At 37.5% G+C, this 141,604-nt stretch overlaps 2 protein-coding genes across 3 annotated transcripts; one reads left to right on the forward strand and one right to left on the reverse strand.

The window, feature by feature from the left end:
- The first annotated feature begins 38,719 nt into the window (after positions 1–38,719).
- Positions 38,720–83,325, forward strand: CMC1 (C-X9-C motif containing 1). Its single transcript, XM_053973273.1, has 4 exons — positions 38,720–38,825; positions 50,455–50,547; positions 78,909–78,999; positions 80,231–83,325. The coding sequence occupies exons 1-4, from the start codon at positions 38,801–38,803 to the stop codon at positions 80,343–80,345; spliced, it is 324 nt and encodes a 107-aa protein (XP_053829248.1). The 5' UTR covers positions 38,720–38,800; the 3' UTR covers positions 80,346–83,325.
- A 1,706-nt stretch (positions 83,326–85,031) lies between these two features.
- Positions 85,032–108,555, reverse strand: AZI2 (5-azacytidine induced 2). 2 transcript variants are annotated; one of them, XM_053973261.1, is made up of 8 exons: positions 108,196–108,555; positions 99,662–99,891; positions 97,045–97,170; positions 96,625–96,724; positions 94,828–94,976; positions 92,345–92,406; positions 90,221–90,336; positions 85,032–87,438 (listed from the first exon to the last, which is right to left on the reverse strand). In XM_053973261.1, exons 2-8 carry the CDS (start codon positions 99,884–99,886, stop codon positions 87,050–87,052), a joined length of 1,167 nt encoding a protein of 388 aa, XP_053829236.1. In that variant the 5' UTR covers positions 99,887–99,891; positions 108,196–108,555; the 3' UTR covers positions 85,032–87,049. The 2 variants fall into 2 exon arrangements, with proteins under 2 accessions (XP_053829236.1, XP_053829226.1); XM_053973251.1 differs by lacking the exon at positions 108,196–108,555 and adding an exon at positions 107,939–107,986.
- Positions 108,556–141,604: the final 33,049 nt, after the last annotated feature.

A 141,604-nucleotide genomic window follows, 5' to 3' on the forward strand; every position in this document is an offset into this window, starting at 1 on the left:
TTATAATTCAGAAACCAAACCCAATTAATACAAATATAAAAAGTATAACTTCTGACTGGCCTGCTCTGATGCCTCTTGAAGAGGATCTTGGTAGTACTTGAACACTGGAGAAGGCAGCTCTTGTGCAGCTCTGGAGCTCAGGTTATGGAAGACAAATCTAGAATTGGTTCTGTCTAAAGCTTGACATTCCAAAAGGAGAATATTTTTTTCCTCCTAGAAAATGCCCTCCTACCAGTTGTACTAGTTACATTTGAAGTGATGATTCTTAATCAGAAAAAGTACACTAAAGACAGGATTAACATGAATGTTATTAGCACTCCAGACACAAGACACACCTTTTCAAGAGATTACACTTTACAGGGACATCACACATGGATATTAATATTATGATATCATTCATTTGCATTATTAGCATATCTCCAACCACTGCAAACAGCTGTATGGCAGGGAAGCACATATCTCATGGACCTGCACTTGTTAGGCAGGGTCTTGTAAGCAAAACCAACAGTGAAACACAAGCACAATTATTCTCTTGAGGTGGGATACCCAGTTTTTATTTGGTACCAGCACAGCATTTTGTAAGGGATGGGCACACATCTATATGAAGTGGCAACTGACCTGCAGCTGGTGAGAACGCAGGTGGGGATTCCCAGCTGCCTCAGCTGTTACAGGCAGGATAAAACTTTTTATGAGCATGTATATAAAGTTGTAACACACCAGAAAAGATCACAAGCAGAAAATTGGGCAGTATAGCTCCCCCAAACACTCATGTTCAAACTTGTCCACTGTCCACACAATAATCCAGGTTCATGCTGCACTTTAGCTTGAGTCCAAGCACATATAAGCCTGACATATATGCAGGTAGCACATGACAGAGGAACCTCTCCTAGAACATCACCTGTCAGAATGGCAACTAGGGTTTGTAAGAAGCCTCAGCTCAGATTGTAGTCGGAGTGTGGATGCTGGAAGCAATGTGGGTGCACAGAGTCAGCTTGAAGAACAGCTTCTTCCAGCCAAAGTTAATGTAGTGCCACGTGATCAGTAAAGGAATGACTGGTGCTTTGAAAGAAGGATTTTTTAAAATGAAAAGGTTAAAAAACCTCCCACGCTATGGAATTGCTGATGTGCACTGCTGTGTAATACACAGCATGAGTCTCTCTCCTCCCTACAATTTGTAGTGTCCCTCTTTAAAAGGTAATGCCATATCCATTAATGTACCAGCTCATGATCAAAAGCAACACTCAAAACCTACAATGTCTCGTAGTCATATCTCGGGAGGACTTTTGCCTTCTAGCACTGTTCTCTGGCCTGAAAAATCAGCACTTGGCTCTTTTAATAGTTCCAATGGCAAGTGTTGCTTTTGATTAAGCCTGTGTAACACATTTAACATCCAAAAGCCAACAATATAGCTTATGAGTTACTAAGTTTATCAGACTTGATGCTAAACCATGAAAAAAAGGATACAAATTATGAAATGGCAAATGTAATTTTTCATCCATTAATGCAACAATGTGAGGTGCCTCAAGGCAATGGAGATGGTTTCTGGTGGCCAAATATACGTAATTTGTAAAATACCCACAATAAACGAAAGAATTAATTATCACATTGAAAAATATAGATAAATACCTCTGTGCCAGTAAAGACAAAACCTTTGTTAAAGCTACAACTTCCACTTGGCTGAGTCTGCCATTGATATATCTTCTGACTGGTACCATACTACATGAGTAACCCCACTAATTTCAGTGAAATCAGGCAAGAGGCAAAGTCCTGCAGAATGTAAGAACAAAGAAGATCCCAGTATTAACTAAACTTGAAGGGCAGTAATAACCTTCCATAATGGACAATTTAACTTTAAAAATCTTTGAAGACAACAGAAGTGAAGTCTAGACTGTCGTTTTCTGTATACATAAATTGATACAGAACTTAACTCTTTTTACTACAGAGAAACACTGATTTAGAAGACACCATCTGAAAACAGAAATATTCTGCCTGGAAATTAAATGAAAAATGCCACAGGAAAAAAAAAAGTAAAGAAAACATATCTACATATATAGAACATATCTTATAGAACTGCCTTCTTTTATGAAATGTAACTTACTGTTCATAAATTCACTTGTTATAATAGCTTTGATATTTTTCAGTGAAATTTAGTAATGTTCATGACCTGAGAATAAGTGCAGGAAGGAACTAAGCTGAAGATAACTAAGCACATTCATTCTTCAGAAACTATCTAGAGAAAACAGTAAAAAATCAATAAAACAAATTAAATAAAACCCAACTCAATTCCAAAGCAAAATTACTTAGATTACGTTTTTCACTTTATATTGTTCTATTTTCATTCCTGACTGCTCTTTTGCTTTACAATTTTCATGTGTTTTTAAGCCACTGTAGCTGTGCACTTTAAATTTCGTGTTTAACCTTTTGCAAGTCTAGAGACATCTTTCCATCCAACAAAGGGACACATGTAGGACTCATCTGGACCTATGACTCTACTTGATACATCACCACTGATTAGGAGGGTAAGGGTCTATCACACCAGGAGTGTCCCTGGCAGCACTGGGTCATTGCACTCAAGGGGTTAACTGATGGCATTTAATATACTTATCTGGGGGCAGAGGATCCAGGCTGGAAAATACTTCCCCTCGTATTACCATTTGGTCAATTAGCAACCTTTAGGCCAGAGCTATGTGTTCATATTCTCTCGTAATCCTGTCAGGACTCCTTATGCATTCACCAGTAATGGAGTCCTGTGATTAAAACCTTTCCTGGCCAGGGTAGCTGAAAGACCAGCTTCTGATTCCTCACAGAAACTCTCCTATAGGCAATAAAACAGCAGTTGTATCACAACTACTCAAATGGCAAATGTGAAGTGACTGCTCCAGTATAAGATGCTGCCTGAAAAAAAGGAGATGGGGGTAGCTCATTTGACAGAGCTGTTCACACTTTTTTTGCACAGCTGAGAGACATTAGCTTGATTTCCCAAGATCGTTGTGTTTTCCAGCATGGCGAGTTACAAAACCCAGCAGCCTCACAGATAAGCTGGGTCTGATCATACATGTTTCAAAGCTCAGGCACCAAAACCTATCTCAACAAGAAAAACAGCTCACAGAAAGCTGAATATTTTCACAAGGTCAATAGTTCAAATGAAGTAAAAAGAAAAAAGGCTTTAGTGACCTGTCTCTAGTCCATCTTTCCCAAATGATACCCTATCTAGCTCACAATCCCATAGGGCTTTTTTTTTTTTTTTTGGTAGATCTTTGGGCAAAATTCACTGGTTTTGGTCACAAAGAACAAATTATCTATGTTCACACAGACTGAAGATGACTGGTAGCAACTATCCAGTTCAGTGGATTTGGGAATTAAGCAAAGCAGGATACAGTTGGTGCTAAACAAGGAAACAAGACATCTTATTTTTTTAGTTTCGATTGCTGTCTGAAGCTAAACACCTGTATTTTATACTGAATGACTTAGTCAGGAAGACTCATAATCAGCACTGCTGGTTACCCATTTACCTTGCCCAGAGTAATTATTACTTCTAAAATATCAAATAAGTTTTTGATTGCCTAAGTATCGATTGAGATTTTTATCTTGGGTAGCTATTTTTATGAATTGCAGAAAAATATCTTTTACCTACCTCATTCTATCATACTGACTGATAATCAACATTCCTGTAGAAAAAGATATATAAAACATTATATTTTTGGTAGTATCAGAACTATTTTAGAATGTGTGCTGTATTACAATACAGTTACTCCATGTATTATATGGAATTATAATAGCTCCACCTCTGTCAAAGAGAGTAAAACAGCAGAGACTATTTGTCTAGAAAAGATGGAAATCTGTTGATTTCAGCAGATTTTGGAACGTGAAAATTTGCAAACCTACTCTTTTGAATCATGGTATGCAGTGAAGGGCCAATCTAAGTTACACTTCTCTTGCCACTGAAATAAATGATAGTGGGACACTATCATCATTAGATCTTAATTATTATATGGGTAAAAATAGAGCAAAAATAGAATAAATATAGTACTTTTACTGTCCCAGGTAGCTTTGATATCAGTATATCCCAGTTACTGGATTTTTTTTTCAAAATTAATATAAATAATTTAAATTCTATTGATTACAGGGGATCTTGAAATCTCACTTATCTCAAAGCAGAAAAAGAATGGAGAAAACAGAAATGAAAGGAAACAGAAGAAATTTTTAGTACCTTTGAATTGTGAACACCCCTCTTCATCTCCATCAATGCTTCTAGTTTTATGTTGCTTTAACTACAGTAAGTACCATCTGAATTTTTTTTTTCTAATATCTAAACTTCACAGTAATTTTTTTTTCTAATATCTAAACTTCACAGAAGTATAAAATACACTTCACAGTGTATTTGTTTTAAACTACTAGGCATACTTCTTATTTTAGGTATAATGACAAAACAGAAATTCTACAAGAAAAAAAACAATCAAGTTAATACATGAGAGAGGTAGAACACAGCTATATAGATTTATGCTTCAGCATGCTCAATAAAATTAAAGAGACTGTGCAGGTAAAATGTTGCTCTTTACTATAAAATAAAAGACAAAGCAACCAGAAGAAAAGCTTTTTCCTATCTCCTAAAGTTGCAGACAAAATATTTCTCTGAAAAGCATTTCCCTTTTTTCTGCTGAGATACACTTGATTCCAAACCCTCAGTATATTTATAAAGTGATACATTGCCTCCATCAAAATGCCAAGATCAATCCATTCTAATTCAGGATGTCTCACTGTTTTACTCATATTTGTTTCAATCTCCATTAAACACAATTGATAATAATTGATCCCTGATTATTTCAATTCAGACTTTGAAAACCTGACTTTTTACTTCAATTAAAACACATTACCCATTATGTTCTACATTAGTTTACAAGCAAGATGTATTTTTGAGGCAGACTTTCCTCAAAAGTCCTCACCAACAAGTCTTCCAAACTTTTTCAAAGGAAAACAGAAGGGAATTAGATGCAAAAATTGGATACTTTACTGGAATGTTCTAAAAGATGGGTATGCAAGATGGGCAACAAACCTCCACAAGGAGTCAATATGAGTCTCATACTTTGATACATTTCAGGTGCCTGTTTAAAATTAGTGTTTCTCACGGTGAGAAATTCTGTGGTGAATGTTGAGACAAAAATCTGAATAATAGTGGTGATCACAGCTGGGAATAGGTTTGCAAAAGAAGCAAAAATGAACAATCCACTCTCTAAATCGATACCGCTGATAATGTAGACCTATACTTTTTTCATATTGACTGAAAGCTGGGAGTATGTTGACCTAGGTCTGAACCCACTGCCATGCCATCTATATGTATCATGTGCTCTGAAAACTAATTGGTTGATGGACTTGCGCATGGAGGCGTGAAAAACTTTGTAATGCTCAGTCACAGCAGGATAAGACCAGAAGAAGACATTAACAGGGACTGAGGAGGAAGATGACATGGTAACAAGAGTGAAGAAATGCATGTCCTTGTAGATAAAAAAGACAAGAGAGTTTAAGTAAGCAAGAACCATTTTTCCTTTTTCACTGTTAAGAAACAATCCTCACAGACATTTTGCTAACTTTTGTCAAAACCGGGCTCTATTTTTTTTATTTATTACATGTAATAGAGAACACAGTAACAGTTCCATATGATAGAGATCAAGGCAATACAAATGCCTAAAGTGTAGTCACTTTTCCTCTCCTATTGAGTTCAAATTTTCTTTTAGAACAGCAGAAGATGGAAGAGAGATTTTTGCTGCTGTTTTCATGTGCCCAAAAGTCTCTCAAAAATATATTTTTGTTAAGATTTTATAGCACAGTTTGCAGCTCTTATTGCTACTTCTTCCATTACTAGAATTCCTCTCATTCAGTTGGGGCATTCAGCGGCCTACTGAACGAGAGGAATTCTAGTAATGGATGAAGTAGTAGTAAGAACTGCAATCTGTGCACTAGCTATAAAGGCCAAAGTGGAACACTTCCGTAGTTAATCCATTAAAGAATGAAGAGCATTTTATAAACATTTCTATCATAAAGAAACCACTATATGTACAACCACATAATTCATTACTTGCATTCTACAATTGATAGGCTTGGTATGTAGTTTAGCAAGCTAATGCTAACTTTTTGCTTAACAGTCCTTTGAACATTATCTTCAGTTGGGTAGGTAACTTCTCCATCTTGCTGAACCATCATGAACTGCTGCCCAAAATTGCATTAACCATGTGCTTGTTAGACTGCTCTAGCAATATTATAAACCATGTATGACATCAACAATACAAAATACTGCAGCATTTCTTCCCAGCTACTGTACACCAGGCACATAAAACCTATTTTCCACTTTTTGTTCTGGTTTGCCACTGAATATCAAAAGTGAGTGCATTCATTTGCTCACACAAGGATTATCAGTATGCAAGATGACCTAATGCCCATGCATGAAGATGACAATTGACAACAATTTTCTGCTTGGCTCCGTGGATTATTTTGTCTGCACAGAAGATGCAGATTATGAAGTGCTTCTTCATTTCACCACTTCTTAGGGAACTACAGACCATCACAAACCTCATGTCTGCCTATTCAAGCTAGAGTAGATACTTCTGAGCTTCCAACCGTCTCAAAATAAAGGCACTTTACTGAACACACTGCTGCCTCTCTGGAGTCCAAGAGCAAACACAACAATATTAGTCAGCTTAACACACTGATGGAAGGCACAGGGATAAAATGGTAAAACCTAAGGAGAAGAGAATACTTGAGTACATATATAGTTGACTAGAGGAGCATTAGCATAGCAAAATGTAAGAGAAAAACCTCTGTAAGTGTGAAGTACTACCTGTCATTGAAATTAAAAGCACTCACAGCTTGAGTACAGCTTGTAGTCTGAGTATTGAACCATGACTAATACCCCAGTACAATACACTCTACTTCTGCAAAACAAAATGAAGTACTTTGGAAACTGTCCAAATGCTTTAAATTATTTCAAATTAATTTATATTAAAAAACAAATGAGAATTATGAGCTAGAAGATGCTACAAAATCTAAAAAAGTAGTCGATAAGAATGAGATTTATTAGTGTTTTCTGATGAACTCTGATGTCTCCTTTAAGAATAATGGATAGGAAGCTATTGCAGGACTGAATATGGGCAGCACAAACCAGAGAACTCCAAATAGGGGCAGCAGTGAAAAGAAAACACTAAGGCACAGAGATGTTATAGCCAATGTTTGCACATATTGTAGGAACTGCTATTCTCACCTTAAATTTTTGCTTCCTAAAATAAATGCCATTGCTTTTACATTTTGATAAACTGGAATGTTGAGTCCATTAAATAATCGTATGTAAAACTGATTTAACCTTGAGATGAGCTGCAGAACTGCAAATCCTTAACTACAACATGTACCAGCACAGATAAGAATGTTTACCCAAGCTTAGGATGGATCATCTTGCACTGTGCAGCAGTGGGTCCTGAGACTTTGAGAAATTCCCATCCAGATTCCCTTACAATGGACAATGGAGATTACAGCAATATGAAAAAGGACGTGTCCTTTTTATGTCCCTAAAAAATCAAAGGTGCGAGGAGAAAAATCTTCTTCAGATACGATTGGTAAATTGGCTGGCAAATATTCATGAACCTCACACTTGATTAGACAGGCACCCAAGTGGGTAGGACAGGAGGAATGTCAAAAAATTTGTGACTGGTTCAACCATTTCCTGTTTATACGATATTTTTTGGTTGGTTTTTCATTGGTTTTGCTGGTTTTCTTTTAATGCCAGAATTCTGCTGGCAGCCATTTCAACAGCTTGTCTTTGGCTGTGAGAAAGACAGTTTCTCTTTCCACGGGATCAAAAGATATAAAAATAACAACCAAACATACTGTAAAAATAGAGCTAATACTATATGTAACATCCAACATAGTGTAAAACACAGTACTATAAAATTTTAAAAAACCCCAAAACTGTTCCCCAGAATGCTGGGGATCCTTCTCCTATGTGAAGGAGGAGTTCCTTTTGAATTTTTGGAGCTAAAATCACTACTAGAGAAAGATATCCTCCCAAAGAAGTGGAAAACCAAAATATATATCCACATCATATAATCCTCAATAATATTTTCCCTTATTTTGTTAAATGAGAAGGAGGTTGTTAAGCTTTTTTTTTTTTTTTTTTTTTTTTTTTTTTGTGGAGGCGGGTGCAATGCATTTCAGTATTTCTATCATCATTTTTATTAGCTCTAGAATAAGTTATAAGAAGATATTTTATTTATTATTTCTCTTTGTAGTGTTGCCATGAGAGAGGAATTACATTTCTTTTCACCCAACTACTTCAGTATTGCCATTTTAAAAGAAATATGGTACCACCATCCAAACGCAGTACGCAGTACCTCAATTTCACAACATCAAATATAACTTTCCAAACTAGCAAATACATCTAGGCTACCAATATCTGTGCAATTTGATATGCTGACACATTTTTTTCTGTCTCATTTCAGTAACACATTGCTATAGGCTACAAACAACTCCCACTCCCTGAAATGTCATACATTTTTAATATGTGGCAAATTTAAAAAGAGGAAGTTCTTCAGACCCCTTGAACAGGGCATTTCTTTCACTTTCTGTCCTACCATACTGGCTAATGTTGATGCAAATTCTATTTTCAAAGTGGCCATATTTGCATGGTCAGTGAAAATCTCTTACATCACAATATTCTCAAACCTTTGGTTGAATAAACATAAACATTGAAGCTCAGCTAAATATGGTAGCCCGCCTAAGCAGTGATTCACTGACTGCAAGTGCAGCTTACATAGTATATAAATGTACATATGCTTTTGGCCCTATAGGCTTGTTTGGCTCATAAACAAAAAATCTACTCTATATATTCTGTATGTATTTTGAGTATCTGCAAACAAATACAGTACTACATACTTAAAAGTTATATTTTCATTATGAAGTGCTGTTACCTAAGACCCTGTGACTCCTGGAGTCTTCAAGCCAAATGCCATTCAGGAAGCAGTTTCTGTCCCCCTGGTTCCTGGTTTCAGTTAATACAAGAGCTGTGGAGTTATCCATACAATATCCCTAGTACAACAGCATGTGTACACAGACACAGTTTGCTTCCACAAATGATGTTTGCTCACACAACTATTTGCAGATTTAGCTGCACAGTCAGTTAAAAAAAGTAAATCAGCCATAGGTCTGAATACCTCATCACAATCAACTTCTTTGAAATGCAGACACTCAACCACAATGATGACTGAAGCCTTGCAGTACAGGTGGAAAGACTTCCTCTCTGTTTCATTTTGCCACCCAGACTTAGCCTTGTTCCCTCAGTTTTGCTTTCCTTTTGCTATTTTAGCCACCAGCCTTAATTCAGGTAAAGCAGTATTTATTGCAGTCCTTTAACAGCAACTAAAATGTGAAACTTACACCTAAAAATTCTGCTTACATTAGATTGTGCAATAAACCTGCAAGTGTCTTACTAGATAGGTGCTAATAATATTATATAGGCCATACAATTTAGATACTTTTAGTAAGAAAAACTAGAATGCAGCAGATTCATCTTTAAATGCAACTTTATGATCATAACACACAATATACTTAGATTTTCTATGCCTGGACACAAGGAATCTGTTCCAGTGTACTACTGTAAATCTGTTGCACCACCAAGAAAGATGTGGCTAATAATCTTACATTTTTTTGGAGCATTTTATGGGTGTGTCTATGTGCTCTTGGTTGCCAGGTTTAAGGTCCCAAAGACAGAAGGCTAAAGCCATTTGTGTCCCCACTGTCATCCCACATTCACTCACAACTGATGCCCATTGCACTCAACTCACTTTAAGAGGCTTGTTGGGCTCATTTGCTTTTGCACTCAGCAATGAGAGGCCTTCTCAGGATTAAACATGAAGTGATTCTTGTGCATTTCACATATCTTATCATCTCCCACCACGCTCTCTGAGAATCTCACTGGCTCAGTCAGGACTGAACTCCCTGCACAAGCAAACTGCATATGCATTTTTGAGATGATAAAGTCTGAGATGTAAGTGGTTCCCCTGCCTTGAAGCCAACACCCCTGAAGTTACAAGACACAGAATTTCTTTGCTCTTTACTCTTATCTTGTTAGGCCTAAGTACAGTCCCAGCCAGGACACTTCTATATTTCCAGATCTAGGCAGACTCCTGAGGCTTGCATTATAGACTTCAGAGTACCTATGAAGATTTACTGACCCGCCCCTTCAAGTCTTAAGAGAACCACAAAGAATGGGCAAGTCTTCCATATGTTCTGCATTTCAGTTGAAGCTTTCTTGCTGGGAACCAGTTGTTTTGCAGCAGAGATTGAATGTGAGCCAGCAGTGGGTACTTAGGGGCTCTGAAATCAAATATGTGAGCTGGCTATCTGAGTTACTGTGAAAGCACAAAGTGCAGTACTGACCACAGTCTAGGTTCTTACTCTCAGAGAACTTCTGTTTGTTTCCACAACTGTGTTCCATTAACCAGGCAGGCTACAGCTAAGAATCAAGCCAAGCTTCCAGCAAGGCCACTTTTTTCACTCATTCATTCAACCTCATATTAGAATCACAGAATCACAGAACAGTCTGAGTTGGAAGGGACCCAGAATAATCATAGAGTCCAACTCTTAAGTGAATGGCCCATACTATCATTTTTCCTTGAGAACAAATTGAAGAAACTGGCATTCTGATTTAAACAACAGCTTCAGTGTACATTTTAAAATCATATATCCTGCAGACTTTCAACATATTTTTACAGAAGTGAAATAATGTGGAAAATTATTCATTTTCTATGATCAATTTTTTCTCTGCAGACACATATCTAACATGTTCTATTATGTTGTTAGAAGCTCGTTTCCAGTTACAGAACCCCTTCCTTGGCATTTTCATTTAACAAAAAGCGCTTTTTTTTCTGCATTGAACTAGCTAAACTTGCTATGTTTTTGACCTGGGTAAGGATAACAATTTATAGTCTAGCTTGCTTATATGAAAGATTAATAAAAAGAGAATTTTTCCTTTCCTATAATAAAATGTTTACATACTAATAATTTATCTTCTGTCTGAATTGTCTAAAAACAGCTGGCATTTTGGTACAGGGGAGAAGGGAGGGCTCTATCACAAGTCTGAAATTTCTCAGTGTGAGAAGCATAAAAATACACTATTCACTGACACCACATTCCATCAATGTATTTATTATTACATCTAGCCAGATACTTGTTTCAAGATACTCTATGTATCAAAGACACTATTTTATATAGTCTATGAAGTTTGCAGTTTGTGGGAATTGTGTTTATTTAGCTAATTGAACTCAAAGACACGTGAGGAAACTGTGCAAAATGTCAATAAGAGGGCATTTATATAAATTTTCTCTGCTGCAATCAGAATTATTTTTCTTAAAATGTGATAAAGAAAATTCAAGTGTCCTCTGAAGAGTTACAGCATTATTCAGAGACCGAACTCTGAGTCTTTAATGTGTGAAACAGAAGGATTATAATTTTGCTTTTCAAGCAAGTATCAATAGAATTTAATTATGGAATTATGTCTGATGCTTCACTGATGCTGAGTGTGCCTTGTAAAGCAAAATAAAAGACTGTCTCACAAGAAAACAACATTATTATCTCTCTAGCTTGAATCTAGCACAAAAAAACCCTCTTACCATCTCGTCTGCAGCTGTAGCTGGTTTATTAATATTTATGCAGAAGATATTATCAGAATATCTAAAACTATCAAAAACTCGTAAAACATCAGTTTTATGAGTGATGGTTCAAGAAAATCCCTGCTCAAAAAAGAAAATCATTGATATAAAGAAAATCATCCAAGATACTAGTTCAGCTTCACTACTCAGTAAGTCAAATTGTGAACCATAATAAATAAAACTGGATAATTGCAGGATATCTACCAAACCATCTGGAACTATCCTGCTATATTTGTTCATAATTTACACAGAATATAGGAAAGACTGCAGCGACACAAAATGGCCAATGGCTACCAGCCACACAGGTAACCTGCTGTGAAAAGTTTGTGCCAAAAAAATTACTCTCCTGTGCATAGGACACCTGTGGGTGAATCCTCTATCACACCAAAAGCTGCTAGCTGGCAATCAAGTTCAAACACCTGATCACTAGATACATGTTTATTTACTTGGTCCATCTGCGGCACAGAACATGTGCCAGAAGTATGACTTAAAGTGAGTAAGAAAGGAGCAGTATAGTGTACCACATGTTTAGGAAACAGTTAATAAATCCGCACAAAATATTTTATTACTTTTTAAATTCACAACCAAAATGCCCCAAAGAAAGTGTAAACATCAGATTTTTAGCCATGGGATTTACAGGTGGTGGTTGTTGTTGTTGTTGTTGTTGTTATATTTTGGGGATTACTGCTGTTGTACTGAAACCAGTTTTTAAAAGCCCTTAAAACTTCATATTAAGAGAATTTTCAATTAAGAGAAACTTCTGAAAAACCGCAAAGTTAAATAAAATAATTTCCCAACTAATTTCATCAGTTTGTCAGAACACGTTCAAAATCAGATCACTGGTACTAAACGCAAACTTTCTGGTACACATGGGTGAAAGGAGATCTAATGCATGATGGGGATAAAGAACTGCCAGTCTTGTTAAAAACCAAGATTAATCTAAACCTCACTGAAGCTAATGGGACTTTCCATTAACTTCTACAGTCTTTGGATCAGGTCCTATAGTTTATTTTTCCCTGTCCTTTTATCTTCTCTCCCTTTCAGATTTGTTTTTCTCCTTTATGTGTTACAAGAGCAGCACTGAGAGCTGAAATGGACAATGCTTAGCTGGCAGTCATTCTCTGGTAATTAGACCGAGCCTCAAACACCTGACCTGCACATCTATGGATATCAAGCACGTCTGAGTGCCCAATTACCCAGGAGTATTAAGAAATAGGTTTGGAGGATGGGCAAATGATTTGATTCTTAAACTCTTCTGTAGTTGACGCTGTTCATGCCTCTTCTTCAGCACAGACTAGAAGACCCAAAGAGAGACTGGAGGTCAAACCCTGTCTGAACCATGATATGCTGTGAACAATTTCTTCATACTGTTTAGGATCTTTGACCTTTAGAAAATCTACAGCATTCATAATTATATCTAAAGCAGCTTTGATGGTGTCTTCCCCTATAATGGATTCACAGACATGAATAATACTCCTTAATTTTCAAGTATATCTTTTTCAAATTAATATTTCAAAGAGAAAAACCCTTATCTTGTTAAGAAGAAGAGTTTTATGGTAGTAGCTCTTGCATAGGATGATACAGTTTGGTGGCCTCTCTTGTTAAAAATGTTCTAGTACCCATCTAATGCCCACTTATTTATGGATTTTAGACTAAAAGCCCTTTTTTGCCAGTTTTCTTCACAAGCACTTATCTCAGCATCCTCATTAGATGGTTTTTCTCTTTTCTTTTTTTTCAAGGCCTATCCATGCCCTTGGTACTTTCTTTTGTTCCATTCTGCAAAAGGAATGGCTTTAAAGGATCTCTCTCTACCAGTTTCAACTTTTTTTCCTTTGTAATTAGCCTTATTTGAGGAGCAGAAAAGTAGAAGACCAGAGAGAAATAATAATAATAAAACCCCCTGGTGAACAAAGCAGATGTTCTTTACTTCAATCATATGCTGTATAGCCTGAGTCAAAGAACTTGCACATCTTTCTTTTTTTTTTTAATCTGACTCATACAGTACATGCAAGCCAGCTGAGAGACAGTTTTGAAGCTAAAGAACAGGAATGCTTTATTTAGGTGGTTATTGTTATTACCAAGAGCTAATTTAAAAGTTATAATTAAAGAAACCTTTTGCAGATCGTAATTTGAAAAGGAATGATATGTTTGCCATCATCTGCTGAGAAGGAACATATAGCTAGTGTTAATACACAACTGTGTGAATAAGAAAAAATAAATTTATTATATTAATTGACAAGTGTATGAGTCTTTGAAAAATAAGCAGTGAAATAATATATTGAAACTAAAATGGAACCTGAATATGAATTAATGTAGAATAAAGTCTAGAACTACTCTTATCCTAGCTAAATCTGGTGTCAGCCTTTGTTCAAATAACCAGAGATGTAAATTTCTTTACTAATTTTCTTTCAAATGGAAAAAATACCCAATACATATTGGCAGTCCTGACAAATCTTAAAACTCTAGAAGGTATTTCAGCATACACAAAAGTGGTGGAAACACAGAAATCTGAATTTCTAGTGATTCTGAGACTCACTTCTGAATGGTTCAAAAGAGCCAAGAAAGACAAAAAACAAAAAACAAAAAACAAAACAAAACAAAACAAAAAAACAAAACAAAAAAAAAAGGTGGACCTTAAATATCGGTTTTTGACTTCCTACATTTTGTTTGCATTTTTCTGTCTCTTTTTCGTTCTTGGTATGCAGTTCCTGCTAGACTAGCTATCTAAATGAATGAACATTTACCACTTGGAACAAAAGCATATTTGAATTTTTTAAAAAGCAGAACTCTCCTCTCAAAGTACTTCCAAGGACCTTCATTAACAAGATGTACAGAAGATATTTTACTACTGGAAATCCACAGCTGTGAAATCATTAGCCTTTTTTTTTTAAATCTGTGAATTACATAAGTATTTTTATTATTCATATCACTTTGAATAAGTACATAAAATTTATTTTGACTGCTACCAGTAAGTCAGTTAGCTTTTATGTACTTGAAGATTACTACATTTATGTCTTGTGTTGACCATCTTGATTTTATGTTGAGCCTAAAATAAGTTCACCCAAGCCAACAGTAATTTCCACAGATGTTATAAGATTACTAATATTTACAATAAAAGAAGCACCATACATGCAAAGCCTCGATCTTTTAATTTTTGTTTATATGTCTAACTTTTAATAATTCTAGAATTATCCAAGTCAAACTAATTTTGATGAGTACCCAGTTCAGTTAAATATTTCTACTTCTGTGAATTTTACTCACACTACAAGATCTTTTCGAATCTGCAAAACTGAATGGAAAGAGTTATTCCAGTAAGATGGTTGCCATTTGTTCTGCTGCTTATGTCAGAACAACCACCATTTGTGCCACTCACTCTTTTTAGTTCTAGACCGAAGTCTAGTGAAAATAAAGCAGTGTGTATCATTTCAGAATGACCACTGAATGCAATTGAACCTTAATAAATAAGGTCTGAATTTTGGACAGAAAGTTCAGACATTTGTTATCTAAAATAGGATCACTTTTCTCATTTGCAAAATGGGGGACAATTCATCAGTTTGCTGATGCTAAAACCTGCAAGTCTGAGGTGGTTAAATCTCTCAGTATTTTATCTCTGTACCTACTCAGGTATTTTCCTGTGGTCCCAGCTCATTTACAAAATTGTCTCAGATATTGCAAATACATTATGCAATCCATGCTTACAACAGAACTATTAAATTTGGTTTGTGGCCTGCATTGTTTAAATAGTTACATCTGTTTCTGTTAGTATGCTTAAGATACTCAGATATACTATATTTTATCAGATAAAGGACTTTTTTTTGGAAAGGGAAGTTTACTTCCTCTTTTCATTTATGTATACTTTCTTTTATATTTTAAGTTACAAGTGGACATTCTTAATTGATCCTCTAGCTGAACCCAGCTATGGCCTCAATATGCACAGAAAGGCAGACAAGCATCATAGACTTTGCAAAATCTATAAATGTGTAAACACCTGTGGTGCTTCACCTACATGAAGTTTAGCACAGAAAACATCTGTGGGAAAATTAGAAATTGACTCTTGCTCAGGCTAAGGGAAAGTGAAGAGATTTTTAGAATGGATTTCTATTTCCTTATCTCCTTAATAATCCCAACATACTGAGAAGAATTAGAACGAATGAAGTAATTTTAACTGCATCTGCTAGAATAAGCATAATTGGATGCAACAGATCTCTTCAAAATCTTTTCAGTTACATTGTACAATTAAATTTCATTTAGCAGTATGTTGCATAGATTAATTATCTGGAATATGAAGTATTTTTTTCCTTTCCATTTGTAGGAACTTGCCTAGCTATTAGTGGTAATTTACTTTGTCTGGCAGTAGGTATTTCAAGTGAATATTTCATACAGGAAATTAGTCCTCCCTATGTTTTAAAGACATCAAACAGAAATGAAAAGCCTGAGAGTCAGTTTTCTCAATTTAAACTTGTACCTACACTCTGAATCTATTTTTTGACCAGCCTGTATTTGTGCTCAGGATTGCCCTGACCCAGGTGCAGGCCCTTGCACCTGGCCTTGTTGAACTTCATGAAGTTAGCATGTGCCCACCTCTCAAGCCTGTCAAAGTCCCTCTGGGTGGCATTCCTTCCCTCCAGTGGGTTGACTGCACCAAACAGCTTGGTGTTATCAGCAAACTTGCTGAGAGCACACTCAATGACATTGACAATGTTGCAAAAAAATATGCTAGACAGTCCCTGAGGAACACCACTCATCACTGGGCTCCACTTCAAACCATTGACCACAACACTTCAAATACGACCATCCCACTAATTCCTTATCCACTGCATGGTCCATCCATCAAATCCATGTCTCTCCAGTTTAGTGACAAGGATGTCATGCAGGAAAGTGTCAAACACTGGTCAAATGCATCCCACTTTGAGCAAGAGGCTGGAGTAGCTGACCACCATAGGTTCCTTCCAAACAACTTTTCTACCATCCTGTGACTAAACTGAATGAATAAATACTTTAATTAGGCACATTCAACTTTTAACTTACTCATTCACAAAAGAGCGATGTTACTTAAACCTCGTGTTTTTCATAGAATCTTTCTTCAAATACTGGAAGCAGAAGCATCAGATGGTTCTGAATGCCTTTAACACAGAATGACTATCTTTGGTTTCATGGCCAAATTCTCTTACAGATGAGCCTACCCCCTTGATTATGAATTTTCATACTCAGCAGAGAAAGAAATATGCTCTATGCTGACAGACCTGAGGACCACAGAATTGCTCCGATCCTGCTGTGCAGAACTTGTTCCTTTGTGAAAATGCATTTATATACACATCACAAATGTTGAGTCTAGCATGTTGTCAAATCAGTTAAAATGGTATCCCAAAGCAGAAGATTTGGAAGAAAACAGATGAGGCAGAATCAGAAATATACTGACTGGTAACACACAGATCTCAAAAGTGTTTTTCTATGTTACTCATGACTGATGTCAGACTCCTGCTGCTAAAATCAGCTGGGCCCTCTAATCCTGTTCATGAACTGATGAAATGTCCTCTTTAAATCAACCCCATTTGTTCTTTCCATTGCTGTTTTAAAGAGGTTGTTCCAGGGCTCATTCTTCTTAAAATCATTTTAATTTTCAATGTTATGCATGCCCAGATTAAATCTTCTTTCTTGTGCCTACTCAGATCTTTTGCCATAAAGAGATCTACTTGCTACCAAGGGTTGAGCACAGGTAAGAAAATTTGTTTCTTGATTCAAAATGAAAGCAAATTTACTTTTGTTTGCAAATAAACAAGAAGTCTTTTGCCATGAGTTCCAAAAATCAAAACCAAATTCTTTGTGCTTTGTCCAGCACCTCTTTTTCTTTAGATTTAGTAAGTAAAACAAGGCTCTGGGGAACCACAGAGCAGCAGAAAAGAAAGACAGAAACCCACTTCTGAGTTTTGGGTGGATCAGCCTCTACAGGACTTTGCCTCAGCTGTGCATATGAGCTCCCATATCATCAACACTAATGCTGCAATGGCACTCTTAATGCCCCAAGTATTGCCAGTAGCCTGAAACCATACACAGCAAACCTTTCTCAGCACAGTCTGAGCTGAAGGCATCCATGACCAATCTGTTCTCACCAGACTTTACAACTCTTGCAGGCACCTAAAAGGGTTATCTCAAGTCCTCCTCACAGTAAATAAAATATTCTTTAAAAGGCTTTTGGGGATCCTCAGGGCATTCCAGTACTGCCAGGAAGATGCTTTACCCTACCTAGTAGAAATACATAACAATGTGCTTTAAAAATTAAAAATTTAAAAGAATCTGAATAATGCTTCCTGTCAATTTTCTAGGTTGGCATCATGTAATTCAAGAGTGAACCATCTCAACAAATTCATTTGAAAATGTCTGTCTAGCCTGTGGAAAAGCTATGTAAAACTGTGTACACAGCACAATACATAATGAAGTTTACACTTGCTTTGGGTTTGTCCTGAGGAATGTACAGCAATTCTGACACAGTTTCTGTCAGTGTTACCAGCTACAACATGCAGCTCAGTAGCACAGAAGTCTATTTCCTGTTCAAAGGGGAAAACAAGGACTTTAGTATTTACAGGTTAATTGTCTCAAAATATTATCCATTTGGGCTCCCTAAAGATAATTAAGTGCCTGTTTTACCAGAATTAATGAAAAAGAATATTATTAAGTAGATGTTAAAACTACGGGACAAAAAATTCATAATGAAACCAGTGTTTTACTATCTGCTTCTTTAGGTTTGCACAGGCTATAATTTCAGACCACTCCCTTTTGACCTGACCATAAGAATGAATCAAACTTAAATTGATCTTGTATTCTGATCCTGTCTTGTACTTGGTTTTGTACTCTGATTTGCTCCAATAATTGCATTTTTTTTTCTGACATGCACCAAAGGGAGCTGTGTGCACAATCAGGGGGGATATATATCCTATCAGCAGAAAGACTATGGTTTATTTCAGTATTTTTCTGAATCTTGAAAATAGAAAAAGTGAAATGGTAAGACATATTTGATTATAGTACACATACACCAACTAAAAGGCCATCAAACTCAAATAGATTTGTACACAGAAAATCTCTGAAAATTGTGAAGAGCTGCTTGAAAACTTTAAAGCAACAGCATTTCTCAGGAAAGCAGTAGTCAAGCAAGAAAATACACAGTGAAAAAACAATTTTTTTCAGTAGGATTCTGGGGGAGGGTGTTTTTTTCCTGTTTGTTTGGGTTGGTTTGGATTTGTTGTTGTTATTGGTTTTGTAGTTTATTTTGATTTTGTTTGTTTGTATATTGGTGTTTATGTTTGCTTATTTGGTTTTGTTTTCATTCCCCAGAAGACAGATTTATTTGTTTGTTTTGATTTGATTGATTTGATTGTTTTCCTGCTTAAAAAAAAAAAACAAGTTAGACTCAAAGCAGACTCAGACCATGAAGAATTTCAAACTGCATGTTTTCCTGTATCTCAAAGCTAAAGGCATATTCACACTGTGACCAGATCAGTGCACACAGCACAATGAAACTTCTGCTATGACTGTAACATAAATAACTTTCCTATTAAATTGGACATATGTTAAAGTCTAAAGAAAGAATATTGTTCTTAAATACAAGGTAGAAAAGTGAAAAATCACAGATTCGAGACAGAAGTAAAATCATATTCTCAAGACTTAAGCCTTCTTCTTACAGATCCACTACTGCTTCAACCAGTGTTGCCATGGTGTCTTGATTTACATGAGCAATGAATCTATTACAGACTATACACCTATTCCACTACTTTCATGTATTTATATATATACTTTGAAGGGATCATTCTTACTACTGTGGCTGACTTACTGAGCAAAGAATACTACAGCTCAAAAAGAAGACTGAACTTCCCAACTGAGCTACAGAACTACACAGAAAAAAAAAAAACAACAAAAACACAAAAAAAAAAAAAAAAAAAAAAACCAAAAAAATAAAAAACCAAAACACAAAACCAGAACATTTTGGTTGGAAAAGTATCTGATACTGAATTTTTATCTTGCCTTTTAAAAATTGGACCATACTGCTCATTTTCATTTGTCTTGCTTTCATTTCTAGCCTCAGAATTTCCCGACAGATATCCATGCACAATCTGGCTGTATAAATATATGCCTCACACCAAAACAAAACTTTTTAGACTACAGTCTGTTTCTTAACATGCTTTGACCTGAAAATTCAGAATCAGTATGAGTATTATCATAAGTATTATCAAAAGTTTAAAACATATTATAAAAAAATCTTCAAATTGTAAGGGTAAAATTTTTTTAATAAGTTGCATTTTTAAAGCCATATTCAATTCTTAACTTTGGTATATTGGATATCACTATTTACATGATATGAATCAATTTCAGAAAAGAAAAATTCAGATGAAAAGAAAGAAAACTAAGAGGAAGAGAGAACTCTTCACTGACCAAACTGACTGGCAGTAGCCCTCTTAGTTATATCAAAATCTATGTGATACCCTGATGAACTCAGAAGTCATTTATTGCTCTTCTTCATTCCTTGAAGAACCAGCTTCCTCTGTTCCTCTCTTGTCCCCTAAACACCCACTGACCAAACAATTTTCTCTTAATCTGCAGGAAAAGGGTAGTGAAAGTTTGCCTTTAGGGGACCACAGAGACAAAACATCGTTTTCACCTTTTCCCATTGCTCTCTCAGGGCATAGCACTCCTGACTTCAAGGCAACATCAGCAGTATTTATCCACAAGCCTAACAAGAACACCCATTAGTTATACTCAAGACAGTATTATTGTGCCCTTTCTCTAAGTTCTATGTACTAACTCAATATAAAATCACAGTTTTGAGTATTGATCAAATAAAAAATTTCCACTCAAGCAGTTCTGACAGAAAGCCAGCAGATTTGCTGCACGGCAACACAGTCCTTCCATACATGTAGCCCAGATACTGAGGTTTCCTCTGAAGTTTTGTATCCTGACAGCTCTGCCCCTGGAATGCCTTGGGATATGCCTGAAATACATCTTTACCCTCTCTCTGATCTTTATTGGCTCTTCACCCCAACAGGAGACACCAGCCTCACACTGATCCTGTTCTGTTTGCCACAGAGTGCTCCCCAGCTGCAAGGTGCCATGAACATGTCTTGAGATAATGGCCCACATTTGCTGAAAATGCTTCAGAGAAATCACGGGCCCTAAATTTATGATTTCCCCCTCATCTACCTGAACCCCAACTTTAGCCAAGTTTAATTACAAAAATTACCCCCCACCCCGAATTATTAAGTGAGTATTAAATTTTGACTTAGTTCGATAATGGAAATCCTGAACTCCCACTTATACCCCAAGCCTGGTTGCTTAGTCAGTAAGACTCTAATCTTTATATCTGTAATCTCTATATTTTTTTGTTCTATTTTGCTGTTAGTTTTAGGACACAAAATCAAATAACTGAAATGCTCCAGCACAGTAAGGATAATTGTAAAAGTGGGAGTTACAAGCATACTTATTTAGTGAAGCTCATCTCCCTACAAGATCCTTTTTAAACTGGAGACTACATCCACCAGCAGCAACGCCAAAACTTGATGAACTGAAATAAAGAAAGAGGTAAATTTACACAAAATTTACTTTTGTGGAAATACAAAATTAAACATAGGCTTAAGCATCCTCTTTGAATCACCTGAGACGCACTTCTTTAATTTACTCGACATTTGGAATTGCACACAGAAAAGAAAAGGCATGAGATGATTCTTCTTCCTGAGCTAACATAACATAAAGTTGTTACTGTCTAATTTTGAACTCTACCTTTGTGCTTTAGCAGACCAGAAGACAGAGCTTGACAAACTGGAGTATTTATCCAGACAAAAATAGCCACTCAGCTGTGCTTTAGTGCCATTTTCTGTCACACCAGCATGACAGCACTAAGTGTTTAGTTCAAATAAGTGGTTCCACGTCCTCTGATAATACAACATGGTTCCAGCATTCTGTTCACTACAATTTCAGCTCCATCAGGGGTGGCACAAGACAGCTCAGTATTCCCAGAGATTTTCAAACTGTGGTGCATGTGTTCTATTATGCACTCAACCCGTCTGGTCCATTTGGACTGAATTCACCAGGGAATACAATTAGCTGGCCATTTTATTTACACAACCCAGCCTGCCAGTTTGTCTGGATTCAGTTATTTTTTATTTTTCTCTTTTGTGCAGTTTTGAATTATTTCTGATGAGGCAACTATCTGTATAGGACAGATTCTTCTTCCACTGGTCATTAGTGTGTAAGGCAACAAACTGTTGGGGGACTCATCTTGGGGCAGTCAAGATATTCAAATTTGAAGCAGTAGTTATTTCCTCAACAAACTCAAGTACATTGTTCTTTTAAATGAGCCACTAAACAAGACTTCTTCTTAATGTGCTGCCAAACAAATCATGGAGAATATGAATGAACAGGAACAGACAACAGCACACAAAACACAGGGCAATGAATTAATTCTGCTCCCTATTGCACAACTAATCAGTGCTCCCAAAGCAGGGCACTATTGCCGCCCTGAAGACCAGAATTTGACACAGGCTATTTAGTGTTTCAGGAAAACAGGCAAATATTCAAAAAAATGAGATGTGAAATGATCTTATCCAAAGGACAGAGAACTTAAATAATTTCATCAAGCCTCTCAGAACCACCATTATCACTGTATTTGAGAGATACTTTCCAAAGTTCTGTTAGTACATACAACACAAATATTTAATGCCAAAAAATAAGTCCAGACATAAAAAGAAATATAAAAAACCACACTCATTCAAATGCGCTCATTTGAAATGGTAAATATATGAAAATATTGTGTGCTATATTACCAATTTTATGATGCCAAATATTTTCTGCCAAAGTCTTCACTATTCTTTTCTTTCTCTGTCTCTGCCTCTCTCCTCCTGCATCAGAGAAAAATCTCTCAGCCTCCGTTTTTACCTTGAGACAACACAGTCTCAAAATGTTTCATACAATTAAAAGGAAAACTTAGTAAAATTGAACCACCTTTCATTAGATATGGATTTTTTTTTCTCTGCTGCTACTCAAAACAAATTTCCTGTCTTTCAATTTACCTAATGACTTTAATTATCTTTTTTCCAAAAATATGCTACCGCATACAAGTCTATAAAATATGTCCTCTTGCCAAAAGCTTTTCCCATAAGTTTTTCCAGTCAGCTTCAAGAAATTTACTGGGTTTTTGTAACGATTTATAATTAAAATTTGATATGAAACTTTTGGCAACATATCTGTAAAGAATTCAAATTATTAAAAAATTACAGTATACATTGCAAGCACAAAATGACTGATGAGATTACATAACATCTCTCACAACTGTACAGGTTTCTATTACTGTAAGTCTTTTTGTCAGCAATAATGAGTCAAACTGAAACTATCACCAAAATAGGGTTAAATGAGAAAACATTATCCATCCATTTATGGTGAGAGACTGCCACAAACTTGCTGGAGTGCATGAAATGTTCACTCTGCTCACCAACACCACCAAGCACATTCCCATTTACAGTAAGAGGCTTGAAAGCAAAGACCAGAACCTCTACGGGACTACTCAGCTCAAGGGTCCCTTATTCCTCAGGCCAGTCCACTGTCTCCTGGAACGTTTTCCCAAATCATTGTGTGTTACTAGCTCTCCTCTCAGGGAAGTAGAAAGTGCTAAAATCCCTTCTCTCTATTCTGTAACTTCATATTGCATATTTGTTTGGTGGACTGACATAGCAGTTAGAACAAATACTGCTGGGTTGAGAGCATCTCTGAAGCTACAGGAGGAGAGGGGGACACATTGTCAGGGAAAATAAAGTGGTTGCCTGGTCACTGTGGCAGAGCACACTGAGGTGCTGACCTGTTAAGGAAAGGTTTTAAAAGCACTGACAACATACCAATCAAGCAAATCATCACTTAATACCTAGCTTTTGCACCTTTATCAATCCTATTGCAAAGACATGTTCTACACTTTTGATTAACTGCTGGTAAATTTTACAGATTTAGGGAGACTAGATTTTGGGGTTCATAGGGGTTTTTTACAAAACACACTAAACATATAACTGCTTTCATAAATTAGGACACCTCAGCAATAAACAGGAAAATTTCCAGAATACATTTAACAGAGTATAAAAACATCTGAATGCTAGTTCATGGATCAGGACAGTAACTGCCTTTGTTCTCCCTTCCAGCTGAGTAGAAGTCCTAATACATTGTATTGCTGGAGCAGGATTGGTGGGAGAATTTGTGCTCCCAAAAACCAGAGCTGTCTGGCCACTGTAATTACTGCTGGGATATAGGGTTCATGTAATTTCTTCAACAAGACTGGTAGTAGTTATCTTAAGAGTTGTGTGATACCCTGGTGAACTTGTAAGCCATTTAATGCTCTTTGTTCCTTGCTGAACCTGCCTCCTCTGTTTCTCTCCTGTCTTCTACATACACAATATTAAGATCAGAGAACACATATTCATAGGGTCATTTTTATTTCCTGATGATGAAAGACAATCCCTTGGCAAATATAGAACAGTTATATCAGAAAGATGACATTTAAAAAGCCAGCTATTGTTAGAAGGCAATATAGTAAAAAAGCCAACAATGACAAAAAGTTCCCAGAATGTTCAAATTCAGATTTTCAGAAAAATCTGAAATAATTATATCTGCCCTTAAGCCATTTGCCTGAGTACAGCTGCACACAGTGAGTGTGTAGGGACACTTTTCAAAGCCTGTGACTGTGAAGAGCAGACCGCTGGGTACTGTTGGTCATAAGCAGGAGGCAAAAAAAGTTAAGAGCTTAAGAGGGAATGGAAGAGCATTAAGAGGGAATGGAAGAGCACAAAGACAGCTGCTAAAGGTAGGCAGAGTTTACTCTGATGCTGGATTTTCTAAAGCAATGATGCTGACACAGCTCCTTCCCAAGCAGTCCAGAAAGGTGCCTTAACACAATGAAAGAATCAATCCAACCACATAAAGATGGCTTACAGAGTACCTGAATGGTAACTTTATTCCATTTCTACTGGAGAAAGTGAACTCTGGGCCAAGGTAAACTGTTAAAGGACAAGTTTTCTCCTATAGAACAAAACAAGCCAAGTCAAAGCCAAGCTCAGAAAGTCAAAAAGAATGTGTCCATTTCTAACTCCATACCTGAATGAAATTGTTGAAGCAGTTTCTCTTCTGTGTGAACTTCAGACTAGAAGTTCAACACACTGCACCTCATGTGCAAACTTCATTCAACATTGACAGTTTGACCATTTCCTAGACTGCTTACAAGGATTTCCTTTTAATTTATAAATACAAGTTTATTTTCACTTTTGCAGTATACTAGTTTATGCTTAGAAGAAATAGTACGTCTATGCCACCAAATCTATGTGCACATTTGGAAACATTTGGGGTTGCTTAAGGTATTCTTAGTTTTGTATCTGTTTTCAAGAACAGCAGGTTAATTTAAGAACTTAATTGAAAAGCATCTATCTGGTCATGTGGTTCCTGCTGCAGTCTCCACACAGGGAAAGTGAGGAGGGGAAATAAAAAAAAAAACATTGTCATTAATAAACACACCCAATTTATTTTGTGGTTTGTATTTCTGCATTCTATGTTTGAGCATGTAAAAGGGATCTGAATCTTCTGACAATTTCTCCTCAAAGAGATTGCTGCTGGTCTGCACTTCTGGAGGTTGCAGAATATTCAGTGCTGCTTGAAAGGGAAAAGATAATTTTCCCAGCCAAAATAGAATTTAGTTTTATAAGCTTTATCAAGAAATTTTCCAGGTAATATTAAAATAACAAACATATTAACATTTTAATATGAAAAATACAAGAACTTTCCTTTCAAATGTGGGTCAAAATTACTTTTAACGTTTACAATAAGACCTGGAGAGAAAATTATAAATTTCTAGCTAAACATTTAGCAATATTCTTTAAAGTTTCCTGTATTTCAGACAGATTATACAAATCTTAAACATCATTTAATTCCTACACACCTTAACAGTTTTTCATATTTCCCACGGACACTTTTGTCATCATTCATCATCAACTATTCAATTACATCATAACTCACCCTCTCTCAATCTCAATCTCAATTTGTTTTCTGTAAAACATATAACACCCATATTAACATTCCAGGAACAAGCCTAGCTCTTATGAAATAGTAAGAGAATGGAAAAAAGTCTTTTGTTAAGTTTTTTTCTGGACATACAAAAGAAAATCCACTAGCACACAAAGAAATTATGCAAATCACCTTTGTAAATGTACTTGAACAATCTGGAGATTTGTTAGTTGAAAACAAGAGAGTATTTCTGGTCCTCTGATAAGTTTAATGGTAAAATGACCTAGGTGTGCCCCTATAAAATCCAAATACTGAATTCTTCATCATTATTGCCATCACAAGAGGAGACCTAAAACTTGACATTGACACATACAATATCTGGTAGTCCAGAAATCAATAAGAGCAGTGACCTGCTTTCAACTGAAAAGCAGGAAAAATCTCTCCCAAAGGTCTTAATGTCTATATGTCCTTCCAGCTAACCACCAATATACAAGAAAAATGTAGAAGCCTCAAACATGATGATAAAATGGACAGAAATGAAAAAAACACTTGTTTTAAACAAGTATGATTCAGACTTATTTGCATTACTAGTTGGGTTTTTTCATACTGTAGAAGTCAGAAGTGGTCTGGAGTAAATGACAGAGGAGAGAGAAACTGAATGAAAAGGTGTTAAGAAGAGGTTATGCCAAAACCACCTAGCCAGAACAGCCACAGCACTTACAGAATTACAGTAGTCTTCTGACTAAAGTGTGTGAAAAGCTAGGAGGGTATTTCTGATGTACATCAAACACAGTAAAAGCTGAAGTGAGACCTCAAAGCTCTTTTTCTTTTCTGAAACAGGTTATAAATTTGATTATGCAAAACTGGTATGTGCATATCTTCTTCTTCTGAAGGCTTTGCAGATCCTTCCTAAAAAAATGGTTCCTTTACGCTAGCAAAGCCTCCAACTCCGAAGAGTTTTAAGTATGCTAGTACTTGCTGTTCTCTTTCACTGCAGACTCCAGCTCCTCCCTGACTCAGCGTGAACGCACTTAAAAAAAACCAACTATTCTAACAATATGCTCATCTTTTCCCAAGGTTTACTGATAATTTCAAATGCCTAATTGCTGTTGTGAACTGTTGAGAGGATATCCAAACTAAGTGGAATGAAAAATTACCTTTTTCCCTCCTCTAGTCTCTCCCTAATTCAGTTGCAGATTTTCTGCCTTGCTAATGAAAGTATCTTTTGTGGAGGATTTTTCCTTTACAATAAAATCAAAAGTATCTCTTGATTTCCAACATGATTGTTACAGACCAACACCAATTCTGACTTTGTATTTGACATTAGCATTGCTCTTTAAAACAAATTTGGTAGTTTCTCAGCAGTAGCACCACATTTATTTAATGCTTATTGACAGGCAGGTCAGTAGCCAGTGACTTTTTTTTTAATGACTGTATTCTTTTGTTCTCTTTGCAGTACCCGCAAGGACTTGAATGACAGAAAGTTCATTTTTCTCCGAATGAACATCTGATTAGAGTAGCCCATGCTTTACCCCCCTTTGGGAGACATGCTGTCAGCCAGCAAAGCCATGGTGGCCGTGGTAGCTGTCACTGCCTATCCAACAGCTGCTCTGTTACACATTCCCTAACCTGGCAAGAACCGTGCCGCAGAGATTCTGCTGCTTTTCCCCACCCTGGCTCTGTGCTGCCCTGGTCTTGTCCCTCCAGCAGGCAGGCTGGCCAGCAGCTCTGCCTGCAGCTGCTTCCCACCCTCCCAGTGCTGGTTCACCACAACAAGAGCTCTCCCAAAGGTACTTTCTATGGCCTTGGCCCTGGAGAGTGAATGTCACCCCACCAAGGAACCAGAACTCCTCAGCTGTAGGCTTGCAGCTTCCTAACTGGCTTGGTACCCACATGGTGCAGATAGTGGCACATTGTGGAGTCTTTGCTGCACCAATGGAAGGAAATTATGGGAGAAAAAATATGCTGAAGTGGACATTTTGAATTATTTACATTCAAGGCAGAACATGGATTGATGAATAGGAAGTCAATCAAATGGACTCTGTATGTCGCCCCAATATCAAAAGAATTATTTTGATATTATTGCAGTAGCCATGCTCTAGCTGAATGCTAGCTCAGAACACGGGCTAGGTAAGACAAAATTCAATGCAAATTGCATTCAATAGATGGATGTCCTAACTACCACATGCACAGCCATTTCAGTTTAATGCTAAAGAGTTCAAAATGTTATTTTAATTTCACAGAACTAGGAAATATTTTCTTTGGTAATATATTCTTGTAATATTTTCTTTGGAACAATCCTTTACATTTCCACTTCTGTTGACAATGTGATTAGAACATGAGATATAGATAACAGACATAGAGATATATCTATTTTATATATATTAAATATATATATATATGTATATATATATATAGCTTAAACTGCCACCACAGCTGGTTACACCTTCCTAGAGGGACTTTGCACTAATGGCGGGTGTCCTGGTTAGGATTATATTCTGTGTCTCTCAAATATGAGTAGCTCTGTGTTCCACAATGAAATCCAGAACTGAAATCAATGTGAGACATTCTTAAATATCATACTGTTCTAGAAGCCTGAAGGTATGGCAAACTGCTTTAATTTTTTTTAAATGAACATATTTTCCTGCTTGGGAAAACCATACAGAGCTTAAAAAAATAAGTTCAAAATTTTCCCTAATTTTTCAGCTAACAAAATTCAAACAATATTTGAACTTAATTACAATGGTACTTATGTACCATTGATATTAATATCTACCATCCTTTTTGTAAAGTACAAATACATTTAAATACTTCTAAAAGGTAGCATCAATGCATATACAGTATTTTTAATGACATTCCAGGTTCTGGATTCCTTGTTATTGTGAATTAATGTGTGAATGGCTAAGCAGTGAATATGAAGTGACTGTAAAAACTGCATCTGCAGAAACTGCAGTTCAGCCACAGACCTAATTAATATTGCACATCTGTCAATGGGGGTACAAGATCAGATGTCACTCATCAACCAAACCTTCTTATATAAAAAAGTAAATCAAAACTTTAATGGACAACAAAGGATGGCAAGAAAGACAATTAACACAACAAATTTGGAGATGAATTGAAACAATTCACACAACAAATTTGGAGATGAAAACTAAATTATATTAATGAACTGAAAGACAGTGGATGACAGTATAACCATGGCATACCAATGGGTTTGAAATGGGAATCCTAGCAAGAATAGCATTTGCCAGAGATTATAAAGTTTTCTACATACTGCTTCTCCTGCTAAAATTAACCAAAAGTGATTCCTTATATGTTGTAAAAGGCCAAGTGGTCATATTGTAATAGAGAGCAAAAGAATAAAAAATGGTTTTTTATGCATGAAATATCAATGGAAGAAAAGATGTAACATTAAGATACTGTACTTACAGTATATATTTTTCAAATGAAAAATTAAGCAGTATAACAAGAAGGTAGAAGAAGCTTTTGTTAAGAACCCAATAAAAACATACAAAAAAATTGTAATTCTCTAAAGGTGCTATGATTTCTCCATTTAACTTGGCCATTTCCATTTTGTTAGGATTTGCTCCCTGAGGAAATCAATACCAAGCTATGCAAATTTCACATCTTAAAACTTTCTGTCTTTTACCAGCAAGAAAGGATCTTCAGAACAAACAGAACTTTTATTTCTATAGATGCCAGCACATCACAAAGATAACTAAGTGAAAATGAGTTATTCTGACATTCCAAATGCAGTGTTTCTTTAGAACTCGGCTCAGGGGTTAAAATCTGGCTGTTACTCCTAATCTGCTGCTCTACATCAGAAAATCATGAAATTCAAACTTCAGCGTCCCTTTTTACAGCTTATCCCAGCATGGGAATTGATTAATCACACACTGCAATCAATTTTTTGGTACTTAACTGAATACAAATTACAATACTGAGGGAGATTTACGTTTCTGTGTCAGAACACGGTGCTCATGAAAAAAAGTTGGTTTATCCACTGCAGGGATTCAGTTACATTTCCAAATATCCATTCAAAATAAAGCACAAAAAGACTGAGAGGATGGGCTTTTTCATTGTTTTCTCTGCCTTTCTATTTCTCTATGTTTATTTATGTAACTGGTTATTTTTGAAAGGATTGTCTTCAATTTCTCTCAATCCTTTGACTTACCAGAAATACCAAATTTGCTCTCCCATAATTTTGTTGTAGAAGTTCTGGGAAATCTCAGAAATGTTATGAACATTACTGAAAGTTTAGAGCACTGAATATTCTTTTCTCTAAAATGTGAATTAGTCACTGAAATTAAATAAAAGGTGTTATAAAAAGTGGGAGATGAGGGAGGGAACCTCCAAGAAAGAATGAATTTGAAAATATCTGACCAAAAATCCCTCATTTAGTCCCAGTTATGTAAAAACATGACAGAAAGCTAAACATTAAAGTTACACTTTCTTTTGACACATCCCCATTCAGTCATTTCTGATGCTATGCTCCTTTCTAATTCTGTAAGAAAAGTCAGAAAGAGAATTAAATATCTATGTATATGAAACTTTTACTACATTTCACATGTATTATCAATGTATAATGATAACAGATACACAGTAGATGTCTTCCTGCTAAATATGACATTGTAATGTCTTCTTGCACTCTTTGCCCTTATTCAGTTCTGCTTGTTAGCCCATTTCAATTGTTTATACTGCAAGATTTTTGGAACAGATATGCTAACAATGCCTGAAAAAACAGACTTAAATCCCTCATACTGATGTTAATAACGCACAATGATCAGACTAATGCTGAATAAATAGTAAATAATAAAAACAGTTAATCCATAATCCAACATTGCATCTTATTAGGAAAAGTTGAGAAATAAAGGATACACCTTAACTACCTATTTAATTGGAGAGCAAAGAGAGAATTACGAAACCATAAATCATAGTATCTGTATTCAACTCCCAGTTTCAGTTTGCCCTACATGAATATTGTTACCATTGTCACTGAAGTTTCAGAATTGTCTAGCACTTCCTAGATCTTAAAAGATTTGTTTTACTAATTTTGCCAAGGGTTTCTATGGAGTATGTATTTCTGTATCAAGCTTCAATTACATTACAATATATAAGGACATACATGTCCTCATATAATTTTCAGTTGTGCGTAAAGTTTGAACATTGGTGGTAAAGCAAAGGACATGGTTAATCAAATGCTTTGCAGCAAAGAACTTGAATGTGGAAGTTGTCAGACTCTTATGGCCTCCTAAATGCAACTGGAATCAATGGGATAAATCCCTCAAGTTTTCACCTGGATTCTGTGTATTACAACATGTCGCATTAAACAGTCTCATATCTCATATTTTGGACTGATTCATAATTCATGATTCTTTAGACAACACTATGGTTTTACACATCAGCAGTGACCAACCCTTGCCCACCAACCAGCCATCAGAACTGGAGTCACCCAAAACCTGTATTACTTAGGGATGCAAATATCACAGGCAGGGAATTAGGTACACACCAGAATCAGATTGCAGAGAAATACATGTTGAGAGCTGTCAGATCAGATTTCCCCTGCATTCAGCGCTCACTTAATGCTGAAATGAATGTCAGTAGGTGAAAGTACAGCAGCTATAAAATCACACTAAGCAACACAAAAAAAGAGATGAGAAAGGGAGAAGAGGGTAGAAATAACATTTGTTTGCAGGTACAACAAGAATTTCTCTCAGCTTGAAAATATGGGACATTATAATTTCACTGCCTTCACCAATAAGTGTTCTGTGCTCACAAACAGGCAAATGCTTAACTGCACAACATAGGTAAGATACTAGGAACTAAGAAGCTGATTTTCAAAGCAATGGATGTCCTACAAAGAAGCATGTAAGACTTTTTTTCCCTTACTGAATTTCAGGTTATGGAGTTATATGACTGCCAATTCTTCCTCTTGACAACATCCATACCTCAGTAACTAAAACCTCAGTAACTAAAACCGCAGTGCTGGTCAGTTAAGGTTCCTTAGCAGAGTAGTGTTAAACTTAAAGTCACATTGAATTTTCCAGACTGGTGAATATAGAGAAGCTAAGTGTTCAGCGTTATTATTGTTGCATCACTCTTATGCACCTAAAGAGGATGGAAAAGATTTTGCAAAAAACATATTCTGACCATATCTGTTGCGGTAGAAAAGCATCTTCATCTTCTTCTACTCACATTCTGTTTATCAGACTTTAAGTGACAAGTTTGAATTAGAAACAAGTTTGAGTTAGAAACAAATGCAGGATAGATATTCAAATGTAAATGTTAAGGTAAAAAAATCCCTGTATCTTAGATTGTATTTTTTATTTCATGGAGAAAAAGACAACCAACCAAAGACTTCTCAACAATATAAACTAAGTAGGTATGCAAATATAACATCCTAGATAATAATGTAACACAGTAAATCTGGTTGGATAGGTGTGAGGATTTACTGTAAGTTAAATGCTGAGAGCTAAGTGCATGCAAAAAGAAGCCATTTGCTGACAGAAAGATTTTTTGAGATAGCATCAGGATCACATTCAGCAATGACATTCTTTCTCTTTCATTTCAGCATTCGTCTCTACATACATTAATAAGCAGCTTTTGTTTCATCACCTCCCTCTTCTGCCTTGATGAGTCAGATCTTATCATTTCCAATGATGACAATCCAAATGTAGAAGTATGGATTGTATTTAGGCTTAATTTCCTGAATTATGAGTAGTGTTACAATCTCAAGTAATCTGAATGGACTATAAATTGAGGAGCTTGATCTTCAGATCGCTAGTCTATCACTAGCATTCCTCCACAGTGCCAGGCAAACTGCTTAAACTCTTTGTGATGGTTTTTTCCTATCTCTAAGGTTTTTTGTGGTTTAGAGATGAAAGAAGCAACTACTGCAGTTATACCTCAAGGCAGAATGGTGATCCTACAGTTCAGGGTGGTGTGCCCTATGAGAAGCAAACATTTCCAAAACTAAAGAAACAGACAATGACTCTTAAGAGGCTCAACCACCAGTTAAGAGGATCTGTATCTCTAAGCAGGGATTTACTAAACAAAATGAGTACAAACAAGACTAATACTCAAACAGGACTGACTATGTAGTGCATTTCAGTTATTAAAGGCTTACTCTTTCTTTTTCTGTACTTGTAGTACAACTTCTGACACCAAGGGTGGAGCTGTAACCTCTGTCTGCATTAAAGAATGGATTGGAAGGTACCTTACAATTTCAGAGCTTGCTTCCATAGAGATGTTCTCTGCTGTGGCACAAAAAACCCACACAAATTAAAACCATACCAAGGAGTGATTAGGAAATATCCAGGCTAGTACTGAGGTAAAGACAGCAAGAGGGCTCTTTTCCCAGCTCATATACCTAAAGGACTGCACCACACAGTAGTTACGGTGGCCTAGAAGCCACATTGAACACTAAACCATTCCTTTTTTAACATTTATCTTCCAGGATTAGCCCTTCTCTGTGTGGCACATAAAAAATGGGAAAGGGTAAAGTAAGATAATGGCTAAGCAGCTTTTCAAAGAACATCACAAACAGAAATAAAACTTATGACTGGATGCAGAGCTGCAAGGACAGAAAATGAAAATTCTAAGCTCCAGTAATGACTCAAATAAATTTCTAAACAAAACTTGTAATACAACTGAGAATCATCCTATAGTTGTTGTGAGTGTATTCAGACAGAAAAGCATTCTGACCACAGCCTGAAAAATAACTGTTCTTGTAAGCAAGGTAAATCAAATTATGAAAGCTTACAGTCTGTTTTGTTTTTCCCTTCCTTTTACACTACTGGACTAATAATACCTAAAAATACAGCCAAATGATCTAGACCTGCTATAGAATTTATAACTTTGGGATACACCTGAATCTGTTGACATAAAAGAGGAATTTTTTAGCAAACAAAAGCCAGTGAAAGAGTGTGCTCTTGTGTGCAGACTTCAGAGAATAAATAGAAGTGTTTTTCATTTTGCCAATCAGATCTAGCAGTGACTGGCAAAAATAATTATTATTTGATGCAATTTTTCTACTTGAGCAGATGGCCAGCTCCCTATATACAACTTCAGTGCCATCTTGCTAGAGAGAGTAAGTTTTGGTAGCCACCCTGATTAGATGGTCCCAACTACCCTGAAACTTGAGTGGAAAGGTTAGACCCATGAAGGGAAAGATTTCATTCTTGGTGAAGTGGTAAGAAACAGTCCACAGGACTTGAGACAGGCACTGCCACCACAGAGCTTGCCACCTAGCAACATGCCAGATGTTCTTTGAGAGCAAGAGATAGGCCAAGGCAATGCAGTGCCAGTGCCTGCACTGTGAAAATACTGCAGAAGTCTCACGTCACCTAAGTGAGGCTTGACAGGCTGCAGGTTCAGAGGTCTGCCACACACTAGCATCCACTAATATCCAGAACAGGCAGAATTAGAGGCTCATAAGAGGGCAGAAATAGTTCAATATGCTTAATGCTTCTTCCTACAGTAACAGATTCTGCTGTAAAGACATCCTATCCTTAAAGAGACATATGGATGGGTTTAATTCTGTGGGCGAATAAATACAAAATGCTGTAACTTGTACAACAGAAAGACACTAAAACTCCTTTGTGTTTTTCCCTCTTCTGGAAGATGTCTCAAGTCAGTGAAAATCTCAGATGGCAATTGCAAATAAGGCCCTCAACAACTTTGCAGTGACTTCAGTAAGAGTACTTTCCCTCCAGAAAAGAAGGAAAAGTTTATTTGATTCTAAATATTTTTATTTAAAGCTCCCTCACATCTCACACCTATGAATGAATTTCACATGGGTAAGTTTAGCAAAGAATCACAACCCTTTACTGGAAGTTGTATTTCATGAAAAAAGATCAAAAACATCAAGAGCGAACAAACATGTCTAAGAGGTGCCACCTGAAAATAAGCCTTTGAACTCATTTGACAAATGCTATTGTTTAAAAAAAAAATCACACCTGTGTGCAGACAGATAGGCTCTCTTTATCTGGTAAAAACAAGGTGTAGAGACTCATGGGATAGATAATTAATCTCTATTGCTATCTATAGTTTCTTTGTTAACGCTGTCTTGGTTGAAGTGTGAAAATATGTTCACACTTTGGAAAATGGGCGATTAGCTAATCAAATGACAATATGAATCTTAGAAACACAGAAATTACTGTAACCCAACACTACTACTTCTGACTATATAGGGTTTTAAAAATTGTATAAGAAAAACATTCGCTCAAGCATCCTTCAAGACCATAGGGGAAGTTATCGCATCTTCCCCACTGTAACAATCAGTGCAGAAGTTGTGACCACCATCATCAGTTTATTTCCACTACTACACCCGATATTTTACCCTCAGGGAATTAATTGCAGGGAGTATTTTCTTTGTATAGACAAATTCCAAGAAACTGTGACAGAGAGATGACATAACCAGCACTGAATAACCAGGGGCACTAAGCAGCAGCCACTGTTCTGTTAGGGCCCTGTTAAGTAGCAGTTGTGTATATTAAGTAGTAGTGGTCTTACACCAGTGCCCCAGGAGATGTCCCAATCAAGCAAGTTTACCAGTTAAGTGTCTCAGTTAAATGAAGCATACGGTACAAACTTGTATCAAAGTGCTACATGGCAAATGCCCCACATATTTCAGCACAACTTCACAGGGCTGCTCAAGTTGTGCAAGATTCATATTAAAAAAAGATCTGACTAAACACAAATTGTATACTCCATGTGTCACTTCAAAATTCTCTCCTGGGATAAGATATAAGTTAGACCTCATGTTTAAGGGAGACCCACTTTGCACTTTTTTTCTTTTTTTTTTTTTTTTTAGTTAAACCATCCCTTTACACCCTTGGATGCTCCTACAGCATGGAGTTCATTTTCACAGGCGCTTCCACATTAATGAATTAAGTAAATTTATCTTTTCTCTATATAAGTCGATGATCTTACTAACATCAAGTCTGCATATAAAACCATGAAGAACATGTATTTACAAAGTTTTGCTTTTTTATCTGTGCTACCAAAATTCTTGATATGGCACTTAACACTTCACGTCTCTCACACAGTAATTTTCTCTTTTCTGATGGCAAAAACTGTTCTGCTTCTGTTCATTCAAGCTGCTCTAAGAACTAATTTTACTGTGTCATTAAGTCAGCCACTGTACCACTTCCTGGGATCACTGCACTGGCTCCCAAGTCAGACACAAGATATTTATCCTAATTCAAAGCCCTTTGTGGACAGTTGCCATCTTACTGTCTTATGCCATTTCTGCTCTGCATGGCAGCCTCATTTGCTTATCTGTCAAGATAACACTTTCTCTGATACTTTCTCATTTCTGATAATTTCTACTAGCTCCAAATAGCATGAGACTGTTATCAGATTCAAAGCTGCATATGGCCTCCCTCAAAAACTATTTCTGACCCTCAAATCTCCAGAACAAAGTTGTTCTATCAACGTTTTTTCCTTTGTTCTTATTTCCTCAAGGTGTGTCTTAGTCCCTTTTGCCCTTCTCAGCGTTCATCGTTCTTGTCTGTCAGACTTGGAAATAAAACTCCCAGAAAGTCCAGTTTCTGCTTTCCAGACCTGCTACTGGAAGAAGCAGCAGCAGAGGACAACTTCTCCAAGCTACAAAGCTATTGGACATTTATTTTTGCAGGTACGGTTTCCATGAAAGAAGCAGCAAAGTTCTGGCCTGAAACTGATCAAATTAACAGAACACACGGAGCTGACATGTAAGTTCAAAGATCTTCATCAGTGAAACAAATCTTTACAGTTCTAATTTTGCAGGGCATATATAAAATATCAGTAGCCAAGAGTTTAAGAGCAGCAAAAATTGCTAACTTAAATAATGCCTTTTTAAAAACGACTCAACTTACTTTGAAAGCATACACTCCCCTTTTTTGGCTCTCATGTTAAAAGCTCCTCTTTGTATCATGTGTTTTCTTGTATTTTCTCTTTGTAGATTATATAAGAACTCTTTGCAGATTGGCTGGTATCTTTTTTTTTTAAGCATTCTCTTATATTCATTGCAGAACTGGCATAGCCAAAAATCCTTAATGAAACAAATGCAAATAAATTGACATGTTGCATTTGCATTGCTTTGTTCAATTAAAATTCTCAAAACAGCTTATAAACATTAACTGAAGTGGTATAGTTTAAAGTTACAGAAAACAATTGTAATATTCATATTTTACTCTAAGGAATGAGATCAAACCTGTGGTTAAAAAAAGAAAAGCATAAAGGCACTTAATGGTATAAAGCAGAAATGCTCTAGATCAGTAAGGCCAAAAGCATTCGTGTGGAAGATTTTGCCTACATCACGCTCTACTAATTTCTGTGAATGTATCAACACGAAGAACTTGGGTCTCAGTGTGGCTTCAAGTTGAAACAATATATTTTCTAATAAAGAGACTAAATTTTCAAATAGGGAAAATAATGCCAATCTAGGGAAAAACTGCACTTGAAACTTTGATGGAAAAGAATTTTAATAATAAATAACATAGGATTATCTACATTCTTCCTACTGAATCTTTTAGACTGCTTATTATCTTTCAGAGACACACAATCTGGAAGTTTGGGGAAGGCTCCTAGGTTTCTCACTTCCCTGAGAATGTCATGTTTAAAACTCACTTTTCCACTGAACAGAAAGTAACAATGCCAGGTAACAGAGGAAATGCTACATTTGGAAGAATTTTTTCAGCCTCCTTTAAGAGGCTACTGCATAAAATGACTGATTTTTCATAACACTTGTCAGTCTAAAATGTTAAAGATAGGAAAAGAGGGTAGGCTTTCTGAAAATTCTGGCTTGTATTTGTTAAAACAAGACCAGAGTTTCAGATATGTCTCCTTACTTCTCATTTCTCTTAATTTCTCAGGAAGAGTGTTCTTGGGTTTTTAAGTGTATGACAATTTCTGACAATTTATCACTTTTTTAATTAATTTTTTTGCTCTGAGTTTTGTGTCCCAAAGTGGTTATTCTTGCTTCATGCAAGTAATAAGTAAAGGTTGGTCAACTAAATATATTGCAGACTCCTAACTAAGAGTTGCAGGTGGGGCACTAGATTTCCTGGTTCCTCCGTCAACCGCACTGCTGTCACAGGAACATGGTCCCAGCGACACTGAGGTGTGAAAAGGGACCTCTTGCCCGCTGACTGGGAAGCCCTTTTTATGGTCAGAAACAAACTCATTGATAAAACAGCCACCAATGAAATTCTCATTTGCCACTTCAAGTCCTTGCTGTGGAAGCCTCGAGCACCCCAAGGGCTGGAGGATGTGACACCAGTCCCTGTCAGAGGCTGCACACACACAGACACACACAGAACCTTCTCTGAGGTTCCCGGGAACCTGGTGCTCAGCACCCAGGCCTGTCGGGAGTCCAGTTCTGGGCTCCTCAGTACAAGACATGGAGCTGCTGCGGTGGATGAGTGGGGGACTGGAGCATCTCTCTTATGAGGAAAGGCTGAAGGAGCTGGGCCTGTTCAGTCTTGAGAAGAAATATCTGACAGGGAACCTTATCAATATAAATATCTAAAGCGGGGGTGCAAAGGGGATGGAGCCAGGCCCTGCTCGGTGGTACGAAAGACTAGGACTAGAGACAACAAGCAGAATCCGATGCACATGGAACTCCACCTGAACATGAGAATTTCTTTACTGTGCAGGTGACCACGTACTGGAACGGCTTGCCCAGAGAGGGTGTGGAGTGCCCCTCACTAGAGATACTCCAGAACAATCTGGACGCAATTCTCTAGGATGACCCTGTTTGCGCAGGTCGGTTGGACCAGATGACCCACTGCAGACCCTTTTCAACCTGACCCATTCTGTAATTTTGTGATCCCTCGGTGATTCACACAGTATGAGCCCACCCACGGTCCCTCGGAGCCGCTCACCGCAGCGGCGGCCCAGCCACGGTGCTTCAGGACCGCCTCAGGGCCGCCCCCGTGCCCACAAACACCCACACGCGCAACACCCTTCGCCCACAGCGCTCCCGCCCCCGCTTCCGCCCGACGCGGGAGGAGCGGGAGGAGCGGCCGGGATGTGCAGCGCCTGCGCCGCAGGGCCGGGGCAGTGTCGCGCACGGTGTGCGCAGCTGCCGCCGCTGCGTGGGGCCGCAGATGGAGCCTGCCCCCGGCGCCGCAGGTAGGGGCGGCCGACGGGCCGGCGGGAAAGAGGGAGGGAAGAAGGGAGGACGGCGGGGCGGCGGAGCGTCCCCACAGACATACTCACTTCACCCCCGCCCTCCTCTCCCCCACCGCCGCTCGCCTCGCCAAGGCTTCCTGTGGGAAACCCCCATTGCTTTCCGCTGGCCCCTCACACCCGCCGGAGAGGGCGGTAGCCTGGGCTGCGGCGCACTGCCTGTGGGTGCTGGGAAGGGCTACCCTGGGGGGGCTCCGTCCCGGCCTCCGCGAGGTTCCGGGTGGACTGGGACGTTCCTGCTGCCCTCAGCGGGCTCCCGGCGCCACCTCCCTGCTGCCCTCCTTGCCGCTCTGCTGCCGCCGCCGTGACCTCCAGCGGCAGGACGCGGGGCGAAGGCAGCTCCGGGGTGTCCAGGCGCCCGCGGGTGCCTGCTGTGGCCTCTCTGGCTGTGTAACAAACGTAAAGGCAAAGTACCAAGGCTATGATGTCCTCGGCTTCGTGCTATCGAGGTCTTGTCCGAATGGTTATCGACACATGCCCACATGAATGTAAGCCCGTGGCCTTTATACCCATGTAATGTTCACTCACGGTGCCCAGAGTTCCCGAGTCAGGTGCCTTCGGCTTGGTGTCTTAAAAGGCTATTCCCTTCAGCTAGTGCAAGGTGTTGAGACTCCCGTAGGTGGTGGTAACCTGCAGTGGTCGTGGCTGTGCACCTCCGTCCCAGCCGCCTGTGGCTGCTTCTCCAAAAGCCGAAGGATGCTGGCCAAGGCCAGGCTCTCTGTTTCTGATGGAAACCTGTTTTGGACCTGGGTCTGCAGGCCTTGCAAACAAGGCATTCATATATATTTGAGTTCTGGGTTTATTGATAGTATCCTCTAAGCATTGATCTGTTAATTAGTTAAGAAAATGTTATAAAACTTACCATGGTATTTCAAGTGGCAGATGTTCATCTACAGCATAATTTCACATCCCGGTTGTCCTTTGGAAAAAGCCTAGTTATTACATTACTTAGTTCACAGATTCACAGAATAGGCTGAGTTGTAAGGGACCCACAAGGATCATCAAGTTTGACTCTTAAGTAAATGGTCCATAATGGGATCAAACCCACAACTTGGTGTTATTAGCAGCATGCTGTAACCAACTGAGCTAATCCTAGCGATTCAGTCTGTTGTGATTTCAGTGCAGAACAAAAGGCATGGCACCAAACACTAAAGTCATCAGCGTTCTGCTTCCATATTTATGCATGTAATGACATTATCTGTCCCTCCCAAACCATACTGGGGTTGTACGTTAGCTGTGGTAGGACTGCTAAGGGTGTACTTTTGGTACCTGCTGTGTGGCACCAATACTGAGATTCATCTCCTGAGCAGTGACATTGCTTACTGACACCTCTCTAAATCTGCTACCTTGTTACCCACTATCTTTTGCTTTCCTCCCCCCACTCCCCATCAGTATCTGGCTTATACAGCTCTGTTGAAAACCTCAGAATGAACGAAACGTGGAGATGTCTAAGTGAGGTAGTAGAGAAACTGGAGCAATAGCTGCAAGAGGTGTGAGCTGCCCTGTTTGTATTAGTAAGGTGTTAACCCAAATACCCTGGTTTGGTAGGTTTTAATGTTTTAAGCATTGTTAACTGCTTCTTGGCTCATATATGAGAAAAAAAGAGGGAGGATCACAGTCTGTAAATTGTTACCATGACTGATACTTCATTTTATGGTCACAAAAGACACAAGTATTCTAATGGCTTTGAAAGGCAGTAGGGAGCGAATATCAAGGAGTCCTCTGAAGCTCAGATTGTAGAACCTGTGAATTATGTTGTGATTTGTATGGGAGGAGTTTTTTGATAGCCATAGTTTGGGAAGAAACTGTGGTTGTGTCATTAGGTGATTATATCCAATAAATAAATCAGTAGTAAACATGTTCACAAGATTTTATGTTCATAAAATCGCAGATGATCCTGAGTTGAAATAGATCCACAAGGATCCACAAGTCCAATTCCTGGACCTGACTTCCGCAAGACTTCCCCAAGAATCACACTACGTGCCTGAGTGTGTTGTCCAAATGCTTCTTGAACTCTGTCAGGCCTGATGTCCTGAGAATTTCCTTGGAGAGCCTGTTCCAGTGCCCAGCCACCATCTGGATGAGAAACCTTTTCCTACTATCGAATTTAAAAAATGTCCCCTTCTGCTTCTGCTTTTCCCTTTGTGAGAAAGCTGTAGACTGCAATGAGGTCTCCCTTCAGTCTCCAGGCTGAACAAACAAGTGACCTCAGCTGTTCCTTGGGTGGCTCCAGGCCCCTCACCACTTTGTAGCTCTCCTTTTGATGCTCTCCTAAAGTTTTATATCCTTCTTGTATTGTGGTGCCCAAAACACACAGGACTCGAGGTGGGGCTGCCCCAGTGAGGAGCAGAGCAGGACAATCCCCTCCTTTGCCCAGGTGGTGATGCTGCCCCTGCTGCCCCCCAGGACAGGGCTGGCCCTCCTGGCTGCCAGGGCACTGCTGACTCTCATTCAGCTTTCTCTCAACCAGGACCCCCAGGTCTCTTTCTGCAGTGCTGCTCTCCAGATGCTTTTTCCCCAGTCTGCCTGTACATCCAGAATTGCTATATCCCAGGTGTTAAACTGTGTTAAACTTCACATGGTTGGTGATTGTTCAGTCCTTAATTTGTCTAGGTCTTCCTGGAGGGTGTCTCTGCCTTTGAGGGAGTCAACAGCCTCTCCCAGTTTAGGAAAATGTTACACTATTTTGTTTTATCCTTCTCCAAAATGAATGTGCTACAGCCCAGCATCGAATTTGAAGCACTTCCAAAGCTATGTATGGTGCTGCTTTTAGGAATAGAGGCCATGGGTTATGAGAAAGCTCATTTTATTTTTAATATGCACTTGGTTATAGCTGTCATTTTTCAGGTGGTGATGTTTGGATCCCTAGTTGAAGATTCACAGATGCATAAAGTGGAGTCATGGACAATAGCTGAGATAGAAATACAGGTTTTGATACCTATTCTTGACATAGGGCTTAAAAGCAGAGGGTCTGAAGACTGATTTGATATTTTTCCTAAGCTACTTAACACGTCTATTTCTTCATGTCAGGTGGAAGTGTAGGTTGTTAAATATAACAGCAGTTTTGTCAGTGGACGGAGAAAATTGGGCTTGCAGAATGTATGTGACTTCTTTCAAAGTGGCAAGGGCAGTAAGACTAGAGCTAGAAGAATACATTGAAAAGAATGAAATTATAGCTTCAAAAGCTAGAAAGGATAAAATAATGAGGGATAAAGCAATGTTGAATTTAAGGGGAAAAATGTAGAAGTAAAAGTTATTTTTCAGCTGTTCTTTTTCAACTTTTAATTAAACTTCTTTTAGATAAGTTTTGTGATTAATAACATAAGTTGCCAGAATAACATCTGCAATCCTTGTGTTAATGTAACTGGAAGGCTTTTAACCTTGTCACCTCATACTCTGAAACTTAAGAGAACACTGGTGTGTTTTGATATTAGTTTCCAAGATGTTCATTCATTTATATTGTATGTACTGATTTCTCACTTACTACAGAGGTACAGAAGTCAAAGGTAGGCATTGTTTTTTATTTGTCTCTTAATCCTTACGTCCCGTCAAAGAATTTTTTTTTTTTTTTTAAATGCAGGAAGAATGGTATTCGGTCCTGTTATTCATAAGCCTTGCTCTTCATTTGTGTGTGATGTTCTTTATTTGCAATGAAAGGTGTAAATTTTATCTTGAAAGGAGTGGCTAAAGAGCTAAATATTCAACCTCTCAAGGAGTTTGGGCAGATTTATTTCTATAATGAAGCTTTTATTTGTGATTTATATTGTTTTTGATTACACCTTGTCACACACTTCTGAAAATTATCTAGTGCTGGAGCAGCTGATTAATGGTATTGGGCATGGTGGCAAATCTTAGGTGGTTAACATCTCCTCCTGTAATGACTGGGGGATTTGTTGGTTGTTAGATTTTCCTGCATCCCTTCCTCATCCATATTGGGTATTTTGCTCTTTCTATGTTGCATTTACTTCTTACACATCTCTTGTTTCTGGTGCAAATTCTTGCACAGTTTCTTATGTCACTGCTTAGCTCTATTTTATGTGATCTGTTTGATTTATACAATTCAGATAGTTTGTGTTTTTTCAGGACCTTTCTCTGTTTCTTACTCCAAGTGGAAGTGAGCAGTAAATTTTTGGACATGATTCACTGTAAGTTAGAAAGGGCATAGAAGAAATAGGGATTATACACATGGGACTGATTTCAGACAAGAGGTGCTCAAATGTGTGGGCTTGACTTTTTAAAAAAAGTGTATAACCTTATCCTATATGTCAGAATTGAATTGTGTCTGTGCTGTTAGTATATTTTGGCATCTCAGAAAAACCCCTGGAATGTGCATTTGGTTGCTGAAACCCTGTTTCGTTTAAGTGACAGAAAGTTGTGTTGAGGATTTTGCATCAGTTACCAAGTGAAGCACTTAGAAGCATTACAGTGGTGGAATTAGGGCTGGCTCTGCTGGTTTAATCCTTGGTCAGCCCACAGCCCTAGTTGTGTTTACTGCACTTTGCTGGAATTCTCATCTGTTGTCAGATGGGATTTGAGGTGGGCTGAGGTGTTTCCTTTATAGGTAGCTCACAACCTAAGTTTTCCTAACTGGCAAGTCTGTCATACTTGAACAATGGTACAGGCTACGTGTTAATGAAGCTGCATTATTTCCAGTAGTAAATATTAAGTCCTAATCTGTAATTAATTTTCAGGGCCTGTAACTGTATTTGCTGTGTGATCAGCAGTGTAAAAATATCTCCTCATGTCGGCTTTATTACACACGAGAGGTATGAGCATTTGCAATCTGCATGTAATTAACAAGAAAGTGTGCTTTGTAGGTCTGCTTTTCCTTTTCTTTCTAGGCATTACAGACTTGCTGTAATACAGCCATTGTTCACTTTTAGCAAACAGCCTTCTCGTAATCCAGTACTGCCATATTGCAGGAACATGAGCTCAAAAGCAAAATGTAAGATAACAAATTCAGCCAGTGAAAAAGGTGAAAATTGACTTTGAGGTGATGATAGAATGGTGAGAAGTTTAAGCTTTGGAAATTTTCCCTGGTGTTGTCATCCCTGTACTCCATCTTAATTTAAAATGATGTCAGTATTAGAAAGATCTCAAAATCTGTAACTTTTAAAATACAAATAAATTTATTCATATACATTTAAAGAAGAAGAAAAAGGGATACTGCATGGAAAAGCTGCATTGATAAGTTTCTTTTGCTTTTAAATTAGAGTTTCAGGGTATCACAGATCTAGTTTCACTTGGATTATAACACTTCTGTCATTTCATATCGTCCTTCTATGCTTCAAAACCTCAGTAGAAGCTCACTTCTTAAGGCTCTAGTTTGTATGCACTGATGTGCAAATGAAGTTACCAAACTCAGTAGTATTTCACATATGTACAAAGGTGTTTGTTTGGTCCTGGTCCATCATCCGTCAGTTCACACTGGATGTCTTTGACTGATAAAATTCTTTACCTTTAACAGGATTCTGCAGGGTTTTTTAGGACCAAGGTTTACAAAGCAGGATGCTGAAATTATTCTGTAGCTTTGACCCCATGAACTCCTTGTTGGTAAAGGCACAGAAGCCCTCCCAAAGGCTACAGGATTGGATACTTAAAGTAACAATTTTAGGAAAATACCCTAAGATTTTAGAAAGATAAGTTGGTTTTTTCTCCCATGACTTTAATGGGTCTATCTCTAAATGAATTTGTTCCGATGTGTGACTTAGTGTTTTCAAATAGAGATTTTGAGTAGTTGATACAGTCTGATTCCATGATACATACTTGTTGGATAAGTTTTTGTGATGCACATATGCATAAATGATTCACATGAATTAACCTAAGAATGGTAATTTTTATTTAATACAAGGGGAATAAGCTAGGCAGAATAATGGAGATGAAAATGTTGAGTTGAATGCATTCTTTTCCTGGAGGAGTACTAAGCTCTAATTATATTTGCTTATTCAAAACATTGTTACAGGTGCACTAAAATAGATCTGATTTTTTTGTAAAAAACATTTAATGTCTAGAACCAATAGTCTGATTGATGAAAGGAATGTTTGCCAATAAGCAAGCAGTGGACACTGTGCTGCTCCTTCTGTTATTAAGAAAAGTTTACTTTTCTAGTGTATTTTTATAATTGCTCATAGGCAAGTGTTCTAAAGCAAAACTTTGTAATGAAATGGCATATTTACCTCACAGAAACAATTTTTACCAAGTGACATGAAGAATAACCGAATCCTCTAAATTAACGCAATTTTGCAACTTAGTAATAAACTTGTTATTCATTCTCCAAACCATCTCAAGTGTTGTGTAAACTATAGGTCTGCATATGGAAGAAATGACAGAATGGCTGTTAAATTCAAGTTTTAGTAGACTCGTCATAGATTAAAACAAGACCTTCCAGAAAAACAGCTTCTTTGTAGTGGACATTTTCTTTAAATGTGATATAGGTTAAAGAATGGTAATTCTGCATGCATCTCTTTGGTTTTCTTCCCTTTTCACTTTAGTAACTGCTATTTCTAGTGCTGAAGTTCTTATTGATACTTTTTTGAGTTTTATTTCTTAGCTTAAAAAAGAAGAGTATCTTAGAAATCTGTCTACTCACAATTACTTACCTTTGATGGCAACTGGTAGGAAAAAATATTAAGGTGTAATAAAAAAGAAGGTTCCCTTTATGGCTCCACATTTCTCAACCAATCTTCCAAAATAATGAAAGTAATTGCTTTTAAAATGTATGTATTTTGTGGAGTGTTGTATTTTAACTTGGATTCACGAACTTTGACTGAACTTTCTACAGCATTTTTTCTAGTAAGGAACATAATTGATGTTTAAAGTTGATAGGACTGGAATTTCAAGAAAAGCATGCGGTAGTAAAGTTGCTAATTAAAATGATAGAAAGCTTTCTCTGTTCTTCATACACACTGTGATTCTTAACGAAAAAGCAATAGTATTTAAAGTACTATTTTGAACATTTTTTGAAAGTGGCTAAATAAAAAATCAATAAAATACAAATAACAAGTTGTATAACTAGAAATGCACATTTCAGAGACTGTTACTGGAATTGCTTGACTCAGTTCCCTTTGGATGGAGAAAGTGTGAGGCTTCTTTAAGTAGCTGGATAGAGCAGATTTCAACTTTCCTGAGTAATCTGTGTCTCTGCTACCTGAAGTCATGAAAGAGGTGAGAGCAGAGCTGTTAACTACCAGCAGGATGAGTAAAGGGTGAGCAAGTCAGTTACTATCTGTGTTGAATGAAGCGGGGAGATTATATGACTTCTCTCAGGACACTCTTCTAGGAGAGCTTTTGTCTTGGTATCCTCTTCTCGTAATAGTGTTCTAATTAATATGAGTAGCTGCTACAGTCCCTTTTGTTGTAAGGACTATAAAGCAGCTTTGTATTTCATCCTCCTCTTCCCCTTAAAGGTCTGCTGCCTGCAGCACAGCTCTACACATTGCTCGTGCTGTTCTCAAGGTCCTGGGTCCTTTGGTCAGAGGCTAGAAAGTCAGCAAAGTATTTGTCATCTGTTTTCCCAGCTTCCATACAGAGTGAATTTGTTGTGTTCTAGTGGTTGGGATGTTCTTGTTCCTATTAATGTATATTAGTTTCTTGGAGTTTGGTCACTTTTAGAAAAATAATGAAAACTATTAAACTGACTAGCTGTGGTCCTTGGCCTTCCGTGGCAAGAAAGAGCTTTTGCAGCTGAGGGTTTTGATAAATCACAGAAGGCTATTATTACAACTGTAGTCTTGTGCCCTACATATTGTATGCAACGAGAACCACGACCACTGAGATTTGCCAAACCCCACAGATTTTATTTGTTAAAAAAAAAACAAGTCAGAAATGTTTCTTAGTGATTTGGTGAATAGGGATATCTCCCAGTCTAGTAATCTCTCTCTTTAATTCTTTACACTGGGCTGAGGTTTCATGGAAAACAATTTCTCTTTCACAAAGTAGGTTTCTCCCCTTTTGTCTTTTTTTTTTACCCTGCAAACTTGTAACTTCTTTAACTTTTCTTTATCTTCTCATCTGTTCTTTGTCCCCAAGAGCAGCATTCTGGAATCTGCTGCTGAGTCTTTAGGAAACATTCAGTAGTTCTATCACACGGATTCCTTGCCTGTAGACTTATATTTTCAAGGAGCTAGTGACTTAGCTGTAGCCCCTGGAAGCCTTCATTTGCTTTTAATTCTGGCTAACCTTTGTGTATGTTTTTACAAAATAATTATTTTTTAGTATTAGTAGTATTTAGTCTTTGTTTTGTAACCTTTACTTGATTAGCTGTGTTCATCCATCTGTCCCTTGTAATGTTTGATGGTACTTGGAAATTTCATCAGAAGGTAAGGTAAGGGTAAACTACCAGAGTATTAAATTGATCTAACAAAAATGCCCAAGTTTGGGCTGGCAGAGGGAGAAGAAAAAGCTTCTGCTAGCATTTGTCTGGGGTAATGTGGTGATTCACTTTGAGGTGAAAGGCAATGATCTCTTCAAACAGCCTACCCAGAAGATCAGGAAAAGTGTGTGGAGGATGTGGGTGATTACAAAGGTATCAACTTTCAAATGCAGAAGGCAAACTATAGGAAAATCTATTTCTTACTTGTCTGGGAATAATATTTTCATGATTATATAAAACAGGTGTAAGACAGGTGTTGAAATGCAGATTCTTCTGTAGGGACTAGTCCACAGGTATCTGGTTTTAAGAGTAAGAAGTACCTTTCTTAGTGCAGAATAGAACTTCCAAAAAGGGGAAAAAAGTTCTTCTTCTGGAAACTGTAATATAGTTGAAAAAAGGCAAAAGGAGTTGATAGTTTTACGTCATGGTTGTGTCCTATTTTTTGATGAAGTCTTGCTTCTGAGGTGTTCTTTGAAAGCTGTTGCCATATATGTTACTGCAGAGATGAATAGCTTGAATTGATGATGATCTTGCAAGTGCTTGTACATCAGTATCAGAAATGCAGGTGCTTTGTGTGTGAACACGTTTGCTTTAGCTGGTATCTGCTATTTTTAATTTTTGCCCCTTATTTTTCTTAAATATTTTGTATAAATGCTAGGGATACTGACTTCAGTACTGACTTCAGTTTTAAGATTGTTGAAGGAAAATCACTGTAATTGTAGTGCAATGGATAGTTCAGAATCAAGGAAAAATATTCACATATTTAAGATGTTCCAGTAGAAACTCACAAGTAAACTCACTCACTCTAGTAGAAACTCACTTAAACTGAACATCTGCATTTGAGATATTTGGAGAGGTAGTTTCAGAGCCTGAAACTTAGTATAAGTTGATTAAAATTGCGTGGGCTTTTCATAGAGTCACTTAGGCTAGGTTTAACACCATCAAGTCCAACCATTATTAAGTACTAAATATTTTCTAATTAAAAATACAAAACCAAAATCCTGTAAATACAAACATTTTTAAAATTAAAAAAAAAAACCATTGAAACTGATACTTCACAAGAGATTCTTCTAAAAACTGTAGATGAGTTTATAAATAGTTTTTGCTGTAGTTTCCTTTATACTGCTGTATAATTACTTTTGAATTACTGTTGTAGCTCTCTTCTCATTCTTCCTACTGGATGCTTCCCAGTGTCCTGATGTGCCCTCTTCTTCCTGCATTTTCAGCATTTGTAGACTTGACAGCATGGGACTAAAAAGAAGGAATTTGCCTGGAGCACAGTCCTGTCATGGTTCTGGTTGTGCTGGTGTTAACACCAGTAGAGCTACTCCTTGCTATCAGTCTTACGCCTCTTTCTTTTGAATAATCAAACAGAAGATTGGGTGTTTAACCTAAGAGAAAACCCGACAATCTTTTTTGACTGTTCTGGGCTATCAGGGAAATCTTCTCTTTCTGAGTTTCTTTTTCTTTGCTTGCTTGCTTGTTTTTTTCCAGATGGCCCTGTGTCCTATTTCCTTTCTAGCATTTAGCTGCATTCCTGCCCACTTCTCCTCTTTGTCAGTAGAGGGATAGCTGATCCTTACACTGGAGGCCTGTGCTTTGTCATTGTGAAAATCGTGGATGCTTCTGGCCAGCTTTGCCAGTAGGGGAAGTGTAGCTGCTCTTCCCAGGCCCTAAAGACCTCTCTGCTTCCTTTCCATGTATGCTGTGGTATAAAAGTTGAACCTGTGCAGAGGCAAGAGTTGGACTTGATGATCCTTGTGGGTCCCTTCCAATGTAGGATATTCTATGATGCTAATTATGGGAAGTAGATAAGTAGATCTAATTACTCCAAAGTGTAAATCAGCTGAGAAGCACTTTTTCACATGTATTTGGGTTAGTTTTCTGTTTTTACCTGCTCACTCACTGAGAGGTTAGGTGCATAATAATGATGATGTGATGAGGGTGAGTGAGGGCAATGCGGCACTGGTAAAACTTCCCTTTTGGTGACCCACTTGATTCACTGTATCTGCATTTGTACTCTTTGTACTCCAAGCACCGGTATAGCCAAGTTGAGTTTAGAAAAACAAAGTGTGGGGAGCAGAAATTAAGGCTGTAATTTGTGCCAGTCTTCTTGTCCTCATCTCACTGAATTCCCTCATATGGATGGCTTTGGAGTTATACAGTGAACTGGATCAGAGAATTTACCTAGTTGAAAAATTATCTAACAGGAAATTTATTTGCCTTTAAAAGAAATTAACTTCCACTTTCATTCACCACAGGGCTGCTGAGCATGTCTGTGTGGGCAGAGGGAAAAGATCATCATAGGGATGGGGAGAGGGCAGGAAGGCTGCAGTGCTAGCTTGCTTTGACTGGAGGGAGTGGAGCTGAGGCACATAGCATGGTGGTGTGGTTCCTGCCATGTCATTCAGCTGAACTGATTTGTCCTGTTTGCAAAACATGCTTGGAAGTTTTCTGACAGCTTTGTCTTGTCTGTAGCCTATGTACTGCACCAAGTATTTGGTACAGTAATTGCACTGATACTCTGCAGAAAGTTAAAATTAAGGATATTTGTAATATTTAATCTGTAAAATAATATATTTGTAGAAATCTGATATTTGTAATATTTTAATATGAAAATCAGAGCATGGAAGCAAATCTAAATTATGAGCTATTTGTTTATAGTGTTTCTGTTGTATGTACGGAATAGAGGGGTATTTTCCTGCTGTAGAAATGCTAAGAAGGATATTTTTGAGGAGAAATGTCTTTAGTTCAGATTCTGTTTATTGCTCATTGTAATCCTCTCTTGTTGCCAGATTCCACTAGTAATATCACATACAGATCATGTGCATAGAAAAATATTAGTATCCAGAAATAAAAGTATTTAACTGCTGTGCTGTCTATATGCAGATTTTTTATTCAATAAGGCAGAAATTCAAAGGTGCTGCCAGAGTTTGCTCCTTTATTTTTGTTTCACAGTGCATATTAAAGAGTAGAAATATTCAGGGTAATGCTCATCTTTGTATCTGAGCAAATTTTGGACTTTCTGTCCTTTTGATCTGTTTGGTCCTTTCTTGGTACTTTCTGCTGCTGTTTGTGACAGTTTTAGTGTACTCCTGTATGTTGTGTAAACAATGCTGTGTTACTTCTTTAGATTGACTATTTCTGATGTATAGATAACAAATTTTTCTTTTCAAAATTATCTTTTTTTCACTCTTACAGAAAATTCTAAGCTGAGACATGTAGAAAAAGATGTTTTGATTCCACAAATAATGAGGGATCGAGCCAAGGAGCTGTGTTTAGACAAGGTGCAAGGTAAGAGTCAAATATTCATTAGGAGATCAGATGTACTCACTTTTGTGCCCTGAATATAATCCTTGTTTTTGAAATCATATCAGAGAATTAATATGTGTGATCTCCATCTTATCAGCTCACTGTCAAACCAGTACTGAAGCATATAAATCTACTGTGTTGGCTTTGGCTGCTTGGGGATGTGGACTATTTTCCAAAATTACTTGTTCTCAAGGGCTGTAGAATTTAATATGATTAATACAAAATTCTTCACATCTCAGTCTGGTGGTGACAGAGCAGTGCAAGAGTTACTGTGTTTCTGTGTTAGGAAGAATTTAATACTTATATAAATTCAATTGCCTTATGCAAACCTTCAGTTAAGGCTTCTCTAATTATAACAAATTTGTTTAAATATTCCTGACTTACTGCATCCTTTCCTTGCCCCAGCACTGAAATGATCCATGCACATAAACACACACATATTACCAGACAGATGTTGAAATAGGGTGATGCAGTGCACTTCTGCTTCCATTTTCTTGTGAAGAGTACCGGACTCTTTAATAACTCTTTAATAACTCTTTAAAGTGGTGTCACCCCCTCTGCTGAGAGCTGCTTACACACAGGTTAGCCAAGAATGCTGCTATAAAGGGGATGTAAGAATGGATGAAAAGCCAGGGAATTATTCTGTACAAGTGTCAGCTTTCAGTAGAGGGCATTCACATCTGGTCATCCAGACCTGAGCTCTTTAAACTTCTTTTGTTCATGCACCCCATCAGTAAAAATTTTTTGACTGCACAATCCCAATATAGGAATATTCATTTATAAATTATGTAAATGTATCGCTGTACTTGTATGTTATGTACATTGTGAAACATAAAATTAGAAGTTAAAAAAGGATGTGATAAAGATGAAACAAACAATACTTTAAAATATTTTAAGCTATTTATCAATCTAAAAAGATTACTGTTAATAATAGTACTTTTTATTGAGATCTGTACAACTGAACATGCATCATAGTTTTTACAGTCTTCAGCCCTGTGATATAGGAATTTCAGTACCTGGTTCTAAGTTCAGTTTATTTCAACACTTGATCTTAATGGGTGTCATGCCTGGAAATAATACCTTACAGAGATGCAGAGATCCCCATAGAAGAAGTACATAGTTGCTTGCACTTACTAAATTTTACTTAACTATTCTCATTTTTCAGTTCTATCCACAAGTTTTGCAAAGGCTTTGCTTGAATTTGGGCCAATAGATTGTATTGTCCCCTGATGTCAATCAGTTTTTCTTCCAAACTAACGAGAAAGTGTTGCATGTCAGTGTTTTCAACTCCCTAAAACTCTACTTGGGAAGATTTTTAACAGATTAGAAAGTTCTGTTGGTATCCTTCTAAAGTGTACAGATATAGGAGGCTTTTGTAGGTGACACACATTTTGTTCACCAACAAAACTAAACCAAAAATTACATAATTAGGTGAACATATTCAAATACCTATTTTCAAAATGTTTTCTCCAAAATGCAAGTTTCTTTTGCAATGGAGTTACTTTCTTAGTAATTTTTAAAATGACACCTTCACCTTAAAGAGACGCATTGAGTGTTTAGTGTTTGGAAATTTCTGCTAGGTAGCAAACTACTCATAGCCACGTGTCATCACTGAAAAGGTCAGTGGATTTGGAGCGCTTGTCAAACCTGACACATTTTTTTTAGAAAAGACAACTCTTTGAAGCACTTTGCCGCAAGTTATCCAGAGAGCAAACCTCTCTGTGCTGCCAGGGATTTTTGTGGCCCCTCCCCATCTCATTACAAAGTCTGGTAAAGATGCCACTGTTTGAAGGCTCATTTTTGTCAAGTTATAATATTGATGCCATCGTGTAGCACACTGTGCACTCCTAGCTCCAACTACTTTGCTGCAATAGCTCACCCCTGAGTGAGTCAGTGAAGGAGTTTCATATGCAGCGCTCTCTCTCAGTCTGGAGCCTTAGTCTGGAATCCCTTTCTTATTCCAGTCAAAGCAGCCACTCCATAAGTAGTTACATTTGCACACTTTTTCCATAATAATTGTTTTTTATTCAAGAAGCCACTTCCTGTTGGGAATAGATCTTCTCCAGTACATTGTTCCTTTAGTGGCTCACAAAAAAAGAGAAATTTTTGTGCACTTCATTGATGAGATGCAAATACCACAAGATGTGAGAAGTTAAAAACTTCTGTACTTTCACTTGACTGTATAGCAAACCTCCTACACTATGTAACTTGTTTCACACTCGTTTCTTCAAATCTTCATCACGGTCTTCTGTATTTACTGACAAGGGAGTGCATTTTAGTTTGTTGCCATATTGTTTTCCCTGAATTATTTCAGTGACTTTTACCATGGCAGGAAGAACAATTGTTTCCCCAGTGGCATATGGCTTTTTGTGTTTTGCTATTACTTAAAAACTTCAAAGGAAGTTTCTGGAGTTTTATCACTAGGGCACTCTATGACTAGAGTCAAGTCTAGGTAAAGTGGACCAATGTATTTTTAAGCAGCTGCTTTTAGAGGTTCTCCAAAAATTTTTAAAAAAAGTAGTGTTACAGTAATATCTGCCAAAGAAAAGTGGCATCATGTAACAGGTGCCTTCCATTCCAGCACTGCCAGAAGGACTTAACAGACCTTTTTTTTTTTTCATTTGAACAATAGTTGAATCATTTTTACTTCAAATTCTATACCTGTTGGGGGAAAAAATGAAGATGAAAAGCAATTGCAGTAGTGTGGGTCATTTGAAAGATGTTGGTTAAAAGTATTTTGAGAGCTTGCTATTTGTATAATATTGTTTGAGGTTAACCAAAGAGACTGTGTGAATGTGTTTTTCTCCTCTGAACTTTGTGTAAGATGAGGACTTCGGTTTCAGCATCTTCATTTTCTGTGGCAGAAACCAGTATTGGAGGTTCTTGAGCTGTGAGCTGTGGACCATTACCTTGCAGCTTCTCCATCTTTTTCCCTCCATAAATTTTAAAGCCAAATGTTATGATTTTTCTTTTTCTGTGATGTTAAGCAAAATTATAATTTCTTCCTTCTTTCTCCTGTGTAGAGTTTAGTTTTGTATCTTTAGGAAAATAAAGTTTGTGGATACATCTATCTCCCTGTCATTCTTCTGTCACCTGTAAGCCAGCTTTGATCAAATTGTGTGAAACTTAGAAGTGGAAACTGGGTATTTCTGAAACAATTTTTTTTAATCAAATAGGTGAGCAAAACCCCACATTAATACCTCTATTAAAAGAAAAAGGTGGTAGCAGGGCTTCAGTTATTTTGTTGTACACCTTTTCATGTGGGTGGAGGGGAGAGACCAAATCATGGGAAATGAAGCTTAAGCAGTTTTGTGATCAGTAGATTTACCATCTCGTAAATCCATTGTGAGATTATTCCTGGAATAAATTTGTCTTGTTAGTACACAGGGATAGGTGTTAATCAGAGTAAAGAGGCTATGCTTTTTATGCTGTAAACAATTATAAGCTATGAACATAAGCTGTGTAATTAAGTAATCAGAGCTCTTGTGACTTGGTTTGTGTGCTGTGGAGTGTACACACATGCATGAAATGGAGTTGTGTACACTGAGGGCAGAGATATTCATTTAACTTCCTCTCAACATGGGATTTTTCTGCTTTATGTTAAGTTTATGTTTCAGAAACTCCTATTAGTAGACCTCTGTTTCTTTTTGTCTTTAGGAAATTGTGATAAATGCATTGGTACCGTAGGAAATAAAGCTATTCCACAAGTATGGGCCCTTACAATTGGCTTGATCAGGCTGGGTTCACATGTGTCCCTATGGGGAGCCCCTATACATTCAATAGTGCTCTGCATGAGCACAGGGTCCATCTGTACCCAGCCCGGTACCTTAGCCTGCAGCTATACCACCTAGAGCTGTGTGTTTATCAGAGCTAATAATGCAAGTAATGACAGGCTGTCCAGCACGTGTTCCAGAGCCATCCAGGGAAAAGAAACCCCAAGGGTTACAAAAATAAATAAATAAAAAAAAGGTCTTGTTAACTTAAGAAGTGATCCTGCTACCCTAGTACACAGTTAAATGGGTGGCTCATTGATTTGCTTGGTTGTCAGCCTACCAAAATGGCTTAGGGAAGAAATAACCATGGAAAGTATGTCCACTCTGGTCATATTTAATTTTACTTAGATTATTTAAATTTGCTTACAACTGTTTTTTCAGATCGTTCCAGTAAAAGCTCTTGTGTGTGCTGCATGTTTCTTAAGAATTTTGTAGCTCTCCATTTCAGTATGATTTCTGTGTTATTTAAGATTTTCAAGCACTTTTTTCAGTGAAAATGGATGTATTAGTAATTTTGTTGACTTGGGTCGTAATTCTGTTAACATGCTTTCTGGGAAACACTAGTCAATTTTCTGTGTGTTATGTAAATATGCTTTATTTTGTTCATATCCATGGACTGTATGTGTATATGTGAAATTGTGGGCAAAAGTGTCAAAAAAAAAGCAAACAAAAAACCCCAAAACATTGTCATACAGGAATGTTTCACTGTATTTTTACAAACTGTAGCATCAGTTTGCCTGGAACAATATTAAATGATATATTTCTGTATTACCATGTTCTTGCATTTCAAACCTAAGTAACTAAAAGGATCATTTGTTAGCTGTTTCCTCACTTAATGCTTTTATGAAATAATTTCTTAAGCAAGCTGTTTTCCTGTTTTGCTTTAATTTCCAGTTATAAAATTTAAATATGAGTAAGCTTCTTCAAAGCAGAATCATAGCAAATTTCAGGAACCTGGAGTTCACCATTCTTTTTCATCAGAATGGTGATCTTTAGCACATCAAAAGTTCTATAGTTTCATCCAGCTGAGCTTTGCTTTTCATGAGTGCATGCCCTAAAACTAGGGACACCTCCATGCTCTAAAACTAGGGACAGTCATAGAAAAAACTGCTGTGGTTGATAGAAGAGCAGCTGTGGTTGATCATTTCTACAGAGAAGTTTATCTAATTTCTTGAGAGCACTTACTCTGCTGTCCAAGGTTATAATTCTGAAACTGAACTTGATGGTTTTTTTTTTTTTTTTTTTGGTAACAGAAACACACAAACTTGGACTGTCAGCTTAATTTGGTTTAATTTTGGGTTACTTGGCTTGGAAAATAGAAACAACTGACTGACTTTGAGATGTTGTGAGTTTCGACTCTGAAGAAGTTGTATTGAATTGAGATCCCAAAAAGATATTACTGTGTCACAGAGTCAGTCATGAAATTAATTATGTATTATATTTATTGTAGGTGTTTTGTGTATTTGTTGTATTGTAAAGCATTTCTGCCCACTCCCAAAACCTCACAACCTTTTTTTTTCCCCTGGGAAAAGAGCAACTTGCTCAAGCGACAAGGGGTTTAAGTTCTGAACTCCTTCCCTCTGAATTTTGTTGTCTTTTACTGTCACATCATCTGGATTTGGGCCTTTAAGGTCATGAAGAGGACCTGCAGACATCTTCTGTAACTGAGACTCCTTTGTAAGGTTGAAGGATTCAATAGGAAATAGACCTACAGTCTTTTCAGGGTCACTGCAAGGACAGATAGTCCAGCTCAGCCTGGTTCTGCCATTAGAAAGATGGTGGACTAAATGTGGCCATTTCTTATTTTAAGCATATTGTGGGAGACATCCATTTGATCAAGATGACAAGTTGTTCTGTCCTTTTAAAAAAATTATTAATCTATTTTAAAATTTTTATGAGGGAGACACAAGGAAGATATTTCTACTTGTACTGAGTTGAGGACCTTCACTAGAGAACGCTGTTGTGTTGGTTCTGTTGTCTGGAGGAGCTGTGTAATCAAAGTAACTGGAGTTACATTGCTGAAAAAATCTCATAATATTTGGCAGGGCTTTAAAAATGGTTTAGAAAGTGTGGCTGGAAAAGGACATTTCCAAGCAACCATCCTCCTCTCATTCTCCAGATTTCCCATTAGCCCTCTCCTCCTCAGGGCTCATGTTGATACTTAGTGAAGATGATGGGATGCAACACTACTGCAGGCTTCTCTACAGTTGAGCATGACCAGTGTCATCCGGAGTTTTGATAATGTGCAGTTACTCAACAGTCCTGTCACTGACATTATCTCTGTCCCCGTAGGGGCCACCTGCTCTAGACCATGACCCTTACACCTGACATAGCAAGGTCCATAAATCCAAAGAAATTTCTGATTGAAATACATGTGGTGCTGTACATTTAAATGCCCAAGCACACCTTTAGATATTCCTTCTTAAAAAACCCATTCTTTTTAGATATACTTTCCTATCAGAAATACAGATAATGAAACGTGTGAAATCCTTAGCAAATCTTGCTTGATGTTGCTTACTTTCCCTGGTATTGCAGACTGAGTTTTGTTAATTGTTGCCATCCCTTGTTGAATGCTGAGGGAGGATTAACCTGTTGGCATGTACAGTTCTGATATTAGAAGATGCTAAGACTGATAGTAGAGGGAAATTACGTGACAGCTCTACTTAAAAATTTTGATGAGTGTTCTTGTCTTACAGTAAATGAAAACTAAAATCACCATTTACAGTTCAACTTCGCTCATCCACTTTGCATCATTGTGAAAATATAGTCCTTACAGTTTTTTTTTCCAAGTTCACATCTCCTAGGAGTATCTGGGAACACAGTGATCTTCTAATTGACCAAAGCAAAAAGATCAAGTGACTGATAAAAATCAATGAGTTAACATGACAGCTGCTGGTACCTTTTTTTAAATTGAGCTGCTGTGATCAGAGATCGCTTACATGCGCTTATGTCCATATTATTCAGAGTTTGGTGGAAAGCCTGAGAGATTACAGTGGAAGAATCACAGATTATTTTTATGACCACAATAGCCTTCTCTTAGGAGGATGAAAAAAAAAATTGCTACATTATCTGCAACTCCATTTTGAGAGGAAGGTTAGTATAATTTGAGAACATAGTTTCAATTCAGCAATAAAGCTGCAGGTGGAGAATGGAGGAAAACTGTTGTCTTCTGATGCTATTTTTATTATCTGAATATTGACGTATATTACAGTCATATCATGTGCGACCACATGACATTATATGAAACTATTGATATTACATTATGTTTTATGTGTTCTGCAGTTGTCAGTTATTTAAATTATTTTAGATGTTTTGATAGTATACACTTATATTTAGTACTGGTAGTAAATTGCTATAAGCTTTTTTTTCTGGCTTGCATTCCTTGAGATGCTGAATCTTTGTATGATGTTCTTATTTGCACACAATGGCTTTTATTTTGGAAAAAAATATGCAGTGCTATATATTTCCAGTGAACATTTACTCTCATCACATTTAACTATGTGAATTAATACAATCTCTAGAGGGATTATGGTATATTGAGCTTTGCTCCAACAAACTGGGCAGAGAGAACAGCTATATGTAAATTAGAATTTGAAGATATGAGAGTGTAGATTTGTGTGTGATTGTTTATTTGTTTGTTTGAGTGAATGATGACAGCATTAGCTACCCTCAGCTAATTATAGAAAAGAAATATGAAGGTATATTGTCTTGCTTGATGATAGAAATTTCAGTGTTCCTAACTAGTTTTGAACACTTTGAAGAAAATGTCCAGGGAGGGAACTTGCTTGGTGTGATTATTTTTGTTCTTCCCCCCCTCCATGTCATTTCAACTCAGCTGATGACAAGAAATGGGTCAGGCTGCTGCTAGCTTTACCACTGCAACTTAGTTGTGTGGGGGTTTTTTTGTTTTGGTTTTTTTTTTGGTGTTTTTTTTTTTTTTTTTTTTTTTTTTTTTTTTTAAATTTTATTTATTAGGGAAAGGAACAGCTTTTACAGGGACAAAGAGAAATGAAATCACTTTCAGTGAAAGAAAGAGGCCTCATTATAGCCACCAACAGCAGTTATTGACAGCTACACTTCCTATTAACAAGGAGCATTTAAGAGTTTGGCTGTTGGATCTTTGGACTTGATCTAATTTGCTAGCATTAATTAGTTTCTTTTGAGCACAGACACTTGGTGCTCACAGCTATAGATTTAGAGGGCTAATTAGGACAGAAAATTGAACAGAATGGGGTAAGGCATTAACCTTCAACCATTACCAGCTGGGGCTCTGATAAAGACCACAGAGTCCAAATGCTCCTATTCATGCAAAGAGTACTTTAATGAATATCAATTTCAGCCAGGTTGCCATATCTTACAAGCCCCATTTTGATTTTGATTCTCTTACCTGGTAGAGATTTTTATGTATAGATTTTAAAGTGATACTGGTAATTCCGAGCTCATAGATGAGAACCTCAAGAGGTTACCTGTGTTTTGTGCAGTCTTTCAATTTTTTTTTCTCAAGTTACACATTTTATTGGTTTCCAGCTAAGATCCTGAATTTCAAATTGATTTCCCTGTCCAGTATAAATAGATTAATATAGCCCAGATTAATTACATGTTCTTAACAAATGCTGGTGTAAATAGAAGATGCCTGTGTGGTTTTGGATTACTGTAGTACATGGTAGTAATATCCATGACAAGAGCACTCACCAAGCTAACTGCTGGAAGTTGAACAGTAGGTTTGCTTCTTTTGCAGCTCTTATGGTGAGATACAATTATTGTATTATGGTGTTCAGTTGGTGATGCAGTTTTAGGAGGAAAACTATTCTTCCAGAGTGGATTCATGTGTTTTAACATCTGCAGAATGGGAATACTTTAATTGTATATAAGGAAAGAAAAAAACTAATTGCCTTTGTCCTTTTGTATCATTTCTTGGATTGCTGGAAGAGTTGAACTTGAAATTAAGCATCCGAATCATCAGTTGTTCCCACCCTTTAGTCATATTACTACTCCCTGACAAATTCCCCATTAATACTGAATCATTGTTGCTGTCTTCATTTGACTTTGGAACCTGGAAATTCCTTGCCCACTGATGAGAAAAGTTTAAAAGTGTCTTCTCTATCATAATTTCTCCAAACTTGTTTCTTTCAGGATTGATGCTAGCATTGATTTATATGCCTTTTATGCGCTCTAATTATTTCCAGTTCTCCACTAGTACACTCTGCAGGGTTAGGTTGAATAGCAGGTTTTGTGTCTTAGGGTCCTGGTGAGGTAAGATTGGCACAAACTGTAAAAACAGAGAAATGCAACCTTGCCTGTATCTCATGATCTTGGGGTATTTCATGGTATTTAGATCAGTCTTTAGGGAACTGTGTGAGGGGAGTCCATAGTGGAGGAGACATGGTCAAGTTCTTCTCCCAACAAAAGGGTGAGGGTGCTGTTCCAGCCACTGACTAATACCTTTTCCCAGGTGTTATATGCAGTGTTTGCTGATCTCATTGTTTTCTTTTCCACTTGACACATTTTGATTCTTCTCTGTCAGTCATTCTTATTACCAGAAAGTGAGTGCAAACTTGGGATTCTGTGAGGGGTTTTTTGCATCCATCCATTGATGGTGGCAATAACCTATGGGTGCAGTGTTAGAGTGTTACAGTGAGGTGTTACTGTGGCGTGGGTGGACAGAGCAGTGGCAGTTCACCTGACTCACAGTAGCTGCTGTTTTAGCTGCCTGTCCTTAACAATGTATGAAGTAGTTGCTTTGAAACTTTGCATTATAAACCCCTCTTAGATACTACATTCAACAGTTACACAGTTAGCAGTTAGTGTAAATAAATTTTAATACTTTTAAGAGGTCATGCTATATTCTCATTGCTAAATGAGAATATAGCAACATAAATATTTATGTTGCTATAATATATACAATATATATGTATATAATATACAACATAAATATTTATGTTGTATATGAATTATTAATATTACCCTGGAGTTAGTTTCACACAGAAAATAGGTTATTTTTCAACTATTGAAGTCAGAATGTGTTGTATAGGTGCCATTAGGTTCAGCAGTGGAAAATAAAACTTAGTTTGGTCAAAATGTTGCTTCTGTGTCTTAAGAAATACAATAAATAGTGAGCATTCAGGCAGCCTAAAAGCAATATATTGACCTTGTATTCAGCATAAGGTGATAGTGGAAAGCTTCTGTCTATTCTTTAGAAAACATATGAAATTGACAAGAGTATTTGCCAAAGAAAATTGCTTTTCCAAATCTCAGAAACTGAAATGAAGCTCAACAGGAATTAATACTAAAGGGAAATCAGAGTAAGAGTGAGTAGAATAGGAGTTGTGATTTTACTTAATATGCTTTTATTTAATGAGACAGTGGATTATGAGTGTTGTATTGTTGATCTCCTGTATGTTGAAGAGTTGTATTTTTGATCTCCTGTATTTTTGATCTCCTATACCTGTTGTACATATCTTTGTGTAGAATGTTACAACTCAGCAGAATCAGTAAAAAAAAAAAATAAAAAAAAAAGGGGGCAGGAATCACAGATCTTATCAGGCAATAAGGTAACACAAAGTTGAAATATAGTTTGGCAACTATACCCACTTTCAACAAGATGTGGTGTTCTAAGTGTCCTTCAAGCTTTTTGGTCAAAGTGTTCTTCATTGTTTTCCGAAAAAATGAAATCTCAAATTTTTATCCTGTTCTGGGATGGAAACATTTTAAGCTTCTTCTTACATGTAGAGCAGTAGTTCTAAAGATTGCTTAGCTCAAACTGAGGGAGTTGTCCCTCTAGCACTTATTATTTGATGTAGTAGTTAATGGGTCATATGGTAACAACACTGAAATGCACAAGTGTTTTTTTTTTAATGCTAGAGACAATGTTGTCTGTTGCTGAATAAAACTATGCTCTTGTATGTTATTTTTTCAGGTCCTTTTAATAACTACAACAAAAAATAATCCCCCTTTTTCCCACCACCAAGTTTAGTTTTGTTGTAAATGCTTTCCAGTAGTTGTCTCTGTGGTGCTGCATATAAAGAGTAGGGAGATTTGTGCTCTGAAGAGTGTTTTACTTAAAGGTCTGATGGCTAAGAAAGGAGGGAGTAAAGGCTACGGTATTGAAAGGTCATAAGACACTTGTGCTGTATTGTCATTCCTCTGAACTTTAACAGTCCTGCAGAAAAGAGCACCTGGAACATTTGCTGCCCCAAATCAGGATGGATATCTCTGTAGGAAGTGTAATCATGTAGTGAAGGTGAGAGGTGTTTTGGATGAGGAATCAAGAGCTGCAGAGCTGGTCAGAGGATAGGAGAGGGGATGATCAAGGAATGCTAGAGCTGTACAGACCGTTGGAGGTATGGATGAGGCTTTAAATTTTTGATCAGAGAACAAGAAAAGCAGTTTAGCTGCTGTGTCCTAGATTTGAGTGGTATACTAGTAAAGGACTTGAAAGGAATCATGGAAAGGAGGGAAGGTAATAATTCTGATGGGATAATGAAGAGGAAAGAACTTATATGAGGAATTTTGAAGAACAAAATATAGAAGACCTGTGCATGAAAATTTCCCTTGGATGAAGTGAACAGATTCTTCTCTTAGTATTTATTTGTTGTATTGCAAAGGAGTTGAAATGGTTGTAGGGAGTTTGGAACTTCCATTATGGTGTTAAGAGATCTGCCTTCTTATCTTTTTCCTAAAATGAGTATAAAGAAAGGTTTCTTTAAGTCACTAATGCCTATTTTTTTGGGCTTCTGATATTCATGTTCAGGATTTCCTTGTATTACTTTTATCATCCATAATGTTGTACACTTTACAGTTTTTTTTTCCTTTCTGGCTGTGATCTGGAATCTCCCAAGGAGGTTCTAGTTATTCTTCCTTTCCCTCCTATTCAATATACACTAAATAATGTTCTTCAAGCTTTCGGATCAACAACATATTTCAGGGATGTTTAAATAGTCCTTTTTGAAGCACAAAATCAAAAATTTATTGTTACATTTGCATGCCAGGCTTCATACAGGTCAAAGATCCTGCTTTGTTTCCTGGTGACAGAAATATCCCATGCTCTTTGCTGTAATGGGATGCTCATGAAGTAGGTGAAAATAAAACACTGCAAGGTTGTGGCTTGAGATGTAATCTCACCTATGGCTGTAGACTGTCAGACTTTTAAACAAAGTTATTTTAGGAAGACAGCTAATTTTTGCAAAAAGAAGTTCTGAATGCTATGTTTTAATATGTGAGAAAAGTACAGAAAATGTATAATGTGGAAAGACATAGAAGGTTGAAAGTAGGACTTCTTGATGCAATCTAGACTGGTCTAACTATGCTTCAAAAGCATGAACTTCAGTTCTGTGAAATGCTTATCAAATTTGAGTGCCCTTGGAGGGCACATTTATCAAGCATGAAAGGGTTGCAGGTCTGCAAAATACTTTGGGAAGACATTTTGGGCCATCCTCTTCTCTTGGGGCCATACCTAGTGTGCCTGTGTTTGTCCTGTAATCTGGTTAATGTTTCAGCTACTATAGCCTGTTTCAGTGCTTAGTTCTATTTTAGCAATACCAACCAATTTTTTATTACAGCAAAAAGAATGCTTTTTGCATTAGTTCTATTTTTTGCTTAGTTCTATTTTACCAATTTTTTACTACAAAAAAAAAGAATACTTTTTGCTTTCTAAGTTTTTTTGGGTTTAAATGTCTGAACTAACTTTTCTTTGTATGCCAAACAATTTGTGTTCTCAGACATTGGACAGATTCCTGGCAGTGATCTGAATAAAAGCAGGACTTTAAATGGAAGAAAGAGGATGATCTGATTTATGTTAAACAGGCAAAAAAGGAAAAAGAAAAATAAAAGACCTATTCAGAAACCATCCTGGAAAACTATTTCTATCAGAGTCCCCAGAATGGCTTAGGGAAGGTGTTGAACCCTGAGATTCCAGGGTTGTTTTCAGGAGCATGAAGAATTTTAAACACAAACACCCAAAATCTTTCATGCTGTGATGTTAAAAATGACATTTAAATTCACAGGGAGAACTCGTGCTTTCAGCTTGAAGAAAATTATATCCAGTAAAAAGAGTGACCACAGTCTGCAACTTCAAACTTTGTTACTCATTATTTTTTTTCCTGCCTTTGGAGTGATAATTTTCTACAGTGACTCTGACAGCCCAGTCAAAATGATTCATAAGGCAAATGGTGAAAAGAACTCTTTATTTTTCTCTGGTGTAAATTATATTTGTCATGTCTGATCTGTCCTGATTTCCTCTCTGTTCTTCTTTGCATGTCTTTTCTGAGTGGTTTGGGTGTTTTTTTTATATTAAATGTAGGCTTCAGCATATATCTAGTTAATGAACAGAATTTACCATTGCTTTCAATAGAATATGGAAAAGAGGAATGCAAAAGAATGGTATAGCAATTAGGGTTATATAACTTAAGATATAAGTAGTAATTAACTAGCCTTTAATGGGGTGCTAGAAGAGCTCACAGCTTCTCTGGTATCTTCAATGACTTATATTGAAAATTACATCAAAAATCCTATGTTTAAAATATTTTATATTAGCTATGTGCAACAATGCTTCATGACAGTTGAGTAGTAGTATTAACGGCTCTCCAGCTTTTTCTTTGTAATAGAGACTTTTGAAAACTATTCCAAGTCTAAGGAAATTGAAAAGCATATTCATGTATTTCTGTATGTGTGATGATTTTTTATATTTTATTTTATACATTCCAAACAGCTTGAGGAAGTTTTGAGTTCTTTGTGGAGAGTGAGAATGGTGTGGAAAAGATGTTTTTGCTTTAGCAAGACTAGTGTAAGTTCATTTTTTTTATATGCTCCATCTGTTGAGTAACTATAAAACTTCAGCAGTTTTAAACCAAAATGCTGTTGGGGAATCTGTCCTCTTCACTCTGCTGTCAAATTCATGCAAATACTACTTACTGACGGCGCACAAACCATTTAGCAACACTCATTGTTGGGCTTAGTAATACTTAGTAAATTACAACCCCCAAAACCAATTTTTGCACTTCTATAGAAGGAAGGTATTTAACAGAGTTACGAACTTTTGCTTTGTCTATCTTCTCCCACCAGATGAACAATTCTGGTCTCATGATTTTCTTTTCTGCAGTGGTTTCAGTGCAGTGCTGTTTGTTCCAGACCCGATGTTACAGATCTCTGTGGCCCTAATGTTTGAGTTGCAATGACTTGAGTTGCCTGAAAGTAATTCAGCCACTCTAATTAAGAGGAGATATAATTGCCTCTGGAAAATGTGTTAAAAGTACTTAAAGGTAACAATGTTTGGGTTGTCGTATCAGGTTCAGCCAGATCCATTTCACATAAGCAGTAAATTTTAACAGTGACTATAATTCTTTTGTGTGAAGCTAGTAGAATCCCTGTGTTTATAACGTAATATAGTCATTGTCTTAAATTTGATTGTAAGGTTGATACATTGATGTCTGGGTTCTACTGTGTTATAAGGAGATCTGGTACTTAAAATCTTTTGTGTGTCCAGACCTGAACTAATTGTACAGTAACATTTTACTTGGGCATTTTTGTACTAACAGTTGTCAAGTCCTCAGGTCTCTAAGCCTTGGCTGAAATTGTGACAAAAAAGTCAGAATGAATACGTAAAGCTTGTTGTATTTCAAGCAATCAGAAGGGATGAATATGAGTAAGAAACAGAGTCTAGCCTTCCTCTTCTCCCTTCAGGTCTTTCAGATCTCAAGGGGGATAGAAGTTACTTCATCCTGTTCTGCAGTGTTCAGAGAGGAGACCCTTATAAGTGGAACACCCTTGGAGACTTACGTCAGCTCCTCAAACTCCTCCTTTGATTTTTGGTTAAGTCATGAAGGGTGGAAGACATCCCAGTTGTAGTCCTCTCTATCTCTTCCCCATCCCATTACCCCCTTCCTTGTCAAGGCTCAAGGCAACAAGGACAGGAAGGCACTTTCAGAATCAGCTTTGGGTGGGACAAAATTTTGGCTGGCTAAAATGAGGTAAAGTGTATTCTACTGGTAGTCATTCTTAGTCTCTGTTCAGACATGTAAATGGAGATAAGACCTCCATAAATGAAGGAGAACTGTCATGATCAAAGCATATGGAACATTGCATTGATATGCATAAAGCAAGAATGGCAGTGCTATCCATCTTTATTTGTGTATTTGATCTCCTGCAAAAACCTTGTAGAAACCCTTGGACTTTGCAGGCATTTCCTAAGGATTCCTTTGAGCTGTTTTTTTCCTGTCTGTCTCTGGTTGCCTCCATATCTTGGGAATCCCATTGGTTTGTTAGTGTCTTCTCTAACATTAAGCATCAATGTATCTGCAGGTTCTGTGCAGGTGTGGACTGGCAGGATAGTGTCTTTCAGCTCCCAACAAGATCTGATTGGAGTAGGGGAAAGGCAGTTACTACCTGCTGGTTCATGTCAAACAAGGCTCAGCTGGACACTGGTTACCAATTTAAAATTTGGGAAGAGCACTTGTAATTGAATATAGGCTTTTTACTTTTATGGCTCCAATTACTTTCCTCTTTTTTTTTTTTCACTTTCACCACTGGCAGCAGTCCTGGACTCTAGATAAAGACCAAAATCTAAATGAAGCCATTTTACATAGCTAATTTGACATTTTGTTTCCTATTTCATCTTTTTTTTTTTTTTTTTTTTTTTTGTCACCAAATATATACGGCTGAAATCTTGGTACGTAGGGGAAAACAGACAAATAATCTCAACAGTGTAAACTTCGATTTATAAATTTGAGACTTGCAACCAGACTGCTGTACGGGAAAACAGATGCCATGCAATAAATTAATACTAAGCTGAATAATAAACAGGATGTATTGTTAAAGGTCTTTAATGCAAAGAAAGTGATTTCAGACTTTCATATGCTTGTTTTCTGTCTTTGTTTAGATGAAGACTTTGCATGTGTTTTCTTTATTGTTCCCTTTTGCGCACATTTGAGCTTTGTTGGGTTGAGGACTCAGTCTCTGGTTGGGCAGTGGTGATTAACTTACACTAAATAGGCAGCAATAATGTGATTTGAGAATGAAAAGGATTCATTTCTTTTAAATGAGGGGAAAACAAAACAAGGTTGAAGGAAATAGTTTACATAATCTGTAAACTAGTTAAGGAGCTGAATATTTATGCAGGTTGAAATTGAAGCTTAGTTGCCCTCTAGGGGTTTTACATTAATACAGCATATGCTAGCTTTTGGGTGGTTTTTTCTTCTTTCAGAATAAAGGTGAGACAAGTCTTTGGAAAAAACTTACGTGCTGACAAATCTGTGGTGATAGAGGCATGTGTACATCTGCATTCAGTGAGTAAAACTCATTTAGTTCAAAACCCAGAAAATGGAGGAAAGATTTTTAGCCAGATTAGGTTCTTTTTTAATTTTGTTGTACCAGTGGAGAATGCACTCACAGTCAACCAGTCATAGCATTGAAGTCCCAACCAGGAAAGGTCCTTACTTTCAGTCTAAGTAAACAGAAGACAAAAAGTCACAGGGGGTTGTAATGGCAGCACCAGGACCCTCAGTCACTTTCTGCTCATGTCCCAGCTGCTGAATGCTGCTTCAGATTCTTGTGTCCTCAGCTGCCACTGAGTAATGCACAGATCTTCTGTCACTTCTGGTCTTACAGCAGGTTGAGCCCTGGATATTGGTCTGTGATTGAATGTGTTAGAAATAAACTTAGTCTCCTTTAGAAAGCAATTGACAAATTGCTTTCTAAACGACAGTAGTTCCTGATTGGTTGGATAGGCATGTGATATTTCATTGAAGTATCCTCATGCCATAGGAAGAAGTGTGACAAATGGCTTCTAAACTGGAGATACATATACATATCCCCTTGTCTTAACTTTCTGTATCTCCTTTGCCAGTGATTTTGTAGCAGATGTACTGCTAACATACTTATTTGAACAATTGCTAAATGAATTCATAAGAGATTGGTTGTTTTTCTAAAAATGGAAACCACATCTTTGTGATTATTTTTGCTGTTTCTTTCGTAACACTGTTGATGCTGTATTTGTATGTTGATGCTCTAAAACATTTTTGTAACAGAAACAAGATAATTGGAGCAGGCAGAATAGATGCACTTAAACAACTCCCTCCTGCCAAACTTGAATCCCTCTGCATGCAGCTTGAGGAACAACAGTGTAATCAACTTTCAGAAGGTAGAGTGGTGTCCCTGAGGTTTCAGTTTACCAAACTACACCTGGATTTGTGCTAGTAAAGTCAATGTTCTAACACAGATTTTTATGCCATTTGCCTATTAAGCTTTACACTGCAAAATAATTCCTCTCTTTTGTGGGGTTTTCATACCTAGTTTCTGGTACATTTTGTTTTGCATGGTAGGTTTATCAAAGACTTGTTTGTAAATCCCCTACCTACCAGTATTTTATTTTATTGTCTTCAAAATTACAACTTTTATTCTGAAGAAATATACCTTGTTTTTGTGGTCCTTTATTTAAAACATTTTACAGAAGATGAAAGATAAATGTTACACAGTTACTACCAAATTTACAGATATTGCTGAGTTTTGATAGTGTGCTTTCCTGCCACATGGTTTAAAGTCATCTCTTCAAAATCATGAAATGAATAGGTAGTCTGAAATTCTAAATGCCTCCATAATGGCATTCTAAATGCCTCAATGATGCAATTTTATTTGAAAAAGTAACTTTACGTACTTTATCACACTGTGGCCACAATTGCAGGGGTCGAGTTCCTCTTCACTGTTCACTTCAGAATATGGACACAACAGATTTTTTTTTTTTTCCTGGAAAATTTGCACTTTGGTTTTGTCATCCTTATTAGCGCTGAGTACTACCTCAATCAGCAGGAATTCTTCCATGGTGAAGAATTCCTGCCTCCACACCAGCCTATGGCTGTCAATTTTGAAAAACAAGACATTGACTGGAAAGTACATGATAAATATTTTGGAGATGTTGGAACACTGGTTGGGGATGAATTGTGACCTGTGAGGGAAAGTAACTTCCTCTTTTAATAACTGTATAAATATTGTATATTCTGTATATTGGGAATATTCTATATTCTCAAAAGACCTGAGATTTTGACCGTATTCTGTGGTGCCCCATCTCACCCTCCAGCTGGAACCAGTTTCACTTTCGTTTGAGGATATTTTGTTTCATTCAGAGGAGTGAGAACTACTGTTACTGCTACAACCAAACTTCAGTGTTGGAGGTCTGAGTTAAATAGGTAGTTTTGGAAGTCCATTAAATTGAACTGGGGCAGGGGGAAAGGAAGAATCCCTGACACAGCACGGTGTAACTGAGAGCTGGTGTCATGGTGGAATAGCTGGGCAAATGCCTCCTCAGGAGTTACATAAATACCCTGCTCTACCCCCACCGTGTGGTAGAAGGACATTACTGTTACTTCTTCCCCTCCGTGAAGCTCTGTTTGTGAGAAATAGATATATTTTGCCTTTAGAGTTCAGCTGAAGAGTCAGTCGCTATGGGCCAGAGGGAGGGGATGTTGTTTCTTTAAATCATCTGTTATCCGAACTTCTCAGCAGTCCCTGAGTGGCTCGGCAGCTCCCGAAGGAGGCGGGAGGATAGGCAGAGGCGAGGCTGCTCTGTGCAGATCAAGTTGGATGCACTTGTTTATATAAAAGCAGGCAGTGACAGACAGTAGCCATGGGGGAACTTTGCATTTGTTCCAGTTCTGCCTCTTCCAGCACCTGGTATGGTAACGCTTGATGTCAGGGATACTTACTGCAGGGTGGGAGGAAAATTAGATCAAGTCAGTCTTAAAGGAAGCAGTTGTTTAAAACCAGTGCAGTTTAACCAGGTGGCTGTACTTGCTGGGCTTGCTTTACCTGCAGCCTTATAGAGAAGGTGATGATTGTACTTGACAAGAACATTCCTCAAGCAGGTTTCTTTAGTGGATAAATCATGATTTACCCAAATAAAATGCTTCACAGCAGTGTGCTTAGTTTGCTTAAAAATGGTAGATTTTTGTAATTTCACTAGGAAGAAAAGGAGGTCTGCTTCTCTTGAAAAATCTGCCTGCATAGCCCAGCAGATTGTCATCTTTGAGCACTTAAATCTACCTTGACTGACAAAGTAGTCACCTTATACATAATAGTTATGATCTTGCTATTTCTCCTGTGTCTTCTGAGGACATAACCCTCTGGTGTACTGCTGTGCTCTACCTGTCTTGCTTAGTCAGAAGCAGGAGGACTTGTCTTGTAGCCCTTATAGAACTGGGTTGCTGGAATTTACTTAAAAATTCCGGTGTACTAAAATTCTGTGTGTTTGGGGCAAAATGCATGCACACACATATGTAGGTAGGTGTGTATATTTCATGCATACAGAAAATGCTGACAACTCTGTACATCCAGAATGGAAGATCAGATCAGGTCAAGATCAGATCATGTCTATGTCACCAAAACTAACAAGTAGACATTCCTCTGTATCATCCCTGCCAAAGCTCCTTTTGCTGTTAAAGTCCAAGTTCTGTTGAAAGTCTAGTGACATAAACATATATTGCTAATATATTCTGTCTTCCACAGTATTTCATCATTTAGCAATAGTCAGGAAGGCACTGCCTGACATTTTAAGGTGTAGATTATCTTCTGACTCTGTGACTCCTAGGAAAACACTTTTCCTAGTCAAGTTTCATGTGTGCATTCAGTATTCATATCAAACTGAAAACCAACTTCAGTCTTTCCAACCCTTGTCCCCAAGAAGACATTTTGGTCAGATCTCATATGTGCAGGACATATAATGAGCAGAGCTGACCTGCCCTTGTCCTAATGGCAGAACTAAATGCTCCTTAAAGTATCCTGAGAGTGCATGCATATGTTATTTTCAAAACTCTTTTTTTTTTTTTTTAAACTCTTAATTACTTTAATCTGGCGTTTTTTTGTTAATACTTTTAAGTATTTGTCTGGGTTTTGTTTGTTGAACTGATTGAGTTGGCTTGAATAACTGTGTTTGGCTGTGTTCCTCAGCTTGTTTTATGTGTTTTTCTTAAACAAAACAATTATTCTCTTTCTTAAACTTTACTTTTCAGTTCCATTCTCTGTTTCTTGGTGCTTATTATAAAATTGGAAAGAAAAGGTGCAACGTTCTTCTGTGGATAAGTGTGGGTTATTTAGGACAGACAGAAGGGCTTCTCTGTTGTTGCTTGAGGTTTCTGGTTATTCCTCTTAGAAACATCCTCAATTCTCAGTCTGAATGGTAGCAAATTTTGAACTGCAGAACACGTGTAGTGAGCCTGGTGAGAGAGATTCCCCCAGCACAAGTCTCTGCATCGCATGGGAATGGGACTGTATCTCCATTGTTCTTGGCTTTTGTGAATGTCATTCCTTGATGGTAGTTTCTTAAGATCCTCTTTTTTTCCCCCCACAAATTCTGTCTTTAATGATTGTTGGGTTTAACAAGAGAAACCCTGCTAATATTTCTGTAATAAAAAGATCAGCGGCTGAGCAATGACTTCTGATTTGAATTAACTGATATTGGAGGATCCCTATGTGCCTTACATCAGTTTTCAGAACTGCTGTGGTTAAAAAAAAAAAAAAACCTATATATTTTTTTATAATTTTTGAAACAGAATGTTTAAATAAGCCATTGATTTCCTGTATTGATTTTAAAAGCTCATTGTAAGCAGTTGACCAAACCTAGATCCTTGTAATATCAATGTATGTAGGACATGAAAACTTTGGAGACTCTTATTCCTAAGCAGGTAGGTGGCATTTACAGAGAGAGTAACTGGATGTTCTGAAAAAATACCCAACCAACTCTCAAACATTTTTGATCTGTGTAGAGTGCCTTTGCCTCCCTACTGCTCTGGCCTGTTTCTGTATCCAGATGAGAGATACTTTGAGGCCAATTAATTTTTGCAGCAGGATTTTGAAAACCTGCTAATGAAAAAGGTATGAAACAAATAACTACAATTGCAGTAGTTGGGAGTTTAGCAGGACTTGAGTGGGCCAGAGCAGATAGATGTTGAAGGAATCCAGGCTAGCATATACCTTTCTGGTTTCAAGAGGTTTTTCCCCTCTTTCATCCTCTTGTTTTGGATGCTTGTCCATTTAGACCCACCATGTAAGGCATCCTAAGGGTTTTGAAGGGCATGTGAGAACTTTATGCTTCAAGGTATAAGCCAAGCTTACAGTTCATAGGGATTAAGAAGAAACTTCACTTGAGAAGATGTTTTTCCATAATGTAGACTTTCTGTCACATTTTTTTTAAAGCAGCTATTACTGACTTCTGAGAAAGATGGTGTACAGGACAAATAGGCCCTTTGATTCAGTATGTTATTTTCTCATCTCTAAATGTCTCCTAAAGAAGAGTATTCAGATTTGTTCTAGGATATTGATAAGATGCTTTCTTTATCCCAAGGCATTGTGTTTAGACAAACAGTTTCTAGGTTTTTTTGCGAAACATTCTTCCTCTACAGATCACAGTTGTGCTGTTTGCCTTCCTGATGATTCTCTCATGCTGTATGTTCACCTCAGTCATGAGATGAAGGAGGTTTCCACATTTCATTCTGGAGTGCCAGAGATGCTGTGGTCTGCTGGGGGATCCTCTGCACAATGTACAGATAAAACTGCTTTTCTATGCTGAGAGTGCCCTGGAAAAGGTTGGCCGGGAGCATGAATACTCCTTACTTAAAATTCCTGAATTCCTGGGATTTTCTGCTCCCCAGTCCTGTAGTGTGTGCTAGTATGTATTGATCATATCTCTCCTAGAACAGATGCCTGCAGCTAAAAAAGCTGAAATGGAGCAGATTTTGGGGGGCTGATGATGAGCAGGAAAATGGAAAGTATATGATTTTTATGTTATAGCAAATGAATATTTGCAAAGTATTTGATCTGATAACAGAGGTTCACTTGAAAGAATCAAGGTTATTTTATGTCAATTTTCTCTTTGCCCTATATAAGATGCATTTAATTATTTCATGCTATCTCCTTCTGTTCAAATTAATCTGTCTTATATATATTGTTGCTCAAATTAGAATAATTCTTTAATCAACTGTGTTATGCATGCCATAGAAGGCTGGAATAGGAAAGCTACTCCTAGCATACTGACGATGCATGTATTTTATTTGTTGTTGTAATTTAAAAGTAAAATCAGAAATATTGATTTCTACTTGACTGGAGAGATGATTTAGTTTGAATATCAGACTGATCTTAATCAGGTGAGAATTAATTGAGTTGGAGGTATTAGATATTCAGTGATGTTAACTGAACCATGAGCAATCTACAGAGAAGCTTTCTTTTGTACTGTGTTGGAAATATCAAATAGCTTGTACTCTACAATGTAAAACAATCTCTTCATGTTCATGCTACTACTTCCTCTGGCTCATTAAATGTACCAGTAATCTGTTCTGTGCATACTGAGTCATCTTCAAAGTAACAAGCTAATGAATCATAACTGAATACAAAATTAAAAGCATAATAACTACCCTTAAAAATGTTGCTGGTAATGTTTTGGATCATTTAATATTTTTGTACACATTTTACAAATGTAGGTTTTAAAATTTTGCCCTTGGTTTACATTTAAAAGGGAACTGTTTCTTCCTCCTTCTATTATCACCCCCAAATCCTTATTGTTATTTGGGCATCTTTTCTCCACTCAGTGGTACAGCCCCAAGGAATGACCCAAACACTGGACAAAACTTTTTTTTTTTTTTTTTTTTTTTGTGTGTGTGTAGGGGGGAAAAAAAGCTACCCCAGAATAAATCTGGTCTGGATCATGATGCAAGCTGGTTTGGTTTTTTTTTTCTTATTTTAAGAGTGTGATAGCAGTATCATAAGTGTTGAGAAAATATAAATGGTGAGATAACACCTCTGTAGGACTTTCTCTTAAGTAGTAAAATTGTAAAGTCTTTAAATAAACGAGAGCCAGACCTGAGAGGATCAATTTATCTTGATAATGGGGAATATTTCATTTATTTTGGGTACAAGCACATCTTCAAAATAGATGCACAATTATAATTGATACAACTACAGTTCCAACATGATATGAAATGTACAACACTTCACAATATGCAGCAATATGAAAGTGCCAAGTATTTTTATAATCTGAATCTGCAAAAAATGAACTTCCAGAAATAACCTTCACGCTACAAAACAGTTCATACATTGAAAATAACGAGGATGCTTCCTTGGTGTTATGTCAACACAGTTTCCATGCGGCTGCTTGTCTGGAGATAAGTCCCACTTTTTATTCTTCTCTTACTTTGCATAAGGGAACACTGATGTTTGGAAGAAGAAATAATTAACTATCTAATATTCTAAAGTACTTTAAGTAAAGAGAACAAATCCTTTAGAAATCTGCTACAAACATAATCTGATGCTGGTTGTTCCTCTTTATTAAATTACAAAAAAACCCCCCACAACTTTCAGTTTGCTTTTAAGCTTCTGACAGGACATAACATGGTTTTTTTCATGAAGTCTTTCCTTTATATACACATAAATGAAACTTCAGCAGTCCAACACACCTATTTCACCATTTCATTTTGAGTGCAGCACAGTGAAGAAACCAGCTGAATTCTGTTTGGGTTGGGATGGTATTGTAGGATACATGAAGAACCCTTGCATCATAAATATGTTGCCTTGTTTTTGTTGTCCACTGTTTGTAGTCCTGCAGACACTGAGATTAAGAGTGTTAAATTTAACCTTGTCTGGTTTAATGGTGTGGAAGAAAATCATCATCTTTATTCTGCAGAGCTGTGCCTGTGTCTTATGCCAGATGTTGCTTTGTCCCTTTGCCTCAAAATCCTACAAGTTTTTTATTTTTGTCATAGGGAGCAAATATTTCTTGAACCTATGAATATGTTCTAAAGTTAAAATGGGCAAGACCCTGGCTTTTTATCTCCTTTATTTTAATTAGAACTTATATGTCCCAGGACATCTGTTGGTGGACCCCCACCAACTTTGTTGAAGTTTTCTGGTAATGTGTCTGATCTTTTAAAATTAGTACTTTAGAGTGTATTGCATATGGCTGTCTGACTGCTTGAAGAGACAGGGAAATAATTTGTCCAGTATTTATTCTGTGATAAGTGAACTGTTAGCCAGTTTCACTTCAGTTTCCATCTGCTTCTCATATTATCTTGTCATAAAGTCATAAAACAGAGTTGGGGAAAAAGCAATTAGAAATACTAAAGAAAAACATTCTTTTTAGATACTGTTTTTTTCAGCAAAGATTAGTGTGGACTGTAAAGATCTTTGTAAACAGTGTTCTTTACTGTGCCAACCTAGCTAATTATCAAAGAAACCTTAATAAAAAGAGTGCTCTGTAACTTAAAGAAGTTTTTAATCAACCATCAAATATACTAAGTCAGGCACTCAAAACTAATTCTTCATCCCTCCAACATAATTTGTATAATTCTATATCTAAAGGGAATTACAGAAAGACTTGGATTTTTATTAAAAAAATGCATGTCTGTACAGCTTTATATATAAATTAAGAAGGCTTTAAAAAGCTCCTTTTTTTCTGTTCTGTGACTTTACATATGTCAGGATCTAATTTCTCCTAGTTGTTTGTGTCGTGCTTTCTCAGGAGGGTAAGTTGGGATAGGAAGACCGAGTGAAATCTGGCTCTTGGATCCAGGGCAAGTCTTGAGGTGCAAGGGACCAAACTCAGCAGCTTCCCTGAGCTGCTCAGGGCCAGAGATGCTCCCTGCTGAAGAAGGACTCACTCATTTCTGGCCTCAGCCAAAAAGCCCTCCTGTCTCTCCCTGAAAATGTGGTCTTCCCATCATAGGCAGATCCCCTGCACATGCCAGCATGCCATAGTGAGCAGGTGAGAACTGACAAAACTGAATTGCTCTGTATTCAGACGTGGCTGCTCAGCTTTTGTTCAGTTGACAGCAGATCTCTGTCTTGGCAAAGATACATTTTGGCCTTACATACTTGGTTGATTTAGAAAAGGTACTAAATTAAATTGCAGGCTTGCTTTAGCAGTTAAAATCTCACTATGTGGCTGTAATGGCCAGAATGTAATGAGACTTAAAATTCTCTGAACTGTGACCAAAACTTATTTTGGACTTGCCTTGCAACAGGAATGCAAAGCTTTCTTTGTGAGAGGAAAAGAAGAAATCCAGCCTCAAATCAGTGTTGAGCTTTTCAGTGAAGTCTCTCTGAGCCATAGCCTCAAGAAGAGATCTTTGCTCCATGTGCATCCCCTTAGACAGAGCCTGTGGCACAGAGAGGAGCCTGTGGGGTAACCTATGTCAGATATGATGTCATGAACCATGACTGCTGCAGGTGAAAGGGGGGGTCTGTAGCCAGTTTCCGTGGTAACTGGTAGGCACCTGCAGTTCGCTGACGCAGTAGTGGATCTGTCCTTGTCTGTGCACAGAGCATTCAGTGATGGACATATGTAGCTGTCCTAGAAAAGCCTTGGCAAAGGTTTGATTTGATGGAGGGCAAGCCTTTTCCCCCTTTCTAACAAGGCATTTTCACTTCTGTGGTATTGAGCTCTGTTCCTCAGTTTATTTGGCTTGTATTTGGAAATATTTGGGATAACTTTTATTGTTTCAAACATGACTTTCTTTTGTTTGCAATGAATATGCAGACTGGCCCAAATTTACTTCTTGTTTTGCTGCTGCTTGAGGTTTTGTTTTGGTAGCTTGCTGCTTGCAGGAAGAAAGAAAACAGATCAGCCCATGAACTTCTAAAGTCATGGAAAGCCATTTCCTGAAGACGTAAAGATAGTATCATACACAAGAGTATGAAAAGGTCAATTCTGTTGTTTCAATAATGTGCAGTCTATCAGGAATAAATTTTGTTTGGATTCTTTAGTGTTCTGATTACCCCTCATAGCTGCTAAAGTGTTAAATTACAATAGGTTTGTAACCAGATCCTGTGTATCTGCTCCTTTTGTGGTGCCTTGCTATGCATCCTGAAACTTTGGTCAACAATGCAGATACTGCGTGAGTGAGGAATGACTAAGGCTTGTCAGACGGAGATTAATTCTTGGTTTGAGATATCTGCAACTATTGAGCACAATTTCTGACATTATTCTCCAAAGGAGAAGTAGCGCTGTTTGTGCTGTTCAACACTGACACATTTCATTTCTGGGAAGAGCCATAGGATCACAGAATAAGCTGAGTTGGAAGGGATCCATCAGGATCATCAAGTCCAACTCCTGGCCCTACGCAGAACACCCCAATCACACCATGTGCCTGAGACCATTGTTGAAATGCTTCCTGAGTTCAGGCATGTTTGGTGCTGTGACCGTTTTCCTGGGGAGCCTAGCCCAGCCACCCTCTGGGTGGATATCTTTCCCTGATCGCCAACCTAAACCAGCCTGACCCAGCTTCATGACATTTCCTTGAGTCCTGTCACGGGTTAGGAGAGTGAAGAGATGCTACTTGCCCCTCTATGAGCAAGACAAAGCCCAATTAAAAATAAAAAAACATTCTCCAGACTCCTGGAAGATTTCTGGTAAGCATCTATAACTGAACCTGTCTTGCATTCCTTACATGACTGCCAAACAGAAGAGATAGATAATGAAGTTTTGTGTGCTCATATAAGGATGCCTAATATGCTTTAACCTTCTTTCTTCCTCTCTGTTGTTAAGCATCAGTAATGTTAAAGCTAAACAACTGGAAGCAGTTTTATCACTTTGCAGCAGTGCCTGGCCATGTACCACAGGCAGGGCCTTCTGAAGCCAGGGAATGCTGGCAATTGCATTTCAGGCTTTTTTTGTTCACTGAGACATCACGCCTTTAACCAATCAAGACTGGTGAGTTAACAAGTGAGAGGGACCTCCTGTTGTCTTCAGTGGTTTTTTACTTCACAGCTTCCAGAAGAAATGATTACTACTAAAAAAAAAAAAACAACCCAAAACCTCAGCACAGCACTTAAAGAAATGCCTGTAGAGAGTATAAATCAAACTAGACAGACCAAAAGCTTTCAAAAGCTTTGGATGTTTTTCTCACAAACAAACAAAGGTCATTTTTGGAAATGTACTAATAGGTATGATTTTTCTGAGATGCTGATGTAGGAATAGACAATATAAATAGTCCAGGAAAGAATGGAAGAAATGTCAGATTCACCCTTGAAAATCAAAGAAATATTCTGATAACCTAATAACACATTTGCCTTGTTCTGAGCTTAAACTGCTTAGTAAACTTGGGCTGTCCAGGTGTTTCCTTAAAGCTATGCTTGTGCATTTGGGTGACTTGAAATCTGAAACATACAGATCTCACAAACTGGGTGTAGTTGTTAATAGATACCTTTGAGCACAGGTTACAGTGTCTTCCCAGCTGGTAATTAACTGGTTAACTTAAACCCATTTTCTGCACACTTTCATCTGGTTTTCATGTATGGTGTGGTGGAGTTGCCAGTGTGTAACACTGGGTGCTGTGTTGGAGAAGGTTTTTAAGTGTTCATCAATAAATAATATGTTTGAAGTAGTTAAGAAGTCAGTTCTTTGCAAAATTTTGCAGTATAAGGACAGTGAAATCTGTCATCACCACTTTCAGCAAACACTACCTTGTCTTGTAAATTATTTTAGTGAAAGCCTAATTAATAATACCTGTGGACAAGCAGATTAACCTTACCTAGGGATTACTTGCAGCTGTTGGATCACTTTCTCAAAATCTTGCCAGTAGTGTCCAGGATCCCAGAAGGTGGGTTTTGTTGCACGGAGGTCCACAATTGCTTAATGTCCATTTCAGTGGGCATCAGCTATAAGCAAAGGACAGGAGTGCTGCCTTTATAGGCACAAATATCTTCTTTCTTGTTTACTTAAGTCTTGATGTACCTATACACTGAGCATAGGTAATGTGATTCAGCTGTTGTGTGATGTAGTACCATTACATTTTGATGTTACTAGATTAGTTGTAAGTTTTGCTAAGTATGTGCAAGAAAATATTTTTTGTATGCCCTAAATTTGCTGGATATTAAATCACTACCAGGAAGACCTTAGAGGAGGAGAAATGGATGGAATTCTGGAAGGGGATGTGGTAGGGGTGAACTTTATTCTTGATCTGGCTCCTGGTTGATCGTGGACACATGGCTTTCTTTTTCTCTCTCTTTTCCATCTGCTAAATGTAGCTCATTACCTCTTAGAACAGTTTGAAATCTCCTGATAGAAATAACAGCCAATTCTTATCTAGGGTTATTATTCAGTGAAACATCTGTACAGGGTGCTGGTAACAATGAAGCATAATTTTAGTTACTCCCAGATAAATCCCATGTCCTTAGCCATGACTTTGCTGTTCTGTTTTAGTATCTCTCTGACTTGTTTATAAGTCTTAAGATCCTTAAAACAGACCAGGTGCTTTCACTTGTTGAGCAACTTCATTGTTCTTAAATGCTAGAGATGTAGGTGGTAACCTACATGTAGAGTAGAGCATGTGAAAAGCAGGCACAAGAATCATGGATTTGCCGCAAGAATAACTTCAGAAATGGTATTAGCAACAGCAATATGTGTGTGAACGTGCTACATGATGAGGGAGAATCCCAGTTAAAGTGTTGTTGCTAAACAAGTGACAAAGACCTTGCAAACAGTATGAGAATCTGGGCCAACTATGGTTATATTAATAATAAATCAGATCTGGTCTGCTACCTCCTACATACAGGGTTTTTTCACCTATTGTCAATTTAGTTTGTGTTGGTTTTTTTCCCCAGCATTTACTAAATGCTGTCAAGAAACTGGTCTTCTGATGGTGGTGAAGTGTCGGCAGGAGAACACAGCACTGAAGGACTGTCTGGTTGGCTAGTAAGTCCCTTGTGAGTTTTTGCTGGGGTTTTGTGCATGGCCTGTACTAATCTAAAAATGTTAACTATTCTGAAAAAGGCTGTGCAGGGTTAGGTACTTGGATGTATTTTCTGAAAATTATATCTTTGCTTTATTAAAACCATGCTGGTCAGGGCCCTAACTGACAAGATTTTATTTACCATATGAGTATATGGCTACAGAGACTCTCTTCTTGATTCACCTGGGGACAGATTTCAGCCCAGAGAACCTGCAGCCCTTTATTTGCTCTGGTACATCACAGATGTGGGGATAGGGGCACACAGGGAAGCTTCTTCATAGTCTGTTAGTAAGACAGGAAAAGTTGGCTTTTATTTTGCTACTGTTTTTTAATATTTAGTCTGTCTTGAAAATGTCCTGCTGTTATGAACAGCAGTAGCAGGAGCAATGGGAAATTGTTATATATGAGAGGTCAACTCAATGCCATGGTGGATTGAAACATCTTTTTTGGAAGTCCTAATTTACCCCCAGTGCCATTAGGCTGAAGTGTTAGATTCTTGAATTTCCCAGGGTGAGAGGGCTGTGAAGTTTTTGAGTTTGACTGGGGGAAAAAAGAGGTAGGTTTGATTTTTGGTGTGTCCTGCTCTCTTAAACTAGCGATTGAGATTAAAAATAAATGCCATTGAACTAGTGACAGTTATTCAGTATTTAGGAACTGGTGAAAAAAACATATGCAGCCAGGCAAGAATTTAGGCCTAACTGCAGTCAGAACTTGCTGGAGTTACTCAGTGTTGTCTGTTCCTTCACCTTTTGAAAAAAATAAAATTAAACAAAATGCTTCTGACAAAAAAAGGTTTATGGTATTGAATTGTTATACTTCAAAACATTATGAGAAAAAGGAATTTAATGTAATGATCAAGGACCATTATATATACTGTTAAAGACACACACTTAAACCTATTTCCATTAGTTACTTGGATGCATTAAAAAAATAAGTCATCTCCAGCAGCTTCCCGTGCTGAGGAGGGTAACTGCAAATGAATTTTTCAGCTGAACTTAAATAGCAAATGTGTTTCCCTTTTTCTGCTTTTCTTCTCGGCTTCACTACAGAGGCTTGAAAAGGAAAGTTATTTTACTGTTAAAGGCAGACAACTTTTCTTTGGGTGTAAAAGAAAGATCAGTTATGAGTGGTACTTATGCAATATCTGTTCAATATCCCAAGATGAAAAACAATATGTATTTTTCTGTCTTGTAGCTATTCTGATCCATCATTCTATGAAGAATGCAAAGCAGAATATTTGAAGCAAAGAGAAGAATACAGAGCAACTGGAATTAAGAAAAAAAGACAGAAGTTTACTCAGAATGTGTGATTAAAACTTAAAATGAACTTTTTTTTATATGCAATTTGGATTTCACTTGATTTAAACAGACTTAAATTGTCTCTACCACTCTGTGTGGAGTTTAACTGAAATACACAAAATGAGATGAATGGAGAATAAAATAATGTCTGAAAGTAAGTGTCAATTTTAAAACTTTTCATAGTTAAAGATCTAGAGCATCCTGTCACAGTTTGCAAGAGAGGTTGCAAAGGTGTGTTCCTCTATCTGGACTTGGGATTTTGTTACTGGTGTACAATTCAGAGTTTACAACTCTAGCATGTCCATTTGGAATTTAAAGCCTGTATCTAGCTACATGAGCCAGGCTACATAAAAACTGATGGGTGAATAATTTAAGTTGTATTAACTGGTCACAGATTTGGTACACACTTAAGATGGTCTGTTAATCATCACCTGAAGCTGACTGTATGGAGATGGACTTAATAGAAGAGAAGGGTGGCAAATGCAGAAGAGCTACTCAGACCAACGTGAATTACCCTTTTCATCAAAATGCTGTCAGATGAGAGCCTGGCAGTACTTGTGCCTGCACCGTAAATCCTTAAGTCTACACTGTGACTCACTTTTAAGCCTACACTGTCAGAAGGGATGGATGCCTTGCACTTGTGCATGGCCCAGACTGACCATTTCAACTCTAGGGGAGAAAGTAATTGAATCCAGACCTTTCTTGAGAACAGGGAATAAGCTGCCATGCTTCAGGAGTAAGTGAGTGACCTCCTCAGGCAGAGGTAAATAAACAACTAAACCAGGCATAGAAGATGCAGATCACCTTGCAGGAACTAAGAAGGTCCCTAATTTTAAAAGAGCACACAAACCATCTTTCGTGTACTGATACTTGAAGCTGCTTAATTGCAGTTAATTAAATTATTAAAAAATTAATTGTAATTGCTTAAATGGCTTCACTTACGGCTTCACTTAGAGATACTAATATAAAGTTTTAGAAACTATCTTGGAGTATCCTCCAAGCATTCTGAAATAAAACTAAATTTTTTAAAAGCAAGGAAAGGCTGCACTTGAACTTGGTAACTTTAATGCCCTGATTAAAGAATAAAAAAAAGTAATTTTCTGAGTAAGGAGTAGGATTTGATACTGTTCTGCTAGAAGAGGCAACATTTTACTTGTTTATTTTAATACTGTTTCACCACAAACAGTATTCCTCTATTCAAGGAGGAAGCTCTGACTTGTATATGAAGGACTTAATGCTCCAGGTTAGTCATTGCCTTTTATTCTGTGCCTTTTACTGAAATAATCATTAATTATGTTGCTTCAGCAGACTGGGTGGAGGACTGGACTTGGGAGTGACAAACTGAAAATGTGTAGCATTCTGCCTTGTTAGGCAAACTTAAGTGGACTCAGCTCTAAAAGTAACCACCTTGAAATTGCGTACGTGGAACACTGTCCTACACATATACTCAGCTTCTTATCTCAAGCGTTTTAGAAAACAAAAATATCCCTTATTAGTTGTTTTGCTGTATGTATTTTAAAAAGGAGGAAATTTAAAATAGATGGTGACATGTGTTTTTAATGACAGTGACTGTTCTTCTGTCCCACTATGAAAATCTGTTACATTTTCAAGCTCTGGAAAGCCAGCCTGGATGTTTGAAAGTGTTGGCAAAAGCCCTTCCCTAGAGGATTGGGGTGGGAGGGATCATTCTCTTAGGGGCAGTGCTGGCTGCTGCCAGTGGTGTGCGCCTGCACTGAGGGCTTACCTGGCTCATACTCAGCTGACTCAGGTCTGAGTCAGACAACTGCACCAGCAATAGAGGTCTCCTTTTCTGGCTCAGCAGAAATTGTGTGCAGCAGGTGTAGTGACCAGGACAGCAGGGGAGGAATGGAACAAAGCTGAGGTGAACCTTCAGGTATTGCTCCCTACCCTTCAATACAGGCTGTATGTGAACAGCAGCCACAGCTCACACCCGCACTGATGTCACATCTGAAATTCCATGTACTGAATGGTGCTGTCAGCCATTTATTTCTCTTTTCCTACATCTGGATTACTGGAGCTCCTCTGTTTGTTTACTCTGGTGTGCACTCAGAGCAAGGATTGGCCCTTGGATCATGCATCAGCTTTCTCCATAATACACCTCTGGCCTTAATGTGCTGTTCCCTAGCTTTGAATTCCTGGTTTCACACCTTTTATTTTCTTAGCATCTTGTGCACATCCTGTACTTGAATTGCATTTACAGCTTTTATTTAAAGTTTAAATGAAAGAATGAGTACCACGACATGACAAACTCATACCACTGAACTACTTAAGGTTTTGGTTTTGTCTCAGCCGTAACTCTCCTTCATACTCAGTTTACTGGAGGCAGCCCTGGATTCTAATCAGTGTAAGAAAACAGAGCTCAGCGGCCTATCTGTCCTCTTCAGAGCACTTGGTAGGCACCCAACACACCCCTATTTTTCACTGGAGGCTGCACTCTCTGGCTGTATTAAAGGTCTCTTCAAACTCCTGAGGGGAGCCCCCTACAAAGGGAAGATATGAGAGGAAAGAGGGAGAAGGTGTCACGTACTTTAAAGGTCTGCCTTCAGAGAGTAAAATCCAGACTTGGAGGGAAGATGAGGGGCAGTTTGTAATGCACAGGATTTTCAAAGGGCAGTGGAACAGCCACTGCAGTCTGAGACACCACGCAAAAATTAACCTGCAAGCCAGAAACCCATTCTGCTCCACATTTAGTACAGCCATACTCCTGGGTAATTCCTGCAAGTAATTCCTCTGTCCTGTTTACTCTGCTGATCAAAAAATGGTCAAATTACACTTGCAATGTAAGTGTTCCACCTAGTTAAAAATTGGTTCAGTAACAGTAAGTACCTGGCTGTTTCTTGCATGCTTCTCCCTAGATCAAACAGCCACACTCAAACATGATCATCTTACCACTTTAATTACTGTATCTTAATGTTTGACTTGCTCTCTTCCATCTTAAAATAAAATTAAATTAATTTTGCTGGACAGTTACTGCACAAGTTGGGTTTTTTAATGTTTAACTGCAACTCAGTTAAAATTAATGTTTACCTTACTGCTGGTCATAAAAAAATAAAATGCTTTCATTGACTGCCCTATGTTCATACAATTGCAAGTAGTAACACCACTCTCCCTACAGAAAGGGTCAAAAACCTGAAAAAAAAACCCTCAAAAAATAATAAAACCTCAAAAAAAAAAATTCAAACCCTCACATGCCTTTCTTTACACTAAAACTACACAGAGAATCAGGGAAATACCTTACAACCTCTGTGACCACTGTCCTTTACCAGCCCACAGCATCATTAAAGCTGCGGTTGTGTCAGCACAGGAGTGGCAAAGTCTGCTGCAAATTGGTTTTGGAAGAAAATTCAATCTGCTTTATCCCACCAGTATAGTTCATTCATATGAGTTTGTCATACTTATATGGGCCTGTGTTTCATTACTTGGAATGGGTATTGTTTTACTGTAACTCCAGCATATGTCTTGTGCTGCTCTTGTCTTTTTCCAGCTGTAAAAATTGGACAGTGCATCACAGCTAATTTGGGGGTTTGCTTTCTTCAATATGGCTAGTTCACATGTGAGGAAAACTAATCAGCTGTACATCACAAAACTCAGGAAAACTTAAAACTATCAGATCTTAAAAATACTTAAAATTAACCAAACAGTGCAAGTTTACATGTAAGTTATTAGAAGGTTATTAGAAGGTTCATCCAACTCACCAAATACCCAAATACATATTAATCAGGTTGCCATTTGCTCATTTAAATGTGCAAAGCAACAACCTCCTCCTGCCCCAAAAGCTGGCTTTCATTTCTGTTAAATGGAATTAGTGCTTTCTTAAATTAAAAATAGTGATATTGGTGAGTTGGGGGAGGTTTTAAAATGTTCAAGGTTTGCATTCAAGTTAAAATTTTCTTGGGGTCATTTAACATAATTGAGAACTTTGGTCTATATGCAATTTTACAGTTTTATGTAAAACATGCACACTAACACCAGAACCCCGTTATTTCAGCTACTTGCCCATGTAATTTGCTGTCACTGATGAAAAGATTTCACTTCTGAAAATGGAAAAAGCACTGTAAGCCACTAGTGGTGTGGATTTAAATGACTTTTCCATCTTCAGTCAAAATCTGATTGTAAGCTTCAGACCCAACAGATGCTTCACAAGCCAGTGAGCTCCCAAGTGACTCCAAATCTGGGGACTTCCTTTTCAAATGTTACAGCTTGGACGTCGCAATGAGTGATTGGATTGGAAATGCTGCCTGCAGCAAACTCTGGCATCAGTCCCTCTTCTCCCTAGTTAGCAGCAGCACTCCTGAAGTCCCTCTCATCAAACATTGCTGCTCCATTCTCCACCCTGGGAAGGACCACAATATAAACCAAGGGTCAAATGCAAAACCTGCAAATTCTCAGGCTCTGCACAGAAAATCTTAATTTCATACAGGACAAGGTGACTGGGAACCTTTTGACACAGTAGTCAAAGTCAAGTAAATCCTTCAGGTTTCAACATCCAGGAAGATACTTCTCCCAGAAGATGCTGAAGCAGGCTACAGCAGATGGCTGTTTTTTTCCCTTGAGTCAAAGTGATGAACCTCAAACCTAATTGCTTGTATTTGGAATAACAGTTATACACAATAAAGGAATTAAAAGTTCCGTAAAAAAATTTGTGCCAGATACAGAAAGGAGATTTGTTAGTGAAACCAATTTCAAACAAAAATAAATTTATTTAATATCTTACACAGTAGAATTCCTTCATTGCACAAAACATGTTAATGCCTGTTGAATATTACATTCCTTAATAAAAAACCTCTGTAATGTTGAGGTGGGGGACCCCGAAAGTAAACTACATTAGAACTAGGTACCATATAGCTTATGCAGCCACATGAGAAATGCTTTCTTTGTTATTACATAGGTAGTTGGTTCTATCAGCTAAAGCCTAGTGACTTAGATTTGTTTTATGCATATTGGGTTTTGTTCTATTACTTTCCAAGAGATTGTACTCCCCTGAGTCAGCTGTGCTCATTGGTCAGAATAAATTCCCGCATCTGACACCATTTCCATTAATCACAGACAAGCCAGTATACGTGAGCAAGATAATAGAAAGATAAAAACAATATCTGGTGAATGGGAAACATTGTTTATGTATGCTGTTTGTACTACAGGAGAAGGTATCAGGAAGGCATTTTTTTGCCTTCGATCAACAAAGTGAAAGATGGGCTCTATCTGAAGTACTCACTGTACAGGGTCTGGAACCACACAGGTCACGTAGCACCCTTGTAACACTTCTACAGCGCATCATTACTATGGCTGTGCCACAGCCAGAGCTTCCCCATGTATTTGCAAGCAATCTTAAGATAATTAGCTACTAAACAGCTGTGAAATTAATTTTTATTACTTTGATGTTAAGCTGGATCTGTGAAGCTGAATACTTCACCCACCCACACATTTGTAAAGAGCGTATTCAGTATTAAATATCTTCCTGCCCATTACAAGTTAGGTATCATGGATCTAAAATACAATGCATTTTTCTTCAACATTTTGAGCACTCAAGACATTTCACTTAACCCTGTTGTATTAAGCCAGATATGAAGCAGAGAATTTTACAAAAAAAAAAAAAAAAAAAAAAAAAAAAAAAAGCATAAATTGTATTTGTCTAGAAACAGTTCATGGCCTTAAGAGGAAAAAAAAAAAATGAAAAAGGAGTGCCTAGAGACCCATAATCTATAAAGCAGGTAGTTGAAATTCCAGTAGCTCTGGTTCTCAGTGGCTTACTAAAAACACCACAAAAATACTTATAATTGTATATCAACAATGCAACAACACCAAGTCTGATTAAATTAAGGCTTTGTTTCTTTAACAAAAGAAATATTAGTAGCCTTCACCACCACAGGAATGAAGAGTCAGAATTGTGGTGCTGTGCAAAAGAGGCACAATATGAAAAACTACACTGTGAGCACACTGGGTCTGTGGCAGCATCCTTGTGCAGTTACAGCAGCTTCCTTCAGCAGGAACTGAGGGAAACAAGCTGAACCTCCAGGATTCACAGTGTTCAGCAGCAGCATTACTTACGGTCCTTCACCATTCACAATCAAGCCCTAAATGAGGCAATTGAAACAGGATAGCCTAAGGGTGGTTTTTCTCTTGCAACTATCTCATATAAATCAAGGTTAAAAAAAAAAAAACAAACTCACCTTTCTTAGTTAAATATTACAGAAAAATTCATTTACAAACCAGAGGAATCAAAGCTAATTGAAAGGAGGAAGGAAGAGAGAATCCAATTCTTCATGTTATCTCTTATTCTGAAAAAGAACACTGTCAAAATAAAAGCTCAGACCTGGTACAAGTTCTAACACTGGATACCAAGTATTTTCTTGATAATATACAAATAGCAAACAAATACAGAACTGGATTATTTTGTTTTATTCCACAAACTCACTTTTCAGTGTAACCTTTAGCAAATGTATGTCATTTGCAGTACAAGACTATCTAGGCCCCATGCTAGATTTCTTTGTATTTACATTATACCAGCACAGCTTTAACATCAAGGAACTCGCTCCTGATTTACAGCAGAGGAAGACTAGGCTTTCTGATTTGGAACTAGAATTAAAAATAAAGAAAGAACATTTCAAGCAATTTGTTTTCTCTCCTTAAAAGTTCGAGCATTAAGGTGCCTATTCAGAATCACTCCAAAAATGCCTCAGTTCATCCTAAAAGTTGTTTAACTCTTGTGCAGACAGTTTTGATTACACTGATCCAGGTAATCTGCTGGAGAGTTTAACAAAGTTGGATTATTTTTCATTTCCCAAAACATATTCTCATTGGGCTTTGGAGGACTTGGGAATACCCAGGAATTATCTTCCAGAGAGCTCTTTCCATAGGAATGGTGTTCCTGGAACGTTTTGCCATCAGCTGGAATTGGTCTCTCATCTGTCCAAGCGTGTAGGGTCACCCTTTCTGATGGGACACAGGCATTTCTCAGCAGAGGGGAAGACACAGCATTGCTGAGGGCTTTATCGTTTTGTGAGAGGTTTTTATAGCCTACCCCAGATGTCAAATTCACCTTTGAAATGTTCAAGTCAACACATTGCACTGGTGCAGTACAGGCAGCTGAAGGAAGAAGATAAAAAAATATTTTTAAAATTACATTATCTGATGCATTTTTCATGTACTCCAAGTGTACTACAGTCTAGCAGGGATGTTAAACACAGTTTCTTCAAGCCACAAGTTTTTGGACCATATTCAGTAACTACTTGAAAGCTAAAAACAACATACTACCCTCACCAGTCTCAAGATGAACCCAAAATCCTGAAATCAGTGTCTAAAACACACGCAACTCCAAGAATATTTCTCAACTCCCATTTCAACACAGATAAACTGATGGATCTTTCTGACCAGACTGAAATGAATGCTGAAACAGAGACCATTTTCACATGCTTGGAGAAATCAGCCAGATGCAGAAGACTGAATGCTGCTTCCTATTCTACTGATTCTTTAATAAGTTGTATTCGCGTGCCATCCAGAACCCAAATTCTCACTGCCCATGAAGCAGTGAGATGGAAACACGTGGTGTTCACAGGTTCTTTTGTCTGACTTTCAAAATTAAAGTGACAGACTGCAATGTTCAGCCATGTGACATTCCAAAGGAGCTTTATACTGTTAGGCAGGGGTGGATTTTGAAACAGAACAGGATCTACCTGAAATGGAAGAGCTGCACCTTCAACACACATCTGAACATATGGCCAAATACAAGCAGGTTTTGTAGTGAAAATGTACATAAACATGTAATCAGAGTAGATTAATACTTCCCGAGTTAAAACTCACATCTTACATAGAGTTTTCTAGAGCAGCTGTTTATCTTGAGCATCAATTGCAATTTTTAACTTTAGTTCTTAAGGGACAGAAAAAGAAGTATCTTGGTCAAAGAATACAACTTCTGTTTGTCATAATAAATTAATATTTATGGATGTCAGCCCAAACCACTTTCCAATAGCATGGGCATCGTGTCTGAAAGACATGCTAAGGCACTGGATTTGGCATCTTTGTGCTGGCAGGTGTAAAATGTAATTTGAGGCCCACAGACTTTTAGAAGTTCAAGAAAAATTGAATCCACTGAAAACAGACTGAAAATGTACAAAAAAAACCCAAAACAAAAAGAAACTTAAAAAACAAGCAAAACCACAAAAAAAAAAAAACCAACCAGAAAAAAAAAACCAAGAAAAAAATAAACAGAAAAGCACACAAGCACACACATTTGTTGAAAATGCCTCCATACATAACATAAATAAAATGCCTCTCTACATTCTAAGTAGAATCGACACGTTAACTTATACTGCTCATGTCCCACACAAAGTAATGAACACGTGTTCTGCAGAATTAATGCACCTCCGACAATGGCAGCTGGTTTGTAGATGCCAAAAGTCACTAGAGGTATAGGAAGTGGAAGGCTTCAGTCAATTGTACCCATATTTTCCATCAGCCAAGATTTGTCTATAAATATAAGCAAAGATATATCTGTATTGCATTCGTAAGTGTGGCTGATGACCAAGATCAGACCTGTTCACTCTCACATACTTCTGAAAAATTACTGAAAGAAGTCTACAGATGAAAAGGCAAAAGTCCACTGTTTCCTGATCAATCAAGCATGCCTTCTATGGCTGTGCAAGAAACTGCCTAAGAACTGCAGAAAATGAGTCTCCTCAGCAAGGAGGAGAGAAAAATCAGTAGTTGTGTAGTGGCAAGACCGGTAACTCCAAATTAAAAGTAAGGACTGTTTATGATCACATCAAACAGATCTAAGATTATTTAGACTCATTTAGTTCCCAGTTTCTCTGCTGAAGCTATCTGACAAACCTGTTTTAGAATTGTAGGAACACAGACTCACCTGGTAACAATATGGCCAAGTCTACAAAATGGGTTGACAGTTTGTATCAGCCAAGTACCAGAGACAAAGTGATCATTAGTCACTGCTGACCACAAAGGCAGGGACTGCTCGGGAGGTGAATCCTGTCAGTGAATCCTGTCATTACCTCACTGAGCTGTTTAGAAACAAAATGTCTTGATCTGGTAATGGACAGGGACATCAGAGACTGTCACCAGTACATTGTAACCAAGTTCACTGTCTTCCACCAATAGTCTGAGCACAGTAAAGACCACAATTGAAGTGAGCAGAAAGCAAAGAAAATTAACTATTTACCACAGTTTGTTTGACTGATAGTCTAGCATTTGTCTTGAGAGAAACATACGTATGGAACAGAAGAACTGTCTGATGAAGTGCTCACAGAAATTTTAAATACTTTATGTGAAAAATATTTAACCCTTAAAATTATTTAAGGCAGTTTTGTTTCCCCAGTATTCTGACTTGCAGAAAATGTCACACTGTGTAGCATCTCGTTAGAAAAAGACACCTTTTCTGAATACAATATAAAGAAATAGGGAACCATAAGGAATGTCAGTCTTTTAAAGTCTGATTTTGAAATGTTGCCAATTTAATACTTCATATATTCTGTACTGGGAAAATAAGACTGCATTTGCAAAAAGATTTTCTTCCCCCTAATATGAAGTAGTTGTGGTAAAAGGTCAAATACGAGTAAACTTAACACCTCAGCCTTGTGCACATAAGCAACACTTGACTGAGAAAAAAGCCACAAGGGGAACAGAATACAGTACTGAAGAAAAAACACATCAGCAACACCTTTATGTGTGAAGTTGACCAGTATGAAACAGAAGCAAAAGCAGAAAATGAGGAAGCTGGAACCATAACACAGTCTAGCTTATCAGCTTCAATTGATGAGATTCTGATAAGATATGATAGCTGGTTTATTTTTAAAATGCTACAACTTGAATCAATGGTTTGTGTTTGTAAGGTCTCTTATTGCAAACACTGACTTGCCTTTCTTGGCTCCTGGTGGGTTCCTTTTCAGTTTTTGTAGGATCTCAACTTGCTTGTCAGTCACTACACACAAATTGGACATTTCTCTCTTCAGGTCCCAGTATGTTTGTTGCAAACTTTCAAAACAAAAATTTATTACAAGTTAAATATTGCTGCCTTTAAAGCAGCCTCTTAACATGCCTATCAAGTGCTGACTGTTAATAAATTGTTCTGCAAATTTTGTTACAGTACCATAACTGTAAATGGACTGAACAGTACCGAGAATTACCAGAAACGGATGGACCTTTGCATTTAATTTGATTCTTGCCTATTGCAATATACAATGAATTATATATTGACATACTAGGTAAAAATAATAATAATTTAAACTCTCCAAAGGAAAGAAATATGAAGCATACTTTTCATTTCAGTATCTGAAACGAACCATCTTCCAATAAAATTAGTCATCTCAAAGGAATACTTCCTTTAAAGTGACACCAGGTTATAGAAAAGGCAGAGTGTTAACTGTGAATACCTTTCAATAAATGACCACATACCCCAACACATATTATGAGCCTAGTAATATTGATTGATTGTAATTTCAAATAATTAAAAACCAGTATTTGGTCTTACACCGTGCATACTGCTACACTGAATTCAGACTAAATACCTGAGACCCAAATTGAGCATACACACAGAGTCCAATCTAAAATATAAACCATACTCTTTCATAATCAAGGCCTCCAATTTATGTTAATACATTGCCTTATCACACAGTGTAAAAAATGGTGTTCCAATTCATTCTCTAAGACAGCATAATACAAGAAACATATTTAGCAACAGTGTTCCAACACTGATGTTTCAGGTTAATAACTGGTAAGAAAATTAAGAGGAAAAAGAAGAAAAGTCAGCATTACCATATGTTTCTTGGTAAAATTTCTAGCAAAGGCTCACTGAATATCACATTTCTGTTGATTAATAATTAACTTAGCGTTCAAAGACATAAGGATGTAGTTACTTCAACTTAAACATGAATTCAATGATTTAATGCTTTTTTAATGCTTAACATTCTACCAGAACACATTTTTGAAGACAAATTTAATGGATGAAAGTTTCCAGAATTTTTTTCTTCCTCACTACATTCACTAAAAGGCTCAGTAAAACAGCTCAGTATCTCAAGCTATTGAGGTGAGTAAGAATTAATAAGCTTTATAAATGTATGTAATGCTATCCTTCAAAAATAGCAATATAGGATCATTCCTGCATTGAATATCAAGGACAAATGTGTTCAAAATGACTCTGAGAAGTAGCTATTATGCAAGTCAACACTAAGAGAGTTCCCTTAAAACAAAGAAATAGAACTTCTATCCACAGAAATACTTCCCCAGAACACAAATGTACAGATTCAGAAAGCTCTACTAAAGAACACAGGCAGGTGTTATTTTACTAAATAATGTATTAAGTGTCAGTAATTCTGAGAGATAGAAAGTTAAAATTTTCAGAATTGATATTTCAAGAAGTTAGCTAAACCTGTGGCCTTTCTACTGCAGACTCCTTTTGGTTCTTTCAACTGTTAAGAGATGACAATTTTAAAGCTAATGTGGTAACCACATTTCCTTAACTCTTGTGTTTTGGTCTAAAAAATAAGATCAAAAACTTTAGTTATGACAAACCAGAAACTGTCCAATATTTAACACAGAAGTGGCAAATATAAGGACAGTTCAAGTGTCTGCCGCCAGCCAGAAGGAAAGTGCTTGGATGAATTTTTTAAAACGTATTTGGCACCAGAGAACAGATGATGGGAAGTGTCTGTATGTTCTCTTTCAGTGGCTGAAAAGTCTCTTCAACATCCAAGGAAGCATCAAGGCCCATTGCACTAAAGCCTGGCATTGTGGAGGGCCACTCTTCCCTCTGGTGGAAGATGCTGTAAGTGCACGAACAGGCATAACTATATAAATAGTCATCATCATCATCCTGAACTACAAACACAAAGAAAAAAATGTACAATGATCTTGCTAAATAACTATACCTAGACTTTCAATGAAATTATGTAACACACCTAAAGAGTGTGTTATTTCAAGAATAATTTACTTGTTGAACTAACTGAAGTTGAACTCAGTAAACTGAAAATAAAATATTTCATACCTCTGGATGTCTTGCCTTTGAAGGTGGTCTCCATGTAGTGGATTTTCCTCTTGAGCCTGGTCCTGCATAGCAGAGTGAAGGGGAGACAGAGAATGAATAAACATGATTTCACATTTTCTCTCTCAAAAAAAGGCAGTGAAACTCCAATTTGCCTAATACTGAAATTCAAAAGTAAAGTAGTCTTCATTTGTGTTAGCTGCAGTGGGTTTCAAAAGGAAAATAAAGACTTCTACTAAGAATTTCCACTAAAAAAATGCTTAAACTACCTACTTATACAAAGGCATTGCTCAGCCGCCTCCATACTCTCTTTTTGAGAGCTGAACTCTCAGAATTAGAGATTGATTACTTTCTTAAATGGACATGAAAAGTCTCTCTCAATTTCTGCTTTTTAAACAGTCTTTTTGTTCTCTCTCTGTCACAGTATATAAAGATCTTTGAGTTAAAGGAAACTGTTTCAGTATAGATTTACTTCCACAAGTTACTTTTATGACATAATTTATCTCTTCAGTCTGAAAGACTACTTTAAAATTGCACATATAAGCAGCCACACTGAATTTACCAGGGCTGTTTAACAAATCAAACATTGGGCTCACTTTGTTAGCTGTGCTTCTATTAGACCCTCACTTGTGATGAGCTCCCTCCCTTTCATATCCCTTCTTTCCATGTTCCTTTCCTATCATTCCCTCTAGCCAAAGCTGTTATGGATTTGATCCCTTTACAGTGGCTTTAAGACAGTCTGTACATATTTCAAGCAACTTGTCAATACAATGTACACACTGCATCAACTACAATGTAAAACTTCAGTAAGAATATCTAAAAGTACAGAAACATAGAAAGTGCACTTGCCTAAAGGTAGAAGACATTTGAAAACATGTTTTCCTGTTTTCATTTTCATTATTACTTACTTTCATTACATGTTAGCTAATGTAATGAAAATAATAATGAAAATACCAGTAATTATTACTACCATAATAATGAAAATACATGCTGATTTGTCATTGCCCATTGATCATTGGGCAGTCATCACTTGACTGCATTTTCCCCTCCTGAACTTTCTCACCATCTCCCAAAGATTTAAATTCATAGCTTAAAAAAAAGTTGCACTGTATTATCCACATTTGAAAACAAGCACTTTTTTATTTCCTGTATTAAGCAGTTACCAGGATCAAGAAGAAATTATATGAAAGACAAACAAAAAACCACCGTAACAAAACCCCCCAAAACAAAACAAAAAGCTGTTCCCTGTATTTGTTCTGTGCAACAAAAGCTGCTGGCATAAACATAATTTAAACAGTATCAGGAATATGCAGTATTCCTTACAAATGCTATTTTAGTCTGTTCTCTCTGACATCATTCACTCTCACTGTACAATCTGCAATTATTTATGCAGCTGTTACTCTGTTCTAGAGTTACCTGAAGACACCAGAACTTCAAACAAGTTACAGCAAGCCTTCAGATTTTACAAGTTATTGAAAGCAGCTGAAACAGCTCCCGACCCAAGTGAAATAACCAACAGTAAGGGAAGTTAATGAAACACCTCATATGCTTTATCCCCACCTAGTGGAAAAAAAGCAGACTCACTCAAATGCTGTGTGATTACAGATTACATAATCATCATTATTAATGACCATAAGGAATCTAAAACAGTCTGCCTCCTCAAACAATCACATTTAGGTGTTTTACATTCACTGTGTAACTTCAATGTGACTGCAGAGTCCTAGAGACTGGCACTGTACCTTTCATCAAAGATAAGATGGAAAGCAGGAAGAATGCACTAGGCAATAACTTACTGCTTTTTGTTACTGTTATCTTAATTTTCTTTTTGAGATCCCAACAACACCTAGGTTACAAAATGTGTCCCTCAGAACAGATATCTGCCCCAGAAATGGCAAGGAAGGGTGCCAAAAGAGGTACTTTCCTGACAAGCTTCATGCAACTACCCTAAAGAAAAGCACCAGACCTCCTTAAACAAACTTCGTGCCATCAATGGAGCATCCTGTTGTTGTTTAAAAAAAAGAAAAAAAAAAATTATAGAGACCAGCTTTTGTCCGAACTTTCTTAGTAGCCCAGCTTACACAGAACTTCAGTGGCTACTTATAAAAAAATCATAAAGCTTTACTTTGTCTTGCTATATGGGCAATGGCTGGGAAATCTCACCTGTATAGAATCATAGAATATCTGCAGTTAGAAGTGACCCTTAAGGATTAAGTTCAATTCCCTGCTCATTACAGGACTACCTAAAGCTAAACTTTATAATTAAGAGCATCATCCAGACTTCTTAAATTTGGTCAGGATTGATACCATGAACACTTCCCTATTTCCAAGAAAAATGATGGTCTATGAAAATATTTAAGGTTAATTTTACCAAGACATTAATCTTTCATTCAATTGTATGCTTCATATTTTTGTTAACCCTTGATTTTGATTGACCACTGGATTTAAAACTAACCATTAATACAAAAATTCCTTAAAAATTAAGGTACCTGCTGCTTAGAATTTTGCAACTCCTTCCTGAGACTGTTGCACTCTTCCTTGAGTTTTTCTAGATCCTGTTCCAGACTATGCACTTTCAGGTCACTGTTCAGCTTCTCCAATTCCCAGTTAGCCTGAGTACAATTCAGACTTTTTATCACTGTAAAGAAGACAAACAAGACAATCAGATTCCAATCTCAGTCCAAAGAATGTAACTCAATATGCAAGATGATCTTCAATCAGCCCATGCTCTACAAAAACATCATATTCTGAAGAAACTGGAGTCTGTGGCAACAGGGAAATATAGCACTGGTAATATTGTTGGCAGAGGTGGTCTATTTTCTGGGTTTAAAGCATGAAGCCCTACTTTCTAGGAATGCACTGGAAATTGACACAGAGAAATAGGAAGTACTAGCATAAAAAGGCACTGGAAATAAAAAAAATCAATTTATGGCAAATACACATCATATATGCCAACTTGCATACTTCTTACATGCTTTGAAAACATGAGCCTTTTCACCCTCAGATTTGCATTTTACATCATTTACCATTAAGTTTTCCCAAAGTTTAATATCGCGAAGTTCCACACAGAACAACAAAAGATACAATCAAAGCAAAAGGGGAAAGCATAAAGTTACACAAATCTTGTTAGACTGAAGCAATTCACACGGTAACAGTGATGCTACCATCAGATCAGTAGCAGGGCATTAGTGAGACAGCAAGGAGGAACATGACAGGAAAAAAAACCCACAAGTCTTCAACTGCGTGGTACACTTATTCCAGATTTAATAGTTTAAACAACCTTAAGTCACACTGATTCTTTTTTTTTCAAACAAGGTACTCAGAGTCTACTTATGAGTAAAACTGAGTTATAAATAGGATTGAAATCATTTTCAGAGCTCTCTGTACAAACTCTGCAATTCTTACCTCCTGAAATGATGAGGCCCTCAACAGTGATACTAGCACTACCTGCAATTTGTTTTTCTAGGTTTAAACATTTGTGCAATTGAAGTAGTGCATTAGATGCTTAAGGTCCTCTTGGAGAGTAATCCAATTCAAGCACAGCCATACTCAAAAGTACCTTTCAAATGACTGCATTTGTACAGACTCTGAAGTCAGTCCATATCTCTAACTTTATACAGATGGCATTTTTTTTGTAACAAAATTAATCAAGGGTTCTTTTCTTCCATGGTGTTTTGTTTTATGCATCTATCACATACAGAGTGCTCTTTACAACTGCAGTAAGAGAAGCTGGATTTGGACTTTTGGAATCGCCAGGATATACTGTTAGTTTCTCCTTCCTCTTTTCACCAGCTCTCTACAACCAACATCTTTCTATTTTCCCTCATTTCCCAGTCATCTAAGTAACTGTTGGCAACAGCAGCTATTGCTATTCAACATCCTCTTGTATTTGTCATATCCCAACAGCAAGACAAAGCAATATACTGGACCCTCTGCAGGTGCCAGAGGAAGTGGGATTGACTGAGTGATCTTTGTACTTTAACAGGCCTCTGCCCTGCTCTGAGGAAAAGGTGGTGGGGTCCAGAGATGTACATGACACAGCCTATAAACTGTTAGGTGATGCCCATTTCTCAAATTTGTAAATCATCGAGGGTGGAAGAACACAACAGCCTCAGAATATACGCGTCACCATTTATGAGAATGAAGACAAGTTCAAAGTACCTCACTGCTGTCTGTGCCTCTCTTACCTTGCCCCTATATAGAGCTAAACCTCTTCATGCCCCAAGATCACAATATAACCACTACAGCTCCTCAACATACCTTAAGATGAAGTACCAAATGCATACCTTGCTGAGTTTCCACTTCAGTTCTCAACTGTAACAGCTCTACTTCTTTAGATTGCAACTGTTCATTCAAGTTTTTCAAGGATTCTGCACTTTCTTTTGCCTATTTTCAGAGGGGAGAAAAACCGCAACCCAAAATAATTTGTGAAGCATTTTTCTATCATGCCTGACAATTCAATATTTTAGAACAAATACAACAACAAAAAATATTACTTTGATTTTTTTTTAGCATTATTCTAGCCCAGTAATTAAACTGAGGTACTTTAAATCGTTATTTCTATGGAAAGTATTGTCATGTACTTTAAAAGAGTGATAAAACCAACATCACTGATCTTAAGTATATAAAGTTCATTCTACAGTAAACATGTACTAACTATGTAGTAGTGATAAAGCATGCATTGAAACCATTAAAAAGGCACACACCATTTTTTCCAGTTTGCTTTTCAAATGATCACGGTCGATGCAGGCCTCTCGATAGGCTTGGTAGGCCTTATTGACTTGTTCCCGCCCAACTGAGCTGCCTTCCTCTTCCAGCCGGGAGCCAAGCACCTGAATGTTTAACACACAGGAGAAGTGAAAAGTTTTGTATGTTGTGTTGGCAACTGCAAAACTTTAAAAAGGCAATGGTACAGCCTGCAATATTAATCTAACAGCTTTGCCCTTTTTTCACTTTAGATAACAAATTAATCAAATACACTGATATGGGTCAAAGTTTTTGCTGAAACTGCAACCAAGGCTGTCTACAAATTCAGAAATCTCTAACAATACTTAATGCTCACTAATTTATGGAATCATAGAGTAGTTTGAGTTGGAAGAGGACATTTAAAAGCTCATCTAGTCCAACCCCCCTGCCATGGTCAGAGATACTTTCCAGTAGACTGCTATGAGTTCACTCTTATGAGTACTTAACCATTCATAAGTTATGATTACTCCCACTGACAATCCCTTAATCATATTTTTTCCAGGCTCTGAAAAAATGTAAACTGCTTTTTGACAAAGGAGTTTTAAGCATATAAAGGCACAACATATAGAAAGTTCAAAGGAAACCAACCATAATTTCTTAAATGCCCCATAATGTAAATAAAGATTTCTTTCAGTGTATTTATGTAAGAAAAGCCAAATCAGAATTATTTTACAAATATCTATTAACTTTCAGATCACCACCATCTCACTGCCTGCTATGGCAAAAGACAAGCAAGGCAGAATAACCACTACCCACTGGATTGCTAGAAAAAGGGGAACAGAGTTAAAATATATTCAGTGTTTTTAATAAGACAGAAAGAAAAGAAGTCTTACATCAAATTATATCCATTCATATAAAAAGTTCTTGCTTTAATTAAGTATTGTATTTTGCTTTTCATTCTTTTTATCCTGCACACTTTCTTTAAGTGTACCTCTTGCAGATATTCACAACAGATTTGCATGTATTTTCTTAAAATTAGGAGTCATGCAAAAAAAATACTAAAACAAAGCACTGACATTCATATATCTACCTTAAATATCTCCTCTTTTAAAGTGTTTGTTTGAAAGAAAGTATGGGAAAACAAGCCACAGAGATAGGAAGCTCCTGCCCTTTGCTTTTTTTTTTTTTATGTGTATGACTCCTTTTAAATTTTGTCCTTTATATTTTCCTCCCCCTCATAAAGCCACTCAAATAGAACACAAGTCTTAATAAGCTTTCTGGAACCTTCCATGCACATTGAAATTACAAACACCAAAGGAGTAACTCCCCATATATTTTTTAAGCATACAGGTACATTAGCTATTGACAAAGACTGAAAGTCATTAACAGTCTTGGCCTTCTTAATACCCCTCCCTCATAGAAACATTTTAATGGTATTCACATACTAAAAAGTTTTCTCTACAGAAAACAAAATAGCATCTTCAAGAGAATTAAGCTAAACCAGGCCAAACCAAAAGACACAAAACAAAAGGAATTGCCAAGGTCAAATCCTGTTTATTGTGATTTTGAGTAACAACATAAAAGATGTTACACTCAGCATGGTTCAGGTCAAAAGCTCTATTCCTATTCCCAACATTCCCCCAAACCTTATATAAAGACAGTCTTGAGATAGTTTTCCTTTTTGAGAAAAAGTCAATCCTGTCTTCATCAAGAATTCCCAAATAAGTGTCTCAAAGCTGTGCCAAATGTGACTCAAGTTCTTTATTCCAATGCCACAAAATAATACACACTTGGAAAGCTTTTAAGAGTCAGTAGCACAGTTAGGAGAAAGTTGTAAAAGATGTCTCAGCTGTAACACTAGGATTTATCTTTGCATCTTCTATAAGAAAGCAATCTACCAAAATCAAGAACTTCTGCAGTACAAAGACACTTGGTGCGGAACAATGGATATACTGTTAATCACAGCCTTCCTTACTTGGGAGAGAGAAACCTGTGCCCTGGTCAATTTTTAGCTTTAATGAATTTCACTAGTTTATGGCCATAAGAAACTGCCTATAAAACAAATTCCAATATTCATTTACATTTTAGAATTACTGCATCAAAAGCCAGCCAGACAACATCTATGTTAAGCATTGTAATTTTGCATTTCACGCTTGAGGCTGTGATTAGCTAGACCTAGCTGGATATTCCTAGCAACCAATTTTTCCTTATCATTTTGGTATACTGAGCCCAAGAGTCTTTTGCTAGACATGTCCTGGATTCTGATAATTTAGAAGCTTTGCACCTCACTGTTCAACAATACTGTGTCACATGTGCCCAAGCTAATAAACACCATAAAGAGGCACCCAAACTACAGTGACAAATTCTATGCAACTACACATCTGTCTGAATCAGCCGCTGTCTTTGCATTGCATCATACATGTGCCCAGTGAGAATCAAAAATGCCAGTATGACACAACTACACTACCAGAAGAGCAAAATGCATTTCACTTAAATAAATAAAACTATTTATAAAAACTTTTAAACACGGAAATTATTTCAAGTGTATATTTCAAATCCTTGACCTTTTCTCTGCCATCCAGCCAGGAGCAAAAAAGAAGCTGCTACGAGAAACTGGTACATCAACTACTTTCTTACCTTCTCTTCTAAAAGTCTCACTTTTTTTTTTAAGAAGGAGTTCTCCTTCTCTGTCTCCTTCAGTCGTTTCTTGATATCTTCATATGCAGTGACAAGTGCAAAGTGTGAGGCAACAGACTCATCTCCACTATAGGATGGAACAGGAATATCGCTGTCTCTCTTGTGAGCATTGTCTGCTTTTTCATGGTTCAAAATACAGATGTCATCCTCTACCAACTCCTCCATGACAGCTGTTAAAAAGACAGATATAAGTGCTAAGTTTTCACAAAGACAAATTCATCAAGAGTCTGAAAACCTTCCAAAATAATACTGCAGGGTGTTTCTGTCTAAGCATGACAAGACAAGACTGAATAATCAGGAAGTATCTTAATATCACAGAAAAATCTTGAAATCAATTTCACCTTGAAAATACACTGTTTAGAAAAGACACATTTCAGCGTTACTTGATGTAAATATTTTGAGTACCTATAAGATGTATGAACCCTCAAATTCATTTTTATTGAGTCTTAACACCAATATAGAATTTGGCTGGTACCAACTATCTGAACTCCAAAGGAATATTAGATCAGAGCTTTTGCAAGCCAGCACTGAGCAGTAAAAGAGTACAGTTCTAACAAATCAACCAAATCCTGTGGTTCCTGAGCACAAGTGCCAAAGCCTCTTTATTGTTGAATGCAAATACTTACATTTTTCCCAAACTTTAAAACAGAATCTTAAATTACACTTCTATTTGTCCTTAAAGAGACTGCATGAGTAGTTATTCTTTCCTTGGTCACAGTAGAAAATCTCCTTCTGAACAATTACAGTAATTTTTGACTGAAAATATGATGAGAAGGAAAACATGCACAGTAACATGACCTGCCTCAATATGTGTGGAGAAAATTGACAATAATCTGATCATTAGTAAAGTGTCACTCTAAAATACCAGGCAGATCCACCTGAATGACAAAATCAAATTAGATGTTACACTGAGTTTTTGTTGCAACCTACATCATTCAGGCACAGCAAAACATTCAATAAGAAAATACCATCTTAAAGAAATTCTATATATTTTCTTGAGCAACAGGTGGAAAGCCCCCAAAAGTATTTTCCTTAAGAGTCACAAGTTATCTGGAACAAGTTTAGGTCTTTATTTATAAACAAGCCAACCTCCAAAACACAAAAACAACCAACCAAAAAAAGACACATCTCATTTAGTTATGAACATCAAGATTACTTGTATTCCTATGCAGTACTAAGAAATGCTACAGAGTGCCTGATAATACCACCTCCCTTTAAACAAACTAGTGATGTAACTTCTACAAAAAGCAGACTTTTACATTTTTCCCCTTCAACAAGTCCTTAGGTTCCTGATGATTAGCTAAAGAACCAACAGAAATGCTGGAATGAAAGAACTGAGCATAATGAAGACAGCTTTTTGTACTGCAGGAAAAACTTACTTCAACAGAAAACAGACTTATCAGCAAAACCTTGCAGAAAAGGCAGGCATTAGTGCAAAAAAAAAAAAAAAAAACCATGGCCACAATTGCTGCTTCTACTGTGTATTTGCTATTTGAATTCAAACTAGACTTCCATTTGTTTATAGATTATAAGAAGTAAAGCCCTGGAGCTTGTCTGTATGGTCAAATTTCTCTCACCATGTTGGAAAGCTTTCAGAGTGCAGCATTATGAAGAGCTGTAGTACAGCTACTGCTGAACAATAGCACTGTTATCACATTTGTCTCAATTTGCTCCAAGCCAGTTAGACAACATGATAAAAACCTGTGACAGCTCATTTCTACTAAATAAGACAGCAGTGGAGTTTTTCAACAGTGAAAAGAAGACAAGAACACTACAAACCAAAGCTGAACTCCTTTTAATGGTTATGTTCAGGAGGTGAATAGATGCCTTGCACATTGTTTGATGCATTCGGATAAAAAAGTAGCCTAAGCTTCCCCTTGTTTGTTGTTCTGCCTTGAACATTCTGTGATTTCTGTGATATTTAAGTAGAAAGAAACCTTAAAGAAAGGTTTGCTTCCTTTTCATTGCAAGAACAGTATCCCTCCATGCACAAGGTGACCTTGACTAAAAGTACCACATCATTCAAACTGCATTAACTGACTGAAGGACTTGCTCGTTTTGTCTTCCAAGATGAACATAACATACCAGCTTATCCTCCCTCATTTCACCAAAGGCTCTGCAAGTCTTGTCACCCATCTCATCAAACTCCCAAGAGTTTGTCCTCTCAAGGCAACACATCTTTTCTCAGAACACTTGACTCAAATGTCGTTCAAGAAGTGTCACAGCTTATCATTATCTCTCAAAGAAAGCAGCAGATTTGTGACCTTGTACATAACACAGATCTTTGTCCCCATGCTTTCCTATAGCTCCTAAACCTGAACATCATACATTCCCTATTTCTTGCACACATCAGTGCTACCAGGAGATGGCAATATGGGAAAACAAGACCATATTTATTCTGCATTTTGTTAACTAAAAGTGCCTTCATGAGCTTCCAAGAGAGAAACACCTTCCAAATAAGACTCAGCATACACAAATACTATTTTATAAATTCAAGTACACACCTAACCTGCACCTGCTAGGAAGACCAGTTACTCTAACATTTTTTTACTCGAAAGATCTCATTTAGTTTATAACATTATTCAACTCGGGTTTTCTGATGCTGCTCTCTAAGCCAGAACTGGAGATTATTTAGAAGAGAAGCATATAATTCCACATAATTGAAAGGGACTCTGTTTGCATGCTTTTCTAAATTTCTACACCCAAGTTACAGTTCCAAAAAAAATCCAATATACACATTTTTTACTAACTGTATTGCATACTAAGTGATGACAAACTGCCATTAAACAGTTCAAGATCAGCAGTATTATAAAAGGCCATGGTGAAATGCACAGCTCACCCAGCTTTTTTTGCTGTCAGGATAGGCAGAAACCCTCAGTATAGAAAAAGGGCTATGTCTGTAAGAAGCCCCCATCTACAGCTGTAGTCTTTAATTTCACTCAAGGACAGGAATCAAAATTTAGATTCCCCAGTACTATACTACCTCATTTTAAAAAATATGAACTAACAGCAACAATCAAATAAGTGTTTTGATTATTCCACAGGTTACCGCTCCTCAAATCTGGAAGAAGGATGCCAGAAGGGCTTTCAGGATAGTTCACCAAGTTCAGCCACAGACTTCTGCCCTGTTTTAATCTGTTTGACTTCTCCTAATTCAAAGTCACACTCGTATGCACTGCTGGAAATGCCCCAGAGCTGACACTCTGAAACACCTGAGTGAATTTTGACCTCTCTTGAGCTGCAATTCATGATATAATCTGTCCTACAGTAACCAGTTCAAGTGAAAGGTTTCTCACTAAAATATCTGAAGTAATATACTGACAAGCTAATCTCCATGAATACAATTGATGTCCATCTCAGCATCCTTAAGGCAAATCCCATTTACCATACATCCTATCCCAAGAAAGGTCTTCCTAGTACTTTTTACTCCCTTTACTTCAGCACAGTAGCTAAGCATTTTGCCTGTGATAAATATATTTCATTTACACTTTGGAATGATCTGCACACAAAACAGCCTACTTAAAAGGACTTGAATCTTTATGTAAAAAATACATTCAATGAGTACCAGTACTACTGTTTGTATTAACTAACTGCTGTTTAAAAGCCAACAAACAAAAAACCCAACCTGAATACACTGTTGACAGGAAACAGTATTAAGTTCTAGCAGGACTAATTATTTTCCCTGTTTATAAGCAAATGAGTTTGAAGAGGTGGCACCACTTAAGTTTTCTTTCACATAATGTGAAGAAAAGAAGAATTAACAGGAACCACTTTTGTTGCTCAACATAGATTATAGAACAGCTTTGATTCAATACAGTGAATATTTTGAGCAAAATAATGTTTTCCCATATCTTAATAATGCTAGGCAGAAACATTGCTTTTCTCTTTAAAGAGCTTTATGAATACTAGTCATTAACACCATGGGGGGCAGTTAAATATAAAACACATTCTACATATGAGGAACATGGGATGCAGAGGCTCTAATAGCAAACAGACCACTGCACAAACAGAGCTCTGTAGTTTGAAATGCTAAACTTATTCTCGGATCAGAAGGAGAGATAGTAAAAGCAGGATTACATTAAATTTTTCCCAGTATGAAGCAGATTCTCATTTTGGCCTAAGTTGATTTGAAAGAGAATAAGTGAGTTTTCAAAATATTTCCAAGTATCTAATGCAAATAATTTCAAGATGGTTGTTTTCCTCTTTGCCTTCCAGACTGGAAGGGTTTGACTTCATAATGGTAGTATGAACAATTTCCAGCTGTTGATAACAACAGCATAATTTTTGTACTGATTTATCTTGCCTTACAGAGAAGAGTATACATATACGCATGCAAACATTAAAAAACCCTTTAAATTCAAGAAATGCCTTTGAACCAAAGGAATCCTGAGTGAACATGTTACAACTCTCACCTTAACTTCAGAAATGATGTATTGGCTTTTTTCCTTCTTTTTTTAAAAAATATACTTCAGCACAACAAGGAATAATACAGAATTCCTGCAGCCAGCATCAAAAACTCCACACAGTACTTGGAGCATATGACACAAGATGTTAAAACAAGTAAGACTTCCAGTCTCTTTAAGCATCCATCACTTTGCATCTCTCCTTCAGAAATCTTAGGTTCTCTTTGATTCCAGTTGTGAACAGACTGTTCTACAGAGAAAGGCATCACTTTTTACACATACTTGCTCCATTTTTGAAGAGTAATAAAAATGCTCACACACACATCTCAGTAGCTGCTACTTTGGCCATATGGAAGGATGAACGGTGGCCAAAGTCCACAGGCCCAGCACCCTCCCAGAGAGTCCCGGAGCCCAGGGGCACAGCCCAGCCCTCTCAGTGTACTCGGTGCTCTGTCATCATGTGAGCTGTATGAGACCTCCAGAGCACTTTCGTTTTATTGCCTTCAGGAAATGGAAACTCACTGTGTCTGAGCTCACACACCAGATCACTGTGGCTCATCTATCCTGAACATCTGGGTAAGCTACAAAAGCCAAGTAAAATCTCCTTAGGTACACCAAGCAATTTTTTTCAATCTCAAGGTTTTTACAATAAATAATCTACTCTCACAAGACCAAAAAAGCAATAAAAAGCCCATTTTATGACAACAGCGCTTGATAAATTTTACTTTCTCTGAACAGTGTCAGACTCCAGTACCTCCACTGCTAATTTGCAAACCTTATGCATCCTCAATGTAATGTATTCAATCTGCCCTTCTGTGGATGCTGTCACAATAATAACTTTCCCTGACATCTACCTGAAAAGGGAGAAAATAAAAACCCCAGAAGTAGGAATCAATAAAATATTATCCTTTCAGCATCATATAATCCTGTTTATTAAACTATTGCATTTAATGTTGAAAGTAATTAAAAGCAGTACCGTCAAACAAACGTAAGAAGGAGCAAAATGGCTTTTGGCTGTTAAATATTTCTAGCACCAAATGTAAGTATCTTAAAAGGTTACTGAAACCCTTCTTTTGCTGTTCATTCATTCCCATTTCAAAAAGTTTATAAGGAATAACTATTTCCGGAAGTTTAGAGGATTTGTTTTGGATTTTTTTTTCATATCTTCTTTTGTAAACCAAACAGCAAGTCCTATCTCCCAATCACAGGTTTCCTTCTATTCAATTAAATAGATTAATTACCATTCAGAAAGTTCATAAGTTCAGTGATAAGCTTTTTGTAATTGCATTAACTTTTAATTCAACTGGAAATGTGCCTCACCTGTTACAGCTACTGGAAGGCAAGTGAGTCTCACTGATGGCCCTTGGTCACCCTGCAACGCACTAACACAACATCTGTACGTTTCCAAGACACAACTGGACAGGATGCCAGCAAATCTCATCCAGGCTCCCTTTTACAGGGGGGACCAGATGATCTTCCCAGGTCCTTTTCAACTTGGGCTGCCTTCTAAAATTCTATATTCAGATTTATATGGCAGTATTTCAGATAAACCTGGTAATTTGAACCTAAGTTCCACATAGCAGCTTCTAAGTGGATGACTTCAAATATTCAAACCATTTATGCTTCACTTACCCTCTCAAGCTTAATTTCTTCTCCCCAAAGGTCCTGTCAAATTGTAGTTGCATCTACAATTTCATACACTAAAAACTCCATCATCATATAATCATGTAAATTAGTTAATTAATGCAATTATAGTATAAACATTTAGCAAAAACATAAGACTGAGTCCAACGTGAACCATGGATAATGGACACACATATGAAGTCTCCTTCAGAAGAGCTCCCCACTGACTCCTACCAAGCTGGTCCCTATCCTGACCCCTTTGCTAATCCTATCATTACCATCTTAGCAAACTGGATCTCATTATCACTGTTTTATTCAATATGGACTGTCAGACTTCCTCTGTACAGAAAATCCCTGTGAAAGAATGAAAACATATCAAAAGGTAAACCCACACTGCATTTTATCCTGTTTCCTTCATGTTCTCTTCTTTTCTTCAAATTCTGTTCTAAAGAAACCAGATATGGACAGCATGTGTAGTGACAGGGGAGTTTCCACTTTCCTAAGTAGGCAACCCACATTTAACATTTTATAGTGCACAATCTCCAATTCAATGCATCTATTGAAATAAGACAAACAAATGTTACGCATTTGCAACTCTATGATTTTCCAGTGCTGTGAGATGAAATTACTCTATTTCTCTGCCCTGAGTCCACTAAGTACAGTTTGTTCATATATTTAACCAATAATTTTCACACTTTCCCCACCTTTTGAGTGTCACATAGAAAACAGATATACTGAAAACCAAAGTAGAATACTTGCTGAAATTTAGGCAATCTTAAAATTATCTCTAATTTATTACCCATTTTTGCTGCACAAAGATGTCACTTCAGCCTCTTTGCTCTTTTGAAAAACTTTTTACTATTTAAGTTTCATTGTAAAACATAACCTAGCTAGTACTTGGACAATGGCCACCTCACACTTTTCTAAACTGCAAATGCAGCAAACAAGGTTCTGAGTAATTATAAATTTTAGCAAAAAATACAGCTGTTGGGAGTGAGAAGGTGGCTAAACCCTTCATATAGTCTAATCTAGAGTTCAGTCAACCAGTGTTTTCTGCCTTCTGACTTCACTGAGAGTTTAGATGAAAAAATTCTGCTTAAAATTTGGGGCAATAATAATCTACTTAAGCTATAGGGCAAATATCTGATAAACACTTCTAACAAAAGTCCTGTTATTAAACACTAATTATTAAAAGAACAAAAAGTAGTCATAATCTTTGATTTCTTTTGGTTTCTACAGTAATTCCAGTAGAGTTACTAAAATTCTATAATAGATGTTGGAATAGATAACTTGAATTATTAGCAGCAGAAGCATGTGATCATACACCCCTATCCAGGAAATTATGAGTTTCCCATAGCTCATAACATCATCTCCCAGGAAACTGTCTCAGAAGAGAAACTGACCTTTGGAGTCCAGAGCAGACTTTACTGTCCTGGCAATAATTCTCCCCTAACTCCACTTTTTGCAGAGACTGTTTCCAGCACACTGATTTTACTGCATACATACAGAGAAGGGCAGTGGGGAAATGAAAGGATTCCTTAAGAAACAAACAACTCCTAAAAGCACTCACTGGAACAGCTGATACTCACTTCTAAGTTGCAAGGGGACCAATTTATTTAAGGAGATAAGGGTATATTCCCTACCAGGTGAAACACCAGGATTTTAAGAGGCATTTTCTTAAAAGTTTAAAGCACCGCTAGCATACACAACTACCTCAATGCTCATCTGCACTTCCTTCTTCCAAATTAACACTTCCTGCAGCACCTGTATTCCTGTCAGCTCCAATACTCCATCGTGCTTCTGTTTTCACACCCATAGTCCTACTTTGCTCATTTCCTTTGCCAGACTCTTCTGTACCAAGGCACAAACTGCAGCTCCAAGAACCCACCCAGTTTATCAACTTCATCAGAGGCAGCTTTGTAACCAGCCTAACAGCCTGCCCGAGGCCCAGCCCCAGCTTGGTAGCGGTAGCTGTAAGCCTTGCTCACTGTCCCCCCACGGGATGACTCCTTATTCCGGCCAAGTGTGACTGGGCAGGGACACGGCACAAGATTGATAGGCTGCTCCCACTGAAACTCAGGAAGTTCCACTTCAACATGAGGAAGAACTTTATATGAAGGAGGTAGAGCACTGGAACAGGCTGACCAGGGAGGGCGTGGAGTCTCCCTCTCTGGAGTCAATCAAAACCCACCTGCACGCGTTCCTGTGTCACCTGTCACCTGCTCGAGGTGACCCTGCCTTGGCAGGGAGGTTGAACTAGATGATCTCCCTTCCAACCCTCACAATTCTGGTCTTCTACGAGAATGACTCGATTTTAAGGGGAGAAACGAAAGACCAGCCTCTTTTCCCCGGGAGAGTCGCTCCTCTTCCACGGGGCAGAAGCTTCCCAGCACCCCCAGGAAACCCCGGCCGGGGCCGCCCCGCGTTCCCCCCCGCGCCGGGACCAACCTGTCCGGGCCCCGCTCGGCCGAGCGGTCAGCGGCGGGCGCTCAGCTCGGCAGGGAGGCAGCGCCGTCCCTCGCGGTCTCCGCTCGGGCCCCTTCGGGCGCCCATCGCCCCCACTCCGCCGGCCCGGCCGCAGTTTCGGCCTCCGCCACCGCGGGGAATTCCCGGGGCTCGGCGCCGCCCCCGCCGCCTTCGAGGAAGTCAATAAACGCCGCTGTCCGTCCCCGCCAACGGGTGCGCGCCGCTCCCGGAAGGAGAGAGGCGGCCCCGCCGCCTGACCGGGCAGGGAGGAGGGAGGGCGGACTGCAAATCCCGGCGTGCAAGCGGGCCGCCGCCCCGCCCAGCCGGGCACTTCGGCAAGCGCGGCCGAGAGCTGGCTCCGCCCGGCCGCGGGTGGGGCTGCCGCCGGCCCCGAGCGGCCTGGCAGCTGTTGCGGGTCGGCGTTTCCCCCTGGAACGGTCTGGCAGAGTCACGGAATTGTTGGAGATGGAAGGGACCTTTAGAAATCATCCAGGCCCAGCCCCCTGCCAAGGCAGGGTCACCACGAACAGTGCTACATTAACGCGTCCAGGTGGGTTTGGAATTCCTTCAGAGAAGGAAGCTCCACGATCTCCCTGGTCAGCCAGTTCCAGTGCTCTGCCCCCTCAGTGTAGAGAAGTTCTTCCCCATGTTGAGGTGAAACTTCCCGTGTTTTAGTTTATGGCCATTGGTCCCTGTACTATCTCTGGCACTATCCTCTTGGCATCCACATTTGAAATATTTATATACACTAAGGAGATTCCCTCCCAGTTGTCTCTTCTCTAGACTAAACAGGCCCAGCTCCCACAGTCTCTCCTTAAAAGAGAGACCCCTGAGGGGCCTCCACTGACCCTTTCCAGTAGCTCCTTGTTTTTCTTGTACTGAGGAACCCAGAACCGGGCACAGCACTCCACTTTTGTCTGGCAAGGGTGCAGATGTGCTCCCTGCCAGCACCTGCTCTTCCATCACCACTGGGCATCTCCACAAGCAGGCAGCCACTAAAAGCCCACTTTTCTCCCTTTTCTGAGGCTCACTGCACTCCCTGCCATCATTCAAAATAAGGCTGTACCAAAGCAGTAAAAATCAGTGACTTTTAGTGGGAGCTGCCCCCAACTTGCTCCAAGTAGTCCTCAGCAAAGGAGCCTATCCAATTCCCATTCTTCAAACTCTTTCCAGCTTCTTGAGAAGTTACACCTGCACACAGCTGAAGAGCTAGTGAGACATGGTGTAACATTTTACATTTGTACTCTTTTTAATTCTTTTTTCCTCCCCACAAGCCAGAGGCAGAGATGAAAGGCAATGGATGTGCTGTTGTTACAGTAGGGTGAAAGATCATAGCATGTAACCTCATCTGCCAAAACCACAGCTTTTGTTCCTCCACCAAGGTCAAAACAAAGCAAGAATAAATCTAAGTTGAAGATCAGGACCTCTGTTACAGGGAATAAAAGCAAGCTGATTCAACAAGTCTAATGTAGATCTACAGGGGAGAGCAGCTGTGCTGTTCAAGACTAATTTAAAACTAACAGGAGTTTCCTTTGCCGCTAAAAAAACAAGCAGTTTGCTTTTATGTTGTGAGAGTTCTTTAGCCAAAAGGAGTTTTGGCAACTGTGCCACAAGGTCAGCTGGAGCAAGGGAAGTGTACTAACGTGCCAAATTGATCTATATATGGGAAAATATTGCAATATTGAGTACTCCTTAAATGCTTAAAGACCAAATGGAAACAGGACCCCTGCTGTGGGTAGGGAATTGTTTTTTGGAGAAGAATCGAATTAAAAAACCTAAACCACAAGTTCTCCATTAATCATGCTCACAGACCTCAAAAATTTTTAAAAAGTTTGTAGCATACTACCATTACTAAGATTTTCACTAGAAGTTTATGTTGCATGTAAACTGCTTTGTATTTTATGAGCCAAAGTAGTACAATGCTATTTTCCACTGTTTCTTACCAAGAGCAGTGGCCTTCAGTTGAAGGACAAAAAATACTATTTCCAAGTTGACACCTCTTTGTAACAATTCATATGACATGGATACAAGCATGTTTGCATGTCATTAAGTTACAGAACAGAGGTCTTACTACATAGATTAACACTGATTTGAAATAGTGCTGTTATGAAATCCAGAAGGAAAGCACATAAGGATTTGGGCTATCAAATATACCCACTGTTTTTGTGGATAGCATTCACAGACTAATTATCACATTTGTTGTATCATACATTTAATTTGTAATCTTTTTTCCATTAAAATACACAGTTGGCATCCTATCTACAGAACAGTTAAACAAAAAATAGCCCCAAACAATGGCCAGTATTGTAAAATGCGGTGCTACACATTTAAAACCAGCTTAAAGACAGTAATATTTAAACTAATGTCAGAATTTTCCAGTAGTAGAGGTTCTGGTTTTATGGTTTTTTCTTTGAATTATTGAATGTTTAGGTGGACAATGGTTCATCATGTCGTTTATCTTTTCTGAAAGAAACATGCTTTGATTTCTAAAGAGAAAAAAATGAATTTATTATCACCCCATTAGCACAGAAAGCACTAGAACAGGGTATGGATTAAAAAGCTAATTAGAAAGTGTAAAAACATACATAGTACAGCTGCATATGGGCATGCATTGTTCTGTTGAACAACTATGGAATAAAAAAAAGATAATGAAACATACCATTAGATTGACAGATTTTTCCTGTAACACCATCATGTTGCTACACAGCTGTTTGTAAGCTGCCCAGCTTAGAGCTTGGAAGCTACCAAGAATTACTTTCTAATTAGCAAGACATTTCCCTGTACTTCAGTCTGACATCCTAATCCCAGCATATGTTAAGCACATACAAAGGAAATACATTGCCTGCCACAAGCATTAGGCCTGCAGAACCAGAATGCTGGACTTTTAAAACACTAGAAGAAAACCCCATCAAAACCAAATCCCAGCTCTTTTCAGACTTTAGCAAATAATTCACCATAACAGATGGCCACAAGGATGTGTGCCAGAGCATCCAGTGTCAAAAGGTGTGTCTTGAAACTGAGATTAGTAACTTTCCAGTATTAAATACATTCTAGTTTCATTCATTTCCATGACCCATCAAAAATGTGTGTTAACCGATTCCATTGTTTGTTTTTCAGGTTTATGGGAAGACCATGCTTTGCTACAAAAGAGAAAAGTTAAAAATTCTATAATGAAAAAAGCCCACTGATCAGCAATCAAATATAGTTGTTTGGTATAAATAATATTAAATGACACCACATCAGATTTTCACCTAGAAAATTGTAAATAGAAGATAAAATATTCAGAAATGTTGAGTCCCCAGATGACAGTGTGAACCCTGGTAGTGTTCAAAGACAGGTTGGATAAAGCCTTGAGCAACCTGGTCTAGTGGGAGTTGTCCCTGCACATGGCATGGAGGGGTTGGGACTAGGGGATCTTTAAGGTCCATTCCAGCCCCTTAGTATACCATGATGATTCTGTGGCAGTTAAATAACTCTGATGCATTAGAACTAGAACATCTTACTCCCTGTACTCTGTTGAATTCTCTTGACTACTTCTATTATGTGTGATTTAAATAAGTACAATTAGAATGATACAAAACTCTTATTGCATATAATTAGAACAGAACAAACTTGATATAAAAATCAGCATTCTGTGAACCACATTACATTAGATTTCACTTTGACAGATGCAAAGGCTGTGTTAAACACATCTATTTATGCAGTGCAAGTCCTTGCAAATACAAAAATAAGTCATAGTTGCTTTCTTCTGATCCCTTTCTGTGCTTGACGTTGTACAGAAGCAACAGAAAGATCACAAAACCTGTCCTGCTCAAAGATAATGGCTCAGCAGTCTTTACACTCTTTGCAATCCCGCACCAGTCAAAGTAGGACACAAAGCTGCATTACAGTAAAAATTTGGAAGTACCAAATAATAATGCATGCAATTAAAATCCTTGTTGTGCATTTCTCTAGACTGCTGATAAATCATAAGTAACATTTAAAATAAGTCTGCCCCTGCACAAACAAGCAGTCTGTTTAAGGTCAGTAGTTAGCTGTAGAGGTAGAAAAAAAGTGACAAGAACCCACAAATAAACCAAGCCCAAAACACTACACAGTGTGATTTCTTAAGTGCATTGTTTATGGATTTATAACAAATCAAACCCTTTATTAGACATGAAAAAAAAAAAAAAAGTCCATGCAGTAACATGGGCTATGCAAGATCATGGGACCAATGCTAGCCTTGCCAAAATTACTAAACTTTGTAAGATGACTAGACTGGTATTTTTTTAGCTGTCTATCTTGACAGATGCAGGACATACTGGAAGGTAAATCTTCATGGTTTTGGTGACTCTGGCAGGCAGCTGGATCTTGTTCTGTCCTGGCTATTGTTGCAGGGCCTCTTTAGGAAGGCTATGAAAGGTAGGATTTTGTCAGGAAAATCCACAAATGCCTGAGGTTTATGTCCAAAAAGGAGATAGAGGAGTCCTTCAACTTAATTCAAATAAAGGGAGAGAGTCAACTGGGGCATACACCTGCTGAGTTTTCTCTCTCGAGGTTTCAGAGGGCACAGCCACCTTTTATCCTGAACTCCTGGCCACGTGTTGCCCTCTTCCTTTCTCCATTGCTGAGGTACCAGGAAGGCACAGCCCTCCCAAACTGCCAGCCACGTATTCCCCCCTTGAACCTACTATTTTACCCCAAAGTTCGGAAGTTCAGGCTTGTGCAGACCCACTTGTTTGTTCCAGGAGCCAAGCTGTCTGGGCTCTGCAACAAACCCCTGCCCAAAGTCAGTAGAGACATTAAGACCTATTTCAAAACGTTAGCACCCATACCTTCACCCAACAAATGCTTATAAATACATTAGCTTTCCTCTCAATTTGATAACACAAAAAGAAAAAAAAAAAAACAGGTCTCTCTGGGGGAAGTTCTTTAGGATACATTTTTACTTTGTTACTTTATTAGGATTTTTGTTAATAATTAAAATGCAGACGCATAACTGGATAATTTTATGATTGGCAAAGAGCAAGTGAAGACTAAGAACAGAAGAAAAGCAAAGTCCACCTTTATTTTCTTAACAAAAGTGGTACATTTTCCTTGATTAATTCTGAGGTATTTACAGTCCCCTAAGAAAGCTATGACTAAAAACCCCCACATAGACTCAGTCCTGTATGAGGGACACATGTGGGTGACACTTCCATTGAACCAAATGCCTTATGGACATTGCAGTGGAAGAACATATATATATATATATATATTTTTTTTTTTTTTTTTTTAACCTTACAGCACATAAATTATCCCTGTTGCAATAGCAAATGGCCTTGCAGAATAATTTCTAAAGGTTTAGTTAAAAAGGATTTGAGAAAGAGCTGAAAAGCTGGTTTTCACCAGAAAGGGCTTGCTGACTTGGGCGCCACTGGGTCCTGTGCTGAAAAAGGTCATGAAGACAAGTTTCTGACTAAGAACTGTCTTACCCAGCTGCCAGCAAAGATGACGCTCCAAATTAAAAAGCTGTCAAGCTCCGAGACTGCTGCCCGGGTCCAGTCCCCTCACACCCGGCGCTCCCGCAGCGTTTTCCCTCACATCCCTCCGTGCCTCCACGGCCGGACGGGCGCTGCCTGACGGGCTCAGCGAGCCCGTGAACAGCTGCGGTAATGCCCGCAGGGTGCGAGGCAGCGGCTGAGGCCCCGGGTCGGGGCGGAGGCGCGGGGGGCACAGCGGCCCTGCCCAGCCCCGTTGTCCCGGCCGTGGTTCCTGGCGGGAAGCGCCGTCGGGCGCGCGGGGGCCGCCGCTGCTGCGCCCCTTCCCCTCAGCTCGGGCTGCGCCCGGCGGCGGCGGGCCCGGCTCGGCCCCGGGCTCCCTGTCCGGCGGCGCGGGGAGCAGGGCAGTGATACCGCTCAGTGATGCCCGGATCGCCCCTCAGCAGGGCGGCCCGAGGGCTCCGGCCGCGGACAGGGCGGTTCCGCCTCCTCCGCTCGTTTCAAGTGCCCGCGGATGGCTCGGGCGCGGCTTTCCGTGAGGCGATGGGCGCTGCAGGAACACCGCAGGTACCGCGCCCGCTCCGGTTCGCTCGGAAAGCAGCAGTTCTGGAAGCAGGGCAGCCCCGGCCGGGCAAGCAGAAAGGGGCTGCCCCCGGAGCCCTCCCCGCCCTGACGGCTCCTCGCAAAAACCCCCTTCATTCCCCTCATCCAGAGCCGTAACAGGTTGAAAGAAGAAGTGGTTGATCATAGGACCTCAGTGGCTGGGGCTTTTTGGCTTTTTAATTTTTTTTAAAATTATTTTTTTTAGCTAACCGTTAACAGGCTTCTCAGTAAATCTGAAGGACATTTTTTTAAATCACAATAGGTCTACGTATATTTATATTCCTTGAGCCTAATGGTGCTGCCTTGGTGAATTAGCTGAAATGGTGAATCCTTGCAAAGAACAGATGCTTTGGCAGATGAATATTAAGTTCCTAATAAGGAAGATAGTACTTAAAAGAGACTAAAAATGCAAAATACAGAAGATTCAGCTTTCATCATTATCTATAGCTTAAGGAGTAGGGGTGGTTTTTGATTGACAAAATCAGTGTCAAACCTTTTACTCAATTCAGCTGAGCTAAGTTTCTCTTGCTGTCTCTTTAATGATGTCCCCAAAATTCCCTAGATTTTGAAATACTAAATTGTTTTGTGCATTAAAATGGAACATCTCTTGTTTGTACTTAAACAAATATTATTTTTAGTTATTCTTTGTCCCTTCTCTACTTTGAAGTTTAAAACAAAATATTAGGTCCTTATTGCATTTAGTAAACTCGACTAACTTTTCTTTCTTTATAGCTAAGACACACATCTACCAGGTTTGTTCTGTTCATCAAATGAAAGAACTGTCTGAAGCTTTGTACAATTTTACAAATGTCTGGAAAACTCTTGGAAGTTCTATTTTGACTATTGTGTGATGTTGCCAGGTTTATTTGTGTGTGAATGAAAAGAGAAAGGAAACAGAAAGGAATCTGTCCAGAACTAATTTGGTGGTAAACATCATGCTTTGGAGAGGTAATTCCATTCTTTTTTTTTTATAGGAGACTCTGTTCCAAAAAAAAATCTTGGCTACAAAATGTATAAACTCTGAGGCACTGCCATTGCCATTCCAAATATGGCAATTTTTTGCCATAAACTTTTTTCATCATTTTTACAGAAGAAGTTTTTGGATTGTAAGGGAATCAGGGATGAGGGGAAGAAGCTTAGAGCATGAACAGAGTTTTGCTACTGGCTTAGTATGGTATCAAGCTTATTAAGCATTTATTTTTCTAATTGACAGTTAGTTATTTGTACATTTTTTTCTTATCTATTTCATGTGTGCATTTAGTTTTATTCTGCAGTGCAGCTAGGATGTGGCACAAATGGGCCAAGATGAAGCACACTCAGTTGATTTCAGTATGATAAAGAAAACATAAAACTATTAGTAGTATGCAATTCATAAGCTGAATAAATAATACTTTTATTATCAAGCTAATTGTTAGCTCTGGGTTAATTTGTCTGTTGAATGTCTCCTAAATTAAAGCTGTGTCTGTCTACTGTTTCATGGATTACAGCAGAAGTGGTAAGGGAAAACAATACCCTCAGAACATTCTAGTGTCCTGAGACAGCTTCATGTAGCAAATTGGTTTTTGTCTGATTCCACAATCAGAATTCTAATGGATGTTTTCTTGTGAAATGCTTTTACTGTTTTGTATAACCCTTGGTTTTAATTACCATTTAGGTTGATGACTTAGGGTTAAGTTGTTAGTGTCTTCTGTCATCCTATTCATAACCCTTCTTATAGTAAGCCTTTACATTGTATGAGTGTTGTCATTTCCAGTAACAGACTGTTAAAATGTCAAAATACAAGGTAGAGAAATGGTCAGGACTTGCAGCTCTCTGAAGACATTACATTTTCTGCATTCAAAAACTACCATGTCCCCACCCATAGGCACTGCCTTCCCTTGTGGAAGGCACTGAAGTAACTGGCTCCTAATGCTTTGTTACTGTCTAGAAGCTGTAATCAGGGTACCTGAGCCAGAGGCCTCTGCTGACTGTCAGGGCAGTGTGTTCTGGAAGCATTTCAGCTGAGCAAAGGGAGCTGGTCTGAGCACACAGAACTTGGTCTTAGTTACAACGAGTTTGAACTTCCATATACCCATTTGATAAAACCAGTTAAAATTCCATTACTCTGACTAAGCTTTTGAATTTTATCTCAGTGTTAATCCCAAACTGCTCATCTCTCAGTTATGAGTACTTAGAATTGGAAATGTAGCTACTTTTTTTAGCTAAATGTCTTCAGAACTGGCTCAAATGCAGGTTTCCCTGCTGTTTAGCTGTTTCTTTATGGATTTCTTGTACAAATCTTAGTGAAACACATTAAGTGAACAAAGGGAAAGGAAAAGAATTTGTAGAGTTCATTTTGTGGTTTTTTAAAATTTGATTTTCTTTTTTCTTTCCTTTTTTCGGGGGGAGAGGAGGAAGAGGTGTTTTGTGGGAAGCAGGCTATAGGAAGGAAATATTTGTATTCCTTATTCATGGAAGTTATTAAGGGGTACTGTGATAAATAGATGATTTGGTACTATAAAAAGAATGAGTGAGTAATTTTCTGCTGAGATAGTTACATTAATTAGAGACTGGCTTAATAAGCCTCCAGTTCAGTGATACACGCTGTAAATGCTTTGTATTCTCTAGTCTTCCCTAACCAATGGAACTCTTTTTCAACAGCTTCAGTATTTTAAATATCTTAATTGAGTTCAAGAAAATTGTCACTTTTCAGCTCAGAAAAACTGAATGACTCTTGTGGGGCCTTCAGATGATAACAAAAACATTGTCCTATGATCTCCTTCATGAACAGAAGATCCTTTGGCATAATTTTCCATCTCTGTTTTCTACCAAGTAAATACTGATGAGCCAGTCGAATTCCAAGAGTTTCAAAGCCTTTAGTTGGTAAGCATGATGTGAAAAGAAATGCAGAGAGATGTTTCGGTCCAGTCTGCTCCTTGATGGGTCTGCAGCATGTTTTAGAAGGCCAAGAAAGGTAATTAATTTTATTAATTTTGGAGGAATAATCACAATTCAGGATAGACTAATGTACTTCTCAGAAAAGCATTTTCCTGGCGGCTTTTCCATTTTTTTTGAACCATGAGAAGAAGGAGAGTTGTAGAGATGCATACTGTACTGAAGGTAGGCTTCATGTTCTCGGGCCTATGTTCTTCCTCTTTTTTTTTTTTTTTTTTCTATTGGGCTCTTGTTTGAGAATGCATTTATGAAAGTCTTTCTGATCATTTGGAATGTATATGACAGAAAAAGAAAAGAGTATGGACCAACCATCCAGGCATGTCATCCACATATCAAAATATATTGCTGATTTTAAAATTATTTTTAAATTTCTTTTTCTTGCATATGTGTATATGACATATTCTGCAGTTAAACCACTTAAACCAGTCTTGGGTTCAAGCTGTGCCTGCTGTACTTCCTGATCACTGTACTGACCTTGTAATGTAGGCAAGGGTCGTTGCTGTCATACTCCATTTCATTATCACAGCAATTAATTCTTTAACAAGACTCTCTTCCTCCCTTTGTGCAATATTCTGATTTGACAAAACTAAAATTAAAAAATCTTTTAATATAGCCATTCTTCTGGGATAAAAGAAAACAGACCTGATTTTGTAAACTAGAAAATGAATGAAAATAGGAGGCAATGTAATGATTTTGTTGTTGAAATGTCATTAATGTTCATATAATTAATTATGCATTTTAAATATATGCTATTCATTTGGATGTAAGAACTATAGGGAAATGGTGATCTCAAAGAACTGTATTGACATATATATTTTACATAATCCTACTTTTTCTCCACAACACTTTCTTGCCTTTTTTTCTTTCTACCTTCTTCACAAGGTGATAGAGAAGTCAGTAGCTGAAGTAACCTGTTGCATATGCACTGACTGACGGTTTCCTGGTATCCTTGTGGTATGTAAAGATAAAATGCTTTTGTTAAAAGATGTTACTTTTAGATCATAAAAAGAACTAAAAATAACTTTACTGGTAAGTAAATCTTTCTTGAAAAAAATCTGTTGCATTAGTTGTCATAACTCAGGGATTTTTGAAAAATTTAGAATAAATACAGTTTGACTTTGTAATGAGGGACTCGCAAAGCCTTTACTTTCCTATGGCTGAAAAAAATGAAAAGTTTATCTGTATAAAGTGTGGGTTCATAATGAAAATGGAAATTGTATAAAGCAGGGACTGATGATGCAAGTTTATACAACTCAGACATGGTATTGCAATATGGATACTCATCCATGTTTTAAGTGTTGGATTTCGGACAAGTATCTTCCTGAAGAGACTGAGCCCCATAAGAGTGGAAGTAATCATATTTGTCTGAGCTTCCTTTAGGAAGTAGTTCGGCAAAAAATATGCAGATAGCCAAGATAAGATTACAAGGGCTATAATCCTAATTTTTGGTCATCTTTTTTGTCAAGGCATGCACATACTTTGTATTATACTCAGAAGTATTTTAGATGTGCTCTTTTTCTCAAGAGTTTGAAAAATAAAAATTAGTTGTAGAAAACCATTTAATATTATTTCAATCACTGCTGAATCTGTGCTCCATTACTGGGGGCAGGATGATTTGTATGAAATTTTCAGCACCAGTGTATTTTTTAATTAGATTGTTCTTCATGTTGTCTCTATTGATACCTGTTTAACTTTACTGACATATGTTTTTAAGAAGTCTCTGTTGTGATTTCCAGCTTCTAATACCAGTTGCCTTTGAGCAAAGCTGACTTTTCTGATGATCTAAGGCTTGGGTTAAGGTGTACAGAAACAAGAGAAACATGCAAACCAATCTTATCTTTTCAACTGAGCAAAATCTGACCTGACCACCCCACCCCACCCCTGCATTTTTCAAAGCTTTTTATTCCTCAGGGCTTTCTATTAGTTTTACTCTCTTGGCAACCATACCATAATCTAGTCCACAAATGAATATGCTGAACTGTTGCAAACCCCTGTCTGATGCCCTCTAGCAGACAAATGTTCTCTGCGCATTTGTCTGGAGAACCTCACCCCCAGCACTCACCCCTCTCACACAGTGCCCACAGCACAGCTTTGTATAGAGCTCACAGACGCTCCTATGCCCTGGCCTGTGGTTCCCAAGCCTGTTGGCATTGATTCCAAACAGCTGCGGCTCTTCTGGAGCAAAGGTTAACTCTTCTTGCCAGCAGCAGCATTGACAGGATGCCTGGCCCTTTGCTGTTGAACAGGAAAGCTTTCTAAGTCCTTCTGTGAATTCTGGTTTTATAACAAAGTTAAGAACATAGAGAATACAAAACATGCATCTTGCATGTTACTCCAGTAGAAGTTCTTTCAACTGTACTTTTTTAATCATTATTTATTTTGGGGCAGGATGATCCACAATTGAAAACAAATGCACAACTGTGATGTTTGTATCATAGTACTTTTGGATTTTAGCATCAACAGGTCCTTCAAATTCATTAAAAGGATTTCTGAATGTCTACAAAGACAATCACAATTGGAAAATTGATCAATGAAGGATCTTTGAAACTTTTTATCTTTACTTTCTGTGCTTTTAAATTATAATAAGCGTAAAGTAAAAAACAAACAGCTAGTGTGTCCTGCTACTGCAGGAATAGCAATGAAATGGAAAAACTACATTTTTTAAATTTATCAGATTGGACTTGCTCTCTGTTGGTACAGAGGTTTATCACAAAATTCAGATGAAGTCAATGTTGATTATAATTGTTCACCTGTGAGAGCTTTCAAAGTAAGATAAGGATTTTATTTCTTCCTCCTAATGCATTCCATGCAGTAGTTGATGGCAGCAGAGATGTGGATACATCTCCCAGACAGACTTACTGAGAAGGCATTTTTTCTTTCAGTTACTTTTTAGGGTGCTCTGACAAACTTTGTTCCAATCCAGGTAACAGGCAGCGCATGGTGTACAATTTAGATGTCTTTGTTAAAGCTATCATGCTGAATTCCTGGTTACTCTTTGTTCCAGAGCTTGGGTTGCACCAAAACACATTAACAGTTATTCCAAACTCCTTTAAGGTTGGGAAAATATCACGTTATGCACATATGACTGATAAAACATTTTCATATATGAGTCACTGTATAGCTGTGCTTAAAGGTAGTTGGAATCTGATTTTTCATATTATATAGGTATTAACAGACATAAGAATAATGCACTAATTATTCTGGGAATTTTGAGGTTTTTCAATTGCCAAAAGTTGAAAATAAAACCATGTTTTAGAAGTGGCTTAAAAAATTCTGTTCAAAAGGAAAATTAAAGTACAAAGGAGATTGAAAATTGAAAGTTACGCTCACGCTCTATCTGAAAGTACACATACATACAGTAGTGTAACCAAAGCTGTAGGTTCAATTTGGCAAAAAAGAAGGCACAGAAATATGCCTGAAGTTCCTATATTCATGAAGGAAGTGGATAAAAGAAATGTGGAACTGTTCCTTGACAAATCTCACAGTACTAAAACTAGATGGCATTCAATTAAGGTAGTTGGAGGTGAATTTAAAAGAGACAAGTGAATTGCTGCTTTATGCAAGTAGGCATTGAACTCTTGGAATTTACTGGAGATTGTGTAGTCAGGTAGTACAAGTGGGTTCAAAAAGGAATTGTTGTCATAACCAAAGTAATTACTTAGTAAGAACAAAAGTAGGCAAGTGTATGTTTCTAACATTCCTAACCCTACACTTGTAGGTGCTCTGGGAGTGTGCTGGGAGAAACTAGCTGGATGTGTGTTCTCCCTACACAGCACTTCCTTTTGTTACTCAAAGAGCTGTGCTATGTGGATCCTTTGTCTGACTTAGCAGTATTTGCATATAAACCCCTCACTTTTTCTCACCAAAATATTTTTTACTCATGCTTGCTGACAATCTCCCAGGAGCTTAAAACTGATACAAAATATAAAGTAATTTCTAAATTACTTGCCATTTTTGGGGGGTGTGAATTAATTTTTGCTTTTTATAGTCATTTGGAACATCAACATGCATTTCTTGCCAGTGTATACTAATGAAAATGTCAGATACTTACCATAAAATAAAACTATCTCATGGCTATTGCTTTGACTGCCTTTGAGTGCTTGCCAGAGATTAGACTGTGGATATAATTTTGTTTTAATAACTTTATGTTGGGTAGCCCTGCACTCTAGTTTACCCAGATTTGTGCCAGAACAAATCAAATATGAAATATCTTTCTTATTTATTTTGGAATTCTAAATGTAATATAGGTTATGGATATTTTAAGAGAGTATGTTCTGTATGCTGTCATCAACTACAATCTATTCTTCCTTCTGTTCAATGTATCAGCACTTGTTCCTCGGTGACAAGCATGTTTTTTCTGGAAGATGTTACTCCTTACATCCCACTTAGAGGAATACAAAAAAAAGAGATCAAAAGCACAATCTTTTCTTGTTTAATATTATTTGAGCCATTTTTCAGATGATCTTAATTTTCGATAAATCAATAGTGCCTGGCAAGATAGTTGCTATGTTACCCACAGCCAATGCTTGCTTGGTTTATACTGATAGAAACAGCAGAATGCCAATATATTCATACAGGAGTCTGTAAGTCTCAATATTCACTTATTTGGGCTAGAAACTGTTGAAGTTCTGTCATTTTTGAATGTTCAGGCACAGCACAGCTTTCTATCTGTGGATATATACCTGTGCATACATGCATACTACTAAATTGGAATGTTGAATGTTGAAACTAAAAAGGAATTGGTTTTAAAAAAATAAAAATAGTCCTGAGATATGTGATATTATGTGCAGAAGGGAGTCCTGGTTCATTTTTAAAAAATATTCTGTAATATTACCATGAACTTTTCTTATTTATGTATGTTTACTAGCCCAAGTATGAATGCCCTTTTTTATTGTTTTTATTTAGTTTTCAGACTACCATTATAAGAGGAAAAATCTGAAAAGATACAATGAGTTTCTGTATCAGGGTCTTGGTAATGGGGGGGCTACAGGGCTGGCTTCTGTGAGAAGCTGCTGAAAGCTTCCCTCAATTCCAACAGCACCAGTGCCAGCCTGGCTCCAGGATGGACTTGCCACTGCCCAAGGCTGAGCCTATCAATGACAGTGGTAGTGCCTCTAGGATGATAGATTTAAAAAGGAAAAAAAAAAAAGGGTAACAGATTTAAGAAGGGGGGAAAACTGCTGTGAAAAGGTAGGAGGGAGTAACGAGAATACATGAGAGAAGCAACCACAGATAGCAGGGTCACTGGAGAAGGAGGGAAAGGATATGTTCCAGGCACCATCACAAATTCCACCTGGAGCCCATGGTGCATCCCATGGTGGTGCCCCTGCAGCCCAGGGAGGTTAATGTTGGAGCAGGGATCCACCTGCACCCTGTGGAGGACACCATGGCAGAGCAGGTGGATACCCGAAGGAGGCTGTGACCCTGTGGAAGCCTGTATTGGAGCAGGCTCCTGGTAGGACCTATGGACCCATGGAGAGAAGAATCCATGCTGGAGAAGGTTTGTTGGCAGGACTTGTTACCCAAGGAGGGATGCGTGCTAGAGCAGCCTGTGCCTAAAGGATTGCACCCCATGGAAGGGATTAATGATGGAGCAGTTTGTGAAGAACTGCAACCTATGGGAAGGACTCATGTTGGAAAGATTTTTGGAGGACTGTCTCTTATGGGATGGACCCCATACTGAAGCAAGGAAAGAGCGTGAGGAGTCCTCTCCCTGAGGAAGGAGTGGCAGAAATAGTGTGTGATGAAGTGACCATAACCCCCACTCCGTGTCCGCCTACTCTGCTGGGAGGAGATAAGGAAAAACAGTATTTAAGCCTGGAAAGAAAAGAGGAGTAGAGGGAAGGTGTTTTAAGGTTTGGTTTTATTTCTCATTACTTTGATCTGATTTGTAATCAATTAAACTAAGTTCCCTGAGTCAACTCTATTTTGCCTGTGACAGTAATTGCTGAATGACCTCCCTTGTCCTTATCTTGACCACAAGCCTTTTGTCATGTTTTTCTCCCCCTGTCCAGCTGAGGAGGGGAGTGACAGAGCAGCTTGATGGGCACCTGGAAGTCAGCCAGGGTCAACCCACCACAAAAGGCCATCTGTCTTTTTATGTCTGTGATAAGTGCTGGAGTGGTTTCTCTAGGAAAGATAGCATGTTGTCACTGATCTTTAGAGCCTCCAACAGATTATTAAATGTACAGGTGTAGAGTGTAGACAGATAGGCCCCCAAGCAGAGCTGACAATTTAAATAGTTTCCAGTTTGTCTTAGATTGGCTGAAATTATTTTTTTATGTGCTTGGAGATAAACTGAACCTTTGGCCTTTATGATCGACCAGAAGTATTTGTCATGTGCCTGATACAATTTATGCTTAATTCACCCAGCTCATCATGTATTTCTTAATGTACTCATTCTGGGTTTTTTTCAGATATTTCAATTCTTTTTCTCAATAAAGATGTGTCCATTCTTGTAGAAATGAAAAAAATCTTAAAGGAATTACTGTCTTCTTGCCTTTGGTTTAAGCATCTCTCACAGCTAAGATTGTGAGGAAGCTTGGCATGCCAGTCTGCTAGACAAGCAAGACTATACCTGAGGTTAGTGGTCCTCTTGACTTCTTTCATTGAATTTTTACTAATACCTGTCTGAGAAGGTGATTACCTAGAGCACTGAATGGCAGCAAAATTAATTCCAAATGGGTACCATACGTGAGGTCTGTGGAGCATTCCTCCAAAAGTCTTCAGAAGCAACTGCTTATGAGAAGTCCAAGATAACATGCTTCAGGACCTTATTTCAATTTTTCACATCCATCTGTTCTGATCATTAGACACATCTGATCTCCCTGTTGGAGAGGCTGTCCCTGACCAAGAGGGGTGGGGTACAAGAAGCAGCTTTATGTAAGTGTTCCAGAACTCTGACTCCTCTCTTTCTGTCCTCCCCTCAAGTTTGAGCAAGATGTGCATCTTTCAGCAACAGGCACAAATAAGAGGGATGTGTTTTAATGAACATAAGGGACTTTATATATTTTCATTCTGGTAGCCCTTTGGGACTGATGTTTACCTTCTCAAGTACATCTGATGCCAGCTTTGCCAAAGGTGTGTAGAACCTTACCAGCAGGTCTCAACTGCAAGTTTCAAGATTGCACAAGTGCTGCTTAGACCGTGGTATTACACTAAGCTTGCTGTTCAGGAGGGGCCTTGATCTACCTGTAGACAAAATATGACCTAATGGATAGAAAGTATTCACTGTCAAATAGAAGTGGATGGAAACTTCGTCATGAATAGTTTTGTGCTGGATTTATTTTTGTGAGTTTCTCTCAATTGCAGAGTTAATCAGACAGATGCACAGTGAATCACAATGTATCATGATGATTTCTTCTATACAGATCTGACAGCAGCAGCACTGATATTTTCTCTCCTTTCATCAGTATCTCCTTTCCATATGGAGAAAAGGCTGTCTGATCCTTATCATTACATCATGGCTTAGTTCATGCTAAACAGTATAAATGACTTGTAAGTCAAGATGCTCTCTGGAAATGTGTGTGTGTTGTACAAATTTATGGGGGGACAACTTTTTGTGTGGGACAAAACACTTATTCGTAGCCCCCTCCTTCTGTATGTATATAGTCACATTATTGTGTAGATGTCTTTAGTTTCTCTGGCATCTTGTTTGGGTTCTTCTGTCTTCCCTCTGAACTTACTTATGCCTTGACTAAGAGTTTTATGAAAGGTCATAGTACTGCAATCCTTTTCACAGAAGTAACTCTGTTGCATGACTCCATCCTGTTGCTGAGAATTAGTTTTCCTTCTGAAATGTTCAGAATGCACTTTGTTTATGTTGCCGAAGACTGCATTTTATTACTTAACAAAATAGATAGAAATGGGAGACTTTAGTCCTCACTTTGCTGTATGCCATATGAATGTATTTAATTCTCGTCTAGGAAAAGCATACTTGTAACTTAATAACAAGGGAGCATTACTTATGCTCATTTTATTTCGTTAGTATTATATTCTTGCAAAGACTGTAATTTACTTAAAAAGTTGATGAATATGATTTGCAACACAACTGAGCTCTTGTCATATATAAACTTATTCTAGGCTGTTAAACCAAATACTAATTGAGATTTCAGGCAGAAAAAAACCCTTTAAGGTTGTGTGGGACTTTCTAAAGAAGTGAACTCTTTTGTGGTTACTGTAAGCTGATAAAATAGGAGAAATTCAACAAATCTAAATGACTGTAAGTAGATAAAATAGTGTGGATTTTAAAAAACACCTTCTGTTACTTTATTCATATTTTATTCAAGAAATAACTGTTTTTCTGATTAAAAATTTCTGATGAGTTGAGTAATTTTATTTTTTTTATATTAGCAATTTTCACTTGAATCAGTAGCTCAATGACCATATTATCCAATATATTTTATGGAAGGAAATTCAACACAAACTTTAATAGGGTTGGGCACTGGTTCAGGTGCTGGGAAGTGGTCACAGCACCAGACTGACAGAGTTCAAGAAGCATTTAGACAGTGCTCTCAGGCACATGGTATGACTCTTGGGGATGGTTCTGTGCAGGGCCAGAAGTTGTGATCAACGATCCTTGTGTGTCACTTCCAACTCAGCATATTCTGTGATTCTGTGATTATGATTTGCCTTTAAAATTAAATATTCAATCTCTTCGCAAACCTAAAAGTAGGTAAGTGAAAGTATCTGTAAGACTTAAAATCTTGTACTATAGGTGTGAGAAATTCAACATACCTCTTTCTTGTAAGGATCTCAAAATAAAATTTCAGTATTGCTTTAGCCATGATGAGATGAATTGCACTTCCAAGATGTACAGAGCCAAAACAAGGGTTAGGAGGAAGTTGCATTCCAGTAGGGCTTTCAAGTAAAGAGATCTATTTTGTTTCTGAGGCATGGGTCTTTAAGATTTCATGTCCTTGTGTCTGCTAGAACCATATGGTCTGTGTGTCATAAAACCCAAATACAATTCCATTTACAGCTGAGGGAGTGTAATTCAAGTGGTCGGTGATTTTTTTTGATTCAGATTAGGCTTAAAATTTAGTCTGTTTTCCTCAATAATTGAAGTAATATTTAACAGTGTTAATGAAAGCATGTCTGTTTTAATGATAGAACAGCATTTGAGTCAACTTTCTCTTTCATATATCACTAATAACCTCACTTAAATTTTAGAATACCCATTTCTATGTAGAGAGCCTGTAAGTAGTGTACTCTTCTGATTTTATTCCGCCTGCCCCCCACCAATAGTTACGTCTTCAGAGTGTCTGCTTTTAATATCGAAGGAAAAACCAATAAATGGTGCTCTGCAGCGCGGTGTCCTGGACTGCACTTAGACCGTGTGACCACAAGATGTCACAGCCCAGCTGCGGGCGCGGAGCTCGGCTTCACCCCACCGACTGCCTTCCCTGCCCTTGTTCGTGAGGAGCATCACACACCACCCCCTCCCAACAGTGTCTTCGGAAAAGTATTCATTTCCCAATGGCAAGTATTTCTGTCTTCAACTGCCTTTATAATTTGCTCTCCATTTGCTTACTCGGTAGTGAAAATACTTTGTCTGTTCTGTGACAAACATTCATTGCGCTTCCTTCGCAGCTGTACTGTTATACTTTTCTCCTTTAAGCAACTGCTTCCCCTATTGTTGTCTGTATTTTTGTGAGAACATAGCGAAATAGGAAATAATAAAAAATCTCTTCACTTTCTCTATGCCAGTCAAGACTTAGTATATCTCCATTTTATGATCTTATCAGCCATCCTTTTCCTAAGGTAAAGAATTCTACCTTATGTTGTGGTACTTGAAAGGTGTTCTCTGCCTTGATTCCTTGTTACCACTCTCTTTTTCATTCTGTCTTGTTCTTGTGGAACCAAAAAGCATGCAGCCTGTAAGATTTGGGAGCTTTGTGAAATCATGTGGTGGCATGGTGATGTGTTCCTCTGTTCCATCTTAGTAATTCCAAATACTTGATTTCCTTTTTTGATTGCTCCTGAACATTGAACCAATGTTTTCATAGAGTTGTCATAACTTCAAGGTCATGTTTAAATGTCAATTTTTCAGCTTGTCATCTTTATAAAGGTATATTATTTTTTCCATATTCATCACTTTTAAACTTTAATTTGCCCTGTTCATCTGCCATTTTATTGCCAGTCAGGTCTAGAAAGTTCTGTGAGGTTTTTTGCTATTTTTTGGTTGGTTTGTTGGTGTTGTTTTTCAGTTCCTTATCCCCATGCCTTTCCTCTTTTTGGAACCAGTTAGTATCAATATTGGAGCATACTTAGAGATTCCCTTTGGTGTTTACTTAGTTTTCCAGGTAATTTATGCACATGTTGCACAAAAAAAAAAAGGCCAATTTTTGGAGTTCATTAGTAAAAAGTCATTACTGAGAAAAGAGTCCAAATATGCTTTTACCCATTTCTCTTTTGTTCTTTCCTTTTTTTGTCATTGGCTTAGTCATCTGAGGATCCATAAACCGTGATATTCTTAGTTGTCTTAAGAGTCTATAGTGAGGAACTAAGTGCCTTTCAGAAATTCAAGGTTGTATTAACCTGATTTCTTTGTCAAGATACTTGCAGATGACTTCAGGGACTTTGAGTGGAAGTAATAATCTTTACATCTATATTCATTCTCTATGATAAGATGTGATTCAGTATTCTCATCACCTGAAGGATCTTTGAAGAATAGTGTTTATTCAAAGCAGTGATTCAGCAGCATTGTATAGATCCATTTTCTCCATACTAGTGCCATCATCCCAGCACTGTATCCTAAAACTCATCTGGTACAGCCTTTACACTCTCATTGTGGATGTTTCCTCATCCATGACATTATCTATCCCTATTATATAACTTAAATGTTCAGAAAAATAAATAAAATGGGAAGATTATTTTTTGGTGCAAGTTAATTTGGAAGGGAAAATGGCAGTATTTTTCTGTGTGTTTTTTTGTCTGGTTGGTTGGGTGGTTGGTTTGGTATTTCTTTGGCATTGTGTGAAAGTGAAGGTTTTTTTCTGGGTTTTGGGTGAATAGTTCAACTTCTGAAATCCCGAAGGCTCATTTAGCATCAACCTGTGTGTATCATTTAATTTTCCCAATGCTTTAAAAATATCAAACTTCAAAAAAAAATTCATTACTACTGACATGTTTTCTATTTGGAAATTCTTTATAGAATTAAAGTATCAGTTTGACTTTCCTTAAGGAAAGTTGGGCTTTCATAGAGCATCATTCTATCCTATTTTCCTGAAAAACTTGGTGAGTTATCCAAATATTAGGTACATACCTATCTGCTGCATCTTCACTGGTAGTCTGAATGAAGTTCCTGTCCTGGATTTGAATTATTCTACGTATTCTGCCTTAACTGCAGAAGCACAAATCAAAATATGTAGAGTAGCCATGAGAGAGTTAACATCTCTTCTTCAGTAGCCAGCACCTTAATCAGAAATTCTGCTTAAATATTTGTCTCTTTTGTTTAATACATGTTTCCTGTCCTAACAGGTTTCTGACTGTTACCATAACATTTACTCAGGTCTTTGAAGGAATGTTGTTTCTTTGTTAAAAATAGTGGTTCCCTAAGAATTATCACCACAAATTTTCTGTCACTTCATCTTTTGCATCAAAGTTTACTTTGCTCAAGGTAACATCACAGTCAAAGAGGTTTAACTCAGTGTGTAGTCACTTCACTCTCAGATATTTCCAAGTTATTTTTTAGGAATGTTTTCAAGAACAATGCCACTGAAGGAGGAATTCCCATCTTTCCCTTTGAGTTCTTGCTCTAAAATAAAAGAAAAATTAAAATTAAGCTGGCAAAAAGTGAATTTCTAGTTGATTAGACCAGTTTACAATACAATCATACTTGGAAATAGGATCTAAGGTAAACATTTAACTTTCAAATGTTCATTTCAGTGACCCTGAGATTTGTTAAGGATATTGTAAGCTTATAATCAGAGGAAGCTAATTCCACAAACAACAATATACAGGAGTAACCCTCATGGTAAATTTTCTTCAATGAGATATGCTCAGGAACTTAATTCTCCCATTGACTGTCTCTCTCCGGTTTCAAAACTCTCTTAAGGTGCTGATTGATTTCTCATAGTTTGCTGGCAAGCTGCAGTTCACTATGAGCTCCATCCTAAAGGGTGGTATGGAGCAGAAGACAGATATTTTCAGGATTCTGAGGGGAAAGATCTTGGACAACAGCAAACCATCATGATAATACTACTCTCAGAAGGCTTTAATGGAACTTGCATTAGTGTCCAACAGCTGTGTGTCTGGTCCAGCGTGTCCCAGTCAAGGTGAATATCATGTTGAATAGGAACCGTCAAGTTATAATGCTGTCCAAAAAATACAAAGTACAAGGGTCCATATTTTTGTAGTGGTCTTTCCACTTCATTTGAGGAGTGCTGGGTATCTTCAGATGCAAGTCCTGGTACCTGGGTATGGCAAAATTCAAGAGTGCTAAGAATATGTTGAAGATAATCTCTGTTTTCAGATGTGAACATCTGCTTAAGCTTAGAAGCCAAAAACTTACAGGCATTCACTTTCTTTTCTTGTCAAAAAGTGAAAAACACGATCCCAAAAATATCTGATTCTTCATCGTAGATTTTTTGATCAAGTTAGTAAGTTTCAGTTCAGTGCTCTTTTACCAACACAGAGAATTTCAGATAGGCTTCTTTAAAGCTGTGAAACCAGAAATATCAAAAGGACATGAGATTTGAACAGAAGCCACAAAGCAGATATTGAATCTAGAAGCTTTATATTTTTGTATACCAGTTACAAGTATAGATTTTATTATTGTTTTATTAATGTCTCATATTGAAGACTTTAGTCCTAATACATGATAGTATTGGGACTTGTATCAAATTTAGAAATAGTTACTAAAAAGGTTAATTTTAAATTATATTCTCTTTTATGCTTAATTTTTTTCAGATTCAGAATTACTAGTTTTTATAAGTAGCACCTTATTATTTTAGAAACTGCAGGAAAAAAATCCACATTTTAGCTTCGGTAATGCCATAGCACACAAGTCACTCTACCTGATGAAAACTTATCATTAGTCAGAGGCTTGATGCTCCCTGAATGACACATTATAAGAGTTGAACAGTGTTCTTAGTGAAAGAGAGAGATCTATCCTGGATTTCCTACAGATGCCCAGGGAGTTTTCATGTCTCAGTAAATATATAGAAAATTACTGCAGTCTTCAATTTGATTTGATGCTGCTTTCAAGCAACAGCTCTAAACACACTTAATAGTTGTGAAAGTTCAATTTTTTGATTCACACTGTCAATGTCCACACAATATCAAACAACTGTGGGTAGGTACTATAATAGGCAACTGCGCTCAGTGATTGCCGTTAGACTAGAATCGAGGCAGGAAAAAAGTTAAGGTGAGCCAAAGAAGTAGAAATTAGGAGTAGCACAGAACATCTTAAAAAAAAAAAGGAAAAAAAAAAAAGGCAAAAAAGAGAAAGCATACTCAGGGATCAGACTTGGAATGAAAATGCCACAGAATCAAAATATATACTAAATAGAAGGGCAAGGTGAGAGTTCATTTCAAGAAGCAGACAGGCAGACTGGTCAGCACTGGGAAGCAGAATGAAGCAGGCATTAAGTGGGACAGAGAAAGAAGCCACAAGGATGTAGTTACAACTGTAGTTGCAACTGATAACTGAGAGCTCACCTGGATGGCATCTCAGCGTTTGATGGAGCCAACAGTCAGACACACAACCCAGTACCCACACAACCACACAACTGTTCAAATTATTCAGATTTATTAGGTCTTACTGGGAGAATACCTCTCCCTTCAGTAGAAATTAACAGGCACCACCAGCAACATGATATCTGTATTGCTGTTGTTTACTCTCCATCTGGTCACATTGGTCATTCTTATACATAGCTCCTCCAATGAGTCTGTCTTTAAAAAGGGAAAAAACCCAAAACAAAACTGCTGCCATCATTTGGTCTGATGGTCACCTCAGGTATGGCATACGAGGTATCCTGGGGGAGCACAGGGTACCCCACAATGCAGAGGGGTTGGCAGTGCTGCCAACACTTGTTTGTTTTCAGTGTATTGTCTAAATTCCCATTTCCATGTGCCTATTTAACTGGATTTACAGATTGTATTAACTAGTTTTGATTACATTAACCCTCACAAAATGGACAAGTGTCTTAAAAAGATTCTGCAAAGAAACTGTCATTGAAGATGATTCAAAACACAAGCAGGGAACAAGAAAATGGTAGAGCTGACACTTCTGTTCCAAGTGTGACTTCTGTCAGCCACACGACATCAAAACCAAAGGTGATTTGATTGGATCTGACAATAAGTTGATTAAAAACATTAAAAATTATCAAGACTGAAATATCCTGTGAGGAAAGGCTGAGAGAATTTGGTTTGTTCATCCTGGAAAAGAGAAGGTTTCAGGACAACCTAATTGTAACCTGCCAGTACTTGAAGGGAACCTACAAGAAAAATGAAGAGGGGCTTTTTACAAAGGGGGCAAAGGAGACAAAGGGGAATGGCTTAAACCTGAAAGAAGGTAGGTTTAGATTAGATATTAGGAAGAAGTTTTTTTTCTGTGAGGGTGGCAAAGCACTGGAACAAGCTGCCCAGAGAAGTTGTGGATATGTCATACCTGGGAAGTGTTCAAGGCCAGGTTGGACAGAGCTCTGAGCAACCTGATCTAGTAAAGTTGTCCTTGCCTGTGGCAGGGGGTTGGAACTATCATTCTTTCTATGACTCTAGGATTCTATGACTCTATGATTCTATGAACTGACATCCCCTGCTAATGAAAAAGTGTGTATTATGTCTTGAGATGTCAGCTAAAGGTGGTATGAAGCCACTATGGTTAGCAAGATGTTTAGAAAGCTATGCATTCAGAACATGAAGACAGACCTTCACAAATATTTTTCAGTGATGTTTTCAGTCATGCTGCTCTATCCAGCACTTTGCAAAACTTAATGATAAAAGTCTAGAAGTTTCATAGGTAATAGCAAAAGACCACATGCCATTGAGGAAACAATTGTTATTCCCACAACAATAAAAATCACTGAAATAACACAGGTAGAAGAATATAGCAGCAATCTGAAATGCATTCTTATCAGTAAATACTGTTGAAAGATGCATAGAAGATACTGCTGAAGATTTGAAGAGACAAGCATTAAGACAATTACTGATCCAAATGTACTGGAGAAGATCTATTCTCAACAGGAAACAGTTTCTTTAATGAAATCAATGTTTAATGGAAAAACTGTGCAAATGTAGCCACTGATGGAGTGGCTGCTTTGACTGGAATAAGAAAGGGATTCCAGACTAAGGCTCCAGAGAGAGCATTGCACATGAAACTCCTTCACTGCCTCACTCAGGGGTGAGCTATTGCAGCAAAGTAGTTGGAGCCAGGAGTGCACAGTGTGCTACAGGATGGCATCAATATTATAACTTGACAAAAACGAGCCTTCAAACAGTGGCATCTTTACCAGACTTTGTAATGAGATTAGGAGGGGCCACAAAAATCCCTGGCAGCACACAGTGGTTCTTTGGATAACCTGTGGTAAAAAAAGCATTGTCAAACTTTATGCATTTTTCTTTTACAAAAAGACAAGTGCTTCAAATCCACTGACCTTTTTGGTGATGACAAGTGCCTGTGAGTAGTTTGCTACATAGCAGGAATTTCCAAAAAATAAACAGACTTAATATGTCCCTTTGAGGGGAAGGTGATGTTTTAACAATGAATGAGACATACAAACGTATTTTTATTATATGTTATTCATTAATGGTATGATGTTTGCTATTCATTAAAAATCATAATGGAGACCATGGATCTACACATTTAAAATTGAAGTAATTTGAAAAGTATGATGAAATGTTATTATACTGGTTTATTGTGACATAATAAATCAATTACAACACCTGTATTAATATTTCAAAGGTAAGGAGTACATATATCTTACGAATAACCAGTATAATATAATTTATTTTGTTTGTCAGATGTATTTGTCTTCTGCCTGTATTGGTTTTGAAATGTTTTTTGGCAGTACTACAGGATCAAACAGGTGGTAATGGTCAAGTGAAGAGTGAGCTCTCTTATAAAATTTGCTGTAAAATATGAATTTCTAACATTCTGATTAAAAGAGATGATAAGCAAGGTATTAGGTTCATAGTTGTTGCATCTCTTACCTGTATTTTTTTTAATGTCCACCAGTTTTAGATTTATAGCTCTTAAAGTACTTTGAAATAACAACTGGAACTCCTCCATCACAACAACTCTGATGTTCTTTAGGACAGAAAAAAATTTAATTTTTTTAAAAAGCATAACTAGAAGATTGTAAGAAGATAATGTGTTTTAAAGTATCATAAAAGCAATAGTATTTGTAAATACTATTTGAATTTTGAATTTCTTTCATATTACTGTTTTTTGCATACTTTTATTTTTTTTTCCACATGCCATTTTTTGTGTATTATTCTGTATTTTAAAAGTAGATATTTGAAATGTGCTAGTGCACATCTGTGAGGCACAAAGGGGGCATGTTTTGAGGGGCAAGAAAGCAGGATCAGGTGTAAAATCTGAAAAAAATTCTTAGAAGGTTTTGATGTATTTAGACATAGTTCAGATTTACCTGGTCACATATGAATGTTATTTAACAAGTGACATGTAAAATATTTGTTTTGTGTGATTATGTTGAACAGTGTAATTCAGCTAACTCTTGAAATATGTCTCAATTTAATTAAATGTGTTAGAATGTCTTTAAAATTGTATCAAGGTACGATTCTGGTATCTAATAGTCACTCGCTATCAAGTTATTGGAAAACGAATCCAAAAGTAACTCTTTCAGTACAAAGAATGTGAAAACAAACAAGCAAAGAAGAGCACATTCATTGCTCCCAGCAAAGACTCCCAAAGGAGCTGCCACAGTACAAGTCATTGGTATGAAAAGTAAGAGTTACCATGTATGTTTAAATATAATCCAGTTCCTGCAGGTTGATGTGTTTCAGGACTCCATAGTTTGTCAAGTTTCTCATGCAAAATCATGAGCACTAACCATGCTCAAAACTGGCATCAAAGATTTTGGAAGGTGCTTCCTTTTTTTCCCCCTCTAAGATTAAACTCCCACTTAATGTTCATGAAAACAGATTACCTATATTTTGGAGCTTTTTTTGTGATTTTAAAAAAGAGTATTTAATCTACCTATATATTTTTTGCATATTTCGTGTTTTTGCAGCCAAATAATGGCTTTGGATGCATAAATAGGTAGACAAGTTTCAAAAAATCCAAAATACTAAACCCGAATTCTGTTAAAAATCAGGTCACAAGGTATATAAGGCACATCTGAAAGTCTCACATCACATATAGGAGGCAATGCTTTGAAAAAAGCTGTTACAGTAATTTTGGAACTTTAGAGAAATTACACCCTGCCTGAAGTTTCTTTTACCTTGCTACTATTAGTAGCATTTCCAGATGTTACACTTTGTCCAGATGTACATGTGGTACTACTTTTTTATTTATTAATTTACTAATCTCTGACTTCCTGGAAATTAATTTTAAACAATATTACACTTCAACACAATGAAATGCATACTTATTATCAAAAATATGGAACTGTTATTAAATAGGGATTGAAAAAAAACTTCTAAAGTGTTAGCATATAGTAGTTGTACTGTAAGAACAGGTTGTGCCTTTGTCCTTTTAACTGGAACTGCAACTGTACTTTCGTGACAGCTAAAATTTATGATTTCCAGTCTGAAATGCGGTTTCTAATAGATGTCTAACCATTTTCTCCAAGCTTGTGTTGTCCTTATGTTTAAATAGCTATATTCCTTCTCGGCATTTCCTTTCAACATGTGTTTATTAGCCAACAATACACACATTTATGATGCACTTGCATCATAAATTTGCATTGTTACTCTTAGCTTCAGGCCTTATTTTCTGTGTGCCACCATAGACTTACATATTCAGAAAAGAAATCCCATCAGAAAACTGATGACTGAAAGGCTTTTATTGATTTTGAGTTCCTTGACTCAGTTCACTGCATAGGTACAGAAGCATTAGGGCTGGTAGAATGGTGCAGCTGAAGCAGAAGCCAAAACAAAATGTGGAACTGGAGGTAAGGAAAAACGGCAGTGAGCTATTACTTTCTTTAACTTTGATCTTACAAAACAGGGAAATTTCCATTCTCTGATCATCCTAGTAACAGTTCTCCATGTGTCCCAGTTTGAATCCATTTTTCTTTAATATAAGTTGCCAGAATTCTGCATAGCAGTATACACAGGGGCTCATTAGTGCAATGTAAAATAGAATAAAGTCTTCTCTTACTCTACTGAAATGATCATTTCTGATTTAAGGTCATGTTTGCCTTGTAGGGTTGCATCACATTGGTGGCTCAGTTGTCCTGAGATTGACTAATATGTTATGATCTTCATTTCCCTAATAGGTTTTCAGTGCATTAGTTTCTGAGGAACTGTCACAGAACTAGATTTAGGCATAAATAGTTGTGTATGATGACAGACTGATGTGTCTGCAGAATCATCATGGTACAGAATTGCTCCCATATTTCATCCTCTCTTAGCAGCTCAGGGTGCCAAGATCACACGAGCATTAATTTCATGACTGCTGCTATGCTGGCTGTGTACTAGTCCCCTCCTGCTCACACCTCTTCCCCAACACTGTCTACTTGGTTGCTAGAGAGGATAACAAAAGAGAAAAGTGTTTATTTCAAAATGGGGGAGTGGAAGATGGATTTAAGAGTTTAAGCTAGTCCCTGCTTCTAGCAGGGCTGGGTGGTTTAAGTCTCATAGCCACATATTATTTGGACTGGGACGCTTTTCTTAGTTGTGATCTTTGTTGCCTCCTCTTAATTTCTCCAGACTGGAGAAAATGGAGTGTTCTAGGAGGATTTCACCATTGACAGAGGTGAGCACAGAGCAAACTGGGATCTTGGCTATCTGACGTTGGAACTGGAAGTTCTTTTCACCTGGGATGTGCACATTTCACTTTTCTACCTCTGCCAGTAGCTTTTGGTTCTTCTCCTCAGACAGGGTGCATGGCTCCAGCCCCAAGTCAGAGAGAGGGTTGTGCAGAAGGCAGTGGGACCAAGGCTGTTTGCTATTGGTGGTAGGGATGTTGCTTAGCTTAGCAACACAAACTTCTCGGGGAAGGTGTTCCTGTCCTGGTTCCTCTGTCATCACCACAAAATATAGTTCTGAAGCCTGTTCATGTTGAGAAAATAAGTAATTTTATCCTCTCCTTGAGGGCATCAAAATCCAATTTAGTATACACTGCTAAGAAGCCTTGAGCCTTGAGTCTGTGCCCCAACCTTATACTTCGTATTATTAAATGTCATGACACTTCTATTACTCCAGTCCCTGAGTCACACAGTTTTTCCTTTATCTTAGTTCAGTTCTCTGTATTGACACATGGTTAGGAGGCATTGACATCACTCCTACTTTTTATGCCAGGGAGTTTTAAAAATATTTAATAAGATGGTTCTCAAAGATGATCTTTGAGGAACTCTACTATGAACCTCACTCTAGGGCAGGGGTCTAGCTCAGAGGAGTTGACATCTCCTCCACAGCCAGTTCCTTACTTCTTACAATTGCAGCAATAACCCCAATTTTATATAAAAGTTTTTTGTGTAGAGACTTTTGTGCTTTTTATTTTTTCATAAAAATTCCTCCTTTTTTAAAGATATCCAGTCATTCTAGCAGGATTGCTTTGCTAGTCATGTCATTTTATCTCATTTTCCGTTCACCCTCATATATTTAATGGTTTATTTTCTCCAGAAGTTATTTTAGATATTTTGTAGTCTCAGATCAGAGTAAAATGTTCAGGTGTATAGATCACTTTTTTTTCTTTACTGTTTGCTGACATAAAATAGGTATAGGAATAGAGAAGTAGGAAAACATTAGCAAATGGCATAAGTTAGACTTGCTGTAGTATTACTTTCAGTAATGGTTGTTATATTTCAAAAAAAGAAAAATTATTAAAAAAAATATTCAGAAATAGCTGTAAGAATGTTTGTGTGCTACTTGTAATGTGGGTTATGATGAGAGGCTTAGAAAGCTCAATCTCTTCAATATGTTTGAGTGAGGATTCAGATGTAATTTGATCAGAGTCCACAAATAGGTGCATGAAAATAAGATTTCTAGTATTTAATGGCCTTAAACGATATAGAATGTAATAAGGTCCAAAAGCTTGAAACTGAATGTAGACAAATCTAGACTAATAAAAAATGTGCATATCTCTTAACAATGAGGGTAACTAACCTTTGGAACACATGATTAAGATTGTCATTACTTGGAATCTTTACAAAGACATTTAGTTTTGATGTAATAGCAGGAGATACTCTGGCCTTCAGAGGAAGTGTGGTTGTGTTAATGTAGTTATAGTCCCTTTTGGCCTCGATAGTCTGCTGCTTATTTTTAAAAATTCTGATACATAAAACAAGTCCCTCAAACATGCAAAAGAATTCAAATAACATTAACCTTTCCTCTCAGCTTGTCATGTAGAATGCACTTATCTTCATTTTCTATACTTATGAGGAAAAGACCTTACCAAATGAAATCTGCCTGCCCTCCTGCCTTGATAATCTGTAAATGATGGCATTTTATAGCCATGAAGTGCTGGAAATGCCATCTTATTTTAATAATACAACAGAGTTGATTATTTTGTCAAGATTATTTCAGCTTGAATTAATTCCTAGGCAGTCTGTTTTCAAATGAGCATATCTTTCTTTGTGCTTTGAGAACTAAGAATAAAAAAAAACCCATATGCTGAATATTGGTAGCCACTTAAAAAGTCAAAATGCTGCACTTCTATTGTATGTGGGAAACCTATTGTAGACAAGGAAGTATTGGGGTTTTTTTGAGCCAAGTTTTATGGGAAGAGACAAAAATTCATTCAGAGAGATGGGCAGACATAGAGAATAGCAATGATACTGATTTTATTAGTTATACAAAGCACAGGAGTATATGGGGCAGTGCTTGAAGTGACTCTGGCACGAGGACCTCTGGATTTTGTAACAAAAATTGTCTAAGTTCTATGCTTTACATTTACCATTCAATGTAAAAAAAGAAAAAAAAAAAGGAAAATTGTTTAACCTTCGATATCTCTCCAGACTTCATTAATTAGTAAATAATTAAGGAAGAGGTTTCTGTTAAACAGATAGAGGAAATAGGAAATGAAAATTAGTTAGCTTAAAAATATTGAATCTTACAATATTTCATTATATCACTTTCTTCTTTTTTCCCCATGTCATTTCACTTGTTTGTGTGTTATTTGAACAATTTAAAAGTTAGCATGACTTGAAGAAAAGAAAGCATGAATGGAGAGATAAACATAGATGGGGTTTTTGTTTGTTTGTTTTAGTTTAGGAACATTTTCACTTTACAAGCACAGAATTACTGATTACTGTGGTAACATTCCTTGACATTGTGCACAAGGTAAAATTCAGAAGACTGAATTAACTGTGACCTGTAAGAGAAATCTTAGCCTAGATAATCAAAGTAAAAATGGATAAGCAGTCTTTGACAGACTGATTACAAGACTGTAATCTAGTACATTTTCAATAGAAAATTTGTTCAATTACTGCACTATTTTGAGAAAAACATATTGCTAGTTTCCAGAAGAAAGTTGAAACTGATGAATTGTCATGAATCTTGAATCTTGACAGGAAATCAATGGGGTTTTATAGAATTGTATGAAGAGAATACAGTATTCTTAGGTGTTCATTAACAATTATACTAATTTTTTGCTTGGCACCTCATTCAAGAACATTAAAATATGATATAGAATCTTACTGCAAAAGCCTGCCTTTGCCTTCTAAGTAATGAAAGAGCAAATGGGCAGTATGGTACTTAATCCATGTCTGGAATTCTATAATTTTTTTTAATCTGGAGCATTTTGGTCCAGAATATTTATGATCATTTATTTGAATATACAAACATTTACTTGATGTTTGAAAAATGATGAGGTGAAACATAATAGTATATCATTACATAATTTTTTTCTGTAAGGGCAAATTTGAAGCAAAAGTACCAAGTTCACCTGGATTTGTCTGTTAGAGCAGATGTCTGTGATGAATACTGAATTACATTTGTCTTTAAACAGAGGATTTAGAAAGCTTCATGTTTTGAGTTGAAGTGGAAATAGCTATTAAAAAAAGAAAGTTATTTCAATGCTGAAGATATGTGAGTTTTTCTGTATAATGTACATTATATAACTTTAAAATTGTAGTACTTTTGCTGTTCCATTCTCAGCAGCTTTTATGTGTCATTTTAAATCATGCCAGATTGGTGGGTTTTACGGTGATCTAGTAGAGGCTACAGGAATACTACCTACTCAATTTTTAGATGTTGAACTTGCTAAATAGTAGCATATTGCTTCAGCAGATTTTTAATGCACCATTTTGCCCTATAGAAAAATGTTCAGGGGAAATGTACAGCAGCCAGCACTAAAGCATATTAGTTTATCCGAAGTATGTTCTCAGTATAGATATTTTAAAAATAATCGACAAATTGGTATCATTCTTTTTTAACTTCTTGGTAAAAAATGCACAATGTATTAGAACATGCCTCAATCCAAACCTGGAATTTACTGTAGCAGTTTCTGCTGCTCTTAATTAAACATGCTTGTTCTTCACACAGAATCATTTGATAAAAATTGCTTATTAAATGAGTGCAAGACTTTACATACTACTGTATGGGACTCCTTGTTCACTTGAACTTGCAAAGAGTTCAAATATATTGTGAAAAATGAATATCAAAAAGGCACAAAATTAGTATCACCTTAAAATAAGTTAAACTTACATGTTGAAAATATTTAAATTGCTATTTCTTAAATTACATGTGAACACAAGAGCTGTGGTTGTTGAATACAGTATTACTGATAAGTAAAAGGTTTGCAGATTGGCTGCACTCACAATAGAACTTAATAGAACAATATTCTAAGTCTGAGAGAATCAGATAAGTTATAATGACATATAAAGCAGACTCTTCTAAGTATATAATTGTTAGTATTCTAAAAAGGGAAAGTAATAATTATTGTTATAATCAGTAATATTGGAGTTACTGAAGGCTTGCAATAAACAGACCTGGAGAACAGTACTGCATTTTCATTTGATAGAATTTCTAAGTATAAACTTCAGGACTTGTCCTTCTAGTCATTTGAAAAACAAGTATGGGTGACTACTGAATTTCTCTCATGAGTATCTGCAAATGCCCAAAGACGTTTCTGACAAGGTGGATAATATCTGAAAATCATTAGATTTGGGGAAGGAGAGGCAAGAGCTTGAGAAAAGAAAAGAAACCTAGCTGTTTTTTGTATAATACAGGGTATAAAACACAATTAAGTTTTATTAAAACAGAGCCTTTCTGAGAACTACATATATTTATGTAGGTACAGGTTAAAGTGAGAGAACATAGGTTTTTCTGTGTTTGCAGGGCTTATATTAAGTTTCTGAGAAACAGTTACAAGGAGAAATCTGAGCTGTGCAGAGAGGTTTAATACTTGATGTGGGCAGTAACTCCTCAAGCTGACTTCAATACACAGGCTGACAAGTCAAGAAGTTGCTTTAGATTTTAAGTGTAAGCAGATTTATTGTTTGGTTGATTTGTGCTTCTGGACTGAATGTGACCTGCTAGCATTTTTAAATGATTTCTTATCTACCATCAATGGAAATATCCCAATAAATTTGCCTGATTTTCCTTAGTGTGTACAAATTTAGAGAATCTTAATAGATAATAGGAAACTTTCATTAATGTTTTAAGTGTATCAAAAAGCCTGCTGCATGAGATGCTGTAGAAATGCACTGAAAGCTAACCCCTTATATAGAACCCAAATATTTCACAACTGTTGAGAGGAAGAAGGTCATTGTAGTTGCAAGACACCTATAATAAAGAATTTTGAAGAAAAAGACACAGATAAGGTAATAGTTAAAAATTGCAAGGATCTTCAGAGTAAATATAAAATTATTTTATTCAGAAATTAGACACACTCTTAAGTACGAATTATTTCTTTTTTTTTTTCCAAAATCACATCTGCTTCTCGTTTAGTGACTTACTGCTATTTCTAATTAGTTAGATTTTCATTGTGACTTTTACCAGGTTTTAATTTCTTATCCAAGTTATGTTAATGAAAACAATAGCAGATACAATTTTTATTGGGTAATAGGACAGGCCATTTATACCTTCAGTGTCTCATTTATCAGTGAAAGTAATTACTTATGGGTCTACATAACTTAGAGTAGTTTGTGAGCTATTTAGGCAACAGAGTTCCCTAAAATAGAAAAGCTGTTTTTCAGAGTGTGGTACTGTGGAATTATTTCCCTGTTAAAAAACACAAGCAGAACAAGCTAAGTTACTATAATTATTGCTAAATAGTGAAATTATTATTTTCCCACAGTCAATTTCCAGCCACCAATTCT

This window comes from Vidua macroura, chromosome 1 (assembly GCF_024509145.1).
Source record: "Vidua macroura isolate BioBank_ID:100142 chromosome 1, ASM2450914v1, whole genome shotgun sequence".
Lineage (NCBI taxonomy): Eukaryota > Metazoa > Chordata > Aves > Passeriformes > Viduidae > Vidua > Vidua macroura.

What these genes read in the sequence shown, in the direction of transcription:
- CMC1 (XM_053973273.1), top strand. Translation starts at nt 38,801, where the DNA reads ATGGAGCCTGCCCCCGGCGCCGCAG. An exon ending in GCCTGCCCCCGGCGCCGCAG is followed by an intron (nt 38,826 to 50,454) that starts GTAGGGGCGGCC and finishes TCACTCTTACAG; the next exon opens with AAAATTCTAAGCTGAGACAT. An exon ending in GTGTTTAGACAAGGTGCAAG is followed by an intron (nt 50,548 to 78,908) that starts GTAAGAGTCAAA and finishes TTTTTTCCCCAG; the next exon opens with CATTTACTAAATGCTGTCAA.
- AZI2 (XM_053973261.1), bottom strand. Translation starts at nt 99,886, where the DNA reads ATGGAGGAGTTGGTAGAGGATGACATCTGTATTTTGAACCATGAAAAA. An exon ending in TGAAGTGGAAACTCAGCAAG is followed by an intron (nt 94,977 to 96,624) that starts GTATGCATTTGG and finishes TCTTCTTTACAG; the next exon opens with TGATAAAAAGTCTGAATTGT. An exon ending in CCCACCAGGAGCCAAGAAAG is followed by an intron (nt 87,439 to 90,220) that starts GCAAGTCAGTGT and finishes TTCTTCCTTCAG; the next exon opens with CTGCCTGTACTGCACCAGTG.